The following is a 122,398-nucleotide window of genomic DNA, read 5'->3' on the forward strand; positions in this document are numbered from 1 at the left end:
CGCTCCTGCCCAGAGGAAGTCGATCATGAACAAGTGCTCCTACAGGTAAGTCTCTTTGGCAGGGTGATATCGTACAGACACAGTGCAAGCAAACAGAATATCCTAATGCTTTTGACAGAGTGAGGAATACAAGATTTTTAACTGAAATTTTGGTCAAGGAATTGTATGCATAAAGACAATGCCCGATGGAAGAGAGCCAGTGCCAGGGGCTCCAACAGATACGTGGACGACACGGTCTGTGGGAGGGTGGGGGTGATGTGAAGCAAAAGTAAAAGCAGTAAAAGGAACAGAGAGAGATTAGATAGTACATCAGGGAATTAAAGGAACAAAAGCTGAAAAATAACAGCACTGTTCATTTAGGGGAGTTAGCTTTCCAATGCAGTATATACCTTTTTTTAATACATTTTTGTATCAGAAAAACGGCACTGTTGGTGACAGTAAATTATGGCAGCACTGGACAAGAGAAGGCAGATGGTTAGACAAGTATCTGTGAGTTTGCCATGCGTTTGTTCCCAGACTGCCCCTGGTTACAGTCATCATGGCACACATTCCTTTCTGGAAGCCCTCGCAGGAGCCCGGCGGCTCGGCTCGATGGCCGCCAGATGGCAACAGCTGTCTGAGGGGATGAGCGGGCACAGGGTGGCCTTTGGGAGCGCCATCGCAAACAGTCCCCGGCAAGAGAAAACAGCGGGAGGACATAGTTTCTAGAAGAAATTCATTCGAGGAACTAGCGACAGTCTTGAGATGCTGAAGGACTGCACTGCCCCGTCCATTCCAGTGACCATAAGAATATGCTGAGCATTAATATACACATCAGTAGGTACTGATAAATAGGATTAAATTCCTCAAATCAAGAAATTCAAAGTTGCAGTTTTCCATACCTAGACACACCTCCACCAACTCACAAATATGTTTTATCCCCATGGATATTTGTAGCAAATTTGGTTTCAGCATATATTTTGTTTGTTTCCTTTTACACCACCAAAAGAATTGAAAATACCAAAAACTTGCTCAAAAGCAGTGGTCTTAACCTGTGCAGTTACAGAGATTGCAAGTTACAGCATAGACACGGTGCACGCATCTAATCTGAAGGATGCTTCTGAAAAAAAAGAACTTGAGTCTGGAAAGAAAGAACAAGGAAGAGGTCTGCAGTCAGACAGAGAAACCACAATCACAAAAGACATAGTTACATCAGTTTCACAACTGCTAACTTATTGCAGGTGAGAAGAAACACTGCTCTCCATGCCAGCCCTCATGGTCATGCTTCTCAAACAAAAATGACACTGGCAACAGGGACTCATTTAACCATTTTGGGCAAGGCCGGTGCAGCAGTGAGAATGGAGGCAGAAATAACTGTAAACACAATCAGGAGAGGTGACAGACACAAGCCGAGCAGTCACAAAATGTCCAAGGAATTGGTAAGCAGGCTAGAGTTTCACATGGCCTTTCTGTTATGGACACTCCAGGAAACCAGTCCTGGAGCTGAATAAAGTTGCTGAAAAGAGCAGTGGCATATTCAACCCCAGCTATCACCCCTGACACAATTGCTTCTAGGGCCCCAATCTGATTAAAAGGCTTGTCTCTGGGATCTTGGTGGGTCATACTGGAAAGCCAAACAAGACAACAAAAGAGGACAAGTCCATTAGCTGTGAGGTTTGCACTACCCTGCTCCACTGGTCCATCTCCTCTGGTAGACTTTCCTGCACAGCAGGACTCCTGAGATACTCTGCTTCTGTGGTCAGGAAAATCTCATTCATTCTCAGATGCAGGTAGGTGGCACCTATATTTATTAAAGGCTCTGCCCTTTTTCAGCAGCTCAAGCTGAAAAATGTACTTAGCCTGGCACAGATCATTACTGCTACCTGTTCCGAACTTCATCTGCAATCACCAGCCATGAATTCTCTCTGCAGATGCAGAAAACTCCACAAAGCACAAAAGTCTGGCAGCTGATAGTAAAACTAGGCAGAGAAGGTGGCCTGTATTGCAAAGTTGGGAACTAGGTGGTCACTGCCAGTCCTGACAGTGGAGACATCCAAGGCAGTGTTTAAATGACTGTTAGGCATCTGAGTGCTATGTTATCTTAGCAGTGTCTGCCTCTGGAGGTGGTATTATATCATCATATATTTTTTGGGTGCACATTCTGATGCTATTTGTAAGTACATAGTGGAGTTACTACCAGCAGAGTAAGTGGAGCCTGGCATTGCCTGGCTTCTGGAAATGCATGTATCATATCCTTTCCCCATTTCATACAGTGGCTTTCATGAGTGGGACCACAGGCAGCATTTAGCCTGAAATATTTCTCTGGATGCTAACATTTATCTGCTCAAATACACCTGTCTGTTTCTAAAGGCAGATGATTCTCCATTGGAGTAACTGCAGGGCAGACTGTTCAAGTTTAGCTTTACACGAAAGCAAGCTGCTTGTTCAGCTCCCATGAGGTCTGACATGTTTTGGCCAGTATTACACAGCTCAGAGTTTTCCTGAAGACATTTTGAGGGGTGCTCCACTAAACAGTCAGTGGAAAGAAGAGCTGGCAATGTGGGAAGTATGTTTTAATGCTTAAAAACTGTTGCATGGATTAACTGACACAGACTGTTCTATGATTGCTGGCCCACAAGGATATAATTGACTACAACCCTTTCACAATGTCATCACTCCAAAATACAAAGGCAATTAACTCCTGTAACATGGAGCACCCCACAGCACATTCCCCACATAACCCCAGCTACAGAATGAGAGCACAAACATCCATCTGGATGTCATCTGCTCCCCATGGGGTGCCTACACTGTGGTAAGAGGCAGACATGCTAAACCACCCCACATCACACCTGCCGTAAGTGCAACTAGGATAAACTTTTGTGATCCTGAAAACACCTCTGTAACCCTGCGAGAACCCCATGACATCTAGCTTCGAGGTGCAGGTTCTGTCATTGCCAGTATTATCTGGATAAACACATAGAAATAAGTTTATTTTTAATTCTGCTAGTAGGTTGAGTGGCAGAGCACTCTCCCTTCACACATGGTGCTTCCCCTCCATAAGCCCTCACTGATCCCAGAAAACACTTAACACAGATCTCTGTGATGCATCCCTCTCACCTGGGGCTGCAGTGTTTGCTTTTAGAAAGTCAACATCTACCTCACTGTGCTACCTGAGCCATCACAGCGTTTTAAAGCAGGAAACGCCACCCTCTAACCATGCTGTCCATTAGCTCCCAGGGACAGATTTCTATTCCTGCACATGACACACTTGGATTTGTTGATGTGTGCTTTACCCGGGACTGACCTCACGGCAAATACTCACTTTTATTGCTTACACTGGGATATTTGCCAGCACACACAGCATTTTCTTGGTAATTAGTGGAAAATACTAACTTCTGGTGTGTAGCTCTCACCTGTCATACAAAGTTTATTTTGCCTTCTTGGCAGCCTGTAAGATCTTTACCATGTTCCTCTTGTGTTGGACAACAGGGAACTTGCAAGTTTGTGTTTATAACTGATAAAACAGAAAAGAATATATACCCTAAACTCCAGAAATACCTTCCAAGTGATAACTGGGTCGCTGCAGGAGGGGTGGGGGCTGGCAGTGGCGAGGCACACGTGAGTGGGACTGCACGCCGGGCATGAATCAGGGGCTGGTTCCCACTCCTCTGACAGCCCCAGGACTTTGTACTTGGAATTGCACATGAAGCCAAATTCCAGGTTTCCCTGTTCACCAATATTTGGGATTTGGCATGAATTCAAAACACCACACTCAGGGCAGTTTGGGAAATATCTTGGTAAACACACAGCACAGTGAGGGGAGCAATGTGAGTGTAACCCAAGCCATGCAGGAGCCAGAGGAACAGTCGCTTGAGAGAAACTGGCATTGGAACAGAGTTCCAGTTTAACAATTCTTAACAAAGCCTAGTCTCCAGATTAGCCTAATTGTGAAATTCATCCTCCTAGCAGACAAAAGCCACATCTATACTGACTTGTCACACAGCCCTGGAGTTTGCACACAGCCTGCGTTCACACATGAAAGCTTACAGTGCAGCACGGCAAGTGGCTTCGTGGTGTGAGCAGCTTAGCAGTGTCCATGTGATACACATTATTCCATTACAACATCCAGCCCAACCATACTGTCTTCATTAAGAAGAGAATATTCCATATGACTATTTTCCAGGGTCAGTTCTGAAAACTTGACGATATCTTTCCTTTCTTCTCTTTCTGTGGCCCCTGCAATTGTAGGTCACTGGTTATGTACTGGGATGGGTATTGGGAAGGCTGCTCACTGACTGCTGGCTCTCCAGGAAGGTTATGACAGTACCAAGAGCCTCATTCTTAACTAACACTATTAGCAAACCGACACAATGCCTTAGGAATGAGGCTAACCCTGACATCAGAGCCGCAGATGAAAAAGGGAACATTAGTGGGTTTTTTTCTCCCAGTGCAAGAGAGGGAGAACATCAGATCCCTCCTGATGCTGGGAGACACTTCCAAACCAAGGATGGACACAGATCACGGAGCAAGCCAGTCCACACTTTCCATGGCAGTACCTCCAGCTTTTTCTTTAGCCTCCTGTGCTGCCAATATCCTCACCAGGCAATGACAAGCCACTTCTTTGCTGTAACTTCAGACCAACCCTTTATGGTACAGAGAGAGAACTTCAAAGTAAACCACGGGCAGGCCAGAACTCTTCCTCCAATGAGGGGGCAAAAAGGAGCTGTAGGGACTCAGCATTGTACCATATTTAAAATTATTAAGAAGAGTGAGCATCTGGATTACTGCACATAGACTATTGGGTGTGGGGATTTTTAACAAAATTTAAAACCAATGTATCTGCTGTACTGTAACAAAACTGGAAATTATGATGCCTTTTCTTCATAAGACAAGATTATGTGTGGACTGGGGAAGTACTTCCAGAAGTTCACAGTTTTCTGTGAGGAAGTGATTTGCAAGTGTCAGTGCAACTCACCTTGCAACAGCCCCCCCCCTTCACGTGTATTTCATTATTTGCCTCCGCCTACTTTTAATAAAAATGCTCATCTGGGCTTTGAACCTCCCTTTTTGTGAGGTATCTTAGACACCACCACCATGGTGCAGGACAACTCACCTTACAGCAATCTCAGTGTACAGCAGTTTAGTGGAAGATGTCATGTGAGAGGTGTTGTATGGTACAAACAGCGTATGTCCAGCATCACAATGCTGGAAAACATGAGTTCTTTTGAGTTCAGTGGGTGATCCTTCAAGCAAGCTTTAGGATACACCACTTTAAGAATATTAATCTACAAAATGAGTAATTTTAATAGTTTAGAGAATCCTATTTGCATTAGTGACACAGTTAGTAATAAAACTAAAAAAAAAAGAGGCAAAGAGAAAAAGCTTAGCATTCAATCTCTAGGCTTGATAGGAAGAAAGAGAAATTACAGGCAACACAGTGCTTGAAAATAAATCCTGGTTGGCTGCCAAATGTATTTTTCAAAACAATGCCTAATTGCCTCAGGAAATACATTAATCAAAGGCTCCCAGAGGCCTAAGAACCATTTGCTCCAATCCACCAAGGCAGAGTACTGATAAAGACTTGAGTAATGTAAGGAGCTACATATGTCCTTGAGACAGAATACATGTAAAATAGGAGAGGACATCTAACTAAAACCTTTTAACCAAGTTCTTTTAGCAGCTTACTGACATCACTCTTAGGAGAGATCAAAGAAATAAAAATGCTATTCTGACCATGAAACCAGCAACAGACATCAGATAATTTAATTGAACCATGCTGTCCAAACTGAAATACAGAAGGCAACATCAAGAAGAGTATCTCTGTGGTGCAGCTCACATCATGGAGAGAGACAATCAGGCCAGTATGAAGAACTGATCAGTTTATGCAAGGGCTCTGGAGTGTTCTCCAAATATATACATATATATATATATAACCCCAAATGTCCACGACCAAGGCAGATAAAGAGTGTGCTAAGAACTGAAGGAGAGTTGGACCCCTCAATGCATATGTAGGGCTTCCTCCTCTCAGCACATCAGTCTGGGGTCCTGGGATTCAGCTGGAGGCAGAGCTCACAGTGACAATCAGCCCAGTGCTGCAGAGAGGACACCCTGGGGAGGTTTGCTGGAGGTACAGTACCAAGCCCCTCAACCAGCTTCCCATGACCCACGGTCAGGCACACTCCTGCCAGCAGGAGTGGCCGAAGCAGAAGGCACTCTTGCCTTACATGGTTTGCTCAGCAGTCGGTTTAAACCAGAACACATGTCCTAACTCTCCTCCTCATGCATTACATAAGCTTTCTAGGGCTGAGGTGTAGTTGCTAAGCAGTAATTTTGCATGACTAAAAAAGAAACCCATGATTGCTAGGTTCACTAAATGTTTTTTTCCCCTTATTGCGATATAATTATAGCTATAATAAAAACATTGCAGAACATTCATCAGCATGCAAAAATTAGGTCAGGAACAGAGCAAGTATATCATATATGCCTTTTAGAAGCCTTTTTTTCTTCCTTTGCCATTGGAGGGGGAAGGACAGGAAAAGTTTGGTATTGCATAAAATCATAATTAACAGGCTTTTCCATCCTGTCAGCTAACCTGACATTAGCAGAAGTTCATGTTTCAAAAGGCAGCTTGCTTCTCTCATCACAGAGGTCTCCTAAAGCCTCGCTAAAGGTTCCCCTCCTACAGCCTCAGCACACAGGATTTTCCTTCTGCTTTGCAGTCTGAAATGGGGACAGTGACACATCCCTCCAGTGGGGAGCTGGAAGCAGATGTGGCCCCATCCAGGAAAGGAGCCCTGCCCCCAGACCAGGTCCATGGGGCACACATGCCATGCAGAGCGGGTCCGGTGCGCTGCTACGTGCCAGGCTGCCATGCACTCTGTGGGCTCACAGGGAGGGAGCCCGAAACCAAGGCACTCCGTGCCAGCCTGCTGCCAGCTGAGACACCTTTTCCATGGAGTTTCAGAGGCTGGGCCCAGTCAACTGTGTGCTGAGCCACTGGATTAATTCAGTGCTGGGATATTTTCCTGAAATTGCTGCAAAATTTCTTCCCTTTTTCCCTTTTTATCCTAAAGCTCCTAATTATGTCCCTAAAAACTGTCCAATATAGCTTTCCCTCTCCAATATTTCTGATATTTAATTTTTTTGACATACATTTTAACACTTACTCACTGCCTCCATAATTTTTAATAATTTTGCCTTTCTTTATCCTTGGTGAGGACTTGCTTTCCCTCATGGTCTCTGCAAATTCCTTGACTGCTGCCAACTCATGTGTCTTGCCAGTGCCCTTCATTTCTTCCTTAGAAGTCCAAGGAAGAAGCTTGCCACAGTTTAATCCCTTCTTTCTCATCTTTTTCACTGTGCCAACTGCCCTGTGATAAGATGTTGCCAGTGAGTTGGTTCCTCTGCCCAGCCTCACCCTGAGCTGCCCACACCTATCCCTTGGCACTGGAGACAACGCATATTTATCATGGAAATAAATTCCTTCGGAGAACAAATCAACTTAGTGATAGCCTTTGCTTCCTATGACCTAGATTATTTGTTGTATTGTCACTTAACTAATACAAATAGTAAAAATACCACATTTCCGTGTTTAATTAAAAAATTGAATAAATGAAACTTAAATCATGTAATTGCCTATATGCCCATGGGAAATATCTTCCTGATTAGCAAAAAGAAGTATCAAATTCACTGCAAAGACAACATTTATTTCTGTACTACCTGTTTTAATGATTACCCATCAGGAAAGATCAGTTTCATTCCAATGGTAATAAAAACAAGATTAAAATGGAGGCTTTGCCTACACACTTCATGAGAATAAAAAAATACTCACTGGATATTGATTCCTGTGATTCCAAATCAAGCAAGTACTTCATTGATTGTTGGGGTCCTCAATTCCACATTCCTGCCCCTAACACAGCACATGACCCATATACTTGAACCCAAGAGACTCTGGGGGGGCAGTTCTGTTCCACGTAGGGTGAGCAGGGTGGTTAGCAAACACTGCCAGCCTTCATTAGTTGAATACTGAGATTATTTGGTGTCAAACACATTCTGAAGCTTTCCTCAGGGAAAATAAAGTGTGCTAATCACAGCAGGGGACCGGCTGCCTGATCTCTGATCTCCTGAACCTACTGCTCATTAGGGCAGGAATGTACAGGCTTCCAGGAGAAGTTACGTTTCTTGAGCTGGGTCTTTGGTGGGTGTTTTTGTTTACTTTTGGGTGTGGGGGGGTTGTGGACCGTTTGCTTGCTTTGGTGTTTGGTTTGGTCACCCCCCCCACTTCCCCCAGCAGTGGGTTCCTATTTAGACTTTCTCCTTTCCTGCAGGAACTTCCATTATTATAATTCCTTGTTAAACTCCGCTTGAAAGAAGTCATCTCCAGCAGAAGATGGGTGCTTGGTAGTAGCTAATAAACCTTGTTTGCCCCATGTGCATTGACTATCCCCAGAGCACATCTGTGCTTACTCTTTTGGGTGTTTTCTCTCTGATCCAGCTTCACACCTCTCAGTGGCCATCGCTACTTCTAAATGCAGTTGAAAGCACCTTTAGCAAAGCAAGGGGAGCAGCTCTTACCATCAGCAGCACCTGCCTGCTGTTGCACCGAGATGGATACTTCACACCAGAAGAAGTGGTAATTATCTTAATTACTGCCATTTACTACATAGAATTTAGAAGTGGGACTACAGCTACCTAGTTCAGGTTTGCTTGCACAATGCTGGAGAACAGCAAATGCCTTTTGCTCAGATAAGCTGAGGGCAGACAGTGCCACCACACAGCTAGAGCTGCTGTGGCAGAGCCATGCCCTTCTCTGCCCCTGCCCTGTGTCAGCTACTGCTGAGTACTTTAGGAAGAGGATGCTTTTGCCACAGCTGGCTGTGATGGTACCGGGTGTCAGGACAAGCACATAACAGGTAATGCAAACACTGCAGTGCAACATGTGCATGCAAAACCCCACCAGCATCATTTAGGAAAAAAATCCCATCTCCTGATCACAGACCCAATGACATTAGAGTGCTGCCATGGCAAGGAACTGAGAGCTGATTGCAGTGACAGGACATTGCAAAGGGTCAGCCACTGTGAGGCATCTTGAAAGGAAGGCAGGAGCAATGGAGGGTCTGAGGAGCGGGATATGCAGGACCATTAGGCAAAACAGGAGTGAGGAAATGCATCACATACTATCAAGGCAACAGTATGCTGGCTTGGAACGAGGTAGCGTGAATGTTTGGCTGCAGGAGAGTGCAAGGCACATGTGACTGAGAGGTGTATGGGCCACTTTTTGGGCTGGGGGGAAGGCAAGGCTATGGTTGGAGACATAAGTTCTTCCATCTGTATCAGTTGACTGGGATAAATAAAGTGGTAACGTGCACTAATTAATACAGGAGCTGTAACAGCAAGTCACTTTTAGTACTACATAAGGTTGGAAAAAAAGCCCCTGACACTTTAGATTCTCTCAAAATCTCCTCCACTCTGCCTCCCCAGCAGGCCCCAGCCCAGAGCAGCATTTCCCACATGCTTACCAGTGTACAGCTCCAGCTTCACTCTTTTTTTCCTGGGATCCTTCATTCTCCACTTCCAGGGGACCTGCAGAAGAGCCACTTTCTCTCCTTTCCTCTCCTAGCCAGGCAGGCAGGAAGGGGAATGCAGGGAGACACTTTATTACTAACAGGAGGGAACACAGCTGGTTGTGATCTCTAGGGGATTATTCCTTGTCCTTCTCCTCCTGATCCAGATGATGTTTGCAGGGCAGGCTAAGTGTTTGCACCAGAGCTGAATGTTTGAAGTACAAAGCAAATGTTATGGGATGTATCTGCATTTGAAATTCAGTGGTGTATCTCTCTACTCTGGGCAGCTACAATTGTGTAATTGTAAACTGCAATTCCAGTTCATATAGGTAATCATAACAATACATATAAAATAGGAAGTAGAAGGTTTGACAATATTTTTTTGGTTTATTTAAGAGTTTTGAAGCATTTTTGAAAGGCATCTTGGACAATGAAGAAAGGATTTTTCGTAGCAGCAAGGAATTTGTGGGAACCTTAGCAAAGTGTCAGGCTCCAAAGTATTTAGATCAGAATGGTCTTGTCAAGACTGGTAAAAGTCTAACTCACTGCTTTAAAGTCAGAGGTTGTTTGGGATTAAAGTACCAATGTAAAAAATGAAACAAGTGGTATTTTTGAAATATGTTCATTAAGTAAAAATAAATAGCTTAATGTTAGAGTTCTAAAAGCAAAATTTAATAAATTAATATATGCATGCCAGATAAAAATACAAAATTACAATTGAAATAGCAATAATAATAAAGGAACACTGTTCAGCATTGCAGATTTCACTGCAACCACCATAAACATAATTGAGAATTACTTAAAGTAACATTTAAAGTACAACTTTGTTTCTGATCAAAACAAATTACTATACGATGAAAAAATGGAAAGAAACCCAAGAAGAAATCAGTCCCAAAAGTGGAAGAGAATAATATAAAATGTCAATAAATAGCCAGAGGCTCCATTTCACATAAGTTGGCCTTCTTTTTAGTATCAGAAACCAATTACATAGAACAAAAAAGCAAATTCACAACAGGTTTACACGGAGAAACATGCTGAATTACAATCACAAACTATCCAGAACAAAGATGCTGCACCAGTTCAGTTGTTTTCTTCATGGAATGAGTCTCACCAGAACAGGGAGAACAGGGAGCAAATCATGCACTAGCTTTAGGCTTTTTGTTTTTTATTTTACCATGATAAACACCCATGATTACTAGTACTGGAAAGTATGTGTTAACCTTTTTCAACATCAGCTGAATGGCACTACAGAAACGACAAAGAGTTCCTTCATTTTTATCCTGAATACACCAAAAGCTCTAGCAAATATGGAATTCAGTGACAAGAGCCATTAAATGACTTTAAAATATTCCTTCATCCATAGAACACTGTTGCTTCCTTTTTTATTACAAAACCCCCAAAATATTCAAAATAAAATGTCTTCATTTTTTATAAGCATCTCCACCACAAGTCTCTGATAACGGATGTCATTCAATGCCGCCATCGCATCCAGCTCTGGCGCTCTCATAAGAGTTGGTCCAAAAACTATGCCCAGGTTCTCTGCACTCATCAGATTTTCCTTTTCATGGAGTGTTACTCTGTAAAAAAAAAAAAAAGTGATTTTCACATTTCTTTTGCGCCAAACTATGCCTATATACGCTTGAAACCCAAGAAAACTGGACAGAAATGTGTGCCTTTTCCCACGGAAAGGAATGTGTGCCCTTCCCCAAGGAGAGACCGCCATTTCCAGCAGGTCACATATGGGAGTGTCAGGTGAAACACTCAGAACTGAGTGAAAGCAAATGCTGTGTGGGTTTGTGGTGAGTCAGTGTCTCTGTCCTCTTGCCACGCACACAGACTGTGCTCACTTGCATTGCATGAACAAATCCTTTGGTATACAAAAAATAAAACCTCAAGGTTTTTCTTCCATTTTTCCTTTTCTGCCTTAACTTTTATTTAAAAAGTCAGATGATATTACCAAACTGCTGTGTCTCCAGTCTGTAAATACTCCAGATTACCTGATTACCTGATTGTCTGATTACCTGAATTCAGCAGCAAGACAACAGCTCACAGCTTCTTTCAGCAAAAGAATTAAAAAGTTTAAAAAGACTGAATTTTCTCACCCTTCTGCCTTATCATTCACCTATACCAGAAATGTGATGCACAAAAGGAACTTGCTAAATAGAGCAGCAACAGCTACTCTTGAACAGGGTGAGGAAAAATTTTCTTCACACTTCACAAGCTGTAAGGTGTGTTTTTTTGTTCCCATGTCTCTCATCCCTGTGTCCATTCTAAAACACTTGCTAGAAATGTCATTGAAATAAATGGACAAATCAGGCAGAAACGCAGTAGCTGAATTTTGCCTGAGGCACTCAGCAGAGTCAACGCATTCCTACTTGCAGAAGAACTACAAAAAGAAAAAAGCAGAAGAGAGCTTAAAATAAAGTATTTTTCTAAGGGAAAGGAAAGATTCTTAATATTGATAATAAGTTCATGTTACTCAAGAAACTAAAATGGATACTCTAACATGCCACATCAATTTCTCCCCCCCCCGCTTTCCTGAATGAAATAGTATCTGTGCTGTTGTACTGGATATTCATCTGTCAGACTCTCTTTAACAATTTTTCAGCCTACTAACCAACTTCAATCATGTCTTGGGGAGCAGGAGAAACCTCACACAGAACTTATGCTCCTACAGTTTTGAGAAAGTGGCAGGTAGAACAAGAGGCTCTGCAGTAATGAGGCAGAGCTCACTGGACACGTGGCTGGAGGTCCAATTAACACTTTGCCTAATCAGCTCAAGCCAAGTGCCTGACATGCTTTTTAGGGTGTCAGGAATCTCAAGGGTAGATGAGATTTAGCAGAAAAAGACACCAGTCTATAATCATTAAGCTGTATTAATCTCTTGACCAGGGAGTGACTTATCACTCGCAGAGGTACGAATGGCTTTTTTACTGTAAATATTCACTGTAACCTTAAATATAGAACATATTTGTTAGGCAGATGACTTTTGTGTTTCAACACTGTGGAGTTTTTTTACTTATTTCCTTCAAGTGCTTTAAGACAGATGAACTCCCGTGCATGAGTATTTGCTGCTGTGCACACTACCACTCCCTGCCACAGTCCCTCTCAAGGATTTGGTGGGCCTTGACCAGACTTTTCGGGAGGTGCTAACATGGACTGATTGCTAAAAATGAGTTTGGCTTAGAGTTCTTTCCAGCTATTCCACCTACCTCTTCAGATGTGCCATGAGATATCGTAATGTTTCACAGTGTGCAGGCGGCAGCAGCTTCAACGCCTCATGGAGAATTTCCAGCTGTTCATCCGGATCGGTGGTTTCTGAAACACAGATGCTCAACTGTCACCACATGTACAGCCAGAATTCACACACAGAAAGGCAACAACTGGTCGCCTGCACAGAAGACAGGGTCTCACAGCTCTGCTGGATTACTCATAGCAGAGGATTTGCCTGCCCAAAATGGTGCTCAGAGCACCATCAGGATGTGACTAGTTTTGGACAAGAAAACTCCCCAAAGCAAACTGCACTCCACTGAAAGATTCCCTGCAGCCTACTAAAAAAATTCCTCCAGCAATCCTTGCTGACTGGACTATTTCTGCACAAGTAATCTACAGGTGCAACTCTGGGAGAGTACAAGGTACTGGGAACTTTGCCATCTGTGCCTTTGGCTGTCTCCATACTACTTGGAAAGAACCTTCTCCAGAGGAGCAGTAAGGCCAGCCCTTGTTTTCTACCCACAGCTACTTCACACCTTTCCAGGTGTGGCTGGTGTGACTACTACAACCCAGAGATGCTTCAGGCAGCCAGGATGTTCGGGAGAGATGTTCCAGCTGGGCTTACTGCTGTGCTTGCAAGGCCAGTTTCTGCAAGGCCAGCCCCAAAGGTGGCCTGAGGATGAGTGCTTATCAGGTTATGAAAACACTCAAAATGGACAACTCCAGAAACAAATGACATCTTATTTCTAAACATTTCCATAAATCACTTTCTTATTGGCAACATACCCCCAACAGACTTTAAATAACACTGTCAAGTACCAGGGATTCATGCAAGGTGCACAAGTGATGTAATCCACGTGTGATTAAAAGGAAGCATTCCTGGTGACAAAGGCAAAGAAAAATGTAACCACAATCACATAGCATCACACAGTCAGATCGTAATGTGCAGTGCATATCTACTCCTGCAATCCTTACTAAATAGGGCATGCAGGGTAAGAGCTGATGGAACAGCTATTAAATTAATAGGACAGTACAGCACAAAAAGGAGAAGAAAAGGAGAATGAAAAGCAGGAGCAAAATGTGTTATACTTACTTGCAGACTCTATAAACTTTGGGTAGGCATCATACGTGATGAGTGGAATCGGCAAATCCCTGAAGTACAGTTTAAGTGCACCAGTGATAATATTGATATCTTCATACATATTCACAGAAATATCAGCTTTTTCTCCATCTGTGTGGAGAAGGCACTGACATTAAAGCCTTGGAAATGTAAACAGATGTAAACAGCATTCAAAAGAAAAATAATAACTTTGTTAAGCAAACATTATTGAAACAGACATGACTACAGATTTCGGTTTTTAGAAGTATAACAGAGTTAACTGGATTGTGAATTTCATCATTTCAGGGTGAAAACCTCAAGCATTTTATAAAGAAACATATTCTTTCTTTGTTTCAAATAATTACTAAAAAATACAGTTTGTTGGATTTTTTCTACAAACTTGCCTGCCTGATCTAGCAGAATTTGTCTTGTATTAATGTGTGGACATTTAGCCATTTCTGAACATACTGTGTTGCCAAACAACACATTTGTCAACACTGAATGAAAAATCAGGGGAGTCTGGGGAAAAAAGCAAAAGATAGAAAACCAACTTTGTCCACAGCCCCCCATTTTTATAGGAAAAACATGTGTTCACCATTTAGCTACAACATACTACCTACTCTGGACTGCAGCGGATACAGATCGAGAACTTGGCTTCCCCAGCACATCCCCACCCTGCTAACACTGCAGAGGAGACAGATGTTGTCTGAATAGGTCCAGTCCTCCAGAGAAACAGGAAAGAGAGTTTCCAGTACAGATTTTGGCCTTGATTTCTATTGGGATAGGGGGACTGCAGCTGGAAAGCTTTTAATGTTCCCACTGCCTTTTCTCAGAGAGAAGAGTTTGTTCTCACTGACCTCCTTTTAGTCTGTAATAATTCAAACTTTGTTTGCACTATTGCATTCATCTTATTATTTTGGAGCTTTCATCCAGAAAGATGGATTTAAGTTGCACAGCCCTCTTAAGGCAGTTCACCACTTACCCTCTATCCCTCCCCCAGCCCTCTGAGCGTAGTTTTACTTGCAAACTAGGGCAGTAGTTCAGAAAGCTTTGTCCTTTCCTACACACATGGTTACTGGAGCACAGATACTGATGGAAGGAGAAAAGTAGATTTTTTGTAATAAAGGCCACAGTGAAGCTGATATGCTTTTCTGATGGGGAGTCTCCCCTCCTGCCAGCACAGCCGTCGGACTCCTTCAGACCACTGATGCAGTGGAGCATGAGACACAGGCTGTGTATATTTAATACATCAGCACAAAGTTCCAGCATGCAGGAAAGGCTGTACCTCTGTCAAATGCCATTTTGACATCTTCGATAAGATCACTAAATCCTGAGACTCTGTATAGTCCTTCGGAATTAAGACCTGCAATGAACATTTTAACAATATTAAAATTAGTCTTAATTTTAGTTTCCTTCTACCCAGGTTCTTGCCAGGTTTTTCATTTAAGGCAGAAAAAGCAGGCATGTTTTAAAAGCCTTATCAGGTTTTTCCTCTAGAATGAAACCTTATCCTGGGTTTTTAACCTTGACCCTTGCAGTAGCTGTCTTGTTATAGCAGCACTAAATTATGTTTACGCAAATGATTTCAGAGCTGAAGAAACATATTAAACCAATTACAACTGATTTAAAAATAACTGAGATTAACATACTTGATGATTGGTCATTATTTCAGAATGAAAACAAATACGCTAATTCTAGAAAAGGACACTCAGTGTGGATATGGGGAATAAGCAAGAGGGAACACAACAATTCTAACTGCCTTTGTTTTACCACATTCACTTAATTTTTTTAAATAAATATATTACTGGAAAGTTAGGTGCCAATATATAACTATGAAGCAGTAACTGTCTATTAAGCAATTTCTAGCAGAATCTATAAAAATTATAAATGGGTATGAACCATGAAATAATGCAAAGTATAATATTAGCTGTGCAGGGTAATTGGCAGTCATAAAATGTCTTGTGCAAATCTGTTTTGAACAATCATACATTCAGCAGAAACCCAGATGACCCAGATCAATCTAAATGGATTATCAGCAAAGCACCAGAAGTCCATTAACGATGCCTTACCTCTAGATTCAATTTCCCTAATGCACATGTCTACTACCATTGGTCTCTTAGTGAAGTGTGCTTTTACTAGTGTGGTAAGGTCACAGCTGTACACTTTTTTGACATGCTTCAGGTCTGGCTTGCAGTCATTTGGGACCATCTTGGAACACTGCTTGTGCACGTTTAAACCACAATCTGAGAAAAAAAAATGAAAATATGATTAGGCTGGTGTTCGGTAAAAATGTATCCCAAGGTCAGGACTGTGGAGTATGAACGGCTCCTGCAGGGTCTGACCTCAGCTCACAACTGTTACTTCTGCTGAGGGTCCTTAACCATCAAATGTGTGAGGCAGGGATAGCCCTGAAGTAAGGATTTCCTACCCGAGATGTTTTTCTACCCCTAGAAGGTCTAACACAAAGTGACAAACTTTCCATATGGTTTTTCAAATGAGGAGCTAGGGCTCCCCACAACTATTACGTACATTGCTGTCATGACATAGACTCTCTTCCCAAGTTACTGGGGATTTCCTAACACTTCTATCTTCAGTGTAGTCCTGGACTCTGACACTTTGGACATCTCCTGGGGGAGATGAAGGTAGGGACTGGGTTACAATCAGGCTACAACCTCTCTGCAGTGTGTGCTGGCAAGGCAATGCCAAGACCTGAACCCCTTCAGGGACCCCTATGCTCTGGCCAGGTATGGCAGCCCTTGCCTGTTCCCCTGTTTGGAGGGGAGCTCTAAAACAAACATGGGGGTCACCATGCTGGTTGGTGACTTCTTGCTACCAAGCAGCTGACAAAGGGTTTTGCTAAGTTAAAGTGGCTGGAATTTTGATGGCATTTCAGAGAATGTTTCTGACACAGTGTTGTAAGGCACCAAAATGATTCTTTTTACTTTAAAATTACTTAGGAATAATTAAAAAACAAACAAACAAAGAAATAACTCCACAGCTTTATTGTAAACATGGAGAATGAGAATTAGTTTAAGTGAAACTTAATTGAGATCAGGGTATAGGAAAATATTTTTCTGCCTAAAACCCACCGAGAATATAATGTTCAGGGTTTGGGAAGGAAAAATCTAGGAAAACACCACCAATTATACTGTGAAGATGGGAAGAGCAATACAGCACCCCTGAAGCTAAGCCCACACTGCGATCAGCACCATGAGGCAGCAGACCTGAGGCACTGGCCCTGTGTGACTGTTTTCGCTGCCATCTCTCCTCTTCTGCAATGCAGACTCACAGGTGCTTGTGAGGAAACAACACCTGGCAAGAATGGCAGCACATCGCAGTCAGGGTGGTTGGCATGCTCTGCTGGGCACTCCATATACACCGGGACTCCAGTGCTGCAAGCATTTCTGTACCTCACTGCACTGCCATCTGGAGAGCCCTGGATTTCTGCAGGATTAAGGGATGTAGGAGCTTGAAGGATCAATGCCTTGATGAGAATCTGTACTTTCTTCTCCCACTGCAGTACTGGGTATCTATTGAGATTCTGTTCGTATTTCATTCCTGTTGATTTTGCCAGTATTTGTATTTTCATTAAAGCTCCAGATTATTTGACTTCGTTTTTTCCAACACAGTAAATCCTAGAATTCATGGCTAAGTTTAATTTCCACTAAGTCTGCTGCAGCCTGCTGCTAAAAGCACTTTGTTTACTTAAAAGGCCTGTAAAGCAACAAGATTTGTCACTTAGGAACCTCTGGTTGCAATTAAAGTTCAGTGTGTCACCTTCAATCAGTCAAAACTTGCACAGATCCTGATCCAGATGAAATGGCTGATTAGAATTCTCTTTAGGTATTTCTGTGCAGGAGCAACTCCCTTCCTTGTGAGGAGCAGGTAATGCACACGTAGGGAACTGAGAACACTGAATTTCCCTCCTGGTTGTAATTCTGTGCTGTGACTGCCTCTGTGGGCAAAACCATACAACCCAAAATGCTGTTACTCCTGGGGGTACCTTGGGGCCCACCCTGGGCAGCCTTGGTGGCTTGCCCTGACCCAAAGCCCTATTCTGGGCTCACTTCAGCTGCAACACATCCCAGTGGGCTGCCTGGGAGCCCTGGGCAGGGGCAGGCTCCACTGCTGCCCCTCCAGGCGTGGAGAAGTGCAGTTTGGGCACTCGGGTTCCTTCAGTGTTTGCTAAGTCATCTCACTGGTGACAGAGCAAAAACAGTAACAGTCTTGCTTTCACCCAAGCACTTATTTAAATCCCACATTTAATCAAGCACTCCAAGACCCCAAACTGGAAGGTGTGTGAACATGTACATGCCCAGCATCTCCCTACCTATGGTTCTTGGGCATGGAATGAAACTCTGAGCACCCCAGCCAGCGCAGGCAAGGGGAGCTCCACCTGCACTTTAAATATCTATGCCCTCTGCTACATTTTGCCTGAACTTTGAAAAACCAAGTCCCTCTGTGGTTTAAATAGGGAACCCACATTCACTGGAAACTTGTGACCTGAGCCCTTTAGTGTGTCACTACTTCAGCTGTAACATGGCAAGGAGAAGCTGTTCTTGTCTCCTCTGGGTCTTGTAGAAACAAATTCGTTAAATATTTGCTGAAATGTGGAGGAAAAATTACTCATCTTTGGTGTAAGGTTTGAATCCTCCGTCATTAGTAAGACCAGCACTTTTAAAAATAAGAAGACAAAATACTGAATAAGTGTTATTAAAGCAGTCTGCTTTCAAAACATAGATGAAGTTGTGGAGTAAAATAATGAGTAGTCAAATAATTAGAGGCAACATCTTAACACACACACAAGGGAAGCAATCTGAGACCACATAGGAAATCTTAATTCTTGACTTCCTTTACTTTGAAACTGTAACTTTTCAGTAACAGTATTTACAAATGCAAATATAATTATTGTACACAGAATTCCTAAAATTGCTGCAAAAAGCACCTTTTCCAAAATGCATGAACTTCTCTAGCATGTCTGGCAAAAATGATGTCTACAAGACTGGAATGGCAGCACCACACTCATGAGGACTCATGAACGGTTCTGTGCGTGCAAATTAGCTGCTTCACACAGACAGCAATATAGCTCAGAGTTATGTTTCTGGGAATCCAAGGATAATTAAGAATAAAATATACAAAAAAAAGAGAAAAAATCAAATCATACTCCCAAGTATCTTACACTTGACTTAAACCAATTATGGCCTTGACTGAGATGATCCTAATTATATTTATATACAAGAAAATTTCGATTCATTAAAATCTCTAACTTACAGAAATGTTTTCAGTGTGAAAACCTTGCTTCTGACAATAATTGTGTTATTGCTAATCCCATAGATTCAGATGGGCTTTTGATCTGACCTCATTAATACCAGAATAATAATTACAAATGCAGAAGTCAACTTTTCTCCTCTCTCTTTTATTCCTCCTTTGCATTTGATTAGATTTTCTGTACCACCCCATTGCTTAAGGGCTTCCCAACACTCCTGAGAAACATTTAAAACCTAGAAATATTTCAGATACTTAATGTTTAGAAAACGTGTGAGCATTATGTTCAATATTATTGGGCTATGTGGTGTCCTTCTAATAACCAAGGCTTTTTGCCTCTTATGTAAGCGTAGGAAACCATCTTACTTTAGCAATTCCCCATCAGTAAATACTTCTATGAAATTTCAGTGAATTTGCATAAGAAAAATTGTATTTTTCCCAATAAAGCAGCTGAAACTCACCAATACTGTGCTTCCTACAAAGTGGGCCTCTATCCCCAACTAACAATACTTCATGAAAGGCAAAACATCCATGTCTTGGTCACTAGTCCCTGCTTCAGTTGATAACTAAGCATAATGTCTTGCTAACTCCAGCAAGGTAGAAAGCTATGGCAGGAGGTCAGTCCTACCCTCCACAGAGCACTGGGAATTTGCTAGTTTTGTACTTAATTATACTCTGCTTACTTCTTAGTACTAAAAGACAGGAATTATCCTGCAAATTGAATATTATTAGATAAAAAATGTCCTCTGTTCTCATTGCAGATGCATTGAAAGCTTCAAACCCCATTATTTTAGAACCAACTAGGAAGGAACAAGAAAGCCAAGTTCTGAATTCCTCTGCGTGCTGCTGCATGGTGATGTCTTGTTTACACATGAGCTTCATGATTTGGCTGAGTTCATTAAGACCAAAAGGATTAATTTAATTTCCAACTGAGGGTCTATTTACTTTTCATTATGTCAAAACAAATCCAGAATAGTTGAATTGGTGTAGCAGCTTTACTCCGGATCTGAAGTAACCATGAACCTTATCCATTTCTTACAGAAGTTCATCAGCACTTAAGAGCTGGCTGGGTATATAACTTGGTGAGGAGCTACAGAAAAATCCCCCTAAAGCATTGTATCTGCTGATATATATACATCTGCTATAATAATATAGGACAGATGTAAAAGATGCAGTCATGAGCCCTTGCAGGTCAATAGTAAAACTTCTTTGGTTAATTAGAATTTCACCTCATACAGAGATAATTTCTCAGAACTGGAATTGTAAGTCACTCTTACTATTGCTTTTTTACAGTGCTATGATACTGTGGCCAACTTTCAAATACACCACATGTGATCAAACCCAGTGCAGTCATAAACTCAAGAGCTTATAGGAAGTTTGGAAATTTAAGAGGGGTAGGGAGAAAGTAATTTTAGATGACAGGTTTAGAAGTCTGTGCTAAGCTGCCCTGGCTTTAACAGCATATTGATCTAGGAGTTCAGGTGGGCTGTGACATTACTTCTAGGAGAGGTACTAAATTTACAACCAGTCTAACAATAGTTTCCTATGATGCCTAGGAAAAGGTTTGGTAATGTTTTAGAAACAGCTAATACTGATATTAGTCCACTGGGCTGAAAGAACAAATAACACGTTCATATTAATGCCTGAGCAGAGCCAAAAGATATATGTACGTTAATACTGCCCCATGAGCACACAATATAAATATTTGCAGAGACTAAAATATACCTAGCTGTCACCTTTTGTTGTACTGTTTGATTTGACTTCCATCAGTTTTAGATTTCCTTTGGTTTATGATTTACTGGCTAACATGGCTGCTGATCAAGCTCCATTGGAATGATACCTTACGCTACATACATCACTCTAATTACATTTCTGAATTATCCCAAAGAAAATCGATGCATTCTATCACAGCTGAAGAACAGCTTTAAGAGCTAAAAGGTAGATTTACATCACCCACAAAAAGTTCCAAAAGACTCTTCAGAGGTTTATGGTAAGTGTAGAAGAGTGGGAAACATGGAGCTGGGGTGCTGGCATCTTGTCTTGCCTTGGGCTGGTCCACTGCAGCACCCACCAGACAGGGTAACACCCTTACATTTGGTGAGCTGAAGATGATGGGCTGTACACAAGCACAGAGTATTGGCATCGTTACTTTTGCAAGGGTGAACAGGTTAGAAATGAATTTGCTCTCATACATCACTCATGAGCTAGCAGCTTTTCTTTAATAATTTAAGGTTCTTTTCTGTAGCAGAGTAAGCAATGTTTTTGTGGGATGCAGAGTATTCAAACAAGTAAGTGATTGCAGCAACCCCTGGCCCCACATGCTGCACTTTGTGCTTCCAAGCAGAATGCAGCAGGGTGCTGTGAAGGTCTGCCCTCTTCCTCCTCCTTGGCAAAGCTGTTGCAACCTGGGTGGCCACACTAGAGCTGCCACACTGCCTCAAATATGTGTTATTTGTTAATGTGTGGTGCACATCTGGAAGCAACCTTGGTCCCACCAGTCTTAAGCCACTTCATTAAGCAGCCCCACGGCAAAAATTGCTCCCTAAAACCTGCTTTCATCCACACCACTATATCATGCACTACAGGGCACATCATTCTAAGAATGGAATTTCTAGAAGGGAGCTAGTTACTTGGCAACAAAATTACCTAAAACTACAGAAAAATCAGAGCTTATGAAAAATGAAAAAAAGCCCATCAAACCAGCCAATTCCCCCTTATCTCAAATCAAAATAATACATAATATCTGTGCTTCCACAAGCTGGACACGTTTGGTGGCAGTGGGCTGCTGGCTTGCTCAAAGTTTCCAGGTCTGCGTGGGCTTGAAGATAAAGTTGCTTTTAGGACTTACAGTTTCAAGAATATATAGCTCCAGAAGAGCTTCCCCATGGGAATGGCTCTGTCTGATTAGCATTTTAAATTCTGGAACTCATTCCTCACAGGAACACCACCAGATCCCGAGCTGGTGGAACAGCCTGTCAGGCAGTCACATCTCCAACAGCATCACCACCTGCTGGGGGTGGGCAGGGACTGGTCTTCAAACAGTACCCTTCCCACAGCCCTGACCCCTGTGGCATTGCTTTGCTCTTTTGGCCTATATTGGGCTGACTGTCTGTGCCCTGCGTTCTACAACCAGCAGATTCTGGGTGCACATCTCAGAAGGACCATGGATGTGTTTTTAAGGCACAAGTGTGGGCAGAACGGGAGCTTTTCATGACTATCATCCAAAATACCTTGAGAGTGGGCAACATGATGAGCCCACTCTGCATTTCCCTTTGCTGACTTAAGTCACAAGATTGTCAGCCAGTCTTCCAGGAACTAAAAGCGTGAGCATTCTGCCTACAAAACTAATGCCTTGGGATGCACAGGCTCCTTTGTGCTCTCCTTCATCCTTACACACCAGGGGAGGAGCACAGGGCTGTCCAACACAAAAGATTTCATAGCAAGGCAAAACAAAATAGCAAAGGAAATGGGGCAGTTGTACATCTTTCAACTGCTGGAGAAGGAAATGGATGAAATGGGGAAATTAAACACTTAAGCAGTCATTCACAAAACAATCCCACTTTGAGACTGTACTTTAAAAATTCTGAAAATGAACCACAGGGCTTACTGTGCTCAGGGCTGGCAGCAATATTGCTTGGGCTCAGCTAGTGGCAGCTGCTTGCCTGCACTTTGATAGTTCTGCTGCAAGTTTATCTCTATCAGTTCTCCAGTGAGAAGTTACTTGCTCCAAGGAAAGCAAAAGATAGGCAAGTGGTGCATGGGTGGCAAGCTGAGATGGTTTGGAGCAAATCTATAAAGGCAGCAGAAATGGTGCTTCCTGTACATCTCAGAGGGTTGTGCTGCCAGGTGTTACAAGGAGTAGCCCAAAACACTATCAAAGGCATCCAGTGAAATAGATTTAAATAAAATTATTTTTAAGATAAGCTAATTAATGCTTTGTAACCAGCCTGTTTCAAAGAAACCTTTTGATTAAATTGCTTATTCATTAAAGACAACAATCAAAAGGGTACAGAGCAAGGACTTAGAGAGGTCTGATGAGCTGGACACATGCAGCAGCTTAATAAATCTACTAATCTACTTGTCTACCAGTCCTCTTGGGCAGTACACTAATGGAGCACCATTAATGCTCTAGTCTCTGAGAACACACGTCATTCTCTTGTCAATGTTACCAGGTGTTACATGCTCGTATCATTCACAGAATGAACTCCTCAGTGCACATCTGCAAATTTTCTTTGAATATTGTTAATAGTTTCTCTTCTGAACACATTTTGGGCAACAGGATGAGCCCCATGAGGATGGGGGAGCCTTACATGGAAGAAATGTAATTAAGAATATGTTTTTCTAAGTTCATGCACTCAATTTTGAGCTGGGGAAAACTCTTATGCCTTCACTAGCTTCTACTGAGCTTCAATGTTCACACAAGGTGGTGGCATTATAATTTCAAATACTTCTTCAGTAATTTCTACTTATGGTAGAAGCCTGAAGAAAAGCACACTAGAGATGGAGCATGCCATCAGAAAAGGCAGGTTCCTTGCATAAAGATGAGCCTTCATATCACAAAATTTTTAAGGGCTTGTGGCTTGGATGCAAAAGTTGGAAGTATGACCCTCAGGCAGTAGGGCAGATGCTTATTTTAAGGATTCACTCTAAGGAAGCAAATCTGTCTTTAAAGAAGTTGATGAAATAAAGATCAAATTTGAGAGAATAACATCTAAGGAAAAAGAAACTATTCCTCTTCTGCTAGATATATCTTCAGCAGAAGTCAGACCACATATTATGTCCACCAATTAATGTCCTACAAGATCCAGATCCTGGACATCACCCCAAGTCTTAATTTTGGAAGACAATGAAGTTCTTCCCATGTTTGGTGGCTTGTATTAATCCCCAAACTCTTGTAGTCCAGATAGCAGCCAACTTCTTACTTCAACTAATAATCATCCACCAGCTGTCCAACGTGCTGCCTATGTTTACACCTCATTTTTATGGAAGTAAAAGATGCGGTCCTCCTCCTTTGTCTGCCATAAATCTTGAACAAGGATAAGCTAGGGAGAATCCACCTTCCAGGGGTTAATCATACAGGACTGAACCTGACAAGATACTGAACACGCTCTGCCAAAAGACAGAGAGGGACACATTCAGCTATGCTGGACTGGACTGGAACAAAGCATGAATCAAGTTGAAGTTGCTAAGGCATCCTTCTGGTTGCTATGGCATGTGTACTGTTATGAATATTTAGTTCTGGTTTATTATTTTTCAAAGGATTGGCTTAGTTTGTGTAACATAAACTATCAGCCATTAGAAATAAGCTCTGTTTTTTCCAGTTCCTCCTCCTTTCTGAAATGGGTAACATTTGTCTTTATTATCCAGTCTTGGACTGTCTCACACTTATCTTCTTGCATGTTTTTGTGCTTCTGCAGAGAATAGGATTTAAAATGGTCGAGAGTAGTCCATGCAGTAATTCATTTCTATTTGTTAAACTTACCACTTCTGCACAACAGAATCCTTTTGAGATGTGCAACTGTTTGCTATAAAAAGTAGATGCTTTAAAAAGCATAAAACTTCCTATGATCCATACAGTTTTGCTCACAGGTATTTCCAATAAAATGATTGTACAGACCATCAAACAGATTTTGTGGATTTCCCTGGAGTGGCATTGAACCCCATTTGAATGTAAGTAGGCTGTGTCCTGCTAAAAGCTGTAATTTTTTTGGAGTACAACTCCACTCTGAAAAGCAATGGCCTCATGTGGCTCCTAGTTTACCGTGCCTCATTGTCTCCATATTAAAATAGCTCAGTTCAGAAGCAAAATAATTACCTTTTTTTTTTTTTTTAAAGCGCTGTAAGACCACATAAACTCAGCCAAACTCACAACACTCAAGCCTGAGCTCTTCCACACTAGCATGTTAACACTGGTTACACAGGCCCTCACTATATGTCTGTGTACCTCCGACGTTCCTCTGAAACGCCCAGGTCTGCACAGCTTCTGGCTCGGCTGCCCTGCACAGCCTCAGCTGGCAGGAATGGGCAGACACTCCTGGGAGTGAGACACAGACAAGGCAGAGCAGGGAACTGCTGATCCTGTCCTGCCATCTCCACCTCCACAGGGCTCTGCCCAGGGTTCCTCTCCTCTGCCGAGATGCTGATTTGTATGAAACCTATGAGAATAAAATCCTCTGGGAAGCCCTTGGGAAGCTATCGTTGAGGATGGCCAGTGGCTCAAAGCCAGCCTTGTGGTGAGGGGAGGACAAGCCAGGTGGGTCAGCTGCAACCCATGCCCTTGGGAAAGCCTGACTCTTCTGCTCCTCAACCACAAGCGAGCCAGGCAGGACACACTGCAGCAACCAGACCTTCTGGGCTGAAGGAGCACTGCTTGGCAGCCTCACTACCCCATGGGTCCTTCTCACACCCCAGCTCATGGTGCTGCACATCAGCAGCTTGTCCAGCTGTGCCCACGACCTTGAGCATGGCTCAATAAACCTCAGCATCCTCCTGCCCCAATACCTTGCTGTCACTCCAGCAAGAAAGTGTGGTTGTACGACATGGGATTTAAAAATATAAATACGATCACAGAAATTACTGGGAGCTACCAACAGCAACATGAAACCTCACACAAGACAGAAAACCCTAATTATAGTTTCTGAACCTATGAAGTCACCTAATACACATATGTTCCTCTACGCTGCAAGGAGGAAAAAGGACACGTGCAGTACTTATTACCATTCTCATAAGAAGAAAAGAAAACCAGACTTCGGAAGCTTTTCCAAATCTACAATTTAGAAAATCTGCATAAATCTAGAAAATCAGCTCTACTTCATTAAAAAAAAAAAAGGCAGTACAAAATCTTTGGGTTTAATTGTAAATGCAATAGTATTAATTTTACAGTGACATGCAGCATTGCAAGTCTTCATACTGTTTGTTTTTATTGTTTTTGTGGATCAAAGTTACGAAACGCTGATCTGAAAAATATCTCTCCTAAATACCCTAACTGAGGAATCTGAGGCAAGGAAGGAAGGAAGACGGCACACTTACTGACTCAAGCATCATCAAAAAATGACTAATGAGATAACAGCTCAAAACCAAAATTAAGCTTCTTCTTTCTCTCCTAGCATTGTACACCCTGTGTAAAATCAACAGCAGTAAAAAGTACAATCTTCATTCACAAGTGAAGGATGTGGCTGCAACCCCATATTCTTAGTAGAGGGAAAATACTGAGAAAGGAAATGCCATTTTTACATAATCATGTCTTAAAACAGAGCTGCACTCTCTAATCCATCCTGGACAGTGCAGAGGTTACTGATAACAACAAAATGTTGCATTCAAATAATTACGTGTGAAGAATTTAAAAATATTCCAATCCTACTTGGCTAGAAATTATTTTAAATTTTACATTATTTCACAGTTCTGTGATAAAAAGTCTTCTTATTTGCTTGAGACAAGACTTCAGAAAGCCTTAGACAGAGCAGATTTTCTTAAATTAGCTTGAAAATTCAGTTTCCAGGGCAACGTATGCAGGTCTTCATACATCAACATCTCTTTGCACCATTTTTATAAATATGGTTCCTTGCTAGAATATCATAAAATACTTTTCAAATACAGTAAACTATTTTGACCACTTTGATCCTTTTTTTTTTGCCTTTCAAAAAAGCTGACTGTCCTTTCTTTTCAGAAGAATCTTATCAATAACATTGTAAACTGTTCTCCTTCAGAGAGGTTTTATCACAGAAACGCTCACAGTGACACCCATGCGTGTACTAGATTTCTACCAGCACCTGAGTGCTTATGTAACATTTCAGTAGGCATCCCTTATTCATCACCCCTTTTCTTACCTTCTTTTCAGTTTGCAAGTAGGACACATGACTTAGGGTCTGTGGCATGGTGGGAGTCTACTGGTTTACATATAAAATTAACCTGAATATCTATTTCAGAGCAGTAACATGAAATTTGCTGATGCCCACCTTGCACATTAAGATCCTCAGCGACTTTCTCACACCTACCAATACACAGAATAGTATAAAAGGAATAAAACTAATTATGCATCTATCTTTTTCATCCTCCATTCTAAAAGGGTAGGGGAAAAAAAAAAACCCTTAATGATGATTACTGTTTCCTCTCCATGAGTCCTTGAGAAGTGCTTTGTGTAACTCCAGTGAGTTACTGAAACAGATACCTGAAAACATCAGCAGCAGAGTGGATACACTTCCTTCTTCCATTTAACAGGGGCCTGATTGGAACCCTGCCCCATGGTGTTATGGTGGAGAAGGCAACATGTTACATAGCTACAACACCAGGATTGTCTTAGGAAAAGAAGACTGAACAACTGTTACCTGCACATTTTACTCCCTGAGCAATGAGGCCCCACATGAAGTTGGCACAGTATTCACACCAGTGTGGGCCTCTGAACGTGTGCACCTGGAAGAGAGCAGCAGAAAGAAAAGTTACAAAAAATGACCCAACTATTTCACAGTATCAATGTGTCTCAACAGGGCAGAATTCCTCTTCTTAGTAGGCACCACATGCAGTTGCTGGAAGTTTCCCTTTATCACTGCAGGAAAGGAAGAAAGGAACTAAGAAAAATTTAAGAACCAAGACTCTTGCAGACTCATGGAAAACAGGAGTTCTCCATCCTAGGCCATCCAGAGCAGCAGAACTGGGTCTGTAGGGGTCTGCTCCAAGACCAGACAGGGCAGAGAAGCAATGGCTGGGCAGAGCCCTTCTCCTGCCTCTCAGTATCCCTCCGTCTGAGCAGGATTTTGGCCGCAAGGTGAGGCTTTTGCAGCAACCATGCAAGAGTTCACCTTTCAATTTAAAATGTCTTCTTCCTTCCATAAGGTACTGTGTGAAATGCGTAGGGGCTGTAAGATTTCACCTCAGGTGGAGGGAGTCCTGCCAGGCAAAAATACCAGTGCCACACAGAAATACTGCAAATGCGCTTAGAGACTTTCCGGTTTAGAATAATTCTAAAAGGAAATTAATTCTTTTCAGACTAAGGCTACATATTGAAAATCCAAAATCCAAAATTTTAAAAAAGAATCCACTGAACCAGGAAAAAAACTAATCTAAAGAAGGAAAAACACCCGATGCTGCTTTCATTCCTGGCTCACATGCTTGTTACAAATCCTGCAGCCACCATTAACTGCTTCTGATTTTATTCTGATAAAGTTCCTGCTGTAGGAAACCACAGGATTCTTTACAGAGAAAATCATTACTTCCTTAGCCAGTGTAAAAGGCTTTGAGCTGCTATTTAGAATAGACAGGCTGACAAAAAGAATCAGTAACTGACGATCATAAAGAAATGAAATTTGCAGTGAAATACAGTAAAAATGCTTTAGGCTTAAGTCACTTGGTTCCCCAGAGTTACTGCGCGGGTATTGGAGCGGGCATAATCTCACACTTGTGCACTGCCTGGCTGGATCAGTGTGGAGCAGAAGAGAGATGGAGCTGGTGGAAATGTGCGTTCCTAAAATCCGCAGAGGGCTCTGGTTATAAATACCAAAAGGTGAAATAGCCTGACTGAGGTCCAAGGGTCGCTCACACCACTGACATAAGAGGCAGCTGGATCCCAGCTGATACTTTCCCTGACCAAGTGACAACCCAGAGCAATTCAGACCACATTTCAGGTTTGGCTAAAGGAAGGTCTGCAGCCTCCTCTGCATTTGCTGCCTCCAGAGCAGCAGTAAGGTAGATTGCTGTGACAGCCAGTTACCTGTGAAGTCACCAAGTAATTCACATGCCCCTCTTGCTAAGCTGGGCTTCCGACTGCCTCCACGGAAGCATAATGGTGCAAAGCGAGGCGGAGGCTGCCTCCCCCGGCCCTGCCTGCTGCCGTCCGCACCCACTGCCACGTGCCTTTGGGAGGTGCAATGTGCTCCACCAGCCCTCTGCTCCCTGCAGCTCCAGCTGACTTCTGCAAAGCAAATGATGACAAGATTGTCGGCAGCTGTAAGCTCCACTTTCTTTTTTCCTCTCACCACAAAGCCATTTTTCACAACTTTCTCTCCATTTCCCACCTGCACTACCCACATCCTCTTGGCTTTATTCCTCAGTCTTGTGTTTTTTATTCAGGTCTTTGGCAGTATTTCCTTCCCAGAATACGAACATTCTAATATCCTCAAGCAAAACACTGTTTTTAATGTCTGCAGGACTAAGAACTTTTTCAAGGGAAAAAAAGCACCTCATTTCAGTTGCCATCTTTTTTTTGGGAGGAGGACTGTGTCAAAGTAACATTCCCCTCAAACCCCACTTATTTAAAATATTCTCAATAATTCTGTTGAGGAATATTGAAACAAAAAGTGACATTTCAAAAGTCTGGACAACAAATAATTTCTTTTCAGAACACTTCTCAGTTTTATAAGTTTTTTTGTTTTATTTTGGCTTTAGTATCTCTGATTGCAAAGGGGAGGGATTTTGTCTCGTTCCTTGAAATGATGACATTTTGACTTCTTTCTTTAGGCAGAACAAGAACAAATTCTGACACATTAATATTTCTCTCTAAATAAAAAGAATTATACTATCCTACCCTATACCTCTCTGGTTGCTGATTTCAATTCATCAAATTCACCAAACGTGCTATTTGCTGAAGCATTTCTAATGCTGTCCTTAGGTGCTGAGGTCCTAACATGGCCTCTCCAGAGCTGTCTCCAGCATTGATACTCACTAAACCTCAGATGTCCAGTCTCTTAATTGGCTGTTGTTTGAGCAGTGAACATCCTTCCTCCTTGGCATCTTGCTCCCCACCATGGTCTGCATGCTTCCACTTCCTCCTGACTCTCCTTAGGAACTCTTCAGCAGAGTCTATCACATCCCAAATCTGCCACTCCAATCTTTTGCCTCCATTTATATTATTATGACCTTTTCGTATGACCTAAGTTTCTCTTATGTGTCTAATAACTATGATCCACCTAGATACAAACAAAAAATTACCTTTCTACCACAACCAGTTCCCCTAACAATACCCTGGCTCTCAGCTCACCCCTCAAAAGGGCTTACACGACTCATCATCAACTTAAAAATGACAAGGACAAAGCAGACTTTCCTTTTCCCTACCAACACTGCATGTATTGGTCATCCTTCACAAGACCAGGATTAACTTTGCCCTTCAGGACCACTGTTTCAGCATCATTAGCACTGTTCTCTCATCCCATGCAGCCAGGCTTCATCCAAATATTGAAATGCCTTTCCATATTATCAGTGAGAAGATTTATCCAGAGCCTGCTCTGCTTTATGCTGCCCCATCCAAATTACTTCTTCTCATCCATTATTCTGATTGCAAACTCAAACAGATTAAAAGGTGAAGGTAGGCTTTTCTGTGTCCCATAATGCTCTACTTTGCTTCATCCTTTATCTGACATGCAACAGGGAGGTTCTCTGGCAATATTAATCAGGAGGGCCAAAGGTCATGTTGTCCTTCCACCCCTGGTGTACACAACCCCGCAAGAGCAGCTCTGAAGTCTCTTTTGGGGTTTCTAAGCAGTGTTGTCTTTTCCCAGAGCTCAGTAGTGCCAGAGCATCAATCTTCCCACTACCATGGACTGGAACTGGACAGCTAACCCTGCACTTGTCTGAATACACGCCATCTCTGGGAATTTAATCAGATACAGTAAGTGATGCCAGAAAACACTGAAAAATTGGTCTTCCGAGGTCATAACAGACTAATCATAGTTCTTCCTGGAGGATGGGGCCTGGCAGCATGCTGAAAAGAAACACCTTAGCATCCCTTAGCCAGTTCAAGAGCCAGCACCTGCAAACAATACTGCATTTACTACATGATACTGTTTAATACAGCATTCTGATTTTTATATTTAATTCCCCACTCTAAAAACCTGCCAAGCAACTTGCTTGCTTTCAAAACTTAAAGATGCTTTCCAGAAAATTTTCTAAAAACACACCCAGCAGAGTCCCAGAGATCCTGACTTAAATTACAAGAGGTTTCTTTCTCCTTATAAAAAGAGCATCTGCCATATGCAGATTTTACTGTCTTATAAAATGTGAGAAAGCAGGATTGCCAACTGTGGCTTTATATCTCCCAATCCTTCCATTCTCACTCCCACCCAAAAATCTTCTCTCTCTTTCCATAAGGCTTCAAATGGAAGTGATTTTTTTTTTTTTAAGAATCTGGAAAATGAGTGAGTGGGAGAACAAGTTTAACTAGTTTTAATTTTAATTTATAAAATTCCAAGGGAAAAAAATAAATTTAAAAGAAAAGTCTAGATAATTTTAAAGCACAATACCCAATTCAAAAACTAGACAAAAATACTATTACTAAGCTGTCCTGCAAATTTGAGGTAAGAGGAGAGCCTCACACTGGGTTTACACCTAGGCATTTCTATTTTGAAGTCTCCTGCAATATCAGCAAGGTATAATATGCATTTAACTACTGTGATCTAAGTAGGAGAACAGTTTTTTGCTTAGGCTTGAAAGATATTTTCTTATACAAAGGGGAAAATAGCTTAACTCCTGTGATTAATAACTGTGTTACAGAATTTCACTTACTTTTGTTTCACATTTAATTAAAATATTTCTTAGAAAAGACAAATTTTTAGGAGAATCAAATAAAAAATGATCCAGTGGCTCTGACAACAGATTATCCCACAAGCTGTGAACTCCTCAAGCAGAGCTCTCATCATTATTTCTCAAGCTCTATTAAGGTCACTGTTGAAGTTAGTTACCCATGTATAACTACACTTATTTTTTACATTTTTGGGTTTTCCTAGGCAGTTATTCAGCTACTCTTGATTGCTATCTGAAAATCAAGAATGAGGTAGCAAATAATTCATACTCTTAACTGGGAGACTTATATGAGTTGTCAAGGCAAGGAGGAAGAGAACGAGGAACTATCAGCAAAGTGCTGTGCAAATGTGATATGAGAGAAGTCAGTGAATCAGCAGAGCTTAAGCCACTGATGGGAAGAAGCAGGGCTGGATTTGAAAAACTATGGTTATGGAAAATCAACACTGAGCACAAAAACCAGAAGTGTTTGTGACAGTATACAAAAAAGCCTTCCATTGCTGAAAGGCAGCTGCCATGGTCTCCCTGAAGGCTTGCTCCATCGGGACCCTGCTCTGTACAGAGCATCTCTTCCACAGCTCTCCACACTGAACTGCTGGTCAGAGTAACAGGGTCTGGAAAATCCAGGCACTATCATCTATGTTGGGGTGAAATACATCAACTTGAAAAAGGATGGAAAAAAATACTGCCGATCTACCCTCTTGGGCTACCAGAGTCCTACACTCCAGGCAGAAGGCTTGCTGGTGCTCAGAGAGGAGACCAAGTCGACCAGGGACTGAATACATGGCACGCACCCAGCTTTGCACCACATGGTGCTCCAAAGGTACAGTTCTGCTGGCTATACTGTCTTTTAAACAAATTCCCAAGGATGATGGGACATTGCTGATGGAGACTGTCAGCTCAGTGATCCTAGCTGATTTGCAGTTCCACCAACTGAATTCTGCCTGTTGGGACTCTACATGGATGCGGGAGACTCTGTAAATCTCAATTAAAACGATGAACTCAGCCCGTATTATTAACGTCTTCCCTGTCACAGTTGATTTTAACAGGCACTGAGCACAACCTTGCTAGCATCCAATAAGCATGTCCTTTTCATCCATCCCTGGTCCAGACACACACAGCCTGGGTGTGAAGGGTACAGAAGAGATATGAGTGCGAAAGTCAATCAACTCAACCATAAGTTTGGGTAATGCTTTGATTTAATCCTTTTGTATATTATGATGATTAAATAGTGCCTCTAAAACAAAGGTCTCAAGCACTCTGAATATTCCAGCACACAACATTTCTCCTATGAGGAAAATATTGCTGCTGATGAGTAATGTAAGAAGCAAAAAGACAGCCATGACAACCCACACGGCAGAGATATCTGCAAGATAACTGCTTTCATCTGAAGATGTAACAGAAATGAATGTAACCGAGGCCACTGGAACATACCTTTCTCCAAAACTAGACCTGATTTTGGCTAGCCCAGCTGGGGTGGTAACCACAGGAAGCCAGCCTGGGACCACCCCAATGACTTTGCCCAGCAGCTCTTGAGAGGAGAGCTGTCAGAACGCTCATTCAGAGCATGGAGTATAAATAGCATCGTTATTGCCAGTGGGCACTGACACGAATGTGGAGCAGGCCAACCTCCCTCCAGGTCCTCTCCCACTCAGAGCCAGGAGCACTGTCATGTCTTGTTTACTTTCTGGTTTTCACTGACTGTGTCAGCAGAGATGGGAACAACTGGAAATTGAGGTTAGGTTGTGTTCTACGAGAGCCAATGTGGTAAACAAGAATACCAGGTTGTTGGCTTTTTTGCTTGAAAATTGAATAAAAATGGCCACCTTTCTTTCAGGATGGAATAGCAGATTTTCTTTAAATTGATATCTGGAAACTGAAACATTTTGCATTTTATTCCAGGTCCAAGTTACTCGATACATGTGTCCATTCAAAACATTCTGAAACTGGAGATGAAAATAGAATAAAATCCTCAGAATTAAAGTTGTATATTTCTATATACACATACCACATATGCTATATGTAATGGTGTGAATATAATAAATGCAATGATGTAAATGGGATATAAACCCCTGAGAGATTCCTTAATAAATGCTTTTGCAATGATGCTAAGGCTAATTTGGAGGAAAAGCTGTTGATGGTAAGAGAGCATAACATGCTCTACAAGCTTCTAAAAGGTAAATTCCCAGTCCTCCCCAGCAGAGCACTTCCTAGGTTCACCACAGAGGAGAGCTGCTCTGGTTTCAGGCTGTGCACATGGAAGACTCACAGGATCCACACTTGAGGACTAATAAAACTGTTGGTGTGGTAGCAAGAAATTTCAGCTTAAATAAATCAAGGATTTAGAAAAAGGCTTTACCTCTCTCTCTTTCCCCCCCCACTTTTTTTTCTTAACAGAGGCAAAACCTGAATTCAGGGACTAGCACTAGGAAACTAGAAAGGGTTAAGTAATACTTTGCTATTTGGAATCTGCTTTGGAAAAGGCCTGGATTTTCCAAAAAAAGTAAAAAAGTAACATAAAATAAATAGCCTAGGAGACTAAAATCCATCAACGCTTAAAAGCTTTTCTGGCTTGAACTGTTTCATAATATACTATCAGAAGCAACAACATAGAGCTGATGAGGTCTTCTCAGAAGTTTTGTGGCAGTTTTCCTCTAGTTACATTCTCCAGGTATTTTCTCTGCCTTTGAACAATTTTTTTCCCCTGAAGTACTAGGAGTCTAATAGAAACATCGAATTTCCTGAGGTTTTCTTATCTGTGAGAACGCACAGTGACTCTCCCCAGGGACTGTGCTAAAGGCACCCAGCTCTCTCTCTGAATATTCATTTGAGTGCAGTGGTTCAATTAAAGATGTTTTGAAAATATGTTCAGTGCCAGGTCCCTTCCTAATAAAAACCCCAGCATCCTCTTTTCAGTGGAACTAGATCAATTTTCCCCAAATTGGCATCTGCCCCAGTTTTCAGATCATCAGAAATAGAAACAAGTTCACAGTACAAGTCACAGAAAAATGGCTCTGCTTAATATAGTAACCGTTTGTTATAGTTTCTGGTCTTTTTGCAGCACTTCTGCATTTTCCATCTCCCAGTTTCCTAGTGTTTAGGCATGGCTCTGCTGAGCAGCTCTTGTTAGAATAAGATGTGGCATGGAAGCAATTTGCTACGACCTTTTGACTAGCAAAGCACCTAGCACAGATACAATTGCACCAGTAAAATCAGAGCCAGGGCGGCTTATTTGTTTCAAGGAAGCGCGGCAAGTTTCACTGGCAGAGCAACTCTTGTTAAAATCAGCAGTCTCTCCATTAAAGTGATGCTTAAGTCTGTCTATACTAGCAAACTCTTTGCAGTAAGGACTGATCCTCACCTGAGCCTTCACTTCTTGTGCATATTTAAGGCTATATTCTCCAGTTACTTCCGGAAAAGCACACTGTCTCTAATCTGGAGCTCCCATTCAGCCTTTCAGATGTGCCACCCTCAAAGAAAAAGCCAGGATGTTGCTTCAGTTGAGGAGGGAGATGAGGAATCTCAACAGACAAGGCTCTTGGCTGACTTAGTTTAAGTAACCATGGAAAAACATCTCTCCTCTCTGGAAGAACTGTTGGCTTGAAAGGGAATTATGTTCTGAATGTTCACCGATTCAGCAAGCGGCAACTCGCAACTGTTATTTACTACAATTAATTGACTGTGCCGTCAGGTATTAGTAAGATAGTGACTAGGAAACAGCATGACAGTACCAAGTACTGCACAGAAACACAGCAAAAAATAGTCTTCTGGAGACATATCCATTTTGTGAACCGTAAGAGAGAAATGAGACAATATCCTATGGAAAATGATGCATGGAAACACAGATTTCAGTTCAGCTCTGACAGGCACAGACACCTTCTTGCTTCAGTGAAGCACCACAGCAATAATGTAGGTACAAGAGTGGGTCTGTGCTTTGGACCACTGGCAGTTAGAAAACACCTGCAGGGTGTTCCGCTGGCTCAAATCATCAGGAGCCAGAGATGTCTGAAGGAATACCTGTAACCAGCCAAGGAAGCTAAAAATTCCCCAGGGTCCATGAGTCACAAAAGCTGGAGGGGAGGGATGACCTTTAAGGTGTTTTGTCAAGGCTTATTTTATATTTGCCAAGCAATAAGGAGGTTATTGCACTGACTGACAAATTTCACTACCCAGGGGATTTCTTGCTGTTAATCTCAAATTTTCATTTTCCTCTTCCTTTTAAGCTATTATCCCGTAACTCCCAGCTAATGCTCCTCTTCCACAACTGTGCTCCTTACCATTAACATTTTTTAAGCATAGTTTTACTGTTTTCTCCAACCCCACACAAACGACAGGCAAAGAAGCAAGGTCGGTGCCCAAGTCCAAAGCACAGCACCAGGTAGCGAGGAGGTGCAGAAGATATTCCATGTCAGGTAGGGATGGACTTGGGCAGGAAGTATCTCATTAGGTGTATCTTCTCTTTTGTCAGCAAAAAACTATGGGATTTAGAGGGGAGATGAAGAGATGAGAAGATGCAGAGTGGGAAAGTGCAGAGGACTGAGCAAGGGGAATCCTGTGTATTCACTACCCTAATAAACTGCCTCACCAGAGAGAGAAGACGGAGAAAACCTTAAACACAACTTGGATTACCCTGCTGTGTAAGTCCTTTGGCCTAGAGCCCACCTCACACATCCCAACCCAGAGCTCCACTGAGTCCTCCTCTCAATAACCAACCTGGAACATTTCAATCCACATGGCACCTTGCCACAGGCCCATTTTCTCCTCAAATCTGTGGTTCCTGCTGTTGCCTGAAGCTCCTCTTTCACCTGCCTGCCCAGGAGGTGTGCAGCTGCTTCCTACCTTAAAGTTATTGAACAGACTAGATATCAGCTGGGTCAAGAAATTTGATTTTAATTTACAAGCTATCACAGTTACTGCCTTTTGGGGACAAGATAAGCAAGTATGAGATTTATAAGGGACAGTAAACAGCATTCTTATTGGGTTGAGGTGTAAAATATGTTTCAGGGAAAAACTAAGCATGATTCTACTTTGTCCACTTCTATAAAATTACAGAACTCTGTAACTCTTCTGTTACAGAACTTTCCCCCATGATAAAGCTTCTTTTTGTAAGAAAGTAATGCCACTGGCTTCAGCTATACTCCCTGTCAGTATTTCAAAGAGCACACCACAGGTCTCCCAGTGCTTCTAAACAGAAGATGCTCTTGTTCATCTACATTGGGTGGAAGAATGAGCACACACATGTCCATATGGATAAGTCTGTACCAGAGAGTGTGGGGAAATTTATTCCCCATGGTGGGTAAGAAACTGAAACAAAGAAAAAGCCTTTCTGTGAGAGAAGGTGGGGCTGAAATTTTGAGGACTGTGAAGTGACTGTCCTGATTTTGTCTAATGATTCATTTTACAAGAGATCTCATTCGGTGTGCTGGATTTCAGAAAAGCAGAGTAAATGAAAGCAAAAGTAATCAAATATGCAAATAGACAGACCCAGTCAAATCACACTCACAGTCCTAGCTCACCTTCAAATCCCATTATTCAATTAGAGCTAAATAAAATGCTGTGTCAAATAATGTAAGTCTCTTTCAGCTGATATATTTGAATTAATAGAAGATGAATCGTCTATATTAGATTTATAGAGGAGAACACAGAAATGCTAATTTAATTTTTTTTAATAAATTTGAAAAGGTAAAAATATGCTTAAAAATATTTTTAATACCTAGCTCTCACCCCAAGGGACAGGAATTAAAAACTTAGTCAGAACTGACATTTATAAATCATCATCCCTTTCTTTACTTATAGAGATCAATTTAAGAGAATTCAGCCACTCTGTATTTGCATCTGAGATGTGCTCATCAGAGACCAAACCTCTGCAGTCAGGAGAATATTACAGAGCTGAAGATCATTACCGACCAGCTCTGCCCTCAGAGTTCCCTGTCACCCTGGCTAGTCAGCCTGCTCCCTTCAGGCAGAAGACAACTCACATTCCAGGAGATTTAAATAAGATTAAAATCTCTCAAAACCCCAGTTGTGTCAGCACTCCTAGCAAAACTGTCTTTACATTCTTCTTTCAAACAACCCTTGGAGCGAAACATAGGTTAATAGATTTATTCAGGAATCCTCTCGATGATTTAAAAGCAGCTTTCATGTTCACCCCTCCCCTAGGCATCTGCACTTCTATGATGACCATTGCTACACTGCTCCTCTGCCAACGTGTTCCTCTACCTGAGTTTTGCTGCAGGCAGCAGGGACTAAGGGTTCAAACTTCACCTGTATCTCCACCTACCCACCTCAAAGAGACAGGAGCTGTAGGGGTGGAGGGAGAACTGAGGTCTCCTAGCCTGCGGCCAAGTCTCTCGGGTGTTTGCTAACCCCAGCCTGCATCTGGAGTGGCTGCTGCTGTCATCTTCCCTTCTCCAAGACAACGGCGCTTATTATTGTGCATTAATGACTCTTCACTTCTCCCCCTCTGCCAGGATGCTACAGCATTTCCAGTATAAAAGGATTTCCAAGCCCCCTTCATTTCTGTGACTAGTGATGTGACTGATCAAAGAAGCAGCTGGGTCCCTATCTGTTGCCTTGTGCCTGCAAAAGAAAAAGCAGATTAGCCGCAGAGGTACAAAGCAGCGGGAGTCCTCCTGTTTGCCATGGAGCCTCTGGGGACAGCAGTCACTGTTGGTTAGCTGAACTAGATAAATTTATATTGTTTCTGGGTTGTTTTTTCTTGTTTTGTTTCAAAATTCTAGGTTGAAGACTCTGGACATGACATTTCCTTCCTTCCCAGATGGGTGGCACATTTGCTACTTGGCAGGCAACCTAGGAGACTTGCGCAGACATTCTAAATGATGACATCTATACATGTGAGAAGAAAAATTTGACAGATGCAAGAAATGATAAAGGAGAGAAGCACATGAGCTAATGATGGTCATACATTTTAGATACATAACACAATAATTACTAAGAGCTTATTTTTTGTTTTCAGTGTGAGAGTTGCCATATTTAGAGTTCATGAACATCAGCAGCATTCCTTCAGCAGGTAGGTTCGTTGCAGCACATCCTTTAAGGCAGTAAGAGGCTTGTCCTCTTCTGCTTTTTTATAGCAAAAATTATCTGTGTGACTCCATTCCACTTACTGGAGAAAAGAGTTACTTCTCAAGGTATATTTTTCTGGTAACTGTACATATAGAGGAACTACAGTAAAACTATCACGAAGAAAAAAATCCGTGTGGAAAGTTTGTACTGTAGCTATGACCTTGGAGCAGACATACAGTCTGTTTTTGAAAAAGACTGGAAAGCTCACAGCTTCCAAACTTTCCATAAACAATTTCTGGAAGAAAAACAAATAAACAAATCCAAATGAATGAAAATCAGGTGATCAGATTATTTTCAAAACAGATGTGTTTCAGGCTGTTAAAGAAAACAACTAGGGAATACAGATGTGCACAAAATTAAATCCGTATTATCCTACACACACTGTAGTACATGGAAAGATCACTATCTGCTGCCATCTGCAAAAATTATCTTCAAACTCTAAGGAACAAACGAGACATGCAAGACATTTCATATCTTTAGGACACCTCAGGAGCCTGTGAAGAAATGCTCTGTATTTAACTGACAGTCAGGATTATTTTATGCCAAGTGTTCATATTAAAACATTTCTTACATACCATTTTGTACATGGTTTTTGAATTCATGTTTTACATAAGAACTCAAATCAAACAAACCATCCTGATCACAGAAAGTTTCCACTTTTGGTGATTATCTGAACTCATAAGCCAAAATGTGGTTTAATTAAAATCAAATGGAGGATAGGTAAATTTACATATGTGCATGCATGTGTACATTCACATATGCCCAGGCATGTGATGGAAATCAAAACTGAAAATAAGAGACATTTAACAGATTCTTATATCATCAGATGCATGTATTATATTAACAATCTCCCCTTTTATTAAAAGAAATAAAAGATAAGTTGGTTTTTTTTACATTAAAGATAAAATTTGGGCTTCCGATACTATATATGAAGTTTGTACCATCATCTACAGGAATTCAGTATAATATCAATTTACTTAGTCTTACAATTAAAACTGCCTATCATCCAATGCATTTGACCACCAAAAGGTTAAATTACTAAATCCTTACCGGATGCTTATTACAGATACAGACATAAAACATGCATATGTTGTACTGACATATCTCTCTCTTATCAAAGAGTGTTGTTTATTTAAAACAATTAAAACAATAATTAGAACCTACACAGAAGACTAAGTAAATTTTATTAAAACAGTTGCTCATGCCAGCAGCTTCAACAGCCCCATGGCATAAGCCATGCTGGTATCAACACACTCAATTCATTGACAGAGGAGAAAAGCCAGAAACTATGGGAAATGCAGACCATCTGCCCCATCCAGATGCAGTAGAACACACTTCTTACCTCCAAAGCTATTTACCAGCAACAAACTGAGATAAGATCAGTGTAATCATCTAACCACAGATCTAAGAGATTTTTTTGCATCGTAAGTAAAACTGAACTACATTAATTTGGATTGAAAGAAAACTTTGCCAGTTTTTCTCAGCTTTAGCATCTCCCTCAGTATAAACCAATTCTAAATAAAAGAGATAACCTAGATATGGCAAATATTATTGAAACAAACATACGCACACAAGCAGACAAGAACAAAGTCCTCATTCTTCTGCTGGTATGTTCTAAAGATGCCTAATTGATTTAATGGACAATGAGATTTAATTGCAGCTTTTAAGTTCCTAGAAAGTCGTAGTCTGCATACATATGATTTCCTTCCAATACCGGACCCATTTTAGAACACAAGCTATAGTCTCTATGCCCGAAAAAGAAATTAAGTAGGAACATTTCTTACCTTGAAATTATGAACCTTCTCGTATTTTGGAACATGTTCATTTTCTTTCAGAGTTGCTCTTCGGACAAGCGATGTCAACTGTGAATAAGCAAAGAGTTTAAGAGGTTGCCAGATTGTCACGGACGACTTCCGAGCGCCCAGTTTCATGCCCAAGGCTGCGAGCAGTAGATCGCGCTGCCGGCTGTGCTGCCCTGCGCGGTGCCCCGCGGCGCCGCTCGCCCGGTGCGCTGCCCAGGGCTCCCTGGCCGGCATCGCTGGCGCGGCGGAGGCGGCGCGGCCCCGGGCCCGTCACACTCGGGCTGGCGGGGCGGCGCGGACCATGGCGGAGCTCAGGCTGCAGGGGCGGCCATGCAGGGCCGGCGCTCGGCGGGGCGGGGGGCTCGGCGCGGCCCGCGGGCGGCCGGCGGGCCGGGGGCGCGCGGCAGCGGCAGCCGGCGGCGGAGACGCGCAGCCCGCGGCCGCTCCCTCCATCGGCGGCGGCCGGCGCGGGGGGCGCGGGGACGCGCACGCCTCGTGCCCTGCGCACGCCCCGCTGCCGGCGCGGCTCCGCAGGGAACGGGAGCGGGAGCGGGAACGGCACCGCCCCGGGGCGGCCGCAGCCAAGGGAGCCAATGGAGCCTGGTGGGCTCCGGGAGAGGCACCCGCGGGATGAATCAAGCACCGCTGCAAAATGGCACCTCCGCGCCCTTCGGGGGTGCGGGGACAGGCAGGGCAGCGACCGACAGCCCCAGGGGGCACGGCAGGGAGCGGCTCTCCCCGATCCCCCCGTCTGACGTGGCCCGTGCACCAGGAGGTACGGCCGGGAGCGGTTAACGAGACCGCTGACGCTCATCACTTTTCCCCTAAAATTACATTTTTCGATTCTTTTCATATAAAAAGAGGGTCACCAATCTCAAATCATGTAGGGATGCGAACACAAATGCCACTCAAAGTTCATCGCACCACTCCATCCACCAAAGACCCGAACCCCGATTTGCTGGTGGTGCCTCTTTTTAGGAGTTTACAGACACTAACAGAAGGTGAATGACCACAGTTTCCAACTGGATCGAAACCCGAAGTTTGGACGGGTGCAACTGACAGTGAAATGTGCAACGGGCAGTCAGGTCCTGGCTAGCCCTTGCACAAAGTAAAGGAAACAGTATTTCACACAACCATTAAAGCCCTGGACTCGTTGCCTTAGGAGCAAAAATCAACGGGCTCACAAAGGACAGGGCAGACCATGACATACCCACCCGGAGCTGCTCACCCAGGCAGCTCCCTCCAGCTGCGCACTGACAGTCGGGAGGAGACACTAAGACGGCCACTCGACTCCTCTGCTTTTTCTTCTAGTGCTCTCCAAGCATGTGTGAACGGTCTTTGCCAGACACAGCAAAAATGGACTCTTGATCTGAGTTAGTACAGCCAGGATTTACACCGTGGGGCTGACCACCATCCTGACATTCAGGGTGCCAGGAGACCTCTCCCCGTGCACAGCCTGCCTGTGCAGTCAGAGCGCAGCCCTCCCTCCCCTGCCACAGGCTGCAGCACCGCAACTGCTCTCCCTTCTGCAGCAAAGGTATTTTTATCTCTCCTGAGTCAGTAACCAAAGACAAGCACAGTTTGTCACAGGCTTCTGGGTGGAATGGGTATGTGCTTTGCAGCTGGATCAGAGTGTTACAGGTTAGCTCAGTCCTGCCAATACAGCTGAGAGTAATACTCACTGGGAGCCCCTCTTCTGTTCCCTTGCATGGCCACCTGTACCTTCTCTACACGTTTTAAAAATATGCTGGGTCTCAGCACAGGGTCAGGGTGCAGAGATTAAGGATCAAGGCTGGTGCTTCACCAAACACTCTGCAATAGAAGTTAATAACTAATAATCAAAACACTGGTTACAGATTATACAGGGTGAAGTTGTCAGGCATTAGGACTACCTGACTCAATTCCCACTTTCAGTACAGACAGGGGGCTGGCTGACCCATCCTATCAAGAAATAATTTTCCAATGACTACCTCAATCTGCCTGTCTTGCTTTTAACCACTCCCTTCTGCAGGTGCATAAATACTCCTCTGGCCTTTTTCTGCACATCCTTGCAAATATAACACTCCATGGCTATAGGAGATCAAGAAAACTGAGGTGAGAAGTAAGAGATGGCAAAAACTGACCACTTCATCTACGTAAGTGTGAGAATAGTAGGGACTCTCAGGGGAGGAGGAAGCAGGCAGGCTTTTGAGCTCATTCTTTCCTTTCCTTCTAGCTAAAGTCACTTCACAGTTTCATTCCCAAGAACTACGTCAGGTAAAAGTCCTCATGGAACAATGTGGACCTACAGCTGCCCCAGAGGAGTCATCCTCTCCAGACAACTTTGAGTAACAACAGGCTCAGGAAGCAAATTGTGAATTCTAGAAACATTTCATTACACTTTTCCTTGGAACCAACCCAAAATTCCTCTTATTTTTTAAAGGGAAAAAATACATCAACAAAATTTCATATTGGGAAATAGATTCTTTGAAAATTTAATTTGTTGGAAATAAATAACCCAGTGATTTCCAATAATACATTTACTATCAGAATCTACCTTAAGAAGCCAGACAAAGCATGCTGAACTTTGGTTCATCATTGGTAGAGCACGTATCTGGTTTTTTGACATACTTACTCCTTAATTGTCAGCATCCCTTTTCCTAATTCTGAAGAACTGAGTTACTTTCAATGGCACTTTAGAGTCATGCTAGCAGAAACAGATCTCTGGATCCTGGAAAATTAAATTTAAGAATGCCAATAAAAAGACAAGTGAAACTACCCAACAGGGAAATGTCCTATCTCATGGTTGTAATTATGAAAATGTGTTATAATCTGGAAAGTAGTTATATGATTATGAATTTTAATTTTAACATTGCTTTGTGTTACAGTAATCTAACTCAGACTGCTTATTGGTTATACATAAATCAGCTTCCCATTGTTCAGTGCAAAGCATTTTCTCCTGTTTACAAATAAAGGAATACTGGGCTCACCTACACCTACAGACATTCACCTGTGCTATATGCACTACAGTTGTGTACACCAGAAACCTACACTGAAAGGAAGTTCACAGAATATGCCGAGTTGGAAGGGACCCACAAGGATCATCAAGTCCAACCCTGGCCCTGCACAGGACCATCCCCAAGAGTCACACCACGTGCCTGAGATCATACAAACTTTGTCATGGTCACTTCCCTGGGGAGCCCGTTCCAGTGCCCAACCGCTCTCTGGGTGAAGAACCTTTTTCTAATATCCAGCCTAAATCTCCCCTGACACAGCTTCAGGCCATTCCCTCAGGTTCTATCACTGGTCACCACAGAGAAGAGATCAGTGCCTGCCCCTCCTCTTCCCCTCACAAGGAAGTTGTAACCGCAGTGAGGTCTCCCCACAGTCTCCTATTCTCCACGCTGAATAGACCAAGTGACCTCAGCTGCTCCTCATATGGCTTCCCCTCAAGGCCCTTCACCATCTTTGTTGCTCTCCTTTGGATGCTCTCTAATAGCTTAATATCTTTCCTATATCACAGTGAGTTAAAGTCATAAATTCAGCAACTGAAAAATTATGAAAAAATACATATATGCTATCTATTTCTTACATAGGTTTCCCCAACATAAAATTGTGCTATAATTAAAATTTATACAGCTGCTTTCGAATGACATAATTTTTTAATGCGTATGCCTAACTTTGGGAGTTTGGCTTTGCAACGTAGTGCTCTTCTTAACACAGACCAATTCCCTTTTTTTTCGAAAACCAAAATGAAGAATGAAATTTCTGTTGTACTCAGCTTCCTGACCACGTTTTGGGTCATCAGGCAGGCCCAGATCTAACCAGTATGTGAGATAATAAAGTAAGAGAGAGCAAGCTACTGTCCTCAGGTAGCCCTAGTCACTGCAGAGGTGAGTCATCATTCCTGAGATCAAACAAGTGAAGTCACAGACTTGGGGCTTCAACTCAAATCCTGCAGGAAGCTATCCTCTCCTGAGACATTCTCCTGCTCCAGGCGCTCCATGCTGTCTCTATTGCCTACAGTCTGTAGGTCCTGCTCTCCTTACACCCTTGGATGGCTTTTGATTCAATGCCTGCTCTCCACCACTGGCTCCTGCATTCCCACCCGCCAGCAAAATCTCCTCTCCAGAGCCCTTTCATTTTCCAACAAGTTATCTTTTTAACTTGCTGTGCCTGAAGTCTATCTTAATGGGCACAATTATCTGATACTGCCTGCTACATACTGGATGAAAATGAGGCAGAAATCCAGGGAGGAAAGTAATCTCCCTTCCACTTTTCTAAGTCTTGATTTTATTTTTTATTAATTGTTTGTGACAGACGTGCCATCATTACATGTGTAGGGAGCAATATGCTGTGCAGACTCCAGGAGTAAAGAAACCGCAGGGCTGTCATTCTTAAATTTAATTTCAGGACATGATTTCACAGGATTGAGGTGAAATGAAAATGGAACGACTGGAAGCAATAGCCAAGCAGCCTGTTAGCAGAACATGCAACCAGAGCAGCCTCTCAGTCCTCTACATCTTAGTGACTTAAGCACTAAAAACCAAACCCAGCAACACAACAGCCTTTAAACCAAGACGTCTGTTTAGAGATTCTACATTGTACATATGGACTGAAGGGAAAAAAAAAAAGGAAAAGACTGTAACCTGCTATTTCAAATGTTCTCATTTGTTATAAAACCTCAACTGTAAGAGTGGTTCAGTATAGATTCTTCTGGGACTCCACTTTCCTTACTTGTCTCTGGAGTAGTCCTTCAGAGTGCAGGAGAAACAGCTGTTTTCTTGAGCACTATTTGCTCTCAGTATTAGCTGCATAATGTATGCGTATTTTCTGGTCCTAATCTCCCAATCAGTAAGTCTTATTATGAAGCCTCCACAGAATTGATTTAAAAGTCATCCCCGACTTGCAGTAAATTCCAATTAGTTACTCACTGAAAGACATATTGTGGAAGTTTAATCCAGTCACACAATTCAGTCAACATCATACAAATTATCTTTCTAAAACGCGAAACCAATGCATTCCCTTTTGTTGAGTAATACACTGAAGTTACTCCAGAAAAAAAAAAAAAACAACCAAAAAACCAAACCAAACCAGAAAACTTCAAGTCAAGTTAAGCTCACAAGTCCTAAAATAACCAGACCAGAGTTGATCAGGTCTCCTGAAGACTGTGTGCCTTTCCAATACAATGGAGTGTTTAGTTTCATGAGCACCTGGCTCTGCTCTTAAACACATTATCATGTTTTCTTCAGTCTCAGGAATGCATGTGCAGTAGACAGCAGGCTTTTCATTCTCATATGGTATTTTCATGTTGTTATGACTAAATAGGCCTTTATTATTTCAGACTTTATATATAATATGATTCCTTCCCTCAAAGGAACGTATTTTAATAATAATATTAGCCAGCAGTTATATTGCACGCATTTTTTAAAAACATCAAAGATGATGCCCTATTGTACATATATCAAGAAACAAGACATTTGGTTTGCTATGCAGTGAGCCACTGTACATTTTACCATATTCTGTATAGCTAACTTAGCCAAATGCATGTGCTCAGAAAATCCTTCCTTGTCTAAACACTTTATGAGCATATTTTATGGGCTCAGTACATGATTTTCAAAAGCTAATCAGTCAGATTGTGAAACTGAGCCCAATTTCCTCAATGCTGTTCTTAGTGGAAGCTTGTTCCATGCTAAATATACTTTCCCCAGTCATCTTTCATAGGATTGTTACAAGGGGGAAAATGCTACTTCTTAAATAAAAGTAGTGATCAGCTGCTTTCAATAAATTTTCTTCACTTGTAGATATACTAATACCAGGCATAGCCTCTGCCCACAGACATGTGGCATGAGCAGAGGGTAGGAATGCTATTCAAAGAAAAGGCCAACCTGAAAGCTGACAATCTCAGAAGCTGGGTGGGAAGGACCATCAGGGCTGGACTTCTCTTGCTGCCATTCCAACACAACCACGTTTACCTGGCACATGGACACCATCAGGCTCCCACAGTGCTCAAAGTATAATGGAATCCTCAGGCAACACAGAACCCCGCTTTCAGTTCAGAGTTAACCACAGGGGAGTTGGGGTTTAAGACACGGTTAAATGATGAAAACCTACTGCTGAGAAAAGTTCTGGTTTTTATAACAAAATTTTCCAAATGGACTGAATTCTAATTAAATCAGACCTTTCCCCACCCCCTCCAATGAAATACTTATTGCAAAATCCAATAAAATGGCTATTTACATCTTTTATGTAAGTGTATATAATTTCCACAGTAAGTAATGAATATTTTTATATCTAGAATCTTAGAAGTTGTTTTTAAATTTCAATTTTTAAATTGAAAATTTAATCAAACAAATTCAGCCAAAATGTTGTCTTGATTTAAAGTATGGCTATTAAATTAAAAAAATAAATTTAGTTTAGTTTAAATTATGGAAAAAATGTTGCCCAATATTGCTGCTAGAAACTACAACACTGACAGTGAGTTCATTCAGTACTGTATTGCGCAATATAATTAAAGTGTATTGGCATTATTTGGGAAGATTGTATGTTCACACTGGTGTGCTTACCATGTTTTCCTAACAAGGGAGCATACTCATAAAAAAGCAGAGAGATCTTAAAGGAAGCCAACAGAAAAGTTCTTCTGCAGCTTTAGTCCTTTAACCTACTGGTCCCTGCAGTTGATTGGGATCTGAATCAGCGAGTTTATTTTGTTCCTGGTGGCAAGATGGGTTGCAGATTTGCTCCCAGCAGTTACCAATATGGGCCTTTGGAAATGACAATTCGAAACTGGGCACTGGCAAAAAGCACCCATGTGACTATTTCTCTCTTTCAGAAACTGGCAAGACAAAGCAAATGAACATTTATTGTTCTGGAGATATTGGCACAAAAGCAAGATACTTTTCAGTGGCAAATACAATCCATTTTACTCCTTAGGGAGAGGGCTATTTTGGTATATAACTATGGATCTAGCCATGGCAAAAATAAAATAAAAATGTCACAGTGCCTCCACTAAGAAGTTCTGTTTTTGGTCTAGTTCTGGGGGACTTCGCTAATGTCAAGCAACTTAGCTTTTAGGGAGGTCAGTAACTGACGCACTGCGTACACTGACAGAGTGGGGTAATTCCAGGGATTTCCTCCACACTCCATAGGTACAACTCTCACTACAGGGGTGTATGTGGGCATGTGAGAATGTGCACAGGTAGGGGTGTGAATGTTGCAATCAATAATGGTGCTAAGCTGGGTTTTATAAGCTATAGCTACAACTTCCTTTACGCTGTATAAATAATAATATGCTCCTGCTCCCAACAGGATTGTGTTCTGGATGACAAAGTGCAGTCCTGCCCTATTCCCAGGGCTCCTGCCTTGTCCTGAGCCAGCTGAAGCCACAGGGCTCTTCCCTGCAGACCCCAATGCAAGATGCCCCCATGACCCCAGCTGCCTCTGTAAAAATAACCAACTGCTCCAGCCCTTTCCTTAAAGACAGACTACCAGTCTGCTTGCAAGAGGCAGGATATGACTGCTTGACAAAAGCGGAGCTGCTACCAAGCTGTGTGACACCAAGGCAGGAGATGCCAATCAAACACCATGATAAAAGCTACCCAGAAAGCTAAAAAACGAGCTCTTTTCACTCCTAACTCTGACTGTGGCGAGGAAAGCAGTTCCCCATGACCACAAGTTCAAGCTGAGGTATCAGCCTCAGCAACTGTCTCCTTGCTTTGTAGCAGCTCGCTACCACAACTCCATTCTTCCACGGGGAAAACAAACTGCATTAACAGGGGGCCAACTCCAGCCAAACTTGCAAAGTACAGAAAGGGACCAAGAACTGGTAGAGCACAGAAGATACCACCTCCCTGCCTCAGGGGGCTGTCAGCCTCACTGTTTCCCAGGCAAAGCGTTCCAGATTCGTGAACAAGAAGAGAAGCATCATTAAACACTGGAATTTGTCTCCAGTAAATCCTTCAGACAAAGACTGTCCTTTGCAATTTTGCTTTCCATCCTTTCCATCCACCCTTCCATCCTCCATAGTTTTGGTTTTGGTCCATCCTATCTTCCTCCCTCCTGCCAGGAGCCTGGGCCATGAAGGTGGTAAGTTAAACAGTGAGTTAAAGCAATTAAAGAATAGGCCTGTGCCAGGTACTCTTCTCCCTGGGAAAGGCAGAAGCAGAAATACTGGGAGGACTACTCACATAGTTTAAGTTAACTATTATACCATTATACATCACTAAATCAGGGCTAGAGAGATCTATTCTGCAGCTATGAGACCTTTGGGAAGAAGAATTGAAACAAGGAGCTCTGCCTAAGGGAGGAATCCTCACACTGGTCAGCAACAGAGAGCCTATTCCTCAACAGCTCCTCCATCCTGCTCCCACTGAGTCAGCATTTTCTATTTCAGCTAACAGTGTTGTGTTTCCTTCCCATCCCTTGGTCTGTGGTGTGTCTCCTTGCTGGCCTGCAGAGAGCTGTGCTGCTGTGACCAAGGCATGACTGACGTTCACAGTAGTGAGGGGTCACTCCAGCAGAAGCCTCTTTACTCATGACATGTCAAGGTAGACTGTATTCCAAAAAGACCTTAAAAGTAATTTTTAAATGCCATGTGCTCTATAGCAGTGATAAGAATCAAAATGTAACACAAATTGGCAGCTGCATGAATGCCACTCTTCTGGCAAATGCTCTTTCTTACTGATATACTACATTAAAGTATCATAAGAGAAAACATGCTGTTAAGACTAATCTTCCGAAACCACAAGGGACTGGTAATAATTTATTCCTCATCTGACCCATACTGTTATAAGGATTTCCTCAAATAAAAGGAAAAATAAAAATAAAAGAGAAGGCACATCAAAAAGTTTAACCATACCCTTTTGATGAGGAAATACATAAGTTGCAACACTTCCTTTATAATATCAATTTAAGAATCATATTGATAAAAGCAGTTTTTACAAGCAACCTCTATATCTTTTTAGAACTGAAAATGAACTTAGGGATAATGACAACCATGTAATCTACAATGTCTTTCTATTATTGTATTTATTAGGTTTTTTTAATTTATTCCTTATGGAATAGGAGCTTTGGCTACTGGTATAACATGGGCAAGAGTATGGAAATTTCTTTTTATGTCTCATTGATATTTTCTTACCTGATGTATAATACTCATTTCACATTAGCCTCGTTTGGCAGTCTAATGCATCTAATATTAGCCTTTTTTGTTCTACGCAGTAATTCAATTTGGAATAATTCAATGAATGTTATAATTGAAAACTGCAGCTCATTAATTTCTAAACACTCTTTGTATTTCAGACTACACCTGCTCCTTTGGCATATCCTCTATTTCAAATCCATCCTCTTCTTCCTGAATAAGCTATGTTGCTATGATACGTGTGCTGTCACAGTTTCTTTCTTAAACATACTTTCAGTCCATAATCATACTTATTTAGCATAAATAAGACTAAGAATGCAAAGTCTCCTAATTGTTCCTCAATTATCACTTGATTCAAACCCATGAGTCAAGGTGAAAACAATTTTTAACCTGAAGGAATATTATAGTTGTCACATGGATATATGCAACATTCTTGCAAAATTTACAATGGTGAAAACCTGATTATGGACCATCTCACTGCAAAAAAAAATTAAAAAATGGGGTGACTCCCAGTGCTCACCAGCACTCTTTGTGGACCCCAATTACCAGTTTTCTAGGTCTATATGTGTCCCTGGGCATAGCTGCACCAGTGCTGTGGGTCAGGGTCTATTCATTTTATACAATGCAATTAGGCAGACTTGGAGAATGAGGTGGGCTGATCGCCCTTCAGATGAGTCTCGTGTGTGCTCCCACTACTCTTGCATAAATCTCTATTTAAATCAAGACTGCTCTGAAACCTGCAATGAATGATACCAGAGTGGCATTGGCAGTGGAATTATACTCTGCTCCCAAACTCAAATTACCAGTTATTAACAAATTATCAGTTTATTTCCACCCATAAAATCATCTAATCCCTGATCACTTTCTCTGAAAAGGCCCCTTTTACTTCTGCTAACCAGTGTTCCAATTTTCTCCTCTCTCCTTTTCCACATATGGTTCATCTTTCCTATTTATTCCCTCTTAGTTTCCTAATTGACATTTTAAAGTGCTTCTATCACGAAAATTTTCATGTAAGAGCAGGAAACATCCCATTTCCCTACAGAAAGCTATGACTGTTAAAAATTTTTGAGACAGGCACTCAAGAAACCATCATCTCAAATGGTCAAACACAGCATCTTTGATATAAATTTAAATAATGACTTGATTTGAAAATTGAATGATTTTGAATGATTCAAAATGGGGCTGGCAACGCAACTCCCCATCATAAATTTGGGCTACACAGAATATTAACCTTTTGAGGGAGAAGCATTGGCATGTGGACAAGTTATACAACCTCTGTTACACAGGAGAGACTCCAGGGGGTTTTATTTTCCCACCCTCCCAGCAAGTCTGTGGTTTCTTACAACATAATGTTTAACTGATGTCTATTTTCAGTTTAAAAACACTAGTCCCAGGTCCCAATCAGTACATTTGGGATTTCAGGTGTGCACAATTTTTGAACAGCAGCTTTTATTGTGAGTATGAGTCACATCAAAGCTAAAAGACTAAGTTTGGGGTATATTTCCATTACTTAAATTCATTGGAAATGAACAAAATGTTAAATCAGCACATCTGCTTCCTTCTTTCTTAGTGTGCTTTTCATCTCATCTTACAGGGCAATTTTTCATTTGTACTGCCACTGTCAACTAGCACTTTAAATGACACTGCTTATTTCTAACACCGAGGTGGTTTGAATTTTCAACAATAAAAATAGCCCAAGAGAACTAACCCATAAAGCCTATAAAGAAAATAATTATCCAATAAGCTCTCAGCATGATCAGCTTGCTGAGCAGTGAGTCTGCCTGGCAAACTTCAGTGTGACAGAGGTGACTGGAAGCTCCCAGGCACACAGCTGCAGCACTGTGACGAACGCTAGCAAGCATTTGGGTGGAGGCTGGAGGGAATGAGAAGCTGTCACTTAAGAGACTGAGCACTTGAAATTCTGTGAAACATAACAACACAGAATACTTTTTGCAATTTTTGTGCATTTGCATTAAACACATCACTACTCTAATCATCAGCCAGTTCACAGAAATGCCTGAATGCAAATGCAATTCACTACCATATTAACTCTGGGAAATGGCTTCAACATTTTTCAGCAATGTAAAATCATCAGAAATCTTCTACCAATAAACTATTTGATACATGATATAAAGCATAGAGCTTTTAAAATATTGCACCACTACACGCAAAATGGAAATTGGGAACACGGCCTTTCATATTTTCACAGAATTCCTCCAATCATCTCTCAGGAAGGGTAAAAGTTGCTTGCCTCTAAGTGCTACTATCTAATTCACAAATTGGGAAACATGAAAAAATTTATTAAATCACATACACATATGACTAAGGCTTAATAGAGGACATTTCAGTCTGTGATACTAGCTCTAATGTTCCTTAGGCAACCTATTTCAAACTGCTTAAGCTCTAAGAAAATGCAGTAATAATCCCCACTGAACAGCAATATAATCAAAGTGCATTATAATATGAACTTCACTATTAGAAACACATTATCCTGTAATTATCTTGGAAGTTTTATGGAGGAATATCAATACTAAAATGATGAAGATTAGAGCAAGAACTGTTCATCAACTGAGAACCACATCTTTCAGCGTGGCAATTCTTACCTTGCTTAAACATTAGGACTGTAGGAACAGTAAATGCCAAAAGCAACACTGATGCTATGCAGAAAAAAGGTTAAATATGGAAAAGTTTTATGTTCTAAAAAGTTAACGATCAAAGGAAGACTTTGCAAAACTGTCAAGAGTTGCTGTCTTCACTGATGACAAATGTGACAGGTTTGAAATAATAGGAGCAAGTAGTTTACTGAGTTAGTAACAAAACTGCTCTCCTTACTTTGTTCAAAGTCAGAAAACATTCAGCTAGAGACTAAAATTAAGCATGAGATGTTTCAGCTGAAAATATATTTTTTCTTGCAAAAGATTAAAAAGAAAGAAAAGAGGGTCAGAACAGATCAGCTGTGGCATTAAGCAAAGCATAAATGGTTGTTCTTTTTTATTTTTATAGTCTAATACTTCATTTAGGCACCCGTAACTACTACTCTTTCTGCTACCACTTCTAAACCAATCATTTCACTCTTCATGGGTCTTAAGGATTTGGTAACCACTTATGAATGGGCAATTATTAGTGGAGCAGATGCACCTGTCTATCAGGGGATTTTCTAACTGGATGGGGGGTGACACACCAGACCACCACAGACTCATGTCCTTTCCATCTTTGTGCAGAAGCCAAATGACATGGATTTGTACTTGTGAGCATGTTAACAGTGACCAGTGTAAAATGCTTTTTCCACTCCCGCCTATACACATAGACACACAGACAGAGCAAACAGTAAGGAAAGAAAGGAGTTCATCTGAAAAGAGAGAGGGGTAAGCAAAGAAAATCCCTGCTAGTCAGACTGAGCATAGGTTTGAACAGGCTACACATTGCTGAAGAAGGCATAAAACACAAGACATATCAGATATTAGTTCACAGCCAAAGGTGCAACCAACTGCACTTCCTGCAGCCCCAGCTTTTCCTTGGGTCTCTCATGTTCTACTACTGACCAAATCTGACCCTGCCCAGTTTATGAGATTGGATGCAATCGTAGCCCAAGGTGATTATCACCAGCTATACAGTGTCACGTTATAAAGTCTAAGTGAGGTAAGAAACTTGTAAATAACAAAATTATCCTTTTATAGGGCTCTTAATTCAACAGTCCAGTCTGTTTCCTGTAGAAGTGATTAGTAATAGAAAATAATTAGGAGATGCCAGATGGGAGGAGGAGTTAGAAAAAAAAGACCCAAAACTCACACAGCTAAGGAATGAGAACAACAAACGAGGGAGCTGCCAGCTAGCAACCCACTGCAGTCCCTCACCAGCCAGAAAGCCCTTTGCATAAGCAATAAATGAGAACCACACACCTGCTTTAGAGGCAGCTCTGAGAGAGACCCACCTTCTCCCTTCTTTGGCCACTGCATGGATTATTCAGTTGTGAGAAGGCATAAAAAGTCAAGGGTAACCACAGGGTATTTTTAAAAAGTAGGGAAAGAAAATTATAATTTCCTTATATATGTCTATGGGGCTCCCCCGCTGTACATCTAGGCAGCCTTTTTGGAAACCTCACGTACGAGGCCCATAGGGAAGGTAAGAAGACTCCACAGTGTGCTAAGGCTGAAGCCACGATGGTTCTCCATTGCTCACTGGGAGTTGAGCTGGACCTCTGTATTTCTATGTCCCATCTACCAAGATCCACCAGGATGGGAAAACTCTCTCACCCTGAAGAGCACACAAAGCAAGCTACCATCTTTGGCTATTCCAGAGGGAAGGGAGATTATTTCCTCCCTCCCTGTGAGTCTTCTTGCACTAGCCTATCCCAGTTAAAAAGGAAGGAGACTTCTGACAGTATATGTAAGAGAGACTAGGGCTATACAGTACTTTTTGAGGGACATTAAAAATGTAACCAGATCCAACCCACTGTTAGAAACTCTGAAAAGAACTGTGGTGAGGGATTCACACTGACTGACCTCACAACGTGGAGAAACAGGAAAAGAGTAGTTTATTCACTGCTAATGGTTTCATTTTATCAGTAACAAGCATTATTCTTCAGAATTAATTGCACAGCAACTGTAATGCTTTACAGCCTTTTTAACAGTTATGTACACTATTCATCTTAGAAAGGCTCAATCAGGCACAGGGCATATGCTGAGGGTAATTACTCACCACGTTTTTGCTGAGGGTCTGATGTGTGAGTCTGAAAGACTAACCCCCCCTCTGATTTCACATGGCAGCTGCCTGTTGCAGTATAATTAGACACCAAACTTTCTGAAGATTGTATCTTTGTGTACACATCCCACATGCCAGATCATAAGAGAGCCACACTTAGCTGAAAAAGCAGAAAGTAACTAGAAAGGTCATCTCAGCAAGCAGTGAAGTGACTTGTACCCATTAACAAAAGGCTGAAACAGGATTCTCAACTGTGCTTACCTACACAGGGGAGCAAACACCTCTACAGGAGTTGCATAGCAACAGGAGGTGCAGTTTGTGCTTGAAATGCAACCTGACCTAAGGCACTCCTCAGTGGCTGAAGTTTGTGGAGCCTTATTTGTTTTGAACCTCATCATACTAGATCAGCAACACACAATCAGGGTACCAGCACAAACACACGACTTTTACTTCACATTAATCCCACGTTACTGTGTAAGCATTACAATGATGTGCTTTGAAGGTATGTACAGACAGACACTCCCCCTCTCCTTCCCCCCAGAGGCAGGCAGGCAGGCAGGCAGGCAAACAAGGTCCTGCGAGGCTCACTGGAATTAGCTGGGATGCCATTTCCACGGCATTAGTAACCTGCAGGAACTAACAGTGCACAGCTGAGAACCAACCAGAGCTGGCACCAAGAGGAGAATAAAGAATTTGGTCTGGGAAAAACAGAAAAGCTATGGGACAGTGTTTGGCATTGGAGCTGAGCTACAGGTCCAGTTAGAGACCCTTAAAAAACAAGTCTTGCTTGCTAATTTATCCTTTATAAGCATGAGATACTGATAAGAGTAAACTAGATATTCTGTGTCTGACCCAGGGTTTAAATTAACAAAGTGTATGCTTCATTTGGAAGCTCTGAATCTTAAAACAAGATCAGTTTATATAATCTTTTTCAGTGAATCAATTTTACTGCCATAATGAACATAAATAATGGCTGAGGTTACTCTTGGTGATTACGAGTAGAAAAAGCACCCTGCAGTTTGTAGAAAAGAATTTTCTTTGTGCTGATGTCTGCATGCTGGGCAACACATGCACTTAACTCTCCTTTCTTGGGTATTATTAAATATAGGATTAAGTTAAAGACATATATGCCTATAAAAAGGCATTGTAACCATTTGCAGTCTTAGCTTGAACTGCATGTGCCATATATAAAAACATATATGACACTAGTTTCCCACCACCATAAATGCTAATGCATAGAAAGGAAAGATGAGGAAGACTGAGGCCGGGGCAAACTCTTCTGAGTACAGTGTTGCTGATATGCTGGAGTAGCTACCTAAAAAGTAGGCTTGTCTTTCATCCTGCAAAGAATTTTGTTGGTATTGACAAAATTGTCTGTACTTTGAAGTCTCTGCTGAAAGATGGGCTAAACCCAGAAGAAATAAATAGAAGTTTTTGCCTTCCACAGAGTTATGTTTTATTTATAAATTACATTAAACTTACAGAGTGATTGTCATGGACACCCGCGCAGGGACTGGAAAGGAACATTTGTGAGAAAAGAGTTGACAATCTCCTCAAGTTAACCCATGGGATTCTTCACTCCTCAGTCTCCTGCATCTTTTAAACGTACTTTAAGGTAAACATTTCTTAGTTGTACTTTTCATAGAATCAGCCGCGTTGTAAAAGACCTCCGAGATCATCAAATGCAACCCTTGATCCAACACCACTGCAGTTACTAGACCATGGCACTCAGTGCCACATCCAGTCTCATCTTAAAAACCTCCAGGGATGGAGAATCCACCACTTCCTTGGGCAGCCCATTCCAATGTCTGATTACCCTCTCTGTAAAAAATTTCTTCCTAATGTCCAACCTAAACCTCCCCTGACACAGTTTAAGACTGTGCCCTCTTGTCCTACTGCTGGTTGCCTGGGAGAAGAGACCAACGCACACCTGGCTACAACCTCCTTTCAAGTAGTTGTAGAGAGAGATGAGGTCTCCCTGAGCCTCCTCCTCTCCAGGATAAACAACCTCGGGTCCCTCAGCCTCTCCTCATAGGACTTGTGCTTGAGTCCCTTCACCAGCCTCTTTGCTCTTCTCTGGACCTGTTCCAGCACCTCAATATCCTTCCTGAACATTATTGCTTCATCACTACCCTTGTTATAGCTATGGCTCATTTAGATGTTGTATACATTATATGCCCATCTTTTCTCTTAATTCAAGTAAATGGAAATATTTCAAACAATTTCCAGCATGAAGATCGCTTCAAGTCTCAAGCCACACTTTCCTCCCTGATTATTACAACCACGTCTTCTTTTTAGCTCCTATCAGTTCCAGAATTGGCATCGCTGGGCACCAAACAGTGCTGTACAAAGCTGTCTTCCTCCATAACAGACCTTGATAAGGGTGCCTGTGCTTCTATGACAGCCTGCTGTAACTTCCTCCGCTACAGTTTCTCATGTCCTTTCACTGAAGATAAAACAAAAACCCTTGGTAAAGGAAAGGTTTAAGGAGATCTTACCAACGGACCTGAGTGACAGGAAAAGTAAAAAAGTAGTAGTGTCATTAACAAAAGTATCAGTGTCAGTTCAAGGTTGGAAAGCGAGACTGCTCCCTCTGCAAACACCCATAAGCATGATCCTTGACTTTTCATGTGGAGTCTATTCTGAATCCATTAGGAATGTACAGAGAGATTGCATTTAACTTTGTAATCTGGATTATTTTTGGAGGAAGATGTAAGAGCATGTTTTCCAGTAAAATCATACAGATTTACATTTCCAGATGGGGCTGCGGAAAATTAGCCTTCATTACTATGGAGGAAAAAATGGTATCACCACTAAGGTAACTGAAAACAGAAGATTGCCTTTGTTGGGTGACTGGTGCTACAAACCTTCTCTCAATTCCTTCTGTCTATGGAAATTGACTTGAGTGTAGTACAGTCTAAAAGGGGTCTTTAATTGGTTTGTAACCACTGAAGTTTCATGAAGAAATAGCACACATCACCAAAGTAAACATGAATAAATGTGGTTCAGTTGCTATCCTAATATTAACCTCAGCATTTCATTCTGAAATACAGGATAACTCATAACTAATAATTTCATTTTCTCATAACAAATATTAAATCTTGAATCAATCACTCATACAACTTCTTAAATTAATATAAAGAAATCAAAAGCATGTCAAAATAAAAAAAAAACCAAAACATGTTTTGCAGGGCTTTAAAGAAGGACTTTGATATATGTATCTAGATATTTACTAATTTCTGAGAGCTACCATTTTTATAAGGTATTTAACTGAGTTAAGTCATCTGCTCTAAGGTCATAATTACATTTGAAGGTGGAGAATGTTCAAAGATCCATCAGCATTCAAGGCACAGGAGGAATACTAAATCTTATGATACTTGGTATTATTTTCACTTCCACACTAGGCCATACAGATTGAATCCACACAGGAAGCCCTCTTTCAAATTAATCTTAGCCCTCTCTTACACAGACCATGAAGGCTCCACAATTGAGTTCTGAACAATCTGCAGACTGTTTTGGGAACCAGCATTACCTTTTTAGCCCAGCAGCTAACATGTCTATTCGGGGCACTCAAGCATGACAAGCACTCCTGTTTTTAATCTCTACTCCTCCAGTTATCTCTGACTATTTATCAATTTCTTCATAGGTTATGAAAAGCATTAAATCATTAACCAGGAATTTTAATTTTTAATATATACTTGTATATGGTACGCAGTCATATTCCTTCTCATAATCAGTGAAGTACATGCTGTGCAGTGGATTATATTCTCATGCTTTTCCTATTAAAAACTGCATCTTAAATCACACCACAATATGGTCTTTTGCAGGACTCAGGAGTATTGCCATTTGTGTCCTACCATCCTTATCTAATGATTGCTTAATTTTTGTCTTTTCATCTCCTATGGTCTTTAAATCTTTCCCCTTTACTAAGGCTCAGGTATTGCATATGAAAAGTGTCACTCAAAACACATGCTGAATTCTTCTACAATATGTTAATTGCAGAAAGGAGTGGGGACCAAATGAAGTATTTCTAGTGCATGCTGGGAGACATCTAACACTAATATGAGGCATTCCCTGCTACTGCCTCCCCCATATTGAAGACTAGGTGAGTGCTCTTTAATATTTCATTCTCAGGCTTGGGGTGTGTTCTCTAGCTGCCCAGTTTCCATGGTAGAAAGGGAAACTCCATTCCCACCAGCTGTTCCCTAGGCTGCGACTGTGTCTTTGTGTCTCTCCTTCTTCTGAAGGGCTTATATTTCATACACCACCCACAAATGATTGGGCAACAGTCACAGGCACAAAGTTTAGATTCGTATCTGAACAGCCTCGGCAAATCTGGGAACGTATTTAGGCTCAGTACCATCAGCGTTAAAGACCCAGGCTTCTTTCTCTCTTTACAGAGGAGGAGACATACTGTGTAGGGAGAAGCTGTGCAACTACAGTATAGAACTGATAAAGATGCATTAATTGTCAAATACTGTACACCCTTCAGAATTTTCATCCTCACCATGGGGCTAATGTACACACAGATCTTGCTGTTTGGATCAAAAGACAATGAGGTTTTTTTTGTTGTACTCCGAACATTTTTCTTTGTATTCATTGAGATTCAATGATATACTCTTTATAGAGATAGGAATCACTCTGCCATTCCTCCCACCAAAAAGAAAGAAAAACCATTTGACCTATTTATAAATGTCAGCTTGTTCCAAATGCTGAGACTGCTTCTGGGATCAGGTGTTGGTCATGGGGTTGAAGGCCTTACTCTCCTTGGAGATTTGCAGGGTGAAAGGACAATGTGTCATTTTCCACCAAAATCCTAAGAGCTGCAAAGGCAGCAAAGATGTCACCTCTGTGCCACTCCACGGTGATAAAGATCACACTGTACCTTTCCCATGCAGCCATGGGTAGCAATCCCAACTGGATAATGACTCAGAAAGCAAATTGAAATCTCCACAATTAACTATACTGTGATGTCTGTGTGCCTCAGTGTGTTCACATCAATGTGGTTCCATGACAAAAAGAAAAGGCTCAAAAGCTGTGCTTCAGGACAGAAAACACCACTGCTGTTGAACTATGTTGTGGATGAAGCCCCTTTAGTTGCTTTTAAGTTCCAGACAAAGAGGGTGTGATGTTGTGATTACACAACTCACCTGTCTAAATGTTTTTACCTAAAATTTCAATATTTGAGAAATATTCAATAGTCTTTGAGCTATTTAATGAAAAATATTTCAAAATAGTATGTATACCTTGTTGGTGAGTGACATAACACAACATAATCTATGGAAAAACCAGCATTCTTCAATACTAATCATTGAAATTCCTTTACTATGAACACTTTTTCATCAATTTAAAAAACGTTGTAAGAGAACAGAGTTCAGTTGTCACTTGAAAGTTTCTAAATGCAGGAAGGCTTAATTTTACCAAAGAAACTCAAAGCAGTGACTTCCAGAAGTCTTACAGAAGATTTTTACCCAGGCTTTGCATTATAATAAACCATCTATGATAATATGCAAAAAAAATCCTTTTGAAACAGCACGCTGAAAGCAGCAGCTGTCAGGCACTGTAAGTGATAACCCACCCCTCTACTACTGGTACCCAACAGGCAAGAAATTGGATATTGAACATGGCCAGGTAGCTTTAATATCCCCACCAGTATTTCTTTTGTCAAAATGATCTGATAACGGCAAAGATTCATACTTTAAGCTAAGTTAGGTGCTTCATCTCTCAGCAAATTCGAAGCAGAATGATAGATTCTGCTGAAGAAGGATTTCAAGGACCAAAGCTATGAGCTTCCTCTCTCTGTGTACTCTCTACAGAGTTTAGTTTCACTGTAATAGTCATGTAGGTTGGAAATTGTCAGTCAGATCTTTCCTCTACCTCAAGAAAAACTAAAATCACAGACATATTTCTGATTGGAAAGACAAAGGATCCCAACTAAGGTTAGCATTTCTTCTAAGCACTATGTTAGATACTCAGAATGTCATTCTGAAGTTTGTGAAATAGGGGAACATATCAGACTATTATACATACATTAACAACTACACATGTGTAAAAATAACTTCAAAAAAGACTTTCATATGTCAGATTTTCAATAAACAAAGTATTTAATTTAACACAATGGAATTTACATTATGTTTTCTTTTTAACTTTAGTCACTGAAACATAAATTAGATTTTAGGCAGCTGCTTTGTCTGCCCATTACCTTCCCTACCTCCTTTAATATTTTTATGTTCACTGGTTCTAAGATTTCTTTCTTGTTCATTTTTTTTTATAATCCAGGACGCAATTACTTCTCAGCTGATAGTGCAACTCTCTGAAGAGAGCAATCCTTCTTCGTAAGACTGGCTGAGGCCAAAAATAGCTCTGTCAGCTTCTGATAGGCTGAACTTAGTCAAGTGAAATGTTTTAACATTTTATCAACTTAATGAACAGTCTTATTTATAATGTGGACAACTTCACTGTCGTTGTATGCAGACTACTGAATAGATTATGGAATGCGTTTGTTTGGGGAATGCTGAATATAATAGAAAATAAAATTTTTGACCAAAAAGTAGTTGTCTTATATACTGTAAACAATTTAAAGATTAAATATTGTTTGCCCATTTGAAATAAGGGAATGGCTTAATGGTAACATCTATAACTGTAAACATACCTGAAGAAAGGAATCTCACAATGACAAATAACTAACTGCCAAATCATGAAGATTTTCAATATGCAAAAATGACCACTATAAAATTCTATAACCAGTTTAAATATTAAATATTAAATATTATTATTAATGTAACACTGGAAATTAATATGTAGACTAAATATCTGCAGATACTTTTAGTACTTTATAGTAGAGTGAGAAGGTTAAAAGTAAGAAGTCTAACAGAAAAAAAAGTGTGGGTTAACAATTGCTTACCCTCTTTTCTGCTACCTCATCCTCTCCTGTAGACTCTTTGCCATCATGTTCATCTCTCAGGGTTGGCATATGCTTTTTGTGTGCTGGCTCTCTGTTTAAAGTTGTATATCCTATGTGTTCATAAATTGGATTTATTGTCATCTTGGAAATGTATTCAGCTGCCTTCGTTTCAATATAAAGAGTAATCAATCCATCTGTCACCAGGTCATGGATGGACTCAAAACGTTTCTCCCCAACAAAGTGCTTTCCATCGTAGTAGAGTCTGAAGTTTCTGGTTTGACTTCCAAATCTGCCTCAATGAAATGGGAAAGTGGTTTTTTTTAAAGAACAGTAAGCAGAATAAATAAGAGTAAGCAAGCCTTTGCAAACAACTAAAAACACTTTATCACTTAAAGCTGTGACTATGCTCTGTGTCTGGTCCAGTTGAGTGGAGAACCACTACTGAGCACACATAGGAAGGAGAAAACAACAACTGCAGATAGATAGCCAAAACAGTGACTGTCCCAGAAGGAGCTGTTTGTTCTTTTTTTCTTTTAGCCTCTCCATTATCCCATGGAAAAAGTGAAAAATTATTTCACACTCTTTATGGTTTTTTTTAGGACATTACTACTACATCACCATAGTCAATTCGCTTGGCTCTGATATGAAGAGTTCTCATAATAGAGTCTTCTATTACAGTTGATCAATATGGAGTTTTGATGCTGTCTCAGACCTCTGCGCCCCTGCTTGCTTGCAGGAAGAGGCCATTCAGGGTTCAGCTGAGCTTCAGTGCCAACAATTACACTGAAGCAGAACTGCTGCCAGAACTGGAGCAGCACAGGACAAAATGGCACAAGGGCAAGCATTCTTTATTCCTGGCCAAAGGCCCAGGACTAACTCTTCAAGCTTGGTACAAAAGTCCTTCTGTGTTATGCTTAGTAAGTCCCAAGCTTCAAGCAAATCTCTGTAATATACAGGATATATAACATGAAAGCTATCCAACACTGGCATCAGGGTGGAATAGGATTTAGATACGGGCTCTTAGCAACCATAAGAACGCCAATTTTACCTGAACGGTAGCATATTTTCACAAACTGTACATAGAATCTGCAGCAATTTTCTGCCTCTAAAGCAGTCTAAACATGAGAAAATACACTAGTGTTTGCACTTGGCAACAACCAACACACTTCCTGAGGAGAAGATGGAGGAAAGAAGCTGCTTTCACAGCTCACTCCAATGTTGTTCCTTGGTCAGTCAGCAGCAAGGGTACTGGGCCCCCTTACAAGGTCAGATCTGCCAAATAACTACTAAAAACTAAATCTGAAAGGATGGATTGCTTTCACTTTACAATCAAATGCTTCACAGGAGATGTTAAGAAACACAGTAAACACTGGTACTTTGTTGAAGTGGCTCCTCTTCTCAGTGGGGCCTTGCCAAACAGCAGAAAGTATAATTAATTTTAGACCTTGCCTCAGGTAAAATATTGCACTCTTCTTGAAAATATGGGCAAAACCCCATGGTTCTGCAATCTGCATTTTTTTCTGTGTTCTAAATCAAAATGCCAAACCTTCCCATCCCCCCTATCAATAGTCTGACAGTTACAGCAATTTCAGAAGCTGTTATTTCCACATAAAACTCAAATGTGAAGGGGCCCTCAGGAATCTGCATCCTGCTCAGTAAGGAAAGAGAATATGATGTGTAGGAACTACATGGGCATTTTACTGCAAATTAATAGTTACTTCCATGCACATTTTTATGCCACACAAACTAGAAGTTCATTGAATCAAACTGAAATGCAAGAAATTACAAAATGACAGAAAGAAATAAATTTTTACTTGATCCTAATTTCATCACAAGATGCAGTTCTGAGTGAATACAAGTAATTTAGAAAGCAGAAAGATAATGTAAGTTACAGAAGAAGGGGTAGATGCATTCAGGTTCACTCTTCAGGGCATCTTTATACTCAACAGAGTGTTTGGCAAAAAAGCTTTGACCACGAGACATCCTCCTTGTATACCCTTGACTGTCAGAGAAGTCAACATGAGCCAAGAGTGCTCAGCACTTTGCAGTGCCAAAATGAACAACCTTCACTGTCATCTGCTCAAGTCAGTGGGAATAATGCACACTGAGCACATACAAGCACCTTGATGTTAAACTTCATTGGGAGAACCAAATAAGTTTGAAGGTGAAGAATAATGGGCCTTAAATAACAATATACATTAGAATGACTTTTATTAAGAGATGCAGGTGAACTGCTGCTCTAATCAGTAACATCTGCTCTGACAGTACTTAGAGCAGAGTTTTAAACAAGCTGAAGGTCATTTTCTGCTCTCAGCTTTCTAGAAGAAAAAGTATTACACTAATCTCATCAAGAGAAGATAAGGCACAGAAAAACATCTCAGGGCCTATTACTAAGTGTGCATGGTGCCTTGACTTTAGCAACACCCCTTGAAGTCTAAAACTAGTTCTGAAGAACAAGACGACCAAATACAGAGAACAAACATAAGTTCTTAGAGGGTTAGTCCTCTTTCCATCAGGGTCAGAAGGCATGCACTCCTACTCCAGGTATGTTTTACTGAGCAGCCACTATGCTCTACATCTGTTCAGACTGCTGCACATAAAGTGTGTCTTTGAGAGATACTATAAGGAATAGGATTTCCAAGAGATGAATTGTTTGCCTTTATCTATTTTCTCATTTGTTCCAAACCAAACTTTTTAGTCTATTATTTTCTTATTGGATACATTGTGGAGAAACACACTGTTTTTCAAATAGAATCCTATTAGTAGCAAGGAGATAAACCCCCCAAAATCCCCACCAGTCAATGAAGCACCAATCTCCTACAAAAACTGTATCATCAATAGTGTGTCTCAGAATCCTGTTTTCTTTCAAATTAATTAAAATTTTTCCAGACCACACAATGACACTCTTTTGATTAAATTACAATATAAAAACAAATATACATGTTCAATTGAAAATTATTAATTAAAATTTAATCTTCAGTCCCTTCAGTCTTACTTAAAACTATGGTTTAAATTTTTCCATTACCAAGACTATTTTTCTTATGTTTACTTCCTATAACATTCCTGAAGTCTTGTTAATTATACATCACCGTGGCAACTAAGTAGAACCAAGATTTGATATTTCAACTTCCTGATGGTCTCTTCCTAGAGACAAGCACTAGTACCAGCTGGCTTTTGTTTAAGAAGTAGAAAGCAGGACACAGATAAAGTATGTTTTCTTTTGGTTTAAACAGGGGAGCATTAGACGTTTTTCCAAGAAAAAGAAAAAGGCCTCTGACATGTCAAACAGTCTCATTGTGTCCACTGCGCATTTGTTTGCAAGCAGCAGGACTACAGATAAAAGACTTTTTTTATTCCAAGTTGTCTGAAAAGCAATCACTTTGTCTAGTTCCTTTGGTTGCCAATGGGGCAGAGTGGATAACAACGTGGGAAAATGTATTAAACGGCAGAGCAAATGTGGCCAGTAATAAAGGGCCGAGGAGTTGAAATAGGTATCATACCATGAGAGAACAGAATAAGCCACCTACCCTGGATGTAGCATTCACTGAAGAAACAAAAGGAAGAAGCAAAGGACCGAGAGCCCATACATACTTTCTTACCATCTGAGAAGATGGATTTTTCAGTCCACATACAGAACTGTACAGTAGCTATTCACCACTTACACGGGCTATTTTATGATGAGAAGACTTTCTGGACAAAGGCGTTATTTAGAATATGTAGCTGCAACCACACCACAAAATTAATGCCCCTCAGGACTACTCGTGTCCTCCTTAGTTTCAAGCAACTTCATACACTGAACTGGGAAATGGTAAGCCTGAGCCTAAAGGTCACTTGGACTTAATCTTCCCTTGGAGAAAGAGTGTCTTAATGTACTTTGTGGCCAGAAGGTAGAAGTCTTACTTAAAATCAGGTGCCAGAATTTCAGTTCTAACTTCTGAAAACTCTCAACCAACACTTATGACCAGAGACTTGACACTCCATAAAAAGCCACAGGAATATAAGCAATATTGCAATCAGGAATGTCTCCTAATCATGCTGTGTTCTTGGAAATGAAAACAAATTATTCCACAGATCCTCTTTTGGCCCATTTCCTTGTCAAACAAACATAAGCCCTGCATGCAGCCAACACCTCTACACAGTTATCACTGAAGGTCTCCAACTCCTGAGAGCAGCTCCTTTTTAAATTTTATTTAATTATTTATTGGCAACAACATTTCTGAGAATGGCCAGGAATGAGGAATTGTGGAACTTGCCAACTTTCCAGAGTACCTGCCTGTATCAGAGGTTAATTACGCTGATACTTTTGGTCTGTGTGTGGCCCAGCCACCTGTAAAAGTTTTGTTCTTTCCCTGCCAAGTTATGAGAAAACAAGTACTGATAAACAGGTACTTCCTCCTTAGAGAGAGAGCTTCTTGTATAAACTGTTTTAATTGGTGTTCTGTGATTGGCTCATCATCTGTCAAGGACATTTGAAGGAGAAACCGAAGGGGAGTTGATGAGCCCTCAGACTCAATTAGAAAAGACCCTTGAAGCCTACTGCATATGTGGAAGGGAAATTCCATGAAGAAATGTCAGCTGATCAAGGAGTATGTATGTTATTAATATGCAGTCAGATCACTTGATACTTAAGGTAACTGTTACTGTTCTTGATCAGTGATAAACATTTGAAAATAATCTGTTTGCTTCGAACAGATGCATTATCTCTCCTTAGTACTGTGCTTACATGCCCTATTCCATTTAAACTTGATATAAGTTGCTGGGATTGATTTGATGATTGTATCAGAATCCATACCAATGTTTTGGGCAATGTTTTACTGCCTCTCCTACCTGATGAAAGTTCTGTACTTCCTGCAAAAAGACTCACTGTGGTTATAGGTTGAGACACATTTGAATTCCATATACACGTGGGAACATATTAAAAGCCTTCTCTTTAATTGAAACCTACGCCAATTTGTCTGGAATAAATACCTTCAGGAAACATTACTAGCAGGAACGTTAGTAAACTTTCACAGTTTCATATTAAGTAAATACTTGCAGGTCTTTACCAAAATTTTTTAAGAAATATTATTCAAGAGTTAATTTTACAGTGTGACTTCATGCTACTAAGAGCTTTCATATTACTTTAAAACAGAACTGTGTTTCAGTTCTTCGAAATTAAGGTATCAGCCCTCACCAGTGTCTGCTCAGCAAACTTCAAAATGTGCATGCAAATTTTGCTCTATGTGAAATAATAAATATGAACATGTTTGAGCATTATACTGTGGCAGTTCTCCATAGTACACAGTTGCAGTGGAATTTCCGTTGCATTTCCAATGTTGTTCTACTTCTAAATATACCAGAAAAACAGTATCATATATGTACATGGCAGGTTGTTTAAGATCTCAAAAAAAAAAAGAATCCCTAAGATTAAAAATAACTACAGGAAGATTTCTGTCCCAGAGAGATTTTGTCAAATCAGATTTGCCTTAAGCCACTGTTAATTTCAACCTTATAGTGCAGGTTTACTTACTTAAAGCTATTACAGCATTTGCTACTCACTTAGCTTGTTTTCTCAATGTATTCAATCTCTGATCTTCTGGTACTCATTCATTACATCTTTGCAAACAATGAGATTTCACCAATATACTCATCCTGCTCTCTAAAATGGTTTTTCCTCAAAGCTTCATTCCTTAACAATAAACAAGCATAATAATGTAAAATGAAATGTTTCCTGCATATATAACACACACTTAGAATTTTTGGGGCTACTAAGAGCTCATCAGTGAGGACTGGTAGCTTTTTTACTATTACATTCTGTTTTTCTAGAATACAATTTCTTCCTTCGGGCAAATGCAAGCAATAGCTAGGGCAGATGTCAATTTATTACTGAAACTGTTAGAGTTCATTTACTCATCTCAAGATACAAAAGAAAAAAATTAGCCTGATTCTCTTCCTAGCACCTATCAAATCAGAAGGAACCATACTTACATCAGCTGAGCTACACCAAGCATAAAGGAGGGAGAAGGAAGAGGAAAACCGGGCCAGATAACATTTATTGCTGTCAGTTGTTTTAGTGTTTGAATAATTCATAGATGTTTTGATGAAACCAATTATGAGATTAAACAACAATAGAAGGCTATTGTGTGTTGTCTTGAAAACATGTTTATAAAGCATCCATAGTATCTAGAGCTGAGGACTTTTTTGGTTATTAATGAAGCACAGGAATCAAGGTGTTTCTCCAAATACAAAAATTTCTAAATATGTATTCCAAAAACATACAAAAGAAGAGGCCAATCAAAAGGACTAACTAGCTTTTTTTAAAGGCAGTAGAGAAAAAGGGGCATTCCAGTAGAACCTGCAAGAGACAGAAACAATGTGCATGCTTTTGACGGGGAAGAGAGCGCAATGTATGCCATGTACTTGTATACACAATTTAAGTATCAACTGGTTGTACTACAATTTACCTTTTTACTATTTCAACTCCAACAGTGCCTAGAAGCTTCAAACTCAGCAGACCATACACCATAAAAATAGCACAGTACAACACAGATTCCTGCTCAGGAACTGTGACTGGGGGTAGTCTGAGACATGGGCTACTTTCAGTCTATCTGGCCCATTTTTAAGAGAACCTAGACTTTTGTCCTGAACAGGCATGCGAGACAATAGGGGAGAGAAAATATCCTCTCTGATGGAGAAATGAGGCATGCAAAACTTAATAGCCCCAAGCCAAATCATATGTGAAGCCAAGAAGTGAGCCCAGATCTTCTGAGCTCCACCGTAGTACCTCACCACCAGCCCAACACCTCCACTGTGCAACAGATTACACCAGATCTTAGAGGTGTAGAAGGAGCTACAGTCAGGGTGAAGGACATGGCATAAAATGAACATGAGCTAAGTGCACTGAGCACAGACATGTCTTGGACAAGTTCTACCAAAAAAGTTCACAATACCACTGAAGCAGAGAATATTCCTCTGAGAAGTGCTGAACTTACACAAGCAGGAGAAAGACTGCAGCAAACTGAATTGCCAAAGATAAATTAGACACTCTAGCCAAAAGAAAACAGAGCTGACAACAACAACAGATGGGAAGAGGAGGGAAGGAGAACAGGAACACAGCAAGAAGACGTGAACCATAAGGAAAAAAGCATTCTAATATGTGGGAGGACCTAGGTAGCCAGTTAATTACTCATTAAAGTTAGTAGCTATTTATTATTATTATAAATACTTAAGTGAAGCCATCCTAGTAGGGCCCAGGTGCACTTACATAAGGCAGATGACGTGCTGGACACCTATGCTGTTCACTGGTAGCTGAACCTTGTTATCGACAAACTAACAGAGTATATTATTTAGTGTGAAATTTTATATAGGGAAAGAAACTTTTTACATGTAAGATCATTTAAATAGAGGGCCAATTGTTTTACTTGAGAGCAGAAAAGCAAGATCCAAAATTTATCAGCGCATTTTCCCCTGGGTTTTTCAGATAGCAGCCAAGGAATATTGTGTGAATATTTTAGAAAGGTTTCTAGAAACTGAATTCAGCCCTTGCTACTGCCAATCACTGCATTTGCAAATCAGGTAAAAAAATACACAGAAAGATATGCAAAGTTTAGTCTTTAAAATGGTCTTTATAATTTTTTTCCTACCAACTAGCATGATGTCAGAATACTGTTACCATGGTAAAATGAAGGGATGCAGTTAGCTACTGTTTTGCTGAGCTCCTTCTGACTACTTATAGATCAGCTGTGGATTCAGGATAAACTAGACCAAATTTTGATACATCCATAATTCAAGAAATGTAACTCAGCTATTACCATGTAGAAAGTAGTTTCAAACATTTCTTCTTTCCCCCATTGCTCTCCTATGTCCCAGTCTGTACAACAAGGCTTTTCAGCAGATGCACAGTTCTAACCTCTGAATTCGAGAAGCCTTTTGCAGATGTTGAATTCTACATGCGTAAGTAATCCCACAGCAATTAAGGCATGTTCTGGAACAGCACTACACACGTGTCCCAGAAGAGCCCACTGAAAATAAACAGCATCCGGCTACCAAAGCAGTTGTCCTCTGAAATTTAAAAGGTTCATCTGCAGCATTATGTTCTAATAGCCCACCAATGAGGTCTCTTTTTAAAATGCCAGTGGCTAGTTTCTTAACAAAATTTCATAATTTAGGGAGAGAAAACATGTATGAATTTCTTGCACAAAACATGTAGTTGGTCTGCTAAAATAAAGATTACTAATTTTTGACATTTATTTCACCTCAAGAATTCTTTCCTGGTGCTACATAATCTTGAATGTGCCCTAACTCCCAAACATAAAGAAAACATGACTCATAATCACAGCTCACATTATTACCTTTTTTTTTAAATCATGCTGCAGAACCTTATTTCGATTCGTTCTCAGTATCACAACAATAGAATTTGCAGGAAGGAAACCATGGTAACCAATTAACTGTGCTACAGCAGATATCTGCTCAAAAGAACATGCAGTACCATCACACTTCAACGCCTACCCACTAGTACAATCTCTACCCATTTCCTCTTTATCCTCATCCTAATTATTAAACAAAATCTCCACCACAAAAGGCTACATTGCAAACCACATCTTACTGTGACAGTCAGTTGCTGTAGGTCCTAACATTAAGCAATGTACTACTCTTTTGCCAAATTTAAAATTTAAAAGCAGACCTAATAGCTCCAGAAATCAATTAGGAATTTTTATTCTTTTAATCTGTTTGGAACATTGAATTAACATTATAATGTATTTTATATATTTTTATTGTAACAGAGACTTGCAGATATGTATGGACACAGATATATATCTACGATAATTTTTTATGTTACTAATTTTCCTTAACCCTCAGGATTGCAAAAGATTTTCAGTGGCATTCTCTGATTAATTAATTAGTAAACATTGGTGAATGCATCCATGATTAAGTACAGGCATTAAATAGAGTAGGGTGCTGATTTGTTGCTCTCATTTGTGTTTATGCTTTATTCTCTTTATCTGGTGTCTGAGTTGATACAATTTTACAGGCCTTAGGCTCTGAACATCAATTTTGTTTGAAGGACAGCTCTGAATATTTAGTCAAACTTATATACTTAAAACGACATTTAAATTATAATTTTCTTTTTCTTTAAGAACATACTTCTACCTCTGTTACAAATTCTGAGAAATTTGTTTTCTGAAAAAAACTCACCCTCTTTTGTTTCAAATTTAGATTTAAAAGGTAGTCTGCCTTAAAGAAGTCATGATCCAAATTAATTGCACAATAATGGATGAAAGTAGACAAAAATAGCTCATCAGAAGATGATCAAAATGCAGCTTCTTATATAAGTGGAAAGCAGATTTTACAGAAACTCAACAGCAACTTTAAAAACTGAAAAGTTTTTTTGTGGTTAACAGTCACCTTCCCTACCCTACTGAAGAAAAAATATTAAAAATCTTCACTTTGAACTCAGTTAACTATGCCAGAGCATCGCAGTAAGAATATTTGACTGCCTTGCTTAAATCTGCAAAAATATTGTTTTTTGCTGTCCTATATTTGGTCATTTAAGCAGTGCTAGGCTACGTCTGTAGTTATTGCAGCTCAGGAACAAGATCTTTAAATCTACTGAAGCTGGTTCTATTAAAAGCGCCACAGCCTAATGCTTCACAGTTGTCAAAAATTCATTTAAAAAGGTTTAGAGAACAAAGAACTAAAACACCGTGGCCCACTTCATCTTGAACATGATGTGCAGTCTGTCTGGTATGATCACACCTTTGAGATTTTAGACATCAGCTACAATAGCTCATGGAATCAAATTCAAAGTGTTCCATGATGATTTGAGGAGTTGTCTGGCTTGGGTCCTCAGGACAAAGCACAAAAAGCTTGCTCTTTTCCATTGTAGGAAAGATGACTGGAAATATTTCATTACAGAGACATCATACTTTGCCACAGAAAGGGATATGATCCTGTTTCACTAAACTGCTCTTCACGACTGGATGCACTGGGTTTTTCAGGATTCCCAGGCATGCTGACACAAACACAGGAAGAAGACATCTGCCAGAGCTGGACGTGCTGAGCTGTCTGTATCACTGAATTGCCTCCCTCCCCAGCAGAAGAAGTGGTAACTACAAGCCAGGAAACAAACCTATCTCAGTCTCAGCATCAGCTGCTCCTACCCAAAGGTACCACAAGACTTTTACGTCTCGATGAACCGGCATTTCATGATGCAACCACACTTCATAGGCAGTTTCCAATTTGCCCTAATCAGAATTGACAGACTGTCAGATCACCAAATCAGACAACAAACACAGTGACAGAGAGATTGAACAGATACACAGAAATACAGAGGGAATCAAGTGTTTATGCCAAGAGTCAATGGGTACCCTCAAGAATCTAAATTTTCCTTTTTTCATTTTTTTCCAAAACGTGCCTGAAAAGCAATCAGAACACATGGATATTTAATTTTATGTTTTGTCACTATGCTATTTGTTGCAGAATTAGAGAACTTCTAAAGCATTTCTATGTTAACTTCAAAGAATTCCATTAAACCTGTTCTGTGTCTTTATATAAAACTAACAGCCGACCAAGTTTTCTTTCCTCCCACACCTTCTAAAGGGTAAAACAGAGGTAAAGAAGGAAAAGCAAAAATCATAATGAAGTTATCTTAAAATTAACATGACTGTTTGAAGGACAGAGTGGCACTTAAACCTAGTATAAAAATATCAAAATGATTCACACAGCTAGAAGAGAAAGGGTGAAATTAGAGACCCTGAACTCAAAGTCTTCTGTTGAACTTGGAAGGTTTTGCTCATACAAACCACCCTACCGACAAGATCCATTTTTGGCCATGGAAATGACATTCTTAAATTCCTGCTGGGATTATCTATACTTCAGATAGGGCCACCTTTGCCATCTGGCAGTGTAGTGACACAAACACAAATGATGGTCTCAAAAATGCTATAAATTACAGGTAAAATACATAAACTCACGATGGGAATCACAGCAAACTCCTCACAATTAGGATGAGCAGACTGCAGAAAGGGCCTAGTCTTTAAGAGAGGCTACAATGTCAGCAACACAGTCAGTGGGCACATTGGCTAATGGGTATATTCTGCATACATAATTCCAGGGAGAGGAAAAATAGAAACTGAGCAAAACTCTCCCTCCAGTCAGTGGAAACACAGACTCCTGCTACACTTTCTAGTAGAGAGAAGAAGAAATCCTAGTGGTAAAATTCCCATGTGTGGAATATATGGCACTGCAGCTCACAGAGCTCCTAAGGTATGAGAGTAAAGACCCTCATTCATACATTTCAAAGGTCAACAGCAAGACAACAGGGCATTACCTGCTGTGGGATGGAAACCAAACACCTAGACCCACTGCCCTTAACACACAAGTCATTCAGGTAGCACTTAAACATAATGAGATGGCTATAAGATGCTTCAGTTTCAGATTCTGACATGTTTTGCTGAATGCTCAATTTCCTCAAAATAAATCAATGATAACACCTTTGCTACCACTTGAAACCTTTTCCCAAATTGATCACCAATAGTTATCCATTCTTTTTTCTATTGGGTATAAAAATTTATTTTATTGCTTCCAAAGTTTCCAGTTGCTTTCAAGGTTTCCAGTTTGAAAGAGATATTATCAAACCTAAAAAAAAGCCATCTTTTGACTTGCTGGACTGGAGGCGCATTTGAAACACAAGCTGTAGCAATACATCCTACAAGATGCTCAGCAGCTTTGTCTTTGACAGTCTACAAGGCCCTAAGCCTTCTGCACCATCAGAAGCAAGGGGCAGGAGCTCTGTCTTCAAGCCAGGTGTTACAACAACTGTTTTCTTTTTAGTTTTAAATGAATATTGTAAGAGCAGAAGAAGATAAAATTGAGTACTGCTTTAATAAGAAACCAAATTTATACTCTTAATGCAATACGGTGTAAATTCTCTTTGGAAAGAATTTCCAAAGATTCTCTTTGGAATCTTATTACTACAGAAACAAATATACCTCACTAAAATATACCTTTTTTTCCCCTGAAAAAGAAAACTGATTCATCACAATCTATTATTTCAAGATATCATTATTTTAATTAAACTCTTATTTTACCCATATCAAACTTTTAGTAACTGCATCTTCTCCTTCAATGTTTTTCTGTCCTGCTTAGATTTAAAACATTGCTAATAATCACCATCTCCCATTTGAGTACTTAGGTGTGTAGCACAGGCCAAAATAACCTTATTTTCTTAAAAGTAATGAAACTATTTCAAACCTACAACTACTTTTATTTGAGCTCTTATTTCAGTTTTTTATTTCTATCTGATCCATGTGCCAGAATTTTGCAGAATGAAGGAAGCGGATCTGCAAACATTGTTAGCTAGCAGGTGTTCAGACAAAAAAACACTCCTGATTTATTACCATCCCACAGAGGGAGAACTAAGTGCTCCTCAGCAACAACTAGCTAGTCAGTAACTCACACGGTAGACTAGTCAGGGGAACTCATACAATGCCTTTTATTTCTTGACCACCTGCTCTCCTGATATCTGCATGGGGTCACATCTGTAACATAGTGGGAGAAGTGGGAGAAGTGGCAAAATGAAGCACCACCAGCAAAACCAGTTGCTATTATCCTGATGGTGCAAACAATAAGGAATGTTAGCACTTCAGAAAGGGCTAGGGAAATTCAAAGACACCAAATCTGTAATTAGGGTAAAAAAGTACCATGATTTAAAAAAAAAAATTAAAACAATTACAAGGAAGTTTAAGATCTGAGGTCAACAACACAGTAAAGTCTTCTGAATATTTTATAAATTTAAAAATGAAATATTAATTACCGACCTTAATGCCAAAGTGTAGGTTCCAGGTTGCCTTTGGCTTTCACGAATGAGATAGCTTCCCTCTGCAACACTTAATAATTGGTCAGCTTCCTCCCTTGAGATCATCCCATGGAATCTAAGGAACAAAAATTTTTTTGAAACACATGCCTTTTCTCTCTTAAATCACCTTTTGCTCTTCTTTTAAAAAGCACCAGCCACAGTAATTAAAAAAGAAACAAACATTAAAATGACTGATTTGCAGGAATCTACAGCTTAAATTAATCTCCCTTTCTGCCTGTATTTGAAGTCACTTTAAATGGTTTAGAAAGGCTTCTAGGAAACAATATCAATGAAACAACTATATTGCTTTTTAAATCTGCATCTATCAATTTAATATGTAGAAATAAATCCATTCTCTCCTGCTGGCTTCACATGTTTTGTGCCAGTGGCATGCAATCAAATATTCTGAAGCATTCAAGGATATTATATGCAATCCCCAAGATTTTAGCAAGTTGCCATAATCTCAGTAATTACTGGTGTAATGACCTAGCAACACTACACATCTTTTACCAAAATAAACCTAAGTAAGGTCTTTGTTTCTCCACACTAAATCTAACCATCTTTGCCTTAGCAACCTGAAACAGAAGACACATACAGACTGTACATATATTGCATTTCTGATCCAAATATCTTTTTTCCTACACAGAAACACCTTTTTGCAAAGCCAGCTGGAAGGGGAGGTAGAAAAAGACAATCCTTTGAAAGTATAGAAACACATGTATGTTTTTCTCACTTAAAATAGCACTCAGTGATATCCATATCCATCAGAAACTGCAGCTGTAATTTTAGGCAGACAAAAGTGATAGTACTGCAATAACAATTTGATGGTGAGCAAAGGCACACTGCTGTAAAACATACAGAAGAAACACAGGGCACAGAGTAAACACTTGCCACCTTCTGTAACTAGTATCAACCAACATGTTCAGATAAATCACTTTTAGAGGTGTATGTTACTTACTCTCTTCCATAATATTTGGGTCTGTTCTCTACCTAGAAAAAACAACAGAAATTGTAATGTTTCATAACAAGAGAACCTATACAGTAAGCATACTGTCCACAATATAGTATTAAAAATAGAGAGGGATATAATGTGAAAGTACAGGCAAAAATCATCTACTATCCAGTATTTCTCCTGTGATTAGAACATAGGGAAACCATAGGTAGGCCTTCAGGAAACACTGCACTTCTGAATGGCCTGGAGTGAGACAGGATGAACCACTTGGATCATATCATCCTCAAGACTCTGCATATACAAACTGATGGCATTGAATATTTCTTGTACAAGCTGCCAAAAAGGGAGAACAAAGTTTGAATTTCATGCATGTAAGTGCACAGTATTGTTGAGTGCACTAATAGAGCGAAACATCTATAGAACACTTAAATTTAAAGGTTACCTTCCATCACAGAGCTGCTGGTGCCACTGCTGAGAGAAATAAAGCCACTACCATATCCTTTCAGAGTGAGGGCAAATGCTTAATTAAAGTGCCTAAATTAAAGTGAATTAAAGTCATCAAGTGCCTAAGCCTTGTATTTCTCAACTTCATTAAACTATGTGATCTGTAGTATCAACTAAAAGATCTCAACAACAGGTATGCATGTGTTATGTTGTGTAATTCCAATCTGACTGTGCTCTAGAGACCATACTGCATAAATGCACACAAAATGCAAGGGTGTCAGATTGCAATTTGCCTGATAATTATTTTGGATGAAATAATGCATCTGCATTTTTCCAGAATGTTTAGAGCTAAGTGAGGAATGGCAGACCTCACAGAAATCAGCTCAATAATCTAAACCATCAGATTATCCTTTCTTGATAAATTTAAAGGAGGAAACTCTTTGGGGAGTAAAATTCAACAGTTATGCAACCTGAGTTACAAAAGTATAAAACAATTCAGCTACACTGAAACATAAAATACAGTAAACTGCCACTTCAGTTTCTTTTTTCCATCTTTTCAACAGAAAACCTATTAATATTAGCACTTTTCACCAATTATTTCAGTGGAGTATAAAGATTTCAGATGTCCAAAACAACAAAAACCAACATACATCCTGATGTACAGTCTAAGAACAATTCTTCCCCATTCCCAGCATATAAAAAGCTATTGTGATGGTTCATCACTTTTGAAAAAACATTCCATCACTGAAAAGATTTATCTTGTACTAAAAGATTTCCTTTTCCTTTATAAGAGCAAACGAGAGTTGACTGGTGTTATAATTGTTTTCAAAGGGCCTGAAGAGACTTAATAATTTCAAAAAAGAAGAAAGGTCTTAAATATTTTTTGTTAAATGTAGGCTATTTCTTCAATAAGAAGATAGCAATATGAACAGAGAAAAAGTGAAAGCATTTTATTGTTGATATTACAGAAACTTGCAACAATTCCTAACTAAACCCTTAAGCCAAGACACTAGTTTCAGGCAGTTATTAAAAGAAGAATCCTGTCATGAATAAGATTTTGTTGTCTGTCTACTGAGATTTTATATTTATCTCAGTGAATTTATACGACAGAATTGGAAAATTTATATAAGCAAAGGCATTCCTTTTCAGAAATGGATTACTAATGTGATAGAGCATCTTCAGAGTACTTGTAATTCCTACGACAATTTATAATATACTCTGTGTGCAAATATTTGAAAGTGTGAATTAGCAGAAGACTGAAGCAAAGCATGAGAAAAAAAGCTCCACTGGACTTCCAGTCAATTGTAGCTGGGCTTGCAGTTCATCTTGGTGGATGATGAGTTAAAAAGGAAAATAACCACTTCTGTTAACTCTGAGTCTCTACTGATCAGTTTTACCAACTTGCAAAAAACCTTTAGTATAAATGTTGATGTGCAGCACTGTCTGCTTATATAAGACTTAGTGCAGCTGGAACCTCAATTCACTGAGTTTTATTGCCTGTTTGTGTTTTGGGTTTTTTTCCACAACTTTTTACATTTATGATAATATTAGGGTTTTTTGACATCTAGATTGAATACATACATTAAGATTTTAAGGAAATTCCACCAGAACTCAGCAGAGGCCTTGTAATTCATTCAGAATTAGCTGGGCTACATACACAGTGCAGTTCATGTGTACTTAAAAAACCACACAGATTCCCTGTAAGCCAAATTTACCATGTAAGACAGTAAACACTGTTCTCCAGCTTCCCATAAAAAGTGTTTTTACACAAACTATACTCCTAGCAACTCAGACATAGCGTTTGTTCTTACTTTAGGTATCCTTAGCTGCACCAGAACCAGAAGCAACATGCAGCTTTTTTGGTCTTTTGTGTCTGCCTGGACTTCACAAAGTTCCTGACTGATCATATTCTACATAATTAATTCTACAGTTTAGAATCACAGGCACCCACGTATCCTCCCATTGTACATGAGCACTGAAAGCCAAAACATTTTAGTTTAGAAGCTTCATTAGTCTAACTTTAACAGTCAGTCATGCTTAAGGAGACAAAACCAAAACATCCATCTGGACTGGAACTAAAACCCATCTAAGAAAGGAAATACATTTTTAAATAAGATCAAAGCAATAGCAAGAACTTGGTCATTTTAGCTAAAACTGTTAGCTGAAAATACAGTATAATTATCCTCTGCAGAGTTTCTTTCTGATTTGGCAGTATTTCTGGACTGAAGTATCATTAAGCACAAGTAAAGGCAACCTTAAGTACTTAATTTTCTCTGTATCCAGCAAAGATCAGCTGACTGCTCTCTTTTGACTTCTCTGGACATTTTATTTATGGGAAAAATTTCCTATTGTTGTTTGTTTGGCAAATTTTTAAAAATTGCTTCTAACTTAGAAAAAAAAAAGAAAAAAAAGGTGAGATATTTGTTTTCAGTGTGTATACTTGTATATCATTGATGCAGAGGCCACAGGAAAAAAATAAGATCTCCCTATGATACCTGCAAGAAACATAAAAATCAACAAGATATCCACCATTGTTTAATTTCTGATTTTTTCAAACTGAGGTGTGAAACCAAGGAAACCAAATTTATAAACAGGTAAGTGGGGCAGATTTGGCAAGTACCTTATGGTAGCCATTCCTTTGGAAAAGAGCTTAGCTACCACGAAATTTGGGAAGTCAACCTGGCCGAATATCCTACAGAAAAAGCCACCTTTACAAACAGCTCTAAAAAGGATGTGCATTATATATGCCCATCTATATGTTTCTTGACTACTAACATTGTGACGTTTTCACAATACTACACAGAGATGCTGTTTAATAGGCTTCTTAACTACTAGCATTGAATGAGGATGAAGCCTCCCAACAGGACAGAAAAGGTCAGTGCTTTTAATTATATCCATAATACGTATTTTTTCATATAGTTATTTAAAATTTAGCATGCAATGCTTTCATATAGCAGTCAAGGATGCCCTAAATACGCCTGCACATGCATATGTAAAAGATTATATGCACAAAAAAATACAAATTTCATAGAGGAAATACAATATTAATTGGACAAACAACATTATAATTTGGATGCAAGCCTCATGCAGAAGTCAGATGAATGTTATGGAATCATCAACTTTAACCTCACAGAATGTTAAAAGCCTTGGCTCTGCTGCACCTTCACAATAAAAAATCCCAAATGAATGCAATGCTTTTTTACTTCTGAGCCCTTCCACTGATCTGTGTGTTGCTCTAATATGAAACTGGTGTAGCAGAGCAGAAACTTGAATTCTTTGTATTTGAGAAGCATTTCATTTTAAGTAGGTCATTCTGTTGAATATACCTCTCGGTATCAGCACTTGTACAACGTGTGCCTTTGCACATTAAATAAAAGGTTGGGGGTTTTATGGTGTAATTTCCAATTATTCTTTAACAAGCGCTTTTTTCCCTTAATCATCACTTTTGCTTATGTCAACAAGTGGATTACAGTAAGGCAAGAAGAGCAATTTTTGTGCTAATACCTCACCAAATTACATATTGTTCCCTCCTACTGACCTCTTTGATGTTCTCAGGACCAAGATTCTTTTCCTAATATTTATGAATTTGTTTATACAGCTGAATAATTCAACCACTTAGGAAAAGATTCTGCTCCCCACTGACTCATGCATGGCTGCTAATAGAAACCCAGCTGAGAAAGAACAGATCACAAAGCTCAACACAAGCAGAAGAGGCTGAGACTAGAGGGAAAGGTTAAACAAATTACTGCTTGCTGAATATATTTTCACTTCAAATCAGCTCAGCTGCATAAATTGTTCAACATTTATAATGAAAACCAGTTATGTGCATTATAAAGAATTAATGCAGAAGTAGGAAAATGCACACTGATACCATATTCTTTCAATTTTACCTTTATTAGATAAAAATAAGCTTCAAAGAACTTTTTTGAAAATACTCTGATTCTTTAATGATAAAACCTGTATTTAACGTGATCTGTTCTGCAGCTAAATACCTGGAACTGACTGATTCTTTCACAGTTCCATTTTATCAATTCTCACCGGTTTCTAAATCTGCAGCTTTTAGTTCTTAGTTTCTACAACAATGTTCATGGTGCAGACACAAGCTTACACTGCAGAGTTCAAAAAGCTGTTTTAAAATACAGAATATCTCATTTTTCTGTTCACTCTGTCACAGGATACTTTTACACTTATTTAAAGTTTGTCATATGTTATCATCTTGTTCTGGAATAAATTCATAGAAATATGACATCAAAGGCACTAATGTGTTGCCTTTCTTTTTTCAGTGATGACAGGACTTAGCAGAGTGTTTTGATTGTTTGTGGTACTTTTGCCAATCTCCCATTAACAGGCTATCAGTTTACAGAATTAGACCCGGAGGACCCCTCTATGTAGGGATGTAGAGAGATCAGGTACCCTCTAAAGAGCTTGGATTATTAGTTCATGCAGGACACCACTCACACATGCCAAATATTCCTTTGTAAACCAGTCCAACTTTTCAATTTGCTACCTGTATAGCTAATAAAATTTTCTAATTTAAATTCAGTGATAATGAGGATGAGAAAGTTGTAGTACTCAGTGTGATTCGTATTGGAAGAAGTTTTACACAGATGCTTCTATATTTGGCTGGCAAGAGTAAATCTCTTGTTTGATTCTAAAAAGAAGACAATCTGTATCTGACCAATAGCTGAAAGATTTTCAGCACTCCAGAGGCAGGAGACATTTTTAATTTTCATATACTGAATACACATTTATGTCTCTGCTTATTTGACCGGATAGGCTAATAGTATTCCGAGAAATAGCACGAAGGAGAACTCGGTATAAAATTTGCTTGTAACTTCTTATCACCTAGGGCAAAGTGACCCCAAAGCATTTCTCTGCAGTCAAACTAGCATGGGATATAATGCCAACAGATCTTACTGAATATACCAGACTTCTTTTATCAGTTTACAGTTTCTTATTGACTACAGGGTACATATACTTTGTGCAGCTGACATGCAAAATATTTATGAGCATATAAGTCTGCTACTATGGGGGTAAAAAAAAACAGGATTCTGAGATAAGACTCAAAAAATAAAAGGCTACAGTGATTATTGTACAGCTGTAACATCAGCACCTCAATGAACAGTGTCAGAAAAAAACTACCAAAAATCCCTTAAAAAAATACCTACACATACTAGCACTTCTTCCACCAGGGAAATACTTTTGATGAGAGGATGAAAAAAACAACCGTCCAGCAGCACTTTACAGCAACAAACACAATCCATTGGAGGAAAGGAATAAAATACTTTATCCAGGTGAGCACTCTGAACAATCATCAACCAGTACTGTAAGACAAAGCTTTTACAAGAATTCAGATACTTTGTATATTACTGTAATGAAAAAATGTATCATAGAGAACACACAAAATAGAAGAGAACCTTCTTAATGTTGCAATGGGAATAAAAGACTGGAAAACCTTCCTTTTTTTCACAGCTCAGATCTTATCTTCTGTACTTACCTTTCCTTCAAATCTCCATCCCAATTTATTCGATGTACATAAGATACCTGCACAACAATTTTAACAAGAATACCTCTGCTTGGACACTCATTAACAGTAGAAACCCTTGTCAAAACGAACTTTTGGCTAAAATTCTTGTAAAATTCGTGTGTTGTTCTTTTCTATAGCTATATCTTTCCTTAGTGCAATAAGTTACAGCTATACCTTTTTTGAAAACACAAATCTATCAAATTCACAAAGGAAAGCAAGCATGCTTCCACTACGTGCAGTATTTCACTTTTGTTTAATCTCTACGTTTTATTTTAAAAATTTACAGACTACTTCACAGAATGACAATTGGGCATTTGAAGAGATGACAGAGAAACACCCATTTAATTCTGTCAAGTAATTCTCCTTGTGATCTAAACTATAAGCTACTACTGTTCCAGACAGTGTTAGATCTCTCTGTATTTATGACTACATTGAAGCAACTAACATATCTCAAAGATTAATTTTCTTTCTCTTGGCAAAGATTAAATTTCTTTTTCTTTTGATAAAAATACTCAATTTTTATTGTAGCCATGTAATAAACTTCAGTTATTCAGTAAGAGCTGTGTGTTGTAATACTGCCTAACATTTCAGAATTTTTGAAACTGAAATTAATGTTTCCCAGGTTCCCAACTGAAGCTGCAAGACAGACATAGTTATGAGTAAATCTTGCTGGCACCCATGTTTGGTATCAGTTAAACCCTCCAGCACCTCAGCTCTGGAGAGGTGCTGCTCTGCTGAATGGCAGCGCAGGGCACACTAGAATTTGGGGTCTGACTCAACAGCTGACACCATGAGCAGGTGCTTCTGTATCACTGTCTATCAATGGGATCCCATAGTTACCAGTTCAGTCTTAAAATCTGTGGCTCTGTATAGCTTAGCTCCTGCTATTAATGAGTCCTAAGTATTATGACTCAAATAACAGCACCAGGGTTCAGTCTTCCGTCTGCTCATTTATTTTACACATCTAGCAGTGATGTCTGGACAAACAGGTACATAGTCCCCCTCTACAGCTCTGCTCTTGTTTCTTTGAATTTCTGACCGAAAAAGGAGGAGAAAATGTGCGTTCATGTATCTAAGAATCAAAAAGTATTAAATGATTCTCAGGTATACACATGATACTCAAAATGCTTTTAATTCCATTTTTAGACCAAATGGATTGCCAAGTACCAGTGCCCCCAAGGCTACTCGCTCCAATCACAGCACAAAAAGTGTCCCAAAGAACCACTGCTGGGGTTGGACACAATTAAGTATAGACATGGAATTACTGGACTCTATAATAAACTGAATGTCATAATACCTACCTCACGAGTGCAGGTTATTCTTCTAGGATGGGGAGCTTCCTGTTGCAACTGATACACTGGGAGGAGGCAGAAGTTAAACTCTAATTAATACAGAATCATTGCAGTAGTTAGACATTTTAACATTAAATATTGTTGTTTAAATAAGGAGGCTTTCTACAAAGTTTAATGCAAGGATACTAAGGATACCAAAGTCTCAAAATTTACCAATATGTGGTCAGAAAAAAGAATGTTGCTAGCCAAAACAGGATATTGATTTTCTTTACAATTAATTGATCAAGTAATATGGAATAACTAGGTGAGACCAGTTAAGTTTCCAACAAGATCAGAAAAAGAATCATACTAAACACAAATTAAAGTTTATTATATGTCAAATCAGGCTGCTGTCAGACTTTCTTCAGTAAACAGATGGAGCCCCATCCTGCTATGCTGAGCACACAGTCATATGTCAAGACAAGAACCACTGAGAACTATGCAGTATCACTCTGCTTTTGCCACTGCTCAGTGATGACCTTTCTGAAGAAAGATGGCCTTTGCATTTGCAGATCAAAAGACATCAGGAGTTGAGCAGCAGAGTAAAACAGTTAAAGTCCAAATTAGGACATACACTTACTTACATTTACATCTTCTCTCCTCCTTTTTCTCTGTTTTTAAAATAAGCTTCATCACACCAGAATAGATCTTAGGAACCACATGTAAATTTAATGGTACTAGTATGTGCAGACTTTCTAATATAATACCAACTTCTACCCCAACTGAGTGTGGTTTGGCAAGTCTCCTTCAAAATGAGGCTGTCAACACTAAGTTAGTATTTGAACAGTACTCTAGAACTGACAAAATTGACATCTGGAATTGTAATCTTTCAAAATTAAATTATGTTTCAATTAGTACTAATACCAAGGTCTAATAACATGTGTTATCACCTTCTTAAGGTATTAAGACTATACACTAATTTAACAAATACAATTTGACTTCATTACACTTCTCATTTGATTACAAGTCTTTTCCACTGGCAAATGCTGTATTTATGGGCTAAGTTACACTGGAATGGAGAAAATGGCAAGATGCCAGATGATCACAGAGTCATAAGATAAACTGGAAAAAAACACTGCCTTTGTTCCACACAAAAAAAGCTAATGGTTTTTCCTGTTGTTACTAAAATCGATCCTTACCATTTGGTACTGGTAATACAAGAATGATTTCTGCAAGTGATGAAGATCAGCACATTGGTATATAAAACTGCAGTTAGCATTTCAAGCATAGCATGACCATTTATTTTGCCAGCAGTTCCCTAGCTTTTCTTGTAAAAGCTGTATTTGATGGCACCAGGCCTTGTCCATATCTAATTCTGAAAACTGCAGAGCCAAGTTCAAAGAAAAAAAAATAAAATTACAGATTGAGTATGGATTTTTCTGAATTTCAAAGAAGAGCAGTGGAGACTTACAATGGGCATGGTCTACAGAAATTGGTTGAAAACTGAGAACTGTTTTCCACCTTACTTCAAGCCAGGCTGAAAAGATTTTCTGAAAGGAAATTATTTTTCACCAATGGCAGTATCCTTCTTCTCTTCCAGCAAGAAGCACAGCAGGTTGACTAGCTAAGCTACAAAACAGGATGCCTATCCCTCCTCCTCTAATTGATGTATGCGATTCAAACCGTTCAACACGAGTTTCCTTGCTGTAATTATTGCCAGGAAAGTCAAACAAGACATTCCTCTTCATCTGTCATGAGACAGAAACATAATCAAACCCTGTGATTCTGATCTTACTTCTGAACCACATGAAGGGTTCACCATAGCAGGCAAACAATGATGTTGTAGGAGAGTGGGTGCATACACATTTGCATGCGCCCATGCCTTCAGCTCCTGGTAAGGTGCCAATGAAGATTGGGTATTTAGAGAGCTTGTACCTCCCCGTTACAGATTATGGCAGGGAACAAACTAAACAAGGAAGCAGTGTTCCCCAGTTCACAGAAGGTACACTGAAAAAAATACTTTAAACTGCTCTCTTAACACTTACTCTCTTTCTAACCATGGTTCTCACAAACCCTTTAAGAACACTCCCATCTCTGACTGAAAAGTCTCCCACAGCAGGATGGAAACCTTTTGAAATAACTACATTTTATCAGGTGCTAAATCTCCCCAACCTTTAGAGGGGACATTTTCATGGTGTGAAATGTTGCTTGAGCAAATCCTTTATCCCACCTGAAGACATCAAGCTGAATATATACAAAGTAATGCAAGTGTAAGTCTGATGTCCCTAAACTGCTAAGTGTGTTATACACACAAACATTCTGCTTTCAAAATCTGCTTTTCACAGAAGACTCTTCTTTCTTGCTGTGTTTCCTTGAGTCTCAAAATGTCTTACATCTTGGGTTTTCTATCTACACAGAACTAGAATTTATAGGTGAGATACTATGGGAAGCTGAGATTCCCTTTTACAGTGCCATTTGTCTCATGTTCTCTTCTATGTCCCTGAACCTTCATTAGCCCAGCCAAACAACAGGTCATTCCTTTACGTGGAATTCTTTTGCATTTAAAAATGTAATGTTGGTTGTGCTTTTTTATGGGTTTGAGTTTTTTGGTTTGTGAGGGGTGCACGCCAGGCCAAACAAACGCTCTTGTTTTACCCCATCATTTTATGCACAGTGTGAGCAAGCATTACGCTTGCTCGCACTCAAGCCATATAGTTATTACAACGAAGGGCAGCATGGTTATAAAAAGCAACAATATTACATCACCAAATTCTGGAGGAAAACAATTTATTTTGAATCTTTTTCTAACCAGTTCAAGTCTCAGCTCTAGTAATGCAAGGTACTTGATCACAAGATACCTTAAAAGTTTGTAAGGTCACCAACTTTAAGGCATGAATAGAATTTATGTAAATCCTGGTCTAGGCAGCCAAACTAATATAAGCCAGACCAACCAGGAGTGGGACAACTAAGTTAATAAGTGCAGAGAATCCACTACTCCAAATAATCAATGCTCACTTGTCCTTGGAGATCGTTCAACTGCACTATCTCTAAGCAGCAATGAACCCCTTGATGCTTCTTAAACTCACATTCTGATGAAAAGAAAAATAAGTCTTTTAAAGCACCCAAGCAAAACTTTTTCAGCTCTGAGTTGGAGAAAAAAAGCGCTGAGATACTTACAGTAAGATTTCCAAACAGGTGGTCTGTATTCATCAGTATCTGAAAGAAAACAAAAATTCTTAATGTTGTGTTGGAAACATTTTAACACAGAAATAACCCTGCAGACGCACTTGCAGAATTATTAAGATAAATACTGCATCTAGGTTCTAAATTATTATAGAACAACCTGTTACAAGTTCCCCCTCTTTACTCAAACTAAAACCGTGAAAAGGTATTTTCTTTATCCAGCTAGAAAAACTAAAGAAATACATTTGCAAAATGGCAAACATGCAGATCAGAAGCCAACATACTGTGAGGGGGAAGGGGAATTCATATTATTTTACTATACATATATCTATAAATTCTATTTTAAACTACATCAGAAAGATTTTTTTTAATCTCAATTTATATTTCAATAAATGGGTTTCCATGCAACTTATTTCTGTCATTAGCTTTTTCCTCTTCTGGACAGCAATTAACAACTCCTAAAATAAAACCAGAGTATGAAAGTACTGTGAAATATTTTGAAAAAAAGAAGGATTTTTTTTCATACAGAGTACAAACTCTATTTGGAAGTAGTGAGTATGTATTACAAGTACCAACATAATTTTAATCCCAAATTTTAATTCTCAAATCAAATTAAAAAAAAAATAAATTTCAGTGTCTTCTACGTTTCTGTCACCCTTATGGCTCGCTGACAACTAATCTGACGTTTTGAGCTCAGGGCTATGATGCAAACTTCAACTCTGATCCACTGTTTTACCGCTCTTGACCAGCTTCAGTTTTGATGTTACAAGTCACTGAGGCTTTCTGCAAGATGCTGTGCTCTCTGCCTTGGAGCTGGTGAGAGTTACTCCATACGCATAACACTACAAGGTCACAAGCTGAGCCAACCACACACCCAGCCTTGCTGTCTGAAGCCTCTTCTGACTGCAGCATTCATATCTGAGCTCTGTTTGCAATTCTCTGCTCGCTGTAACTACCTGCTGCATCCAACAAACCCCACATTTCTAGTTTTTATTATAAGGTTACGTAAAGATCAAGCAATCAGGGAACCTGTTGCCTGAATTTTAGCCTGAGTGGCGTCTACACTTAAGAGTCCTTAAGGCCTGCAAAACCAAGCCTGAAGCACGGAAAGGATTTTGCTTTGCCTCTCCTTAGGGTAAGGAATCTGTCTTCTTCAGATACTTGCTGTCGTCCATTTCTCCCACATATAGTCATGCCAAAAATCTCTAAATTAGATCTTAGTGGAACAAGGTATTTTCCAGTTTAATTGACACAGACTTGCTCAGATCCTCTCAGCACACTCTCTGCCCTGTCTGCACTGTAATTTTTTACCCTGTATTTTAGCTCTACACATGAAGAGGATGCAGTCCTTGCAAACTACCTTGGTGGCAGTGGGTTTTATGAATACAATCCATTATGATTTTATTATTGAGGCAGCACTCAATTAAACTGCCATCCCCCAGAATATGATGGGTTTTGATCTTTGGAAGGTCCTGCAGATGCTCTACCACGTCCTGCGGATTGGCCCAAACACCTTGAATCTGCAGAGAGACCTTAAGCAGCTTGCACTGTACTATGGCAGTAAAAGCAAATCAGCAGCAACAGATGCAGCCATGGTTATTCATTCCTACTTTGATACCTTTAATTAAGGCAGTGCAAGTCGATTCATTCCAGAAGCATTGTAATGTGATCCCTTAGCAATGCAATGTCACATGGAAAAGGGGCAAAATTTGTAAGTAAAAATAATAGCTTTAGTCCCAGAAGACAACTCTTACCCCACTAGCTGAATTTGCTTTTTCTACACTCTGTTTTTTGGCAATACATGCACCCCCTAAATTTACAAATAAATAATCTAAGTAAAGGACAACACACTGTATTTGCAAAATATGAGCTGACTGTTATGCAAATACACATATCCTGGCAGTCTAACCTATACTTGCTCACACTCAAGCCATATAATTGTTGCAACTAAGGGCAGCATGGTTATAAAACTAAAAAGCAACAATATTTGTGCCAAACAAAAAACCTCAAACCTTGTTAAAGTCAGGCAAGAACAGCAGTAACTTTCATACAACAAACATTTAACATTCAGAAATGGAAGGAATGATTTATGTTATGCAGCTGTGCACAGGATTTTATTAGAAAAAAAATCTGCCAGTGAGCTTTACTGCCTTTACAGTGTGAGAATACCCTCCGGCCATCCACATGAGGTAATGAAAAAACAAAAGGTCGTTTCTATTGTGATTTTTTAAAAAAAGTTATCTAATACAAAACACTGTAGTAGCAAGTACAGCACAGTAGCAACGGTGAAGCAGAGGGTCTGTAGTGTTAGTTTCTGTGCAATAATGTTTCTATTACGAAAACTATCCCACTACACAAATATGAAATAGGGTAAGCATCAACACAACCCCTGTCTATTAGTTACCCCTTTTAAAAGATTAACCGATGTGGTCGCATTTTACACATCATCAGTATTTTGAAATGCATTATCAAGAGAAGGGCTTGATTTTCAGACAGTGCAGGCTTTCATGTTTCACATCTCCAATTAGGCATCTGAAAAGCACTTTAGGGCATGATAAAAAACCCACAGAAAATGCGGAAGCCAAAATATATTTTCTCACTAATGCTGTGCCACTTTCTAATTAACACAATCAACTCTATGCTGTCAGTTCTCAGATTTTTTCGCAGTAGCTCAGCTCTGCTAAATGTTTCCAGGATAAAATAATTTTTTATAAGCTGTGCATCATGTTTTATCTAACTGCATTTTCTGCCTTAAGCAAGATGCAATTCAGCTTAACGCTACACTTCTCCAAAGGCCTAGAGCGCTACAGACGACATAAATACCTAAACTGATGCTACCAGTTCTGTGATCCTCCAGCATTGGTGAGATTTTTGCCAGTATGGGGGCACTCTCATCAGCAAGGACTTTTTAGATCACGGACACTGTCCATGTACATAAATCCAATTTCAAACAGAGACCACTTTCAAGCTGACAGATACTTTCACTCAGAATTAGCTGGGCTACGTACACGGTACAGTTTGTGTAAAAAGCCACATAGCTTCCCTCTAAGCTAAATTTACCATGTAATACTGTAAACACTGATCTCCAACTTTCTGTAGAGCTTCCAGCAAGCATTGTTACACCAACTTTACTCCCAGCAACATGGGCACAGTGTTTGTTCTTACTTTAGCAGTTTGTACAAGCAATATTTAAGGCCATCAGTTTCTATATGCAGAGTCCTGTGGATGACAAGATCCAAGTGGCTCATCCTTTCTCACTCCGTTTCAAGTCGTTCAGAAGTGCAATGTTTCTTCAAGATATATCTCTGGTTCCCCTATATTCTAACCACAGGAGAAGTTCTGAATACTCAGCACTTTCTTGCCATCATCTTCTTGCCTCACAAACACACTTTTCCCTCCTCTCTTTTCCAGGACTTTGCCTTTCCCCCAGCCTCAGCACCCTTCAGCTGCACGCAAGACCTCTCCTCTCATCCTTAAGCAGCGCTTTGGTTTGCTTCCCACTGTTGTCCTGCTAGGACTCACCTACCAGCCCACTCAGCATCTCATTCTCAAGCCATCTTGTCTCATCTCATCTCTACTCAAAGTTTCCTTGAAATCTGCTTAAATGCAGAGAAAACAGAGATAGAAAGCCCAGAACAGCACAACAGGCAGCTTCTGGCAACAGCCAGAAATGTCACAGTGGGCAGGAGTGTTGCTCTCTGGGCCCAGCATGCCCTCCTTTGAACGCACCAATTCATGAAAAAAAAAAAAAAAGGAAACTATGATTTTGGACACAAACCACTGGCAATGAAGAACTGAAAAGCACAGAGTGACCATCAGAAACACACACTTCCACAGAAAAGGGCTTCTGCCAACAGACAATCTACAGCCATTTAGAAGTTCATATACAGACACAAACACTAGGAGAGCATCTCAGATTTTCCATAAACACAAACGTGACTAATTGTGACATTATACAATGTGGTATTTTCCTTCTTTCTTACCCACTCTTATTTTATCCATTATATAAATCTGGACAACTGCAGTACTTTCAGAGTGTACATTTTAACTGCAGATATGAAAACTGTTACTATTGCCTCAAACTGTTCAGAGTGTTTATCTTTGTGTATTCCTTTTACAGAAAGAATAAAAATGTTTACCTCTGCTTGAAATGGTTCTCTCTCCCCATTGAAGACCAGTCAGCTCTAGGGTAGAGGAGCAGCAGCAATTTAACTCTGCATGGTAACCCCATAAAGCAATGTAGGACTTACAGAGATTTCCTGTAGAGAACTCAGTTTTATTTTTCTTTTACTGGGTGTCATTCCCTGCAGCATGGTCATCTCTAACATCAGAGAGTAACGCTGTCTAGGAGGAAATAGTCAGCTATCTGCTGACACAGCAGCTCTTGCCCCAAAGTTTGATTTTCTTTGATAATATCCCTATTGAACCCAAGTGAGGCCTCAGGTGGTGAACTTTGTGGAAGAGGCCAGTTCTCAGTAATGTGGACCAAACACCAATATCATCAGGAGAAAAAAAATGTCTTATTTCATGTTCTGAACTGAACTCGGGCCAAAAACTGGTGTAAGTCACAAATATGAAAAGATACAAGAAAGTATAAACATTCTTCTGTAAGCTACAGCCTAGGCACTAACCAGAAAGCATTAGCATGTGTTCTGAGATGCTAATCTTGCTTTGTTTGGCAGCAGCATCTGTCAAAAATTAACTCCTGGAGAGATGCACAACCAGTGGACGTGGCCATTTGCTGACCCATACAACAGACTCCTTTTTGTGCCTGAAAAACTTTTTCTAAAAAATTCCTCCTTTGCCCCAAAATCTTCCTTATTAGCAACTTCTCTAAGCCCAAAGGATGCACGTAAAAAAAAATAATCACTCAACCTAGAGAAACAAAGCCATAATTTATTGGTTGGTGAGATTATCAAGCCACAAAAAACCAGCACAGTTGAATAGAAAACATAATTTCATCTCTGTTTTTCAGAGTACAAGTGCCAACAGCATTTCAGAAACTAAGCTCAAGTCATCACAAAATGTTTTCAGCAGCATTCAAGCAGGCCCTAGCAGTTAGGGCTTTTACACACTCCAACCAAAATAAAACTCAAACAGCATTGAGGTAATTAAAGGATGAATACAGCCACTGCCCTAGGCAGCGGCACTAAAACAGATGGGCTTCAACTCCATGGTTTTCAGGGTAAATAGGAGAAGCCAATCATTGGCTGCAGCAGCACTGGAAGGGTTCTGCAGAAATCCCTGTGCAGCTGGCAGCAGGAGGGGAAAGTGATGGCAGGCAGCTTCTGGGAGGGGGCAGCAGGGTGGAGGGTGCAGAGAATAGCCAAAATGTCCCTGTCTATTGCATGTGTACTAAAGAAAGAAGGGGCACACACCAAATGTCCTTCATCACTCCTAGACGAGACCTTGGGATGTGCATTTCTTTCTACAAAGTCCCTTTACACCCCTCTGCTACCAGCAGCAGTAAGTTAATGACAGCCTGTAACGGGGTGGGGGGCAGAAGCAGCAGCTCGGTGCAAAGAGCAAGCACCACGCGTGGCTACACGGGCATTACACGAGGTCCTGTGGAATCCACCCGTCCCTGCTCTTGGCTTCAGGGTGCCACACACACACAGAGGTGCCAAAGGCCATTTGGCATTTCATTTCAGTCAGTGCTCAATAAACCAGAGAGAAAGTTGAGGTCAGGCTTTCTTGCTTGGCATGAAATGTTTTCTTAGAAACAAATATTTCTTCAGCATTCAAGTCCATCACATGAATACAAAAGGGGAAGTGATCCTCTGGCTCAATCTCAACCTGTCTTCACCTTTTCATAGCACAGGGGTAACAAACTATTTCTGACCAAAATATCTTGCACAGACTTACAGCACTCTTTTTAAGACATGTCAGGCAACTTTTTGGTATATTGTCTTTTTCTTAAATAAAAACTATTACATCGTTATTTTACAAAAAAATGTTGGAGTTTAAAAGTCACTAAATAAATAATGTTAATCCATAAGTAATGTTGCTTTATTAGCCCCTTAAAGCAAAGACATTAATGATAAGAACCTGATGGCATACATGGCCTGGAGCCATGTGGAAAGCACTTAGGGTTTCACAACTAGTGTGTCACAGAATTTCCTTTGTTTATGGGAAGATCCCCACAGGGCTGAGAACACCCCAGGCAATAAGAGCCACATTTTCTGCCAATTCCCGAATATACAATATACTGTATGATACTCAGCAAGGATGACTGATACTTCTAGACTGTTACTGGGTCTTTGATGCTACTTCAGTGTTATCCTTGGCACACAATTTCCTTTGAATTGGAAAAAAAAAGCTTTGAAAACTTTTAGACTCATAAAGGCTCTTCCTAAGGCAGTCAGACACCATTGTGGTAAGGACCTTCAGTGCAAAAGCTTCCAAGTAAGCCATCTATTTTCTCCACCTTTTCCGGGCAGAGAAAAGACATCAGACACGCATCCACTTTAACACGTGGGCAGATGTAAGAGCTCGGTCTGTCCCCCAGCAGTGTGCAGACAGCTAACCCTCCCAATGGAGGATCCCCTGCTCTGAGCCCACTGGGCTGCTGACACAACCCACCCTGGTGGGGAGCTGCAGTGGGGTAGCTGTTAAGTGTTAAACTAAATCTCAGTCTGATCACAGAGACAAATTGCCTCTAGGACCAAAAGGGAGCTATTGCCAGCTTATGTGGTTTGCCTTCTGTCAGTGGATGGCAACTTGCAGGCAGAGGACACAGGTAGTTGGCTCAGATACCTGTTTCCTGGTAAAGCTGGCACACAAGAAAGGCCGTCCACAACTCAAGCCATCCACCCAAAGGGATGTGTCCAAGCCTTTGGGCAGAGGGGACAGTCACCAGCGACAGCTCTCCTTACATAAAGTTCTACTGTTTGGCCTTGTCCTTTGGCACAGGCTACACTCTTTAATGCCCATAAATTCCCATGCATGTGGTCAGCTTTGGACTTTTAAAATTAAATGATGTTTGAGTTATCTAAGCAAGAAAATAGTTGAATGTATTTTCTTCTCTTTTTCAAAGGCATTCGCATCTGGGAGGAGAACAAGATCACAATACAATCAAAAGGAAAGATAAAAACCAGTGAAAACAGGCACAGATAACAAAAGCATCCCTTTGGCTGCGAGATCACTACACTACACTGCACTACATCACACACACTGGGCCCCGGGAATTTTTAACAGGACAAAAATTATTTTTATATGCTCTTTCATCCTCACATGTTTTTGCTTTTACTACTGCAAATAAGTACAATTAGGTTTCTAATTAATCCTGGAGTTAAAATGATTAAGTGAAAGCCAGTGTGAACAATGCCCCAGAAAGCTACAAAGGCTAATACCATTTCTCCGATGTGACCAAGTGGGAGACAAGAAAGCACACTCAGCAAAAGTGAAGGGGCTTAAAGAAGGGCATGCTCTGAATAATTGCCTCAGTCTTGGGGGGGGGAAAGAGAACCCAGATCACATTGCCATTCTGGTTTCTACAAATGTCTGGTCTAGCAACAATAAATTCTGTGGGAATGCTTCTAATGGGGTTGAATGAGAGACCCACTAAAAACAGTCAGAGTTCAATGCTTTTTATTAGCAGGTCTACTATTATTGGCTCTTTATGAATGATGGGAAATTTGAATAAGTAATATTTTGCCCATCACAAGCACTGCTGCTGTTAAATGAACTCATCTTCTAAGTGACTAGACCAGGTTGCAAATGATCCATTTCTGGATTTTCATTTAACCAAAGCAAGGGAAGCAAGTATTCATTTTCCTCCCCTTTGTCAGACAAATACTGACACATGACTGCATGAACGATGAGAAATAAAAATTTTTAAAATCCTTTACAACAAAAAAATTCATATTAATTTAAATTTTAAGGTGGAATTTTCACATATGCAATGGTAATAAGCAAAACACAGCTGTTTTTCTCTTTGTCTTGACTGTAGTTTAATGGAGGGGTAGGGAAATACCCACGCCATGAAAGCACAGGTAGCTTACTGTTTAAGATAAGTTTCAAAACCTCTAGTATTATTTTTTAGTGTTGTTGAACATATAAAAATTTAGATCTCCAAGAGGTAAAAAGATGACAAGTGCCACCTTGTGGGCATATAACAAAGACAGAATTTAATGCTGCTGTTTCCAAGGGGGTATCTCTGCCTCCAGGCAACAGGCTGCAGCTGATTTTCAGTATTACTGGGAACACCAGCTTTGCTCCCTAAGAAAAGACAGACACGAATGGAACTGATACCTGACATGGCTCTGTGGGTCAGCTGCAGGTGCAACAACAGTCAGGCCACCAGGTACCTGTAACCCTCTGCTTTACTTTGCCACAGGACTCATGACAGCTCTACAAAGTCACAGGTATCCTGAAATGTCTAATTTACACAGTAAAAAACTTCCAGATGAAGATGTTGTTTAAATCAAACATGCCTCTCTAATGTATCTATTTCAAAGAAAAACAGCCTGTGAATTTATTTTTTTTAAAACTCATTTTTTTTTAAACTGACTGTGTCTGAGTGCAGCCCTGAAGTGCTGGATCAATGAAGTAGGCAGTTCCCCATCCTCCCTAAGGGTTTGAAAGTTCTGTTGCAACCTAATTTTGCAAGTTCAAAATTGACAGAAATATGCCTTTATTGGATGAATCACATCTTTTAGATTTAACAGGAAATTTGTCCAAATATCTTTTAAATCAGTACAGCAAACTCTTGTAAATTCAGAGTTACGTCAGGTAACACAAGCTGGAAGACTGTAATCAAACTTCTCTGGTTTAAATCCAGACTGGTTTTCTTCAGAGACACTGTTTTGATCATGGTCAGTGAAGTTTCCTTGGAAGCCTGGAGAAATGCTTGCTGAGGCTATTGCTCTTACAGTCTCTCATTCCAACTGTGGCAAGGGTAATACAGCAGAAAACGTTTAACCTTCGACATATCCTTTCCTATTTTTTCTCTTCCACAAATCCATCTTTGTCTCCTGTTTTAAAAGTCTGCCTGCACAGAGACTGAGCTCATTTCCCATCACTTGCTTCACTTCTTCCAAACATTAATAATACTAACAGGGGCACATCAGTTTTACCATATCTTCAAGCCAGTGACAACTGTTACAGCCACAGCCTCAATGCATTCATCAAAATATTCTGTCTTCATTTCTCTAACACATCTATCAGGAAATACTGATTGCAGCTTGATTACACAAATATTCTGAACCGTTGCCCTAGTAGTGAAAAAGAACAACATGATACAGTATAAAAGTGTCTTCTAGCTCTAAATTAATCCTCTCCTCTGAATATGAAGTCTGTCCAGTCAAGGTTGAGCAGAAGAGGCCCTAAAAAAAAGACGAGCTTTCAGGTACTTTTGAAATACAACCCCTCCATCTATTGCATAATGCCCTAATTTCCTGAATGGGGAGACATGCTTTATCACCATTTGCTTGGTTGCTTTGAATTTTTTTTTTCCACACAAGACATAGAAATAATGAACATAAGTTCACTTTCCTGCTCTAAAATCCACTTTTAAGTAAAGTGTTGTGGCTTTACCAAAAGCTGAACCACAACAAGAGCACAGCACTGACCTCCTCCCTATCCATTGTTAAGTATCTGCTGAGAACTTGTCAGCATTTTAGACCAAGAAAGCTGCTGTGCATTCATCAGCCTCCTGGGGGAAAAAAAAACCTAAACCAAACCACCCATTAGCAGCCCAGGCAAAAATCAGCATCATCCAGAGAAAATTAAAAGCAGATCTGATTTCTGACTGCTGTTATAACTGGCCTCAAGACAGACTCATGTGTTCCAAAGCACATCTAACTGTGTCAGATGGTCTAATAGATGCTGTTGCCTCTCCTTCCCCAAACTTGACCCATTTCAACTCCTAGACCATCAAGTTACAACAAACCTATTACGATTCTTATTACAAACAGATTTTTAATTTTCTAAAACAGTTGTCAATAACACACATCATTGCTCAGGCAAAAATATGGCTTGTATTTATGTCCTTATTTCCAGAGCAGATGCAACTACCAAGTAAAGTACCCTTGCCCAGGATCAGGATTGTTTTTTTAACGTCATGAAGGAAAGTCCTAAAAAACATTATTGGCAGAGTCTGAGAAAGGGAAATGGACACAATGTGGTGTGATACCTTTTCTTGAATTGGAATTTAAGTTATTATTCCAAAAGGCATTCTCCAATTGCTGTGAGTTTCTCCCCAGTCTGAAAGCTGCGCCACTCCTTATCTCTTTCTGATCTCATATAAAACATCCAAGAGGCCTCCAATGGCACAAAGTAGGATGTTCCAGGTTAAAAAGCTGAAAAGTTCACATTCCTTTTAGGCAATTCCATAGTTCACTGTTACAACTGCAGCCAAAGAACTACAGCAAAAGATATTTACCCAACAGACCTTCTGTGTTTATAGCATTATATCCATCTTTCATAACTATTTTACTCCTGCTGCAGTAGGCAGGAAACAGAGAAAGGAGAGACAGCAGGTGTGAGGGCCAGTCCATGGAGAAGCTGTGCTCTGGGTCCCCTCCTGCACCACCCAGCACATTGTGGGGCTGGAGCAACAGCCAAACAACCGTCTCAGAGGTGCTCTAGCAGCTCTGCAAGCACTGAGAGGTTTCTACATGGGCTCCCCATCTGTCCTCAGTTCCTTCTGTGTTTGGGAGGAGAAAAGTAGATCGGGGGAGCTGGGAAGGAGTGCTGAACACAAAGGCTTGTCACCTCCCTGCGGGAATGGGAAAACTAGTGGGAAAGCATGATATGATCAATGCTCAGAGATAACCTCCAAGTCCTTTCCCAGCTAACTCCATATGTTTCTTTCCCCCTACAGGAAATTAATTCAGATGGTTTTCTTGTCTCTGTTTTGGAGTTCTTTCTCCTTTTTTCTGCTAATTAGAAGAAAGAAATATTGGTCCACGAATAATGGAAACTTGAGTTATTAGCTCTCGTTATCACAGCAATGCATTAAACAGGAGGTTTTCAACAATTACTAGTTGCATTTCTGGGATATTGATGTATCCTTGTTGGAACTGAGATCCCATGGAAATGTCCATAAGTGAAAAGCAGTCTTTGTCCTACAGAACAAGACATCTAAACAGAAAATAGCAACAGGAGCTGGTGGGAGAAGCAGAGGCCTTTGTAGATGAGATCATCCTATAGATCAAAGAAAGATCAGTATCTATATTCCCAAGTCTTGCTAAACCAATATTCCCCCAGCCAGCATTGTCTCTCTGGATAACAGCTCTTTTAGTGTCTTCAGCTTCACTTTGACTTTATAAAAAGAAGCTTATCATGGCAAATGACAGCACAGGAAAACACACAGACAGACACAGGGACAGTGATAGGATATGACAGATCAAAAACCCATGTTATAGTTTAAAAATGGTCCTGGTCTGACTATATGGCTTGCTGGGAACTGCTGGAGGCAGAACATTGCAAGAAATTGTCAGATTGTAATACACAGGATTTCCATACAGAAATAATGGCAAATGCAGCTCTGAGACACAGCAAGCCCTGCCTGTGTCTTCCACAGCTGCTCTTGAACAGTAATGGGAGAAGAAAGATGCAATTTTTTTACATTTAAGAATCAGGACTAACATGACTAACATGATTCATGCAGCACCAAGAGCACCCCACCAACAAAGCAGAAAAAAAAGCTCTTTCTGTTTCTCACAGATCTTTCTACTCAGTGGAAAAAAAAGCCAACAAGCTGAGTTAGCCAGAGTGAGCTCTCCCTCTGACAGAGCAGTCTGTAACTCACTCATCTCAGAGGCTGCTTTGGAGGCATCCCCCAAGTTACCAGCCCAGGAGTGCATCATTCTCTGTCCCGCCCAGCAGCTCACCATGCTTGGGACAGCTGCGACACAGGGGCTATGTTTTGGCTCCTGCTAATTTTGAGCCTGCAAAAGAGCAAGTCAGGACAAAACGATCACCTTTGGTCTGATGCAAGAGGAGGTGGATGGGGTGGGGATATCTTCTTATATAGTACAGTTTCAATGAAAGCTCAGGAATAAGAGATGCTCCACTGAGTTACTGATGAGCTTGCTGCTCTGCCACCAAGGAGGAGTACACAAGGGTGCTGGGAGGGAGCTGTGACCACAGCTTGTTTTGACATGATGTCGAACTGGGCAGATACACAGGTAAGCCAGGAGTTCCCCGAGAACCACATGAAAGCAATAGCACAGCTATATGCACATGAGCTCACCATTGGAAACAAATGCTGTAACAAGTTTCCTCTCCTCTTGTGTTTTTTTTCAGGTTTGTAATTTTCCTTCACATACTTGTAAATATTTACCTTGTTTTACTAAAAATGTTATTTCTCAACAAAGAAGTACCTAACATAGTTCATTTACCATGTAAATTTCGGCACTGAAATAATATTCAACACAAAGTTTCTGAACGTTTTCTCACCAGGACAAAGAACCACTATTTCATTTCAAAATACTTCTCTGCTTCTGTTAAACCCATGAAGACTTTTTTCAACACTTGCAAGTCCTATTTATAAATATACTACTAAGAAAAAAAATACTGGAAAGGAAATCAGTAAAATTAATTGCTGTGTCAAAATCATGCTTCCTTTATTGGAAGGATATATCCATGTGTGCATGTTCAGCGTGTAAGGCAGAGGTGAGGAAGAAGTACATCCTGTTGGGGGTCTTTTTGTGGGCTGTTTTTTGTTTTGGGTTGTTCTTTTTTTGTTTTCTTTTTAATGAAAAGCGATCCAAGATTGCACTTCGAAGCATTGAGTCCAGATTCATATGGAAACCATAAAGCGCAGCTGAAAAACCCTGGAAGACTGGCACTACCAAATAATTATCAGCAATTTTTATAGTCTGCAATCTGCTCTGGATTGCATATGTATCAGACACTAATTCACCACTGAGGAGCCTGACCTGTAACCTGCCAATGTGAGAGCAAGGAACGGTCAGGAACTGCACTAACGCACTGGGTTTGTTTTTCAGAACTGTACTATGACTCCCTTTTTCACAGTCCCCTATTTACACTGCACAATAAATCATGTCATACTTCCTTATCCATTGCTGCAGCAGTACTCTAAGACTTTGCTACATGAAACTCTTCAGTGTGAGGGTGGTGAGACACTGGAACAGGCTGCCCAGAGAAGCTGTGGATGCCTCATTCCTGGAAGTGTTCAGGGCCAGGCTGGATGAGGCTTTGAGCAATGTGATCTAGTAGAAGATGCCCATAGCAGGGAGTTTGGAACTAGATGATCTTTAAGGTCCCCTCTAACTGAAACCACTATGATGCTCTATTGTACTTGCTATATAATTTAAATGGTTGCAATTATGGCTTTGTAGCTGTGGTGTTACATCACAATGCAATGGGCAACAAAACAATTCTAGTATTTAGGAAGCAGAGTTTTATCTTTACCTTTAGAGTGAAATTTCCCACAAGCAAGCTGTCTTGGGACATTCAGTTTCTGATCAAGATCAGAAAACATTTTAATTTCAGCTTCTTAAGTGGCAAAGCTACCTATAAGCAGCTGCTCTTGCAACAAAGGAAGCAGGAAGGAGATGGAGAAGGAGAGGAGGACTGCAGTAGAAAGGAAATCACCACCTCCCACCAGCACCAGGAATATCCAGCTGTTGATGTTTTCAACAGAGCCAGATCCTGCCACCTGCACCAAAGATGGATGTGACAGTGGACTTCCTCACAGAGCTGGCAGAGACCAAAAGGGCAGTTACCTGCTTACTGTGAGCAGGAAAGTGGTGCTTGCAACTTCTTCAGTGATCCACAACCAGAGGATGCAGTTTTCCCAAGGGACGAAGATTCGGTCACGTGAAAAACAGACTTTATCACATCCTATTAGCATTAAGCAACATTTTTAACCCAAATCTAGCCAGTGCTGACATGACCACCCTTCCATGATGCTTATCACAGAACTGCTAATAAAGTCATAAAAATAAATTTGGGCATGAATGTATCAAAATATATCATGGAAATTAGACTCCCACAGGAATAAATGGATTTTATGAGTACAATTTCTAGTAACCATGAAATCACTTCAGATACATCACCTTTTTCATTCTGACAGAGTGCTGGAAATGCCAAATGTCAGTCAATTCTTATACATTCACAGAGGCTGCTGAACACACAGTGAATACTATTGGTTTCCCAGCTGGGTGTGACCAACCCTCTCCCCTTCTCCTGACTAGAATCAGGACAGTGACCAACCACGCACTCCACCGTACAGCCAAACCCTCAGGAACAGTGTTGAGAACTGCAAGAACTCTTCCTAGCATCTCCTCAGGCATTGCCAGGTAGGGTGCTTGAGGCCCAGATGTCATGCACTTACAAAGTCCTAGTTGTATTGTTAAATGCTTTAGAAGAACAAATATTGCAGAGACTCTAAATAACACTTTTCCTTTTTTCAATATAGACTCAAAAAATCAAAATCTAGAGAGTTTTTAATTTTCTGCCGCCATTTGTGAAAATGTAAAGGCCAGATACAGTCCACTCCACTGAAAGAACAACCAAGCCCGTTCATGATTTTATCAGGGAGGAGGAAGCATCTCATACTCTGCTAATAACTACAAAAGTGCCCTTGGGCCAGGTCTTGTGTCTGTTTTGTTTCATTATGAAGACATGTTTGTGCAGAGTTGTACGATCTCTGACCACAGGGTGGAGCAGCTCAATAGCCTGAGCTGCTGATGTTAAGCCCCACGTTCAGAAAAAAAGAAAAATCATCTCACAATGCACAGTCAACTTAGACTGCACAGATGAGTTACCAATGTCTGCACCCTTGGAGGATCCTGATTAATGTTCTTTTATTTAGGGAAAATAACAGTCTTCCAAAAGGATTGTATTTGGTTTATGCTTTGAGTTTACTGATTAAAGTACTATTTAAGTAATGACTATGGCACTGCCATTGTGTGTAAACACAGTCTTTTCTTGACAGAGAGATGTGCTTTCTATCAGTGGAAATCTTTTCATACACCTAAAAAACCAGTTAAGAACTCTTGGAGAGAGTTCATAAGAGAACAAGAGATCTTGTTGGGTCTCTCATATGGAGACCCAACAAGGCAGAATGCATCAGCTGAGTCCAAAACAAAGAGAAGAAAACCCAGATTTACACCTGAAGCATCAGTCCTTGGCTGACGTGAAGTGTACATCGACAAGGCTTGGGAACTCTTCCTGGATCCTCAGATCCAAAGTGTATTTCACTTCAACATCATCGGATGAGATTCTGTGTTACACAGACTATCTCCACTTCTTACTGGGTCACTTGATGTCAAGGAGGAAGGGACACAATTGTTCAGTGTGCCTGAACTGATGATAGCACAAGAGAATCTCCTTGGAGAAAATTCCAAAATCTCATCTTAAATTCATTACTTGAGCACACAAGTGGACCTGCCCTTTCCTGTTTCAGCAACAATTGTCAAACCTCTGATTTCTTAAGATTTTTATACAATATTCACAATTATTAGGAAACAAAATTTTATACCAGCCACTGCATAAAGCACACTCCTAGGCACTAAGCTGAGAAGCCATGACTGAAATTTTTTCATCCTTGTTTATAAGTGTTAGTGTCACTTCTCCAATATTTTGATCAATTGATACCAATTAACTAGTTAATAGATCAATCATCTTTTCCCAGACCCAGTGCAGGTTTTCCTTCCAATTGCATTGCTGGCAAAACCTTTCAAGGCTGCTCTCCTTATTTGCTTCATTAGGTTCTATAAATCAGGAAAGGTTAGCACAGTACCTAGGAAAAGAAATTCTTATGATTCTCAGCACTTGAGCACTTTCCTTCCCAGACACATGAACAGGAGCCAGGAAGGTCTAGTTTCTCTCTACAATGGTTCCAATTTTTAACAAATCACCTTCATTCTTAAATCTTGTTTAAAAACAAACAAACAAAAAACCCAAACATTGTACTAATGTCCCTAAATTGTTTTGTCTAATTAGACTATCTGTAGTTCTCATTGTGACTAGATGTCGAATTGCTTAAATCTCCTCTAAAATTGGCCTGTCGCTTGGTAGTGAATGAAGCCCAAATATTTTCAGCAAGGGCTAAACACTTCAAGAGTATCTACTGTAACCAGTTAAAAAAAGATCAGTTTGAATTCACTGTTTTTCTGGTGAAAAAGATCTAGCACAGGCTGCATGTGGTATGTATTCACTTTGTTGCTCATCTTATGCTCTTAAAACAGTTCTCAAAGTTCTTGACACACTTTTTTTAGCCTAGAAGCATCCATGATAGCTATCATTCCTATAGCATCCCACATTTATGTTCCCTGTAGTGACAAAAGCCCTACTGTAAATATCCCAATTCCATGAACAAACTTCTATCACCTACTTCAGTTAAGGAACATATTCAAAGAACACTTTTCTGGTACAACCTGACTCTTTAGTTAAGGGGCTCTGTCAGTAAACTTTACCATCATACCTAGCCAAAAGTTTTAAGCATAGTTTAGGGCCACATATACAAATATAGAGAAGAACTTGAATTGTAGGTGATCTGTTTATTTCCTGTTCTTAGAAGGCTCTGCACACAAGACAAGAAATAAGCAGATTGAGTATTTCCTATCCCACAGAGAATCTGCAGGCATTACCTGTTGTAATTTTTTAGAGGAACATTTATTTTCTATGTACCTGTGCTAACCAAGCACTCTAAAGTTTAACACTCGTTCCCAAGATAGCAAAACATTTATTTAGAGAGCAATTTCTCTCTTTAAGATTGACACATTAGAAAATATGTGCCTGTACCAACATAAGTATACCCTACCTTTTGAAGCAGCCATGAGTCAATAAGCACAGTTTGCATGGAGAACAGTAATCATAGATACATAGAACTTTAAATAGTAATTTGTTAATTAGGATTTCAAGTATGGAAGAACTTACTTCAAAAGGTTCACTTCCATACCTATAGTACCAAACAGATTCATAGAAAATTAATTCTGTGCAGTATGATAGAGCTCACAGCTGTGGAAGCTATTCTGTCAAGTGAGCAAATTAATATTTACGTGCTCTTTCAGAAATGTACGGACACCTGAAATGGAAGTATAATTGGCTTCTTTGTCCCTACCCTTCCTGCCTGTAGCAGTATATTGCTTGTTTCTTTTAATCTGGTATTTTCCCTATAGATTTCTCTAAAAACTGCCCTTGTTCATCACTCCTTATATAACCATATCTGTCATGCTGAATACAGCTCTGTCTCTAATCCCATTCATCTGTAGCCACTCATCAGAATGCAAGTACTTCAAAGATTAAAAGAGAATTGCTTCACTTTTCATTTCTTAACCACCAATATTCAGGGATGAGTTTTCATCCATTGGCAGGCTCTGAGCAAGAAGGCAAGAGCATGAATAACTAATGACAAATATGTCCATGAAGATCTCTCCTGGCTGTTTTGAAATGTCTTTGTTCACACAAGAGAGTTGATGAGCAAACAACTGAACAGGAAGGGAATTCATAAAACACAAGAGCAATTCGTAAGCACTAAAACATAACAAAACTATTTTTCTTTCAAGGTACAATGCTGACTTTCTTTAAACACTTCTCAGGACATTCAAAGACTCAAGCAAACAGCGGTAGCAATGGGATAACTTAATACTTCCCTTCTTTTCCCTCTACATTGTTGGTTATCTTTCCCATACTTGAATCATCCAAGTGGAATGGCAGCACGCACCTCAGCCCTGTTACTGTGCAATCTCACAACTTAGGATATTAACAGATGGGTTTTAGGAAGTCTAGAAACATGACTGATTGTTCTTCCTGTCTCTAGGAAGCTGCTACCCCTTGCACAGATTCAATGGAGCAGAACTGGCAGGTACCCCTCAGCCATCTCCCTGCTAAACCAGGCAAGTGGCTTCAGCCCAGCTCCACGACGGCTGGGCATGAAGCCACTGGACTTGGTGCTGAAACAGCAGAGAAGGACACTGGCTTATAAGCCATTTCAGCTGCTGCAGCAGGCAGGAAGAGAGAGAAAAAGGAGGCTACACCTGTAATCACCACAGCCTTCTGTAAGGGAACACGCATCTGCTTTAGGATGAAAAACAGCACTAGAACTGGACATCTGCTCAAGTTCCAGACATTTATACACACCGCATGTAAAAGTGTGCAATGTTTTGTGGACTAAGATGTTTTTAAAATCCCCCCCAACTCTTAGTAGGCAATTCATATGGATATCACATCCATCACATCTATTATTTGCAACAAACAAAAGGATCAAACCCCCTTTTTTTTCCCACTTCTCCTAGAAATTGACTGTCTCCCAGTGTTTTGTTGATGTGCTCCTTGTACTGGATCTGCTTTCCTCTGTCAAACCTGCATTCTACGTGCTTGGTCACTAGAGTACAAACTGAATGTACTGGCGAAACCCTACCTCTGCTGGTACCACAAAAAGCCACGTCACATGTGGGTGACCACCAACAATCACGACAGGCCATTTCTGTCACCATAACTTTATTACAGAATCATTGAATATTCTGAGTTGGAAGGCACCCAAAAGGACCATTAAGTCCAGCTCCTGGCCCTGCACAGGACAACCCCCAAAATCCCACCACATGTCTGTGAGCATTAACTTCGTGTAACTATGAACCCTGCTGGGATGACACTTTTGCCTGAAGTAGCCAGAGTGATTGATAGGTAACAGAGGTACGTTTTCAGCTAACAACCTTCATGCTCTCCCATCACTGATTGCTTCCAACAGGGGCTCCTCTTCCTCTCTGCATCTGTGGAACAGCTGAACTCCTCTTCCCCATAGCCCATACCACAAACAGACTCATCATCTGTACCACTGCACCATGGGAACATAGGCAGTTCCCTACTGATCTTCCATACAACCAACTGTCAGCACAGGATATCTTGGAAGGTCATGACTGAGAGAATATGGTAAAATGAAGAAAATAATTTTAAAATAACTAAAACTGATAAAGTGAAGACTCTTAACATTTTCCTCCTTTGTACTTTAATGTTGCATCCCGATCTCAACAATAAGCTGTAACTGAAACGGGATAAGTCAGGAGACACACATAGTCCAAGGGTAATGGCCTTATTTTGATATCAGAAAAATGTTGCTGATACACTAGAAGCTCTTTTCTTCAACCAACTTTCCAAAGAGTCTCAAGGTGCCACCTCAAAGGTGTAAACTGCAGTTAGTGCTCCTATGGGGGGCTGCTCTGGGTACTATGGCAAAGGGCAACCTCCAACAGGAACAAGAAGCTCCCAACCACTGTCAAGTAAAAATAAGGTACATCTGACTTTTCAACTGCCTCGTAATCCCATGTCCATTTTAATCCAGAATCTGCAACGTCACCCTGATCTCTAGACCTGTCCCCTTATGGTGCAATCTTTGGACTATGCACCAAAATAGCCATAAACCAGTGTCAACAGCATGGAGAAAGTGCAAAGAAAGGGGAAATAAAAACACAAAGGGAAATAAAAACACAAAATTGAGCCTAGAATTTATGTGAATGAGCAGAACCAAAGAAACAACTCCTCTGGAACCTGTTTGCTCAGGGCAATTTTACTGGTATAAGATAGGTGTGAATTTAAAATAGTACAATTACAGATGCTTAGTCCCTCAAAATAGATACATTAATTCAGACACATTTATTTTGCCTTTCCTCAGATTTGCTTATGTTGCTTTGGTAGGGGTACATTTTGAAACAAACTAAAATCCACTCTTTTGTGGGTTATATTTTTAATGAATTGCTATGGGTCAGCTGTAGCACAGTAACTGAAAATGCAACTATCCACAGGCAGCCAAAATTTAAAATAAAGGTTGAACTCTGTCCTGAAGCTCGTAGCAAGCACGTTGTGGTCTGTCTTTGTTATTTGCTGAGACAAAGTGTGGCAAGCTACCTCAGCTCAGAGAACACACAGCAACACAGTCAGCTGTGCTACCTCAACCATAAGTTAATCACTACAGCATCTACAAACATACTGCACTTTCATACATTTCTGCATTTACACAACTCTCACTCCTGTATTCATAGTTTCAGACATACTCTAAAGCTTTTACATTTGTGAAAGACACCACATTCATTTGTTGACACACACGAGCCATATTTGTTACATTGTTTTTTTGTCACTTTGTATTTTCTTAAAAGTGTGTTAATCCTGAGGTTTTAACCTTGGCAAGATAACGTTTAAAACCTAGACACAGCACAGTACTCCACTCTATCTTCTCTTGACTCATTATCTTTTACATGTATCAATGTCATTTACTGTAACAACAGACGTGCTAACACGCAAAAACTTCAATTTACTTTGTAATGCAAATTTGTATTAATAGAAAATGTCATTCAGTAGACCAAACACATGCGAATTGGAACTGAATCAGAGGAGTTTAAAAAAAAGGTACTTGATGTAGGAATGCCATGTTCTTTAAAAGCTAAAATTAAAATATTCTTAATTTTTGCAGACAAAGACTGTAATGACACTCAGCATAGAAAACGTATTTTCAATAGCCTAAAAATTCTTTTTCTGTTAGAGACTACAGTATCTACCTCCAGTGCTTGTGTAACAAACTACGTATTTTCTTAACAATCTATTTACAATGATACAGTGAAACATGTGCAGTAGTTGTTTTACAACAGCCAATCTGCCATTTGATCTCTATGTTCACTTTTGCTTCTAAATTAAAGATCTCGATGCTCACCCTGTACCTGACAATGTGCAGGGCCCCGTACCTGCATCTCCTGAAATCTGGGGATTCACGGGAACTCAAGTGACAACATCAGGCCTATAATGATAGACACAGTTTACTCTACTGTGACCTATGATCTATGACCTTTTGCATCCTGAAAAACTCGAGCAGGAAATATAAATATAAGAGACAGCACAGTAACTAAATCCAATACTGCACAGATTTTATCTACAGAGAGCTATCTTGCAACACGAGCTAAACTTGTTTTTAGATGGGGCTTAATATGCCACAATAATATAACAGGTGTTAAATTTTAGAAAAACCCATGAAACTGTTTTTATTCTTTTAAGAAATCGTATCAGCCCAAGAATCAGTAGATGAATGAAAGCAAGTAATTTGTTTACACATGAACTAAAATCCACAGTCTAAACACTACGAACAGACTTCATATCCTCACTTAAACCTGTTCACTAGAAATCACTTCTGGTGCAGGAGCCTCCTAGGAGAGAGTATCCCGATTATCCTGCTAACTCTGTACTGACGTTAATCATGTTAATTTCTCCTTTCCTTCGCATTGCTGCATTTACCTAACGTTGCTAGACGCAGTTCCCCCCCCTCCCGTAAAATTAAGCATGTTAAGCATAAACAAGCTTAATTTAATAACCTTACTTAACAGCACCCGCATGTTCAACAGTTTAAACTACAGTTCTCCCACGCCGGTTCCCACCACGCTGTGAAACACAGCCACACCGGGCTGCACTCGCAGCCTCCCGAAACATCCTTTCCCGGACCGTGCCGCCGAACACCTCGGCAGGGACACACCAGGTCCCCGCGGGCAGCAGCGCCCCGAGCGCCCCGGGGGTCCCTCCCGAGCCAGTCCGCAACTCCGCCGCGCAGCCCCTCGCGGCCGCGGGCTTCCCGAGGCACCGTAACTTCTACCCTCCTGCCCCAGCCGACCCCGCCGGGCCGGCCCCGGGGCTGCCCCGCCGGGGTGCGATTCCCCGCAGCCCCCGGGCCCGGCCCTGCGGGGCGGCGCCCACGCCCAGGCGCTGCCGCGCCGCAGACAATGGGGGCGGCAGCCCCGCGCCCGCCGGGCCGCGGCGGCGGCGGCGCTTCACTCACCGAACAAGGTCAGAGCCATCGCGGCGGCGGCGGCGGGGCGGGCCCGGGGGGCGGCGAGGGCTGGCCGGGCGGCGCGGCGCTGGCATTGGCGCGGCGGCAGCTCTCGCATCAGCGGCGGGGCGCGCCTGCAACACAAGTTGAGCGCGGGGCTGTCAGGACGCCCCGCGGCAGCAAGTGGCGGCGGCCGCCGGTGCCGCGGGGCGGGGCGGGCGCAGCCCGCAGGAGAGGGGAGGGCAGGGCCGGGGGGTGTCGGGGGAGGGCGGCCGGGGACGCGCGGCACCGGGGGCAGCCCGCGCCCGACCCCCGCCCGCTGCTCACGCTGCGTCCCGCCGCCTCGGGGAGCCATCTTGCGCCGCACGGCCCGGCCCCGCCCGCCGCGGCCGCCGGGACGGTTCCCATGGCAACGCGGCCGCCGCCGCCGGGGCACAAAGGGAAGCGCGTCCCCTCCCGCCGGGCTCTCGGCTCCCATCCCCGCACACCGACGGGGCACGGGCTCGTCCCTCGGGCACCGCCGAGCCGTCCCGCACGCCTTTGCTCCTCTGAGAAGATTCCCCGTGGAAAGCACCGCTGCCCCACGGCCGGTGCCTCCTCCGCCTTGGCGGGGCTTTGCCTGCCTGGTCCGGCAGGAGAGCCAACGGTCCTGTGAAACACATGACTTTTGAACGCGAGGTGAGAATTGCCTCTTAAATGCCAGTAAGCACGAAGAGAGCAAACCCATATATTTCCCCTCCAAATCTTTGATTTGAGAAATTTCAGCCAGCCCAGCTACCGTCAATTTTTCGCTGTCCAGGACTGTAAACTTCAGAGCTAAAAGCATTTAATTGAGAAGACAGCATCGCGCCTGGTGTAACTCACTTGTACAGTTTGCATTTTCAACCTGAAAACAGATACAACAGAGGGTAGCGAGTACTCGGCAGACCCTCCCAGCACACGCAGGATAACCAGACCCACCTCTCTTGGCTGTACAGAAGTTCCTCACTCACAGGTACTTCTCTCAGATGCAAACTGTGCGTGCTGAGAATTCAAATCCAGCCTGAGCAGAATCCACACAAGTTTAATCTACTACAGCTGTAGAAATTCACAACCTTCAGCTGAAGGCTTCGGAGACCTCAGCCAGGGCAAGCAGGCTTTGCAGGTGTTTTTATGAACATCACAGAGCCTGTCCCACCTTCGCTTGGGGCACCGTGGTGGCTTCTGCAGCGGGTGCGCAGTGAGAAGCCTGCCTTCAAGACAAGATTTTTGGCAGAGGACAGCCTGAAGGAGGAAGAGTGTGTACACAGGCTGCATCCACAGTTGCTGCAATTAATGGTTCCAGTTCTGTGAATACAGCTCAGGGTCAGCAAGTACATAAAATACATTTTCTTTCAACAAGACAACTAAAACAAAGATCTGTCTGAAAAACACGTGGTTTATGCAGCTAGCTGTTTTCATGCTCAGTGTTCTACCTAATCTTTTTTGTAGACAACAAAAGGACAAGATAGTGTGGGTGTTTTCAGTATCTTTAAATCTGGTTTAAGACAAGAAAAACATGCAGGTTTTTTATGTCTGTCAAATATTTCAAAACATAGGTTTTTATGTTGCTATACTTTGCTTAGCATGCAAAGTTAAAAGAAAAATAAACACTTTATCCCAGAGTGATAATTTCCTTCATTTTATTCCTTGCCAAAGGAATTCTAGCATGATAGACCTGATTTCACAAAACATTTTCATTTTGCATGTATAAAGTGCAAAAGTTTATTGAGCAGCTGGACTACTGAGAAATAATATTTTAATTGCAGAGCTAAAAGGTTAAAAATAGATGAAAACTGGTTTGAAAAAAAGCAACACAATAAATCTTTGCCATCCTGCCTACATGATTTGACCTTTGTGTGCACGGAGTGTTTTGCTTGGCTTTTTGGAAATAAGTTAGACCTTCCTGCAGATTTTTTCCCTCTTACATTTCCTGGAATTAAATCCTAAGCTTTCACTCCAACTTCCTTCAATTAAACAGCCAGTTTTTACTATTCCACTACTCTCAAATCTTTATTGCTAACTACTGAACTGCGTGTTTACTTGAAAAATGCTTTCCTGTACAGAGAATGTAAAACAGTTTTTCGTAATAGGTATTATCAATACTAGAGTTGTTAAGATCAGTCTGAGTGATTTGATTAGTCATTTCAATTGTCTAATAATGCCTTTGCTATTAGTGCAGTTATGGCTAAAACCTAGGGAAGCTCCAGTTAGTTACTGGAGCTGTATTTTACTGTGCCTGGAACAGTTCTGCAGCTGATCTGAACTTTCAAAACAAATTGAGCTCAATCATTATCTCTGATTAGATGCTTTTCTTGGTTTAGGAGGATGTTTTGACCCAGGCTCCAGCACCCTGCAGAGAACAGCAGCAGATTTTGGAAGGACTTCACCATCAAGCTCATACCCAGAGCTCTCAACCAGCCCTCACAGGTGTTGGCACAAAAAAGGTGACGAGGGTAGCAAGGAGCGTGTCTGTACGCAGTATGTACCCTCTTACCCGATGGCAGCTCTGGCTTTCACAAGGGCTGACAGCCTTAACATGGCAGGAAGAAATCAAAGATGCAAAGCGGAAAAAAAAATTAGCCTGAAGTTCACCAGGCAAAGATCCCTTCCACCACACCCTACTTTTGAATGGACCTGAAATCCTCATGGAGATTTCTGTTTAACAACAACATTATCTTAAAATTACATAATGCCTTATCGAGCCAGCACATATTAGTGCCCCAGCAATAACAATGATTTAACTGCTACTGTGGGAATTTCGTTAGAAGAGAGCTGGAGCTGACTGAGCACTGACCCGTGTCACCTTGCACAGGGGCGAAGGGAGGAAATGCAGATGCTCAGGAGCAGCTGAACCACAGCTCCCACCTGGGCCTGTTTGGCCAGAGGGGCTGTTCCTTTGCACAGACCCCAGAGCATGGGTTTGATCTTTTGCAGGGGAGAGCACAAAAGAGAACCCTGTTGTGCATGACCCTGATGTAAATGGCAGCAAGTATGACCTTAGTGTCTTGTTTCCCTGGATCTTTAGCCCTTGAAAAGCCCTCCTTTGCAAAATTGGCTGGTTAGCATCACTTAGAGTAGAAAAAGCACTATTATAGTTGCCACCTCCTAGGAGTATTTAGGGGTGTATTTACAAAGTGTACCTCAAGGATAAAGTCTCCAAAGAGAAATACATGCATAAAATGCTATTTTCTCGCCTGCTCACTGTCCTTCAGTAGGTTTCTTGCCTTGTCTCCCAAACCTCAAGGCTCTTTAAAAACTGCAGTCAGTTAGTACTGCTTCATTATTGAGGTAAAATTTCATCACTGGGATTTGCGATTGGTTTCTAGTGTTTTGGTTTTTTTTATTTTGGCCCCTCTCCTTTTGCTGCCTTGCTCTGGGTGCTGAGCACTATGGGATCAGTATCCCATTTTCTAGTGGCCTTTCTTTGATCCATCACTTTGTCTGAGAGTCTGGTACAAAACTGCTTCTAATTACCTGACATTTATTCTTCAAACCTTAACTAATTCACTAATCATATAGTGATAAATGAGATTTTTAAAATTAATCACTGACATTTTTAAAGATTTATACACAACTGGAAAAAAAGGTTCCCAGCTAGTAAATACAATGTTGTGCGAAGGAAAAAAAACCCCCACTATAAATTAAAGCTGTCCTGTATTAAAGGGAAGCAGTAAAATTGAAGACATGGGGAGATGTTACCTGATGAATAGCGGTAGCATCTTATCACAGTTAGTGTCTTTGTGCTACAGACAGCCTTGACAGCAGGAAAACAGCACTGGTAAAAGCCTTGTCACGTGCAGAATTTAATTTAACTTCTAATGTGTAATTGCTGGGAGTTTGTGAGGCAGGCAGGGAGGTGGCCAAGGGCTGCCTTACCGAGCAGATTTGGAGTTCACAGCATTTGCAATGGAACATTTACTCCTTGGAAAACAGCAAGGCAGATTTCTACCACTTATTCAGTAAGATAAATTCAATTATTTTAGCTAATTTAAAAGTCATCAATTAAAAGTTTGAAGACTGACTACCAAGCTTGCTAGTTATAATTAATGTTTATGTAGATGACAACTATTTAAATGTAACATCAAGCCTTACCACCAAACCCAGGATTGTCATTGCACATTACCAGCATTTTGGATAATCTTTCTCCCTTTAATGAGAGAACTGGCATTTGAGCTTATATTTTGGATGCTGCTATTGTTTATTATTAATAGCAAAGTTATTTAAACACAATATTACCTAACAGTGTTACAGGCATAGAAGAAGAGAGAATTCCTGCATCAAGTACAGCCGCTATGAGCAACCTTTGCAAACCAGACATAATCAGTGTTTTACTGGGATCTATGCTAGTCTGTACATTTTGGTGGTACCTTTTTTTTCTTTTATCTACAGGGTACAGACTAGCAAAATAACAGTTACTAGGGGGAACTTGCATGTTGAATTTTATGATCATTGCCAAAGAAAGTGACATAAGTGTAACATATCCACCATGGCTCCTGTTTTAAATCACAACTACCAAATTAGGAACTCACATTTGGCATCCTACCCAAATCCATAGGACTGGCACTATGTCCCATAACAACTTACAGCAGTTTAGTACACAGTAGGTGGTGTACACCAATGAAATGAAAAATGGGCTTAACACACCTGCTTCTAGCTCTCTGTGTCATGAAAAAATGTTTGACAGAAATAGCTGGTAATGACAACCTTTAGAGTTGGATTTTTTCCTGGTTACAGTCAAAGTGAATGCCACAAGATCTAAGGAGAACCAGCACGTGAGCACAGTCATAGTTTTAAAACTAAACTAAAGCTGTTTTCTTTGAAGCCTAGAGAATGTGCTTTGTTTAGACTGATGTTAAGAGATATTATGCCATTTTTGAATGGAACTGCATTAAAGTAAAAAAAGCTCCCCTTGCCTATGTTTCCTGAACAAAGTCCTTTCTAAAAGAGTTTTTAATGAATTTTACATCATGACTCCCACTTAATTGGATTTCCAAGATGTGCATAAATGTGGTGAGAATTACATCATGAACAGGTACTATGGATAGGATATAGGTAATGCTACCTATGTATCTTGGCAAAATCATATGATCTTAAACTTTGATGCTGACACGTGGGGCATTTCTCTCACAGCAGGATCCCAATGATATTTAGAGGTAGCAATATCAAAATAGGCAAGTGACTAAACTATTTATAACTGCAAAAGGGCTTTTTTTTTTATTATTTGCAGCTGGTCTGAAGGTACTTTAACACCAGACTTTTTATGAGCTTTCTTACTGCTCATGTGCACACTTACTAGCATATCCCATCAGCAGAGACTTCTAGTGTGAGATCAGCTAGTAATAAAATTATTAAAATATTAGGAAATTTCAAAATTGCTTGCACTTTTGCTCAGATGTAAGAACCACATACTCTAAGTTACATTTTTAAGAGTCCTGTGCAAGAAACACAATATGTTTTTGATTGCTTGTTTTATTAAGTGAAATGAACAGGCTAATTAAAGAAATTCCAGGAAGTTTCTGCTTTCTGTCTCCTAGGGACATGCCTCAAGTGTCAAAGGAGATAATACTGATGGCTATAAAACACCTAAGTGTGTTTATACTGGCTGTAAAATGCAACTTATAGCTTCTATTTAACTTTCATAATATTTCCTTTTTATACCATGCTTAGAAATTCATATTAAGGCATTAGTTGAAATAGTGCTTTTATATATTTGAAAAAAATCCCTGGTAATTCCAAGTTAAAAAACAGAAGGCAAGCCATTGGCAAAACAGTCTTGGGAATAAACTGTTATGACTATAATTTCATCCATAAACACTAAAAACTAAGAACAAGCTAGCCATTGAAAAATATAAGTCTCCAAGATACCTCTAGTCTTGTCTTTCAAAATGTGTTTAACGCTGAGTGATGATCTTCTACTTGAAGCCATAAGCTATGCCACAGAGCTGGCTGTGGTTCTGCAATCAGTTCAGACTTCTAGAACCACTAGATCCACTTCTAGATCCACTGGATGGAATTTGAAGGATTGTTAAAGAAATTGAACGTTCTCATAAGCAACCCAAACCAGCAATTCTGAGGTGCTATATAGAACTGACACACAATTATTCTATTTTCTAATACCAGTCCTTCAGAGTAATTTCTATATTCTTAGAGAACCTACGTATGTGTTACTGAAGCTAGTCGACAGTAATGTTTTTAATGAGGATATTAGTTATCCCATGCAACTTGCTTCTCAGAAAGAGTTGCATCTTCTAGACTACTTAGGGTTCTTTGAGACAATGTTCATGTTTTAGAGCACATGAAATGTTTAAGGGTATTTTAAGGCTCAGTAATGCAGTTTACTTGAACAAAGGTGTATGAGCCCTGATAAGGCAAACTGCATCAGATTTGAAGTTGAATTCTATGTGATAGTTCAGAAAATGGACTATATGAATAAGAAATGAAGTTTGGAAAAGTTCTGATAATTTCCTGCTGTATAGACATATGCAATCTACTTATCAGGTGCCTTTGTAAAATGAACTTTAATGACTTGAAGATGCTTCTAAGTCCAAGCCTCAGAGTGTTGAGATAGCAGAAGCACTGGATAACTAATTTGCAGCTCAACAAGTCTCTGAGAGATGTGTTTACTTCCACCAGCAAGACTTTTGAAGAATATAAAATCTTCCAAACCAAGTGGGCAAGCACATGCACTAGTGATATCTCTCTGCTTTAATGTACAGCTAAGTGTGAGCAGGCAGGTAACGGCAGCAGGGTGCAAAAGGCAGCAGAGAATAATGTGGGAAATATCTTTCAAGACCAGCATTAGTTCTTCAGGATTGCAGAGAGACGACATTTACCAAAGCAACTTCAAAGAGCTGAAAGAGATTAAAGTTTTCCTCTTAATGATTCTAAAGTGTTACTGAAGGGATCAATAGCTCTTCTGTTAAACAAGCTGTTCAAATCAAGTATTCCTGGAGAGGAGATAAACCAGTCCTGGAAGTAATAGTGAGATTTAATTAGAATTTGAAATTGTTCAGTATTCGTTAATTTATCTGCCAGTATCACAATAGTTTTAGTGAACTGTAAGTTTACAACAGTAGGATTCCTTATGAAAGGAAAAAATTATCTGATTCTTTCTGAGCCCTTTTAACTGTGCCTCAATTATTTACTATGTAGCCCACATAGAGAGAAATTTCTCTTTTCTGTACCTGATGTCACTGTTTTTTTCTGGGGAAGGAGGAGAGAAGGAAGGGAGAAAAAATCGTTACTTCCCGTTTCTTTAATAATAAAATAATTGCATCCCATTGTTGTACACGTTTTCTTTATTGTTAACCAAGACACATGGAAAGCCTCTCAACAAAGCAAAACTAAATTAGCAGATATCCAGGTCCTAAATTGGATGCCAGAGACTATTACTAAGACTTGGCAACTTTTCAGCTGTGCATGCAGCAATTTTATTTAAAAAAAATCAGAGACCAGGTAACTGATCTTGCAATCTGAGTTGCCCATCACCACACCAACCTCAGGTCTGGAATTCAACCTCATGTATTCAATTGTAAACTCATGCAATCCTCAACCAAACAGATATATTGGAAACTAATTCCTGGTTTAGTCCTTCCAACATCCAGTTCCTAGCAGTTTTCTACACAGATATGATCCCAGTGCTTTCAGCCTATGCAAACACGATGACTTCAGAATTCAGAGTTAATCTGCACAACAAGTCACTAATAAGGGGAGCAGTTTCCAAAGAGAACTGTTTGGTTTCTTTTCTTAAACCCCAATAAGTCAAGAAGGTATGTTTTGAACATACACAACCAAGCAAAGCTCTTTGGGAAACTCTGTACAACGCTGCAGGAGCAGGGGGATCCAGGCCCTCACCATTTTGGTGTGGGTTACAGCAACATTTCAACTGCCAGTTTGCAGCTTGTTGTCAGAAAACAGTTTCTTTGGTCCACCAAGGGAAAGCTGCTCTCCTTTGTGCTTCCAGATAGATGTATTTTCATGAAGAATGTGTCTTAAACTATTTTATGGGAACAATGGCTAAAGAAATCTAATTAGTTTATCTTCAGAGTGTTCAAATCAAAAGCAATAATCCAGATTATTATGTTATACAGCATTAAAATAATTTCCTCTTTATAGCATATAATCATTAGCTACATAAAGACAATTCCACCCCCTGCAAAACACTGAAAGTAACATTGTCTGTATTCTGTCCAGTTCTTTGAAGGAAGGAAAAATATTGTGTAGGCACTATATACAGTTTCACTTGCCTTTGTATTTAGCTAGATAGCTTCAAAAACATAGATGCAAAGTTCAGGTGGATCATTACCAATCAGTTGTTTTCCCTATTCTTTCTCCTTTATTTCAAGATTTGATTGCATGGCCACTTGCTCTTCAGATTTCTTTCCTGTATGCACAGCAAAACACCCTCCTTCTGACTGTGGAGAATCCTAAGAATCCTCTTTAAAGCATCCTGCTGCTCTGAAAACTTGAGAGTGAAGGGCAGATGTAGCGATAACAGCTGCAAGACTGCAGTTGTTACTCAGAGAAAGCCACTATTCTAGCTTTAAGAAATTGTCCTAGATCTAGGGATTTCATTGTGTATTTTTAGCAAGGACAAACAAGACAGATTCCTTGGTGCTTTTCAGACTGCATTTGCCACTGCTTCCTGAACCCTTCCTGTTCCACCTACCTAAATGTGCTTCCATGACAATTTACTCCCACCAAAACCAGTGCTGCTCTAGTCCTGTTTCTGTTCCCTCCTATTTCTCTGCAGCTGCACTGGCTGTTGGCCAACACTGGGGCCTAGGAAAATAACCAGCAGCATCCTAGAGGGACAGATGAGTGCACGAGTGCCAGTGCTGCCATCACAGCAAGGGCAGGGACTCCAGAGCAGCCCAAACTCTCCGAAGACCCTCTTGATAAGCTGTGCTGTGAGTGCCCTTGTTAATCAGACTCTTTAGTAGGCTGCAGTTTACTTCAAATACCATACAAAACAAGAATCAAAATGAAGGATTTCTTTATCCATCCACAAACTCTTTCACAGACCATCAAACTGATCTCATACCACCTTCATAGACTTTACAATGACATCAGTGGGACAGATTAGATTTCTGCACCAGCCTGCAGAACACACCCCAGAGACCCTCGGTCTGAGCACAGCCCTGGCGACTGCTGCTGCTGCAAACATCTTGCAATGGAACAGGGCAACACGGACCAGTAGATGAAGGAATTCAGATAGTGCATGGAAAAAGCAGACCCATAAACAACAACAACAACAACCCCCCTATCACAATGAAGTGCAAACTCATAGAAAGGTGAAACACTGCAGAGCTCTCTTCAGTCAGCTCCATGTATAAAGCCGGACTATCTCCATCGGTGGGCTCATATCACATGCACGCTCCTATGCCCACTTTACATTGATGAATATATTTACATAGAATAATTTTTAAAATTATTTTTATTATTTATTCTTGCTGTACAAGTAAAGTCTTTTATTCAACTCTACAAGCCAGTTTATGGCAGTTACTTTTTCAGGAGTCTATTCTAGAAGCCAAATTTGTTTTGTTAATTTTTTTAGAGTTTATATTCTACTCTAAGGAGTCAAGTAGGCAAACTGTGCCATGAAGAAACTTATACCATTCCCTGGTGGTTCATTAGAAGAGTAAAAGGGATGGCTTCCCCTTAACTCCTTGGAGAATGATGAACCAGAGGGCAAAGCTTCCTACCAGGAGAGGGACAGAATCAGTGAAACAGAAGTGGCTTTCAGCTCCTTTCATACAGTGCTGGCCAAATTATATTTTATTATCAAGTAACAGTAAGGTGCAGCCTACCAACTAGGTATGAAATTTTATTCAACCCTTAGCAGGGGAAAACTCCATGACCTACCTGGGCCCAGCTGCAGAGGCAGGCAAGGAGCTCCCAGGTAGCATGGCAGTGTGGCGTCCCTGCCAAGACTGGCCCAGGCTAGGGGGACTGTACCTTCCCTCTCCCTCTTTATCTTCTTCTCTCAAGAGCTTAATGCACTGTAAAATGTAGAATATTAGGAAAAAAGTATGAAAACGATGTCAATGTAAATAAAATATTTTCTGAAAATATTCAGCAGTTACCACTAGATGGCATTTGGGTCCTGAGAAATTAGAAACTCCCAGAGTTCAAATTAGATGTTACAGACAGCAGGAAACAGTAGGAAATGGAATTACTTATCTCATTCGGTTAATAATTTATTATCCATTGTCTTGGATAAGCAAGACATCACTAACAGAAGACATTTTATTTTCAAGTTTATAAATTGCTTTTATTTAACTATAGCTCTTCAAGTGACTCTTCAACCCTCTGCTCAGTAGGCAGAGGTTTGAGCTGTAGTCAGCACTTACCAAAAATCTCTTCCACACTTTTAAATGAAAGACAAATGTAGGCCAATTCACAGACTTTGAGCACGCCATGGAAATCTGCCAGAAATGCCTTGCTCCAGTAACTATACACAGTATTTCCTGTGTTATTTTTGGATAAACCCTTAATACAGACTGCAGTACAAAAAATAATAACCATTCAGGAATAGAGCTGTTACAGTTTGCTTATAATGAAGTAATAATTTAATAATATTCACTTATTAATATTATATTTTTCACTGGTTCATTTTAATGTCAGCTTGTACAAGCTGCGATGTACAAGGTGACATTTACATTCTTAATCTTTGCAGGGTACAATGTATCATACCCAGAGGTGCAATGAAGCTCTACTGGGCACAACCTGGGGTGACATATAGGTGGCATTGTTTAATATGACATTGTTTGAAATCTGTAAGCCTCTCCATGTCAGATTAAACTAAGCAAGGGTATTTCCCTTACTCTGCATCAAAATAGGAGACTGAGAAGTGAACTATTAACTTTTTCCTTAAAAGAGACTAGAGTACAGTTAACTCTTACTTATAGAAAGTCAAAACACCTTCAATAAATGTCCTTAATTTTGCATGCATGCAAATATTATGAGGATGTTTTTTCATTAGATTATCATAAGCACCGCTGCTCTGAGCATATAGCAGCCTAACAGTTCATCACAGCAAAATTCAGCAATCAGAATATTCATGAAAATAATCCTCACCTCTTCATAAAACAGGCACAAGTTTCTCTGAAGTTCTCAATGTAGGAAAACTCCTTTGCTTTAAGTCAAGTATTTTAAGAGATAGTGTATTGCAAAATTAATTGGCTTTTTAAAATGGCTTTATATTGTTTTAGTAAGTATATATCCGCACTTTTTTTAGTTTAAATTTAGCTTAATACTATTCTCCAGCAACATAAACTGGACTAGAATAAATCAATAGACATGTCAAACCAAAAGTTTACAATCTGTAAAAGTCTGTGTTTGTAACAATCTAATTCTGCCAAACTGGTGACATTTTATGCACCCTCGGGAACATGCCTGGGTGCCTGGCATATTGCAAAGGGCAGTTCCGTGAAGGTGGGGGGTGTGCCTTTATCCAGTATGTGAAAACAACAACAAAACCTAAACTAGATGTGAACTTACAAGAGCAGGTAAAGATCATGCGTTTCTTTCTTGAAACAAAATGACCTTGCCAGACCTTTGTAAAAAGTAAAAGTACAAAATTTATATAACAAACTGGTACTTACAATTTAAGTATAAATCCAAGATAGTATAAAGTGTTTCTATCCCAAGAAGCCAATGCTGTGCCATATGTGACAAATACAACTGTCAACTCAGAAATAGCATTGCAGTTGTATGGTGACTGGGCACAGAGCTCAAAGTTCTATGGCCAGCAACCTCCCTACGCAGCATTCAAGAGAGTGCTGCATAATTTATAGAAGAAAAAAGAGTAAAGCGCTATTAGAATCAGAGCTCTAAAAATTTTGGGTAAACAGCTAGATACAGAATGAAGAAATATTTTACACATATGTGCAAGTCATAAATTGTAATCTTAATAACTTAAGAGTCATTAAATAGTCAACAAAATGAGCAAGTGTTCAAAATGTTCTTATCAACCAGTGAAATATACAGCATCTGCTCAACATTTACATGGATTATCTATTTTTTTGACAAAAATCATTAGTCCTTTATATTAATTCTCCTGAAAGAGAGGACAGAAAGCAAGAAACCCTTTTGCTTGTTTTCAAATCACAGCCAGGCTGACTGTAAAGTCTGTTGGCATTTTAGAGGCAACCAGAATGACTATATATCACTTTTAACAGAATTTTTCTCAACACACCCTTATGAATAATAGGTTATACTATGAATAGTAAGTTATACTACTTACCTCAAGTGAGATCCAAACACTCCTAACATCACTGTAAACATTTGGAAGGAATATATCTTCACAGAATGCATCCTTGTGTCAGAGGAAAGGGCTGCTATAGTTTAGCAGTGAAAGATAGCACCTTCTTGCTCAGAGGAAATAGTAGGCAATAGTTCAGACATTCCCCCCCCCCCCCCGAGTTTCATTCTTTCAATTTATTCAGAAAGTCAATTTATTTTGTTTGCTGCTAAGGCAGAGGGCTCATTCTCTCCTTGCTCATCTCCCTTTTCTCCTGATCAGAATCCCAGATGTAGGACATGGATATGATTTCTGATTTTATTTTTAAACATAAGCAAATTAGTAGGCTTTTTGAAATCATCCAGTTAATAAAATACATCAGCCCAGTAATTTCTCAAAGGCAGTGTTTTTGCCTCCTGTAATGGCCTAGAACAAGTGATTCAGCTATAGGGAGGGAAATACTATTTATGTACCATGGCAATAGTAGCTTGCAGCAAAACAAGAGCAGGACTGTTTTAGGCAGTAAAAAAACCACAGACTTTTATCTTTCAGGTAGCTGAACACAGCTGTCAGACAGACATTCAGTGCATTCCATCCACGTGCACAGGATGGTGTTAAATGGAGGTGTAATAACTTATGTTTGTACTTTGATGTACTGAGATAGCCACAGGCAAGAGTGAAGCAAGGAAAATCTGGTTACCTGCAAGGAATCTATGTGCCAGCACTTCATTCCTGAAGCTCATCACAGGCTAGCACCAACAGACCTCTCTAAGCTCATTAATTGTAAACTGGAGTATGACCAGGCTCTGCTGCCTATGGTGGTTACAAATACTGCCCACTCCCTACCCTACTTTCTTTCTGCTATTGGTATTAAAATCATATAAAAGTTCCTAGAACCATGACTCCTTTTCTTTGCTTCAAGCTGTTTTGCAACTTTTATGTTTGTTACCATGTCTAGTTTGTCTAGGAAGCTTAAGATACTGTTTCTCTGTACTGACTACAAATAATAAATATCCCTGCATAATGATTTTACAACACTTTTCTGATTAGCTATTCATTTCCAGATTAAATTGTTACAGATAGTTTATTTAGAAACTTAAGAACCTTATCTTCTGTCTCTTCTTCTTCCCCCAAAAGGAATAGCATTAAGTGCTTGGAACAATATACATCATTATAAAACTGGTAATAGAGGAGGGATAAAGATTTGAGCAAGGCTTAAAATAAAATCATTACATAAATTGGATCAAGTTTATGTGTCAATATTATATTATAGCCACATGAGTAGATGATAACTAACCCCATACCTAGGAAGTTAAAACTCTTTTTGAAGAAGGTTGCACTTCACAGAATTATGAAGATATCAGCTTACAACCCACACTCATTAGTTGTGCAGAGTATCTGTTATGAAATCTTTTGCAACAGTTAAAAGTCCCTCCATACCTAAACATATGTATTATAATATAACTTGGTTAAGGAAGATGTAAATGTCAAGATATCATAAGCTTCTCATATCTATTTTAGCTGAAGAAAACAAGATATACAGTGTGCAGAAATTCCTTTTCTGACTACTAACTTCTCAAAACAGAAGTTTGCTAAGAGAGTTAACCAGGGAGGAAGCAATATGGAAAAAGAAGGCATTCCATACTAAATATATAAGCACTTTCTGGGGCTCATCACACAAGGAAAAATATTTTGAAGAAAGTGAAGGAAAAAAAAAAAAGAAAAGAAGTCATATTAAAACCTAAAATTAAAAGGACAGGAGACTTACCGTTAAAGAATACAAAACTTTGAAAATTTCATGATACTGTTGTCCGAACCAGCCCTACACAGTGTTAGACAAGACACAGGTTAAAATAATAAGAAAAATAAAATAATCATACCATCAATCCGATGGTTAAAAATACATGTAAAGACAACCACAAGCCAATCTTACACTCGCTGTTCTGCAATGTAAATGAGCGCAGTTCCAATTATGTCTCTACTGAGGGGAGCAACAGGCAGCATATAAATGCAAACAGCCTTCATTAGACACATTGCCATGAGTATATTAATCATGTCAAGAAGCATCGCTGAAGTTTCCTTCAGTGCAATTTAACATACCTTACTTTATTAGGATGCACTCAATTTCACTATGTTTTCTCCTCATTATCATTTATGATGACCAATTAAAATGTTTGTGTCTGTCTTTAAGCAAATTACTTCTGTAATTCAGGTAGCTGAAATCACCACTCATCCCACACTTCTGTCATCTCCCTCCCTCAGCGTAATATCTTTCTTTGCCCAGCCTCTATTAGCATTTTTAAAGAGAAAAAGCTTACTTGGATTGAGTAGTTAAGGTATAAACCTGAGTCTTTTTGCAGTATAGAAATTAAACAGCGGGTTGATTCTCCACCCCCACCCCTCCACCCCCTCCCCTGAGTATCCCTGTTATACTGCCTTCTTTTTTTCCCCCTTGGAGTGACAAGTATAACTCATATAGTCAGAAAAAGAACATACTGGAGCAATAGAGGCCTCAGGCATTATTCTCATATTGGGCTCAAAGTTGTGAGCAGCTTAACTTCATTTCCTTTGGTCCATACAAAGGCAGTAAAGGCAACAACTGGAAACACACAACAGCTTTACCCTTTTGTTTCCTCCAAAGCCTCCGTAGTGGGGTTCTGTCAAGAGCTTTTCAAATGATAACAAAACATGCCTCTCCATGTATGTTTCCAACACCCATAAATAAGCCCAAACCATTTTTACTATTCTAAAAATCAGGCGAGGGCATGATTTTTTATGAACCTTTGACAACACAACTGTTGTCAGCCGTTCATCTAACTACAGCTGTTATTTCTGGCTTCATGTATATTGAAATAAGATTAAAATAGCTGGAACTTAGCTGGAAATTCTGATTACATACAGTGCTTTTGCTGTGGAACTCGGGGCAACCAGAAATGGCTGAGCAACATCTGGGATCACCAAGCTATGTT

General features: G+C 40.3%; 1 protein-coding gene and 1 long non-coding RNA gene across 5 annotated transcripts; one reads left to right on the top strand and one right to left on the bottom strand.

Annotated features, from left to right (window-relative positions):
* Positions 1–10,192: 10,192 nt before the first annotated feature.
* On the bottom strand, positions 10,193–108,135 carry CHN1 (chimerin 1). Of its 3 annotated transcripts, XM_051787406.1 has the most exons (14): positions 107,492–107,844; positions 107,174–107,298; positions 85,438–85,476; positions 82,287–82,346; positions 75,025–75,052; positions 74,029–74,142; positions 61,232–61,520; positions 40,494–40,571; positions 27,444–27,528; positions 15,924–16,097; positions 15,140–15,217; positions 13,849–13,986; positions 12,755–12,860; positions 10,193–11,119 (listed from the first exon to the last, which is right to left on the bottom strand). In XM_051787406.1, exons 1-14 carry the CDS (start codon positions 107,824–107,826, stop codon positions 10,948–10,950), a joined length of 1,821 nt encoding a protein of 606 aa, XP_051643366.1. In that variant the 5' UTR covers positions 107,827–107,844; the 3' UTR covers positions 10,193–10,947. The 3 variants fall into 3 exon arrangements, with proteins under 3 accessions (XP_051643366.1, XP_051643365.1, XP_051643367.1); XM_051787405.1 differs by having other exon boundaries at positions 107,174–108,135; XM_051787407.1 differs by lacking the exons at positions 85,438–85,476; positions 107,174–107,298; positions 107,492–107,844 and adding an exon at positions 85,276–85,292.
* LOC127471075 (uncharacterized) lies at positions 40,753–60,523 on the top strand. 2 transcript variants are annotated; one of them, XR_007904542.1, is made up of 4 exons: positions 40,753–41,286; positions 41,823–42,048; positions 42,523–42,646; positions 42,727–60,523. It is a non-coding gene; the product is annotated as an uncharacterized LOC127471075 (long non-coding RNA). The 2 variants fall into 2 exon arrangements; XR_007904541.1 differs by having other exon boundaries at positions 42,523–60,523.
* Positions 108,136–122,398: the final 14,263 nt, after the last annotated feature.

This window comes from Manacus candei, unplaced genomic scaffold (genome assembly GCF_025592945.1).
Source record: "Manacus candei isolate 608988 ecotype Guabito, Panama unplaced genomic scaffold, ASM2559294v1 h1tg000023l, whole genome shotgun sequence".
Lineage (NCBI taxonomy): Eukaryota > Metazoa > Chordata > Aves > Passeriformes > Pipridae > Manacus > Manacus candei.

What these genes read in the sequence shown, in the direction of transcription:
- CHN1 (XM_051787405.1), bottom strand. Translation starts at nt 107,990, where the DNA reads ATGCTTTTAGCTCTGAAGTTTACAGTCCTGGACAGCGAAAAATTGACG. An exon ending in GATGGCTCTGACCTTGTTCG is followed by an intron (nt 85,477 to 107,173) that starts GTGAGTGAAGCG and finishes GTTTTCTTTCAG; the next exon opens with ATACTGATGAATACAGACCA. An exon ending in ACCTACACTTTGGCATTAAG is followed by an intron (nt 61,521 to 74,028) that starts GTCGGTAATTAA and finishes TCATTGAGGCAG; the next exon opens with ATTTGGAAGTCAAACCAGAA.